This window comes from Plectropomus leopardus, chromosome 13, assembly GCF_008729295.1.
Source record: "Plectropomus leopardus isolate mb chromosome 13, YSFRI_Pleo_2.0, whole genome shotgun sequence".
In the NCBI taxonomy this organism is placed as follows: domain Eukaryota; kingdom Metazoa; phylum Chordata; class Actinopteri; order Perciformes; family Serranidae; genus Plectropomus; species Plectropomus leopardus.
In genome coordinates, this window is record NC_056475.1 from 14704065 (window position 1) to 14848243 (window position 144179).

General features: G+C 38.8%; 1 protein-coding gene across 3 annotated transcripts; it reads left to right on the forward strand.

The window, feature by feature from the left end:
• Positions 1-21210: 21210 nt before the first annotated feature.
• gabrg2 (gamma-aminobutyric acid type A receptor subunit gamma2) lies at positions 21211-78854 on the forward strand. Of its 3 annotated transcripts, none has more exons than XM_042499309.1 (10): positions 21211-21761; positions 32223-32362; positions 39224-39291; positions 42349-42569; positions 44899-44981; positions 46788-46925; positions 68699-68851; positions 71427-71632; positions 74028-74051; positions 76646-78854. In XM_042499309.1, exons 1-10 carry the CDS (start codon positions 21646-21648, stop codon positions 76925-76927), a joined length of 1431 nt encoding a protein of 476 aa, XP_042355243.1. In that variant the 5' UTR covers positions 21211-21645; the 3' UTR covers positions 76928-78854. The 3 variants fall into 3 exon arrangements, with proteins under 3 accessions (XP_042355243.1, XP_042355244.1, XP_042355245.1); XM_042499310.1 differs by having other exon boundaries at positions 76649-78854; XM_042499311.1 differs by lacking the exon at positions 74028-74051.
• Positions 78855-144179: the final 65325 nt, after the last annotated feature.

Consider the following 144179-nt stretch of genomic DNA (forward strand, 5'->3'; position numbering starts at 1 on the left):
ATGTGTGGAGCAGGGTGGTGAAAGAGCTGTTCAAAACCATGAAATGTCTCCCCTCACTTGGGAGGTTCTGACATTTTGTCTGTCTTGAAGACGGGGAAAGTGGAGCAGAGAGAAAGGAAGAGAGAGAGAGAGAGGGAGGGAGAGAGAGGGAGAGAGAGGGAGAGAGCAGGCTATTTGGATGAATCCAGACGCAAAGATAGAGTTGTATCTCTCTGTCACACACAATGTGATTGCTGCATTCAGTAGGTGGTCGTTATCATAGAACAAAAGAATAATAAAAGCTTTGGGATTATGGTTTTCTGTCACACTGAATCCGCTCATTCGATTTCATGGGCCTCCAAACAATGTGTGTGTCTACAAAGAGTTTCTATATGGTAGTGCTATAAAGTTTTTCTATATTTTTGGTTTTCAGCTCCACACCCTATAGTCTACTACTTTATGTAGCCCTCAGCCAGTTTTAGGTGTTTTAAATGGACTTTTGGTTTGGCAGACAAACACATCACAACAACGGTTGTTATACAACTGTCTTGCCAAGCTAATGAGACCCTCATATTTTTCTCTAGAGCTGTCAGACCACACTGGGCCAGTGAATAATGGACTTATATTTGATAGGATGGAAGAGGAGGACTCTAATGGGATCAGGGCTGGATTAACCCATTAGGGGGCCCTTGGGCAAAATTGAGTTTTAGGCCCCTATTGAGCAATATATTAAGGACTATGCATCACGTAAGCACAACCAAAACTGAAATGAGCAAGTCTTTAAAACTAAAGTTCAGGGACTCTTAATTATACAAGGAGGGTCACCCCAATTATGCGTGGCCCAGTTTACAGCTGGTATTAATATGAGTCTTAGGTTATCATATCACAAGTGGACACCTCTAAGTGCAAGTGCGATTGCACCCAATGCTCACTCAATGTGTTGAGATACTCAATAGTTCAGACCACATTTGGAGGTTGCCCCGGCTGCATATGGGCACATTCTTTCAACAGCATTTGCACTAATATGCATGGGCCACAATGATGGACCACCTACTAATCTGACATCATTGCTTATATTACTCTCCGCCAGATGAGCAAACTTTTCTGTTGCTGCTGTTACAAAAGCTAGATGTAGTTAATTTACATATAGAGAGGAGAAGTTAGCTAGCTAGCTAATAACAAGCATCACTCAAGACGCATGTGGAGACATATTCTAATGCCATGTGTGAAAAGACAGACTTAAAGCTCTCCACTTGTGAATGGATCACTGAAGAGGAATTTCAATACTAGGTCTAAGTAGGTTCTAATAGTGCATGTACTTGTATCATATTTAGATTTATTATTTTGGTTGATGCTTCTTAAATTGTGCATACAGTTTCACAAAACAAACTTAGTTTGTCAAAATTCCACCAACGAATTGCCACAGAGTAACCATCAAGTTTTCGGCCCCTTTGGGTTCAAAGGTAGAGATAGTTGCCGGCTTTTTGTCTGATTGGTAATCCAGTAATGTATAGGATGTGCAATCCAGTTACCTCAATTCAACCATGTTGTTTCCTATTGTATATGCAATGTTAAGCTACCTTAGCAATTCCACTAAGAGGACAATTGTCCATGTCAGAGTAATCAGTATAACTGGTTGTTATTTAGAAGTCAGACAAACCTATTGTGCTGCCAAGAAATCATTTTAGCCTTGTTTTGCAAGGTACCAGTAGCATTTAAAATGAACATTCATTCATTTGGCAGACGCCCTTGTCCAAAGTGATGTGCAAATAAGGTAATTTAAGCCACGGCAGATAAATGAGACGCATCTGTCTTATTGTTACTTGAGATGTTAACTAGCTTGAATGATGATGTCAACCTGCAGCAATGACACCATGTTCTGTCTGAGCAAGAATTTAAATGTCTTCAGATCTTCATCATTTGAGATAGATATGTTGTACAGCTACATAACATCAGCTTCAAAACAAGTGATGTTTGACACTTCTTGGCCTAGGTGTCTCCTGTCTGTTTTAGAGCGTCTTTTTGTGACTTTAGGATGTGAATTTGATAAATAACCACATTCACAAAAACATAGTCTCCGGAAATGCACGCTCCATCAGCACTAGGTAATTATTTAATGAATAACAGATGTCAGTCTGGCTGTTTTTTCTGCGTCATGAAGTCAAAATCACAACAAACAAGCAGCAGATTATCTCTTATGGGTGGCAATTTTCAGATGATGTGAAGTCTCATTTTGTGCTACGTTATTAACACATTGCCAAGGCACATGCACAGCCAGGTCGTGACGTGCCTTGGGTGACAGCCATTATTCATTCTGAGACTGGCCGTGTGTATGATCGTGATTTCTTAGCACTAAATGAATCATTGTTATGTTTCAAACCTGACCACTGACAAATCTCTCTCTCCCCTTATTTACGATTCTGCTCCAAATTATGTCTCTGAGCCAAACTCATTGCATTTGATTTTTGTCCGAAGTATGTGTTTTGTTTCTGCTCTGAAAGAAAATGTTCCCTCTGACTGAAATTCAATTAGGTAAACGGAGCAAATTGTGTTTCATAAACATGCTGGGCAACCAAATGTCTAAACAGATGGGTGTGTGTCAACATAATTTGATTTTTATTAATTCAAAGTGCCAATTAACTGATACTGAAGGTGGCAGATTCAGTTTAAGGCCAATGAACCATCTTTGTTCTGTTTTGCTTTCATACTTTTTTTCCTTAGTTAATTTCATCACGCAAGTCAGTTAAGACTTTGCTGCAAATCTGTGGCAAGATAAAAAAAGATGGGAAACTATAAGAACAACTGAAGAAGCAACTGAAACAAATTTTCTTCACTTTTTTCCCCAGCTGTGAAAAATAAAAGGCCAGTTTGTAGTCCAGTTTGCAAAACAGAAAATGCTCCAAAAGATGTTGTGTATGCAACATAATTGGGTACTGTAGTGCCTGTAATTTACATAAGCTAACAGATTTTCATACAGATACTTCTGTTATATGTTCCCTGGTTAGACACCTTAAATCCTGTAAAATTGTTTGCATGGCAGTGTTAGACAGGGTTTCTAATACTTAAGGCAAGCTATATTTGAAACTTTTTAATGCTATTTGGAATGCAATTTTAGACCAATTTTACAATGACCATGATTGAAGGGAGAAAAGAAAAACAGAAATCAACATCAGTTACTTAGTGTTAGGGACAAGTTTTGCCCCAGTGTTTATTGAACATAAAACATGACTTGTTTTTTTTGTGTTTCTGATTCTTCGTGTGGGATTCCACTGCCTTGATTCACTTCGTGCCAAGTTAGACCTTTTGTTTTTTTTGCATAAAATTTCTGTTGCACTTCCCCCCTGTTGTCCACAGTGCAGTGACAGCTAACAGTGCATCCTCTGGTCTGAGCATCGTGGAAACAAAATGTGAGTGTTGGTGTTGTCATCTTGATCTGCATGATGTTAATTTGTGAGGCATTTGGTTATTGTTTTTAAATTGATGTTTACAATTATTTTGAGATTTTGCAATTTAACATCAGAAAAAAATATTAACAAAATCCTACCACATCTTACCATATTTTTAGCTTGAAAATTTGATTTAAGACATTTTAATACTAATTAAGGACTGATATTTCTATCAATCAATTCACTGACTTTAAATACTTTTTAAGGCGCTGTAGAAACCCTACTTAGAGCTGAAGCCCATATATGATATTTGTGATATGATATTTGTATCAGTAAAAACGTTTTTTAAAAGCCTCAATTAAATTGAGAAAGAGATACAGTTTACATTGTCAGATGGGTTTGTAAACTCTCTTCAAACGCAGCTCTACTGTCAGATTTAACCTTTTTGTTCATTTCCCCAGCATGGCTGCTCTCTGATTCCAAGTTGGTGACTTCACACCTTTACAGTTTATGTCGTTTCACTCTTTGAGCCTTGGCATATTTTCTCACAGTTAATTAGGTAAAGCTACTAAAGCATTTTTATCTTCATTGGGAATAAGAATGACAATATTGTGAACAGAGCACTCTGAACTCCTTGCCTGCACTTGTGTGATTGCTCTGCAAACCCTTCTATGGGATCGTAAACAGAAATATGTGGAGGGCATTAGAAATCACTAAAACCTTACTGAATCCATTTAAAGTTATGATCACTGCATTTTCAGTCTTGGCAGCAGTGTATCAAATCAATGGAGAAAAAGTGTAATATATCCTTAACCCAGGCCTTGAGGCATGATTCTTTGGCAAAATCTCTGTTGCAGCATCCTAGCTAGTAATCCAGCCTTTCTGCCATCCTTTGGACATGGTTGCCTGGTGCAACTGCATGCCTTTTTCTGCACCAAAGGCATTTGAGGTCTGCAGCTGTTTTGCAGAGCTGTTCTACGTTAAAAATGATTGTCTCATAGATAAAAGATACCATAAAAAGCAAACTCAAAGCTGAAATTGATCTATTGTGTTGTACTGTGAAGGAACAGTACTTTATGCACTGAATCTCAAGTGAGGTCCACGGTAGGTTAGCATGTGAGTGACAGAACATCAGATATACGACTGGCAGGGCATAGCGAGACCACCGTTATCTCCCATACGCTCTCTCTGCAATCTCTAGTGACACTTCCACGCTGTCTTGCAGCCGTCCAAGTGAGTTTCATATTGAACCCAAGTGGCACCATGAGACCAGGGGAAGCAGGGCAAAGGAGCAAAGGAACAGAGAGACCGAGGAAGAGATACAGGGTGAGGAATGTAAAAAGGGATGTGAGAGACGAAGGGAGGATGAAAAAATCCAATAGAGGTTTTGAATGCTCTCCAGAAAGGGCATTAAGAAGTTACTTAGCTTAAATCCATTATGCTGCGCAGGATGTGGCTGCCTCTCTGCTCTAAATCAAATCATGCATCCAGGTAATTGTTCTCACATTAGAAAAACTGCATCCTACTCCCATCCTCTGAATGCTCATTCACGCCGCACCATCCATCTGGGGGATGGATGAAGTGTGAATCAGATGATGATGGTTATAATGCTAATCATGCAATAAACACAATGAAGGTGGTGTCACCAAGATATAATGCAGTATAAAGAGGAAGAAACATCAATGACAAGGATGACCACAATGATGGTGATGATGATGATGATGTGATTATCTCTCTTTATAAAGGTAGGATTTATTGATTGAGCTTGTGATTTTTCAGCAGTTTCTCTGTTACACGCTGTTATACATGGAGGATCCCCAACACAATGCCATCCTTCTGCTGAGCAGCACCACTAGCGACCGTGAAAGATAAGTACCTTTCTCAAAGTCAGCATGATATTCGCCTTTGGGGGACCAGTGAAAATGAAACCTGAGACAGGTTTAGAAATCCCGTATGATTTAAAATGTCAACAACTCACAGGATATACCTTTTAGGTCAAGTTCACTGAACAACTATAGAAAACATTTTCAGTGACCTTCTTTGTTGGCAGCTAAAGAAATAAAGTGAGCTAAACTCCTTGAGTCAGAAACGGCTCAGGAAAAACTGCCATAGAGTAACCAGATGCTACAAATATCTAAAAGAGCAGTACACTACTCTTCATAAAGTTGTGAAGATTAAATTCCTTTGCATACTGTGCAGGCACTTCCTTAAGTGTTATGTGGTGAACACAAATGCTGAATCTTAACAACAAAAAACGGTGCAAAAGAGAGGACTCAGGATAAATCAGTTCAACTATAGTGCACATATCTTTTTTTTTTTAAAAAGGAGTATCTTTTGTTGCTTTGCTTTATTTTTATTGTTTGAAAGTCCACTAACTAGCTTTTTCTGGAACTTTTAATTGACCAATCCAAAGTCCTGGCCCCATTGGTTACTTTAGCTATGTCGGACAAGCTTGACAAAAAGAAATATGGCAGTGGTGGTTTAACTTTAAGAGACAGCAAGGACCATAATGGAATTATATATTCACAATGTTAACTTTTATAAACAAGGCAAAGCAAGGTATATTGAGACTTCCGGACTCTACAAAAAGGGGAGAAGTACAGTCTGAAGATCACAATACTGATTGCTGCCAAGATCAGTGAACACTGGTCCTGCTCTGCCTCGCATGTGTAACACAAAATTGTTTTTTTTTTAATACATTACCAAATAATACAGAGCTATAATTGCCAATATCAATACCAATACAGATACTTTTCATTATTAAAAGTGGCTTATGTACTTTTATATTGGGGAGAGCAGTGAGTCATGATTTATGAGGTTAATAAAGTAACAGTTAATGATCACGTATTGCAGTTTTAAAATGTAACATTAAACAATGCAGATCTGATTGACTAAAGTATTAATTTAACTAGGCAATACCTGGACATATATCTTGCCTGAGTCTCTCTACCATGGTGTGTTGCGTGTATGCAACCGTACTTTGTTCAGGTGCACACAGCAGTGGAGAAACAAAGAGTACATGCACCAGATGTGTTCAGGACAATAGAACATTATTTGCACATACAGTTTTTCTCATGAAATGCAAATAATGTGGACGAGAATAAGTTATTTCTTTTTTTGGGATCTATCCTGCTGACGCTAGAATTGATCTTCAAATTGAAAATGTAGTATCTGTAATATTCATTTTTTGGTAATGATCTGCCTACCCCTAGTATTTATTACTATTACTACAGACCATGGTACTGACATAAGGTTTGTCTGTATTTACTGTAGAAATTTACATTAGTTAGGCTTATATCAGGGCGGCAAACAGCCTTACAGAGATATAACAAACGAAGGAATGTTAGCCTTGATTTGCTAACAATAATCCATGTTATTACAAAAATATGGTACCAACCAACCTTTCTGTCCTTTTCTAAATTTCATAAATTTCATCACAAAAAAAGAACGAAGTAAACTTGGCTGATCGTGATCTGACATTAGCCTAACTCCTCTTGATGTGGGTATTAGCTAGTGTTTTACTAACTTAAGTTAACTTAAGATGTGATTGTATACAGAGTAATGTGTCCATGAATATTGTGACAGTCCCCCAGTCATATCTTTTTAACAGTCTTTGAAATTTGGTTCTTTCAACACAGACCAGCCTAGCACATAGCATAGCTATTATAACAGTGAAGAGGAAATTTGGCCAAGTTTCTGCCATGTTCCAACGTTGTCAACCGATATTGGAGTACAGAACGAAAGGTGTGAGACTTAGAAAGGATTAATTGTTAGCAGATGTCATTTGCACACCATATGACTTAAGAATGAGACTTTGGTCACATGATAACAGTTAGTGTGAAAGTGTATCCTCTATTGGACAGGCAGACCGCATTAGTCCTCATTCGTTCTGCTGCAAGTAAGAAAAATGACTGTGCCACGGCAAATGAATTACTCAAACCTTCAATGTGTGAAGCCCAAATTGACCTTTACATGGCGCCTATCAAAGGGGAGCATTGCATAATTGAAAATCTTTGAAATATAAATGGACACTGAATCTCATCAACTTTCAATGTAGAACATCAACAAGAGTGGTCTACTGTACAGACTTCTGTGCTTTGAGTTCAGTCCAGTTCTTTAAGGCTTGATAGGTTTTTGTAATTCACCCAGAAATTATGACTTGAATATCTTTTACTCCCCCACCAAAAACATACTTCGCCCACTCAGTCCTTTTTTTGACAGAGAGATTGTTCCTTTTTTTGGCTGAAATATGCCTTAAGTATTCTTCATACAAAACATTGTTTACATCTGTGACATAATTTAAAGGGATCTCTGTGTCCTCTTACACAATATCTTGCCCATTCATTATCTTCTGCTACTAATCACTTGCAGGATTTCCACTAGAATTTTTTTTCTATCTTTAGAAGAGTTTTTTAAGTCACACAGCTTTACAGAACTAACCTGCTACAGTCACTTAAATTATAAGGTAATGTACTCTGCAGCCTTCGAAAACATTATGGGATGGAATTAAATGTTTAAGTCAAACAGTACACTATGTATGTCTCTATGACCTTGGCTCATTAAGTCTACCAATGCAAAACTCTCTCGAAGTCACACACAAGAGACCAATCTTTGATGTCATCAAGTGACACCTCCTGGAGCTGTTCGTGGATGGGCCAACTTTGTGAATAGTGTGACAGCGCCCGGAGCTATTTTCTGGAGATATAGGCACATGTTTTGGTTCAGAGCTCTGAGCACTTTTATGAAATGAAACCCATTTGGGTGTAAAAGACCTAACAGTTATTCTACAGAGTCAGACTGCAGAGTCGGTCCCCCGTTCTTTGGCAGGAGAGCAGTAAAGAAAATGATGCAGATCACAAAGTCGTGGTTGCCTGGATTTTAGCTTTGGGGTTCACTTGTTCATGTTCATAAATATTAATTGAACTGTCTGAGATGATTAGAGTGTTGGAATATATTTCACAGTAAAGTAGTATGCTTGGTCTCACTTAAGATTAACATATGATTTGAAAGTGTAATTAATATGAGTTGCACATAGCAAGAGTATGAACTGGGACTGTTGTACATCTGCAGCTCTATATAATCCAATTTTGTGCATGTTCTTTTCATAATATTTTAAATTACTGAAAACATAAATAGATTTTATTTATAAAGTCTAAGAATAATTGATATTACATAGGAGATTCTTTTAGCGGAGTTTAAATAAGAATGTTATAGTTTGTTGTCTGTCATAGTATATAGATATATGCTACTGACCAATATGTAATACACAGGCTACAGCTTACTGCTGTTCATAGTCGTACGCATTTCGAAACTGCTAAATTAATTTGCTTATTCCCAAAAAAATTAAAAGCTAGCACATCTCAAGCCCTCATGTCAAGGAGGACAAAATACTCACATTTCACTTATTTATTTGACTTACATTTAACACTTCACTAAGAATCCCTTTGTTGGAGCACAACCTCTTTTTCCAAATGGCTGAAGTGGCAAAACCGAGGAGTTCCCACGGTAATTACAGAATCACGCACATTATAACGGTACAGAAGAAGAAGTAATAACTCCATTCACTCCATGGATTAATTATAGTAATGTCGATTCACTCCCATAACTCCCAATAAGTTGTTCCGCGCCACTTCCATTCTATGGTTGTCCTTATAAAAGGATGTGTGGTGTCATAAATAATTTTGTGGTTTTCCACCTCCCAAATTAGCTTCTCCTCTTCCGTATTGCCGGTAGTGACCTCCAACAACCTCTGACCTGTTGAATCTAGGCCTGGATCCGCTCATATTGACGTTTTTTTATGTAGTTGAGTGAAATACTATCATGCATAAACACAGAGTGTTTTATTCTGAAAATTAACCGGATGTTTTAGTGTTGTATCGCTGTCTGATTTCCTGTCTGCTCTGTGTTAAATTTGGCTGAATTTATGCGGAGTGCTCCAGCGTCCAGCAAAAAATAGGAGCCTTGCGTATCTGATCCGCAAGCCTCCAGACTGCCATAGCTGAGATGGAGTCGATCTGCAACGCAGTGGAGCCAGTTGAAATTAACACCTAGACTAGAGTCTGTTTGCTCCATCTGCTGTGATGGAGCGGAGCCGGACCGCACACTGATCTGGTGGAACTTCGGGGTAAGGTTGATTTCAGCAGAGTACCATGAGTGCTGACCGTCCGCTGGTGAGGCAGCCTTGCTGATCCAGTATAAGGACCTCAAATCTCCAGAAAAAGTCAGAGCAAATTTTTTAAGCAGGCTCTATCTTTATAAAGAGACCACTCATTTCAAGTTTACAAGTATATTATCACCCAAAAAACACTATATTCAATGACATAATAAGAGAAGTATTTTGAAAATTATAGCCTACAGTGCTGAGCTTTCGCCTCCACTATTGATGCTGGTCCGACGCATACTTGAGATTTTTCCTGAATCAGCACAGCATCCAGGTATTTCTGGCGTACTGCAGATTTTGCTATTGTTTGCATTCTGCATACCACATTTTGGCCAAATCAGTATGTACTTCATGTACTGCAGGCAGTTTCAAATCCAACCTTAGTTTCAAACAAACTTTGCAATTATGAGTGTGAGTCACTGAAATAATGACAAATTAACTTCAACAGTATGAACGCTTTATGAATACAACAGTTCATCACCTGAAGCCTGTAAAATTAAAACAGAAGCAGGGGTATTACTGTGAACTCAAGCACACTCCCAAAGCAGAGTCCTATACACTTCATTTTTACCAAATGCGTCGCTTTCAGCCCATGGCACTTCATTTTCTCCCTAAATTAAACACAAAGCATGTTTCAGCTCCCCAGGTAAGAGCGAATGGCCTTGGGTTAGGCAACAGGCATAAAGACACTCCCAGTGATCCAGAATAAATTTGGCTGCTTTATAAACAAAGCACTCTTTGTAAACTCTGTGATGTATCAGAGGATCAGCGACTGATGTGATCTCTCATTGTCAGAAGGGATTTACCAACAAGGGCTGTCTCTTGTTTATTTGCACTTCCTTCATTTACCTGTTAGATTCTCTCTACAGTAATTGTGTATCTCTTTGAATCGCTCCCCCTTTTATTTTTCCAGTGTGACTGTGGCTGCTGGCAGATTTCCTGTTCTTCATATCTCAAAAACTACAGTCTCGCCCTTGGTGTGTCTCCAGACATCACCCCAGCGGTGCACTTCACCTCTGTTAACTCTACTGGTGGTATTTATGCGTGTGAAGCCCGAGGATCTGAACTCGTAGAGACATACAACACACGGTTACAGCTTTGCTGTCCAACTACATACGGCAAGCCTGGCCGACACTGGGGGCTCCCGCCAGGGCCTTTACAGCCTGCTGATCAGAGGAGCAGAAAGGAATAAGTTTCCTCAGACTCCCCACTGCTCAGTGGAGAGGGATATAAGACATAGATGTAGGCAGAAGACCTACACTTACCAGGTTTACAGACAAATCTAAGGATACACAAATACAGATGTGTACAGCTTGTATAAACACTGGAGCTGATTCTGCAAGTAGCGTGAAAGCAATAGAAGCTTGGATGAACCCATTGAACCTACCTACCTGCCCGTTATTATTATTTTGTGACATAATGGAGAATTTAGCAGCTGAAAAGCCAGACATTTCCCTTGAGAGTTGGTGAAGACCAAAACAGAGCTAAAAGGAGTGACTGTAGGATTCCTGTGTGTCCAGAAGCATGACTCCAAACAAAAGTTTCAATATGACTGCAGGGTGAGTAAAAAGGCAACTGTAAAATGTTAAATTCAACCATTTTCAGGTTAAGGTACAACAGTGAAAGTTGTTTATTTATGCTTAATACTTTTTGTAGTTTGCTATGGCAATCAAATTTTACTAATTTTGGCAATATAAAGATGACTAATTTTAGCAGTATAAGGATAGAATGCAAGCTAATATGCTGTCAATTAGGAGGTCCTAATTTGAGGACATTGGGATGTTATTATCTCCTTTGAGGACATTTGGACTACATTATTGCATTATTGCCGCACTTCATACAGACTTATCAGGTGTGAAAGACTGTTTCTACAGACAAAAATGACATTTCTGAATTGGAGTATGGAGTAACGAAAAATTATAAAAATGTTACAAAATGAACAAATCATAAGGCTTTTACAAATGATTCCTTATTTGCAATGTCCAAAATGTATTCATAGACTTGTCCAGGTTTTGAAATGAAGTTTTAAAAAACTGAGCCCTCCTGCATAGTTTAAAAAAGGATGGGACAAATGCTGCATTGTTTGTAGTTTTGGTTTTGGACAACAATGTTCAGACATTAAAATAAACAACTTAATACCTTATTACACAATTGTCACTCATATGAGGATATCTTTAAAAAAACAAACAAACAAAAAACCACTTACTGTACAAACAAAACGATTAGTTTTTTAAACTTATCAGACCCTACTTATCTCAAACAGCTAGGAGGAATTAAAAATACATATGCAACAAAAGCTTGGCTTTCAGGAGGTGTTTTGGCTTTATTGCAAATTGAAAGTAGCAATTATTTTGAAACACACTGGACATAAGGATGGGCAGTGCATTGTGTTACAGGAGTAGTTTGAGAAGTTTGTGTTGGTTACTGTATTTTTCTTTTCCTCTTTTTGCCATGAACCTGAGTCACAATTGAATTCCATTTCAACTGTTGTGAATCCAAGCAGACTATAGATGCCATCCTTTTTGAAGTAACGAGCAACAGATTTTTCATAACCAACTGTCAAGCCTACAGGGGAAGAAAGCTTCAGAGAGTCCATACAGATTGTGGACCATATTGTTGTGTAAAGTTTTAATACAGAACTTGTTTAAACAATACCCCTCTTTTGTTATTTGTCATGGAAACTAAAAGTAAAAAGCCCTAAACTCTATAAATATGTCAACACTTGCTGTTGTGCAACCTCTTAGAGACAAAGCCCCCTCCACAATGAGGACAACAAGGCCTAGCAAATTAACAACTGTTGCTGTGAGTAACCAATATGCCTGCCTCACAATGGGACAGAGTGCTATGGCCTTGGGTTGAACAAGATGTTACGTAAGCATCCTGATGGAGACGCAGAAAAAGAGTGATGAGCTCTGGATAAAGCCTTGTCCTACGCAATGAATTTAAATCAAAGGCATTAAAAACCACTGAGGTGTGTGAAGATGTACTGCACTGATTAAGTGAGGTAGGCCCCATATTCATAAAAATAAAACTGTCATGCTGAATGAAAGTAATTTATTTCTCCCCTCGTCCTTTTGAATGTCATCCTAAAATGAAAGGGATGCGTTGCTCTACCCAGTAAAAATGATGCTTCCAGTGAAGCCAGTTACACTTCCATCTTTATTCCTTACAACTTATACTGGGTGATGAATAGTATTCCACGCACACACACACACACACACAGACACACACACACACACACACACACACACCCACACATATATATATATATATATATATATCCCTGTGAATTTACACATGTACAATTACACATCAAACGTTTTTCTAACCAGTAATTCAAGTTATATGTACAACATAGGTGTCATACTGTATCAATAGACAAAGACTTGACTGCAGTCGCAGTCTTTCCTTGTTCTTATGCCTCTTTAAAAATTATGTTTTCGCCCATTGTCTTAAATTGAGTGATGTTTGTGCTATGCTTTAGTTCCTCATCCAACTCATTCCACAATTTTACTCCACAGATTGAAATACACATACTCTTCATAGCCCAAAGAACATGACATCATAATGCTACTAAAGACTAACTAAAGATACAGTTGTGCTTTTCTCTTCCATCTGCAATGTTGTGAGTCACAGCCTTTGGCCACAATTAGGAAACCCTATTATTATTATTATTATTATCAAAATGAGACATAAAAAAATACTGCTTTCAGAATCAACCCTCCTGCTGTTTTCTTAATGACTTAGGTGACATGCTTTCCATCTGAAGGGAATGTATAGTGATTTGCTGGACTAAATTGACTAAATGGCTCCTTTTCAAGCTTTGTGCTTTGGATGCCATTAAAACGCACAGACAAGAGAGTATAGCTGATGGCTGAGGTGATGCTGAAGTGTTCCCTAGGGACTGTCCATTTAGTGGTATCGGGTATCATCTCTACTGCACGAATCAGGCTACATTAAAGTTTTTTTTTATTAGCTGTGAACAAAACAAATATGCATCTTTGTAGCTATTTCAATCTCCTGACATGATAATGGGGATTCTCAAACAAGTTTTGAAGTTTTTTTGGAAACTCCAGCCTATGATGAATGGGGGTGATGGCAGAGCATTAGTGTTCTTCCGATGACAAAGTGAGGCTCTGGCAGATTTTCAACAACAACAAAAAGGTAAATGGAAACAGAGAGGCCACCTTGGAAGTGAAAATACCACCAACACTTGCAGTGCTGTGGAGAACAACTTTATTTTGGAAACATCAGGGTGCAACGAAGGCCACGGGCAGAAATGCATTCGTAAGGTTGTTCTGAACAGCACTAAAAGCATTGCTTGAATTTTCAGGGCATTAGCATCCTGCCAGGGGAACAGCTAATCTTGATGGCGACTGTTGTGTAATGATAGAGAGATTTACTTTACTTTGATAGAAATATGCATCATACTGTAAGTACATCCAAAAGCAGATACATATTTTGGCATTCTGGTGTATGTGTGGAAGCCTTTCTGTGTTGCAGCTTTCTCACACTTCAGATTTTTTTCCATCAGAAAGAGGCTTTAGAAAAAAACTCGACAAATTCCCAAGGGTTCAACGTAGAAATATTCTAAAAAACACAACACACGTATTTCAGTATCCCTACGCTTTAACTTACTTGGCAGTGCACAGCCTGCAACTTCCAGCACTCTTCCATTTTGGCATTTTCTCCTCCATATGTAATCTGTAGTATCTGCATCAGTGACTTTGGGCTCAGTTGTGGTTTGTGTTTGATAAAGCCGTGACCCTGAAGAGAACATAAAAGCCTCAGAAATAATACCAGAGCTGAAAGCAGAAACTCCCTGTGATCTACCTTTGGGAGTGGAGATTATACCTGCTTAACGTCAAGCACACCAAATACCATATAAAGAGGCTATGAAATCAGCCAGCTAAATTTCCCCCCTAATCACAGTGGAGAGGTTAGATGCTGGCAGGCGCCTCGCAAGCCACACAGTTCAGGAGTGTGCGAGCCTCATGGAAAGCAGATGACTGAGCTTCACTGTTACCGGCTTAGAGCAAACTGAATGTCTAAATAATCCTTATGGTTTGTTCAATCCATATACAATAGATGGTTTAGTGGATCAGAGCAATTTAGATAGAGCCAGATGCATTGTCTTTTTGAACTTTGTTTCAACTCAGTGAAACAAGCCTGTAAACCTCAATGGGACCACAGATATTATTTATATTTCTCCACTTGGTTGATGAACGCTGCCTTTGATTTTTATACTCCCACCGTAATTTGAAGGCCATTTGTCAAATTCAGATGGAGTAGCCTGCATTGGAAGAGAGCACTGTGCTATGTCTATTTATTCATGTTCACTGTATTGAAATAATTGCTTAGCTGTAAATAATTTGAATTATCAGATTAAATCATCTATATTGCATGAACAATAATTTTATGTTACCCAAGACAGAATTTTAGTAGCCATGGTTTTAGACCAAGAGATGTCAAATGTGGCCCTCTGGATCATTTTGCAAAGTATGAAATTTCAAAGAAGTCATTAATACTAGAACCCAACCAATTTTATGTCTTGTGAGGAAATTGTCTTTATTCTTTAAATTTTTGGAGCTGCTGGAAATAACAATCAAACAGATAATAGGTATTGTGTGGTGCATTTCAGTTTAGGGCACCTCTGACTATATGCGCACAAAAAAAATCAAGCTTTTTAATTGTATACATTTTGAGATATTTTAAAGTCAAAGTCCCACATAACTGTCTTGAAAAGATTTTCTGTCAGCAAATAGAGGCATAAAAAACCCCCAAAAAAAACCCCAAAAAAACCCAGTGCTCATCAATTCCACAAAAAAACTTAAACATTTAGAGTTCAGGACATCTCAAAAAACACCAATACCATAAATCGAGCATTTTTACTGTATCAAAGTTTGTCAAACGGTAACGGTTTTCATGGTCTGGCCCACTTGATATCAAAGTGGGCTATATGCGGTCCACAAACTAAAATGAGTTTGACAACCCTATTTTAGACTAATATATTATTTTTGTACTCTGTCAAAGCAGCTTCTAGACCCTCAAAATACAGATCGCTCTACAGTATTTTTACTGTTGATTAGGTTACACTTTATTGCCAGATTTCCATGGAAAGTGTCTTGTCTACAAGCTGCTACAATGTCTATATCCCTGCTTCACAGTACAGCATCCTGCCTAACTGCACATTACTCTTGGCCTAATATGTCAATCATTCATCACATTTGCTTACTCGCAGACTCTTCTTCCTCAAAGATCAGTATTTTAAGTGAGATCCACCCACGATCCAAACACACTCCATGCAGTCTGCTGGGTTAAATGCATACAGTGTGAGGGTAAAAGCCTGTTTAGACATGCCACTCTGCCTGAGAGGTGATTGATTTGGTGGTTTGTGCCCCCCTTCGGGTTGACAGATCTGAGTAGCCACAAGTCTGAAACAGTTCACTGCCAGCTGCCTGTACACAGTCAGGGGGTTGTTGGCGTCTTATAGCGAGCCTATAGTGGTATTATTCTTCATGATCATAACATGGTTCTTATTCAGCTGCAAACCTGCAGGCTCTCGAACTGTAACACGAAACAGTGAAAACAAATTCCATTAAAAATAAAAATATTAAAAATGAACAATATGGTGTTACTTTCGGTATCTTTAATACTTCGGTTAACAGCAGCAAATCAAGAGATGCAGTGATGCTACTCTTAATGGGGGCCCTCATTAAATCAGCAGAGAGCACCAAATGACTCAGCATGACACGTTAGATAAACGAACAATTTCAAAATGGGGTCTAATAAAGACAGATTGTAAAGAAAGTTGCACGATATAACGAGGAACAAGGAACAAAGAGACAGTTGGACTGTGGACAATTGGAGAAGAGGTGAAATTCAGTCTGGTGGCATTTCAGACATGGTTTAAAGATTTTAGCAATGCCAGACCACAGAGAGTGCTTTCTCATGTTCATGTCTGAAAGCTTTCAGTAAGGAGGGATGTGTTTCTGTTTTTGCTATGTTTAATAAACAGACCACCTGGCCTCACACTGTATCTCTCCCGTCCGGTGTCAGGGCTCTTTATTTTTATCTTTTTATTTCTTGTTATTTCTGTGGCAGAATTGCACACTGTAAAATCTGACAGGTTGATTTTACGAAAAAAAACGTAATGTTAATTGTTACATTTACTTAAGATGTGGCTATATTTACTTAATTTTGTGAAGTTGTAGCAGCTCAAAGGTGACAAGTGGAATTACGAAAATATAAATATGATTGACTTGTTTTTAACCAGCAGGATACAGATACATAGCACAGTATAAAGCCTACTGAAATTACTACAACTTTGAAAGAATTATTTATTACATTTGTAATTTTTAAGTTGCAACAACTTTACAAAATTAAGTACATATTGCTAAATCTGAAGTAAACTTAACAATTAAATATAAAGTAAACATAAATTAAGACTAACAGTTATATTTGCTTACATTTTCAATTTTTAAATTAAAGTCAACTTGTCAGATGTTACAGAAGTGAAATCCTTTTATGAAGTCTCAAATTTGTTGTATGTGTTTTTTTTTTGGGGGGGGGGGGGGGTCTGACTGCCACACTGTCTCATATCCAGTAGTGCTTACAGTAGATCATTCTGCTCCCACAGCTTGATGCTAACTGAGTGGGGCTGTGACAGCATATGTGTGGGTTGTAAAACTGGAATGATAGTGGAACTGGGCATCTGTGTGTTCAGTGATGCCATTATAGAGGACTATACCTCCTCCAGCTCTTATCTAAAGATGACACAACATATCACCACAGCCAGACTCACACATGCCACCCTGTCTGCAGAGAGAATGGGTGCCATGAGAGATGAAGTCATTATTAAAATGTTTTTAAGCAGACATGTCACTAAACTAAGCCTTCACATGCCAGTACTGTCACTGCCCACAATGCACCCAATGTGTTTGGTTATAGAAATGAAAACCTGAGATGCTTTGTTACAGACTGCTGTTAATTATATTATGCTGTATTGTAATGTACTCAATATTTCTCATGCACCTCACCATGACAAAGCAGCCAAATGCTCAGTTTAGCTTACCGCAGATATTTGGATCAGGTTTTTGTAATATGTCTGTCTAACACTAATCCCATATGTAAGCCAGGGGCCCTACTAAATAATTGATGTCAGTAAAGGTAACTACCGACTTGTATTTTCTCAATGTCATAAACACACACAAGTGAATAGGCTGCTGGAGGTAGGTCAATGCATGAGAGCCCAGGTGCTTCCATGATATGAGGATGCGCCAATTTGGCTCAAATTTCTGCTGTGACTATCGAACCAAGTGTATCTAACCTGACATCTCTCTTTCTATCTCAGTCTCTCTCTGTTAATTTGAGGGTGTGTGTGTGTGTGTGTGTATGTGTGTGTGTGTGTGTGTGAAAGACAGAGTGTGAAAGAGAGAGAATATGAAAAAAGAGAAACAAAGGCAGATTCTGCCAGGGATATAAGCTGGTTGCCTTGTATCGTTAGAATAAATGTTTAGTATAAACAATATAGATAAAAAGTAAACATCTTGTCGCATGCTGTAATAGCAAACAAGTAAACAAAAGCTGTTATCCTGTTTACAAAATACATCCACGTGTTAATTAAGTTTAACAGTTTAGTGGCCAGTGGCATTTATCTAAATTACCTCTTCCATCTTAGTTAGATCGATACCTTTTACTGTTAACCAGTATGTCTTACGCTGGTGTTTGGGTCATGACCTGCATGACTGGAGTCTCTGACAGCTGTGAAGACATGGCTGCAGGGCAGAAAGAGATATCTGGCCCTGGGGACTGAATGATATGCGCCATATAGTGTGTGTGTGTGTGTGTGTGTGTGCCTGTTTAGACCAGGAACATATAAGTCAGGACTAAATTTGCATTTTTATTTCCAAAGCTGTAGCTACGTTGAATATCTATACAGTGATATGAAATTGAAAACTGCATGTACGGGGGATTGGAGATTACTTTCTCTGCCATTAACTGGCAGTAAAAATCATAAAATTGCTAAAAGAAATGCAGTTAAATACAATTCCTTTTTGCAAGTATCATAGCCGTATTTTGAAAGTTCTAGTGTGTAGGATTTAGTGGAATCTAATGGTAAAGTTGCAAAACTAAAAATTCTCCCGTGTTAAAAGTATGGACAGAATACAATGGCCAAAGCAAAAATGCGAGAAGCCTTATAGCCAATGTTTGGTATGTCCATTTGGGGCTACTGTAGAACAAAATGGCAGACTCCATGGGAGAGGACCAGCTCTGCATGTAAATAAATGGGTCATAAGGTAATGAAAACTTCTTATTTTCAGGTGATTATAAACTAATAACATAGTTATGAATATTTATAGATGCCCCTAAATCCTACACACCGGACATTTTAAACATAAAAAAAAAAAAAAAAAAAAAAAAAACACAACCAAAAAACATAACCTTTATTGCTGCAATGTGTTTCTAGTTGGCTTGACTACGTTCACTGTCAAAGATGTTTTGAGGTACAGCATAGCCAGGAAATGTGCATTACAAACTGGTTACAAGAATTAAACATTACAAGACCTCCTGTCTTTATTTATACTATATTCAGGAACTGGTTTACTTTGCTATGAGGAATGCTGAATGCCTGATGAAGCATCTGTCAATTTTCTTAAGATGATTAACCTACGCTGAGCCTCACTTGCCACAAATAAACACATGATGGTGTTTTCAAATCAGACACAGCTCATCTTCCATGCATGTCACACTTAGGAGGCAACAGCTGCAATCAACTTTGATTGCCAAAGTCGCATTTTAATAACTAATGTTTAGAAAACAGGAACCAGACAATGGCTGGTCGTCGTTCTGAGTGAATGACTTCATATGATACAGGCAAAAAGAAGAGTGCAACAGTTTACCATGGCTGTCGCCTCATGGGACCGTAAAAGTGATAATGCAGCATGTTCACTGCCTGTATGCCCATGGAATAAATGTTCAGAGGGGAATTTGGACTAATGCACCATGACAAGATGACGACTCTGCAGGCACCTGCTTGTTTCCACTGCACCTGTCACTCTCCTGGGTGCTCATTTTTACCCCTTCAGCTATCACGCTGGTCGCTTTTCATTTTAAATTAGTTCAATTAACTGTATTTGTCTTTGCTTGTTTGACAACAACATTTCTACTGGATAGGGACACTATATATATATATATATATATATATATATATATATATATATATATATATATATATATATATTTATATCTATATGTCCACTGGGGAAGAAACAGCTGCATCCAGCTGCTGAGGACAAGGGACCTATTTTTCTCTTGTCATTCGTATCATGCACAAAGTCCTAACAAGCACCGATTTAAATTTATGCATTTTTTGTGTTATTTATCTTGATTTTCCTGCCTGCTCTCTTTTAAACAAGCATTTAAAGAGTTTTGAAAACTTGCCATTATAGACTGAAGGGGAGGGAGAGAGAGGGAGGGGGGGGGGGAGAGAGCGAGAGAGAGAGAGAGAGAGAGAGAGAGAGAGAGAGATTGCAAAGAGTAACAGCAGTATCAAAGTAATTTATGAGACAATGTGGGACAGGCGACCATTTTGTATTTTATATTATGAACACATATTTTCCTCAAACATCCCCTCAAGGAGCCCTTGGAAAAAAGTTACACCCCACCAAAGCAGCAGCATTAGCATACTTATATAAGGATATTGAAATGGGTACCAGAGCACCTTACAAAGGACAGTGCAAACCTCAGGATACTCTTTCTGGATTGGTTTCAAAATATGTCAAAAGACTTTGGAAAAGCACATATATCACAGAAGAATTTTGTATGCTGCCAAAATATTAATATGTCATTTGGCACGGGCTACTTAACCTCATTCAGTCACACAATCAATTAAAATACAAAACAAGCTGCAAAGTAAACTAATCGGCTCCATTTTTGGGCAGTGACACTATTTATTGTTTGTTTGTTTATTTATTTACTGTCAAATCAACTTGGTTGTGAGAGCCCGTGTTCCTCTGATTCAAGCAGCAACACACTGACAGGAGCTGTCCTTGGTGCTGATTGGTGGTTTGTTATGTAGATGAAACTAATAGAGCTGTCCAAGGTGCTGAAAGCGTGACTGGACTTGACTTGGGCCTGCGGCTCATTTAGGACTTTAAATGGATCTGCGTGGCAGCGAGAGAAACAGAAACACACACACACACACACACACACACACACACACACACACACACACACAGAGAGAGAGAGAGAGTGACACAGTTTCACACAGTATATTTGTGTGCACTGTAGGTAGAAAAAGTGCCAGTGAAACATGATTAAAACTTTCAGTCTGCTACAGACCCTTATTGTGGTCACTGAGACTGAATAAAATGGCGTACATTCTCCTCATTAATTTTTTAGGGACTCCAGGATGTCACCTTAGATCTTACTTTGTGAGATCCCACATTAAATTGTGTTTACTGCATTATATTATTTGGCAGCGTTTGCCAAATGAGGCAAGTTTTCACCGCCTTAAATAGCATTATTTTGTTAAACAGAAAAAAATATATATATTAATACACATCACGTGGTATACACCAATAGTGCGCTGGCAGTAGAAAAAAATAAAACCACCATTTTTGTTGTAGCACCCAGCTAAGGCTTTTCCCCCTATTCGTTGCAGCCCTGCTTCCGCTTGGTGAAACCACGCATGTGTTGATCCGTGCTGCAGCAACGTGCATCAGTTCCTCTCTGACCCCAGTGTTAATCTGCATTCAGACTGAGGCTCCACTGTTTTTTTCTTTTTTTTCAGCGGCTCGATATTAGTGTAGCATATTACGGGGAGCTTCGCCGTCTGTGGCAGTTTTTTAGGGCCCTGCTAGACTGACGATTCGGCAACAGACACGTAAAAAAAAGAAAGAAAGATAGAAAGAGAAAAAAAAAAAAAAAAAAAAAACAAGCGACGCGAAATCAAGCTTTCGACTCGCATCGATTCTGTTTTGGCTGATTTCACTCCACCGCACGTCCGCCTGGGGTCTAGATTTGCAGACCCGCTACTGCTAACGTGCGTAATGTATCGTAGAGAGGAAACACAGTAAATAGACGGACACGTCCATCTGCAATAAAGAGGAAACGAAGATGGTGATGATGGCTCCACCAAATTTAGCCTCCAAATGCTCGACAGCAATGGCGAAGCCTTCCCTCCCCCTGAAGCTGTTTCTCTGGGTGTTTATTGTCGTCAATCTCCCTTCAAGGTAAGAAATGAACGCGTGATATTTCCTCTCTAAGCCATTATTCGGTGTCGGCTTTGTTGGGTAGCGGGTTTCTTATTTTAACATCATATAATTTTGCGGTGCCTCCCATCAAATGCCAGCACAAGCCTGCTTTCAGTGGAATCCTGAGCGATGAGGTAGCTGAGGGAAATCTAGCTTTAGTACAAAACCGAGTCATGTAGCATATAAATCACACGTTTAATTGTGGCTCGACATAGGGGTGTGATATTAATGTTTCAGATGGCCACAGCGACACATGTATCGCATTGCTGTGAGCTGTCGGGTGTATTTTTTTCCTACAGAAAACAAAAGCGACAAACAGCTATACACTCTTTTTAATATTCGGCTGTGGAAATTTAATAGCGGGCATATCTATAGAGACCAGTATCTCACACAGTCCGTACAGCGGTAGAAATAGCATAGTGGCAGGCTAATTTGCTTGAAGCTAAAGCTACATATAGTCTGTGCTAAAGCTGTCTTTAAGGATCAAGTCTATTCTAAGAGCCAAAGGCTCATTATTGAAAGGCAGGTGGCGGATGTGGCCGAACTCTAATAGCTTTATGCAAACAGTCGTTTGTTATAAAGACAAAGTGTATGCGAATGAGGGTACATTTCACCCCACGTATTTGAAATAATTTAAAAAAAAACATTTCAAAATGGCAGACAATCACACAGAGAATACAAGTGTAAAGGCACAATAAGGACAAAGATAACACATATGGGCTCATCCTTGTGTTGCACGCACGCACAGGCAAAGAGCTGCCATTTCAGCTTTAACTGAGGTGCAGATTTGAGTTTGTTGAGAGAAGCTGCTTGGTTGTCCCTGTCAAGACTTTATGCTCGTGCACTAAGATGAGAGAAGTCAAGAGGAAGGATGGTTAGGCTCCTCGCATTGCTTTCGTCTTGTGCTGCCAGAGGGTGAAAAATGGAGGCAGATAAATCAGACGACGTTCAATCAGCATCATGCTGATCGCAACCTCAGGGCTCCCTGCCCAGCCTTCATTGTCAGTGCCTGTGTATTTCTAATTGTATGCATAAGTAGTCTTCACAATATGCTTGAGTAAACACTGCACCTTGTCCCACTGAATTAAATCCAGAATTGAGATGTATGGGCAGGTTGTGCATGAGTGACTGAAATATAATGATCTGAGATGTGACATTTGGATGCCTCTTAGATAATCATAACAAGGCCAAAATGTGAGCTCTTTGTGTAAACACCTGTACAAAAGTGATATCTGTGGCTCAAACCTAGTTAATTACCAACAACAGCTAAATATGTTTTCCTTTCTAAGTCTTGCGCACTGAATAATAATTTAAAGACAGCTTTTGCTCTGTAAGTTGCATTGGAAGTCATTTGTGATTCATGTATGAGACTTCTTACATAAGACATCTCTCAAGGCCTCTAGCATGCTTTCAGTAATCTATGCTACTTTGTGACTCATTGACAGTTACTATGCGTAGTGATGTGTAATTGCATCACCATACATTAACCCCCAGTGCACAGTCAATTAGTGGTACAAAGGTAACACAGCATCCACCCTCGAGTAGAAGTAGAAGTCGTGTTTTTACAGATATCTTGACATATTGTTCCACCAGTCAATAATTAGGCTTCAGATAAAGGCCTTGGATTGTTGATTCATGGTCATGACAGGAGGAAGTGATGTCAGAGTGAAAAGGTGCACTGCTCAGGTTTTTTTTTTTTAATTTTGTCAAGTGGTGTTTACTGTTATGCAAATTCACCAAATGTCTCTTTGGTGGCAGTTGAAATACATATTAATATCACAATTCAGGATGCACTATTAATCATCTTTTTAACATTCTGTTTTTACTTCTATAACCATAACATTACCAGAATATATTTAAATCTAATCTGTATTTGTTGTTGATCAACAAAAGCCTATATTAGTTTGATGGACATCGTAGGGCTGGGACGATATATAATGAGTCATATTTCCCACAACAATTTACATTATGTCAGTCAGTGTTTCTAGCTTTTATTTCAGCAGCATCATACAGCATAGAAAATTGGTGAATAAACTAATCTGTTATTATGGTCTTTTTTTTAAACAATTGTATTCTTGTGAACCACTCTGAGCTCTAAGAAAGGTGCATACTCAATAAACATTACTTACATACTAAAATTAATGCATGTATAATAACATTTTTATTTAAAAAAAATATTTAAAAGTAATCTTCTACACTTAGCTGTCGATGCTCATAAAGCTAGTACAGTGTTTCCATTACAATGATTCATTTGTGGTGGCCGCCACAATATCAACATTGACCGCCACATATTGATTTTCAATTTTCTATACTATTTAAAAAGGGTAAAATCGTATTTAATTATTGAGCAGCATATTGATTCTCCCATTCCCTCCTTGCCCCTTTCTCCTTCTCTGTATTTATCACACCATAAATGAGAAAATAATTATCAAGTTGGTGTGGTCCCTCTAGCTCACTGCCTCTGACTAGAAGACCATTAAATAGAACAGGCGGAAGCTCCGGAGACGGACTTTCAGTAGCAGCTGCAGCAGCACCCCAGCGGTGTGGCTCTAACCTGTGCAGCGGCAGCAACAGAAAGTTTACTGATCCAGTGGGAAGTTTTCTGTGGCTAAATTAGAGTTGCTACAGCCCCTACTGAAGGTCTGTGTCCTCAGACTGTCTTCAAATTTCTGCTTTTTAGCTTTGGTTTTGTTTTTTGTTTGTTTTGTTTTTTTAAACACATCTGATTTCATGTTACAAATATATTATATATTACCACTATAAAAAGTAACAACTTTCCTTTTTACTCACCTTGAATGAAATTAATTCAGGCATTTAAAAAAAAAAGTGATACTTAAGTGAATCAGGTTTTTTCCCCCACCCCTAGTAATTGTCATTGTTGTTAAGTTTTAGTTTCTATTACTGACAATAATCATGTTAGATTATATTTAATGATAAATACATTTTCCTCTCAGCCTGCCAAATATTAATGCTTTTCTTTTCATCTTATATAATCATATGAAAAATTAAAACTGCAAAGCTTTTAGTAGGTCCAGCTGGGTAATATTGGCTGTTAACAACACATACTCTCCATAGAAATTAGTGAAGAATTCTTGGCATTGCATATTTTATCTACATCTTCTGATGATTACCAACATAACACCTTAATAATTCTCTGATGTGAAAATTATGTACTGTGAATTTAACTCTGTCCCTCATCAACAACAACAAAAAAGAATGCTAATGCTCATGCCAAGTATCAATGTATCAATGTATCAATGCACAGTTCCAATAAGTTAACAAAAGCAATACAGTGCTACATGTACGAATTTGTGACTTAAGGGGAACATCCCACAGCAAGCTAACAAAAAGTCATCTTGCTAAACAAGTGACAAACAAGTAGCAGACACCTTGCCAACAACATGTACACCCACACAGCTATCTGCAGTTGGCATAATTGCATATAAAACAAATTATGATAAAGTCATTCAAATTAAATCTGTCATCATTTGCCCTAACACAAGACTCCTGGATCTGCAGTATTAATTTCTGGATAAAATTATCCTGCTAGCAGGATATACTATGGACATAATACAATACCATGAATATGGATTTGGAGTATTCTTTTCAAATTTTATTAATTTAATCCTGAGTCTACCACTGGTTGCATTCCAGCTATACCCAACCCTGTTATGCTTGTTTATTAGTGACTGCAGTTCCATTAAAATTACAGTCATTTATATGGGAAATCTACAGTGTATTGGCCTCAATCAAGTATTAATAGATTATGTGCCTCTTACCATCACTTTGGATGTATAACTGTGACTAACTGTCAATCCGTCATGTATCCCATAATGACTATCATATGTATTTATGTCTCAGAATTCCTAAAATGTGGTTGATAGGAGTCAGCTGCTGATGCTCCTTTTTCACATGACAGTTAAGACAGCTTGACAGGACAGTAGATGACAGTCAAAGCCCATAGCTGCCTCTTGCTAACAGTTTAGAGAGTCTTTCATAATCATCAGCCATGAGGTATTAGGGTCAGAGCGATTTAAGATTTCTGGGATAGCATTGTGTGAATTAACTACAGTTAATTTACTCAGCCCAGTAAGTATCACAATAAACCTTAAGTAGGGTCACGGCTTATTTCCAGGCTGACAGAGTGTCCTATCTATCTGTCCTAAGTATTTTCGCTCTGGCCATCCCTGCTGCCTCAGCCCTGATAGTTTTCTTATTCTAAGAGATACTGTGGATAAATATAACTCTACTACCCTTAGTCCAAAAGGGTTTGTGCAATTCTATTTTAAGGATACAGGTGCACAGCAGGTGAATGAGGATACTAGCATACAGAGAGGATACTTTAAAACTAGTCCACTAATGCTTTGTTTTCCTCTGTGCAGGGCCTGTTTTACATGCATAGCAGAGGTTATTACTAAACACCCAATGTTGCAATGGACTCACTGTTATATCCCCACTTATATGAAGCTCCGAAAAGTTAAAAGCACAGCAATTTAAATGCAAAAGGAAAAGCTCACCCCACCCAGAATTGGACCCTGCTATCACTCCCTTAATGACTGACGAACTCTTTAATCTCTCAACATTAGACAGCATTTTAATTACTTATTCATATTTTATCTTGCCACTGCTGAGGGTTTGTTTACATATTTTTTCACTCAAACCTAACTTTTACATAGTCTGAGATATTACTGACTGGCAGAGGTGTGGACTCGAGTCACATGACTTGGACTTGAGTCAGACCTGAGTCAGAAATTTGATGACATTAGATTTAACTCGAAAAACAACAACTCGACTTGGATTTAAACACCAATGACTCATGATTTTGCTTGGACCTGAGCCTTTTGACATGCGAATACCGGACACCGTCTGCCAAGGCAATTTAGGAAGAGAAAGTTATAGACATTTTTTCAAATATGAGATAAATACAACACAGGATCCAAATATACAAAATTAATTATTGGTTAAAGGTCCTATATGCTTTAAAAGTGCAACATCAGCATCACTGTTTTTATGATTAAGTTTGGCCACTTTCTTTTGTTACAAACTTATTATAACAAATACATTGCTTTAAAAAGCATACTTTTTTGGAAATTGAATGTATTCTTACTTTTTAGTTAAAATGGAATTACATTTGGTGAAGAGGGCATTATGACTTGTTTAACACTAAAAACTCACATTTAGGAAGTAGGACTTGACTTGAGACTTCGCCACCAGGTTCTTTGTGCGTTCTGGTTGGTTTTGAGATATTAGCTTCAAAGTTTTGAATTTCAAATAGCCATAAATAATATGAACATTTTTGTTTTTAAATAAAAAGTCCAAAAATGCATAACTTAGAAGACACCCCACCTTACACAATGTTAATACATTGTCACAGAATAAGAATATATAATTAACTAAATTTTTGCATAAACATCAGATAGAACTATATAATTCTAATGTGACGATTTGCCAGTCATGACATGAGACTTGACTCAGGACTTGAATTGGGACTTGAATGTAAAGATGTTGACTTTGTCTCACACTGGCACACTAGCACTGGCAACATTACAAGTTGGACCAATCTGCCTTGTCAACCTTGTATGCCAATATCATCTGATTTAGGGTTGGTTTGAGATCTGGTTTAGACTGGACCGAGTGAAGACTGTAAATACACTTGATCTCACTATCATAGGTCAGTTAAGTAGAGCAGGCAGACACAGTCCAAGTGATAGGTCGCTAACTATCCTGTATGTCAGCACTATAACTGCAGAGCTTTGCAAATCGACGCCTGATTACGCAGAAGCACAATTTCCAACAGCTTTAAATGCCTACAGTTTGTTAATTAGTGTTATTTTGTTTTATTAACAGTAGAGCTTGTGGGTGGAGGGTTGTAGCAACAACCTGATGTGCAAGAGTGGTTTGTTGTGCTGTTGCCATAGGTGCAGGGCCAATTTCGTGTTGGTTGATAATAAACACGAGGGTTCATTAAGTTTGGTTCCTTTATTAGCTACGATTTGAAACATGCAAAGATGATAGCTCGAGGGAACTTGATGTGGATAGTAATGGCATAGCTGTTTCCATAGCTGGTATCGCTATCATTACCCTACTTAGACCCTCTTATGAATAAGTAAAACTGCAGAGGATGGGGCAGCTCTCTGCTGATACATGAAACCTGAGATGAGATTTTAATTGAGATCTGTTCAATAGTAGGGACAGGTTCTGACTGCTGCATATGGAGCAGATGAGAGTGTTGCTTGATGATGGCGCTTAATGTGAATGTATAAAACTGTCAGATTGTCCTCAATGAGAGGAGCAGCAAACACAACACTTAACTCCAGTACTCTCCATCATTACATACACAGCCCTGGACATACATATGCATGAAAAACAAACTCGAAAATGCACACAAACACATAACAGCACACAGGCATTCAACACACTTACACACAGGCACACACCTCTCTGTGGATCTTCAGGTACCGAATTAGTAGGCAAAAGCTCAGATCTGCCTGCAGTGGAGAACACATGGCTCTTCCTTTGATCTGCTTGTCTTTGGAGCATTTCCATATACACAGAGATACTCTGCTAGATGAATATAGATGATGAAACTGCAGCAACCTAAAAACACCAGATTCTTGCAGCCTTCTCTGCCCTCTTTTTCTACCCATCTATCCATCTATCTAGTCTGTGCCAGAGAAAGATCCTCCCCAGCTATATTTTTAATAACATCCAGTAGGGCACATCTAAAAGGGTCCACCTGAGAAAAATGATTAAGATTTAATGTTTCAGGCATTAGTGTTGTGCTGGAGATGGATGGCACTTAATGCATTCTAAGGAAGAGTGCTGGTCAAAACAATATTCCTCGCATCCAACATGAGAAAGCCATCAGAGCTTTTTTTCTGTCTTTACCATGGAAACAGTCTTTTTTTCTCACCTTTTCTGATTCTTTATTATTTCATTCAGAAGTCTCTTTTTGTCTTTGAAGCTTTGCTGAAAGCTCCCAACTGTCTCTCTGTTGCCCTTTTGTGCCGTTGGCCGAATCTCCAAACCTCCTTTCTTGGTATCTCTCTCCCTCTATCATCTCATCTGTCACTTTTCTCTTTTGTCTTGTTTCTGATGCAGTGTGCTGCTGAACAAATCTGTGCTACTTAGAGAACATCAACAAATGCAAGTTTTCTGTCATCTGAGGCACAGCTTCCATGTAATTAGTGAAGGAGGACTCTCTTTAATGCATATGCATACAAGAAAGATCGCAAAAATAGCAGGAGATTGATTAGTTGATTGCATATTCCATCATATATTATCCAGGTCCTTGGTTTCCATGGTAAATTAGCTCCCTTCAGAGATTGAGTGCACATTTAATTTGGTGTATTAAGAGCAAGTTGTAGTGGAAAAAAGTCAGTTAATTATCATGTATACTATAGAATATTTATCTATACGTATAAAACAAGAAAGCAAAATATTTTTAAAAAATAAAGAGCAACAAATAAATGCCAATATCTATCTATTTCCTACAACTAAACACAGGATTGGGAGTTGTGGCTTTGTCGTAAACAAAAAGTTGACATGCCCAGAGCTGCTGCAGTATGGAGATACGGATTGCACCCTTGATAAGGCAAGGCAAGGCAAATTGAACTGCCTTGTTGTTGAATAGTGCTCTATAAATCAAAGTGCTTCGTGTAAAATATTTGAAAAAGTGTAAAGACAAGATATATAAAAAAAGAAACATTACTTTAAATGACATATAAAAAGAGTGTTACGGTTAGTGATACGGTTTTAAGAGCATAATAAAAGTCACATGGCGGTCACAGTGGTGAGCAAGATATGAATGAATAGTTCCAGATTTGATTTATTTAATGGAAATGGCAAACATAAAAGTTGGAAGTGTCGATTTAAAAGAGAATTAGAGCATTATAATTGTTTTTGTTTAACAAGAAGTGTTTTGTTTTGAATCATTTTTGTCTCCCGTACCTTTTTTAAATACCTTAGGTCGTAGTATGGTTCTACTGCAGTGCTTTCATAAGCTTTTTTGGGGTTAATATCAAGATTAAATTTTAACTTTAACTTTCTCAGTTTCACTTTTTCACTAATTTTGAATTTTTAACATTCTCGTGACTTGTTTTTTAAGCAATTTTTAGGGTACTAATTTAATTTAAAAAAATCCTTCACTTTTATAAACCATGGACACACAAAACACATCTGAAAGGAAACCCCAGACTGACTGTGTAATGGACTGCTGCCTCAGTAAATCACACAGTAATTACACACAGACAGTGCGAGCACAAGTTGAATGTAAAGATGTATCACAAATTCGCCCTGTGCTTTTATGCAAGTCCATAAATTTGGGCCAACATTCTCTTTCACTAACATCCACACATCACGTCCATGCATTTCTGTCTACACTTTTGTTTTTGTCACACACAGAGTTCACATCGTCCCTGCCCCCTGGCATTATACACCTTCCCTCTTACTGCAGACAGCATCAAATCCCCTGACATTTACTCGCCGTAATGCAATGTCATACCACTATCTTCTATTTGAGGTCTCAAACCTGGAAAAAAAGATCTATTGTTATAGAGAATAAACCTTTATTCCAGACATATAATTTACCAAGATCACACTTGTCTGTGGGAGAGCAGGAAAAACATTTACAGCCCCGCTGTGGTGGTACTTGTGGTCGGGGGCTCTTGGGACATTATTATCCTTTCAGTTTGAGACGTCTGTGGTGAGGAAGTAAACTCAGGAAAATTGGCTTGTCTTCTGCTGCTCTCACAGAAGCTTAGGGGGCCCTAAAAACCCTATTTACGATCCGACAAACAATTCTGCCGTCAAGTTCCTCAACTTTGCCATCTTGGAATTTATTCACTGAGTTCAAAATTGAAGGAAACCTATAGCTGTGATTGAAGGTGATTGTGGAGCTCATTCAAACGTTCAAACTCACATTACATTTTGTTTGTCATGTATATACAAAAAATGGCCATTTTGAGAAGTAGTGGGAAGACTGCAATTTTCTATTGGCTTTTTCAACTTTTTGCAGTGTTAAAACTAAGTACTTTGAGTCCGTGCCTAAGGCATCACACTAGTCTTTTGTCAAGCAGCTTTTTGTGGAGATAGCTGGCTACGCGCCAACAAAAGTCACAACATCTCACTTTGAAAGAGTGGCCATTATTGATTGTGTTTCAATCTTTACAGAAGAATAAATTCCTGATGAATCTGTCCAGCAGGGCATTTAATGTTATGTCCAATTTACTTGACATTAATGCTAACATCAGCTGTCTGAACTGCGGTGAGTTTGCAAAAAAAAAAGAAAAAAGCTGATTATCTAACCACATTACTTAATTTAACATTAATATATCTCGATGGGGAGGAAGTGTGTGCAAGAAAAGTCATCGTGGCTCTCAGCTCATGTGGTGGTGCACACTAATATGCACCGTGGGTTCCATTTAAAATAAACCAAAAAGTAAAATGCAGATAATGAGTTATCTCCTTTTTAATCATCTAACAGCACAACTCCTCACTGACAGCATAATTCCCATCAGCCATAAGCTCTCCATATATCTATTTTATATCCTCTTAGATGAGCATATATGTATGTGCCCTGTGCCATTTTCAGGCTATGATTGCTTTGCGCTTTTGTATTTTTTTTCATTTCTTCCTGTTCTATGGCACGAACAAGACTAAGAACTATAGCATTATTAAATCGAGATGACATCTACACACAGAGAATGCAAATTTCTGACGCAAATAAGTTCAGCCCTTCTCATTTGATGAGAAGATCTAAATTCATGATGTGCTGAGTTCTGAAATACTGGTCAGGTATTCACCAAAACACTATTTGGTCCTAGATGTGTGTTGAGTTTAACATATGCGATAGGAGTAATAACCTAAATCAAACTAAAGAGGCATGTTTAAAAAGATTTTTTTATGAATTACAATATACAGTATACATATGATGGCATTGCTGCAAGAATTTAGACATCTAACTGATAAAAAAAATATTTTGTAAAATGGTACATAATGGTACATGATCGAGACAACATGCCCTCAACAGGCGGTAGACCACAACAATATGAATATTTGATTAATGACAACCGTATGGTGTGAAAAAATGAGAAAATACATGTTCTTCATCACAAGTGTTGCACTGAATATGTACCATAGTTTATTCAAATCCTACACAACCACTTTGATTCGGAAAGGAAAGATTCATCAAATATATTTTAGTGTGTCCCTAGTAGCACTGATGTAGTGATGAAAAGCCCTGAAACTGTTGCCAAGTTCATCTCCTGACCTTGGATCGAGATCTTCAAAAGCCTTTTCTCTCTCGCTGTGTCTCTTGTCTCCTAACATTTCTTTATAAAGAAAGCAGAGCACACTAGGAAAAACACTGCTTGCACTACCTTTTAAAAAGAAAAAGAAATTATTGATTGCATGCATTTATTTTTTCTCTCCTCCCTGCAGCTCCTTCCAGACTGATGACGATGATGAGGTGTCTAACAAGACGTGGGTGCTGACTCCCAAAGTGTATGAGAGTGACGTCACACACATCCTAAACAGCCTACTAGACGGATATGACAACAAACTCAGACCTGACATCGGAGGTGGGTGCCGATTTTTCACACATGATCCGTTTAGTCGCAGAATCACAAAGAAAAACACCCACATTAGTGGCCAAATTTGCAATCAAACGCATATATGCACTCATTGACTGACATGCATGCTTATGCTCAAGCATTTTATGCTTTAACAGTCAAAAATAGGGACGTACCATGCGTGATGTCACCCACTGATATCTAGAAGGAGCCTGGAGCCTGCCATATTCTCACTTGTTGAAGACAGATAATTTATGCTTGTGCAGTGGTGTGAAGCCTAGAACACGTGTTAATGAGAGCAAATCAACCTTAAAATACACCCCTCTTTAATATGATTCTCAAAATTGTCATTAAGAAATACATTAAAGGGAGCACTTCTCTGAGACTATTTCATTTTTTGAAAAGTTAAGCAGCAATTAGAGGAACTGCATCTTAAGGCACTTACGCAAACTGGGAGTAGACACTACATACTATAAAAACACATCTGGTACACTTCAGTGCACATATTTACCACTTTTTTATGTTTGATATTTCGAATAAAAAAACGTCAGTTTTAAAGGAGCTAAGAAAACCACTTTGTGGTCAGACGTCCCTAAACAAGTAAAAGACAAAGTGAGAATGAACGGAAATCACCATTACTGGTGTAACTGGCTTCTCATAAAACAACAGTGTCTGGGTCATGAATCTGTTGACTTTAAACTTGTCTTCACAAAAACAAAAGGACTTGCAATTTGACTTTCACACCAGTGACTCATTACTTCACTTGGACTCTAGCCTGATGACTTTGAATCAATTGATATCCTCCCAAAGCCCAAAGATAAATCATACAAGGTATTTTTTCTCCTGACTTTTTATTCAATCTTGCAACAGCCAGTCCAAACTGCACACGCATGATGGAAAGGTGCATTTTTCAAGCTTCTCATATTAAGACTGCCAATTCTGAATTATCACCAGTGATGGATCATATCACCTGAAGCTAATTAGTTAAGATATTGCTCTAAATTACTAATTGAAATGTCAAAAAACATGGCTGTTGTCGGTTAAAACTGGATTCAGATATGATATAATGCTAACAACGACCCAATAGCCAAAGGAATAACATGCCTGATGAGGCATACCTGATCAATTTGCTCTTAAAGGAGTTCTTTGCGAGATTCAGATCATATCAATGATTCAGAGTCTGCAGTCTGCAGTGTTAACGTCTGTGTGTCATATAAAGCCTTTAAATGTTAAAGTTTTTTTGGAAGTGGTAGATATGCATTTTTAAGTGCAATCAATGTGTCTGTACAACTACCCTGCTATTATTCCGTTTCAATTCTGAAAAAAAGCACTGAATTTAAAGGACTAGTGATATGTTTAAGACTCTAAACACAAAGTTAAGGACTTGTATCGGACTTTGAGTTCATAGCTTAGACTTGTGACCTACTTTGGACTAACCTCACCTCTGGTCGTAGCTCATAACAATATTAGTCTTGCCACCTGATACATATTTGAATGTCTCTGCTGCAAATTGTCAAATGATAAGAAATAATGGCTTTTTAATGGCACAAAATGAAAATGGTAGGCCAGCTGCAGCTGGGTGGCCTGTGTATATGCAGTGGCTGTAGAAATTGAACAGAGGGTATAATATGCACAGCATACAGTTCATTATGAAGCCATGCTGGGTACAAGGTGTCCTTGTGTGTTTGCCTGTGTCCAGTCTATGTGTGCTGACAGGCAGCCAGGCTGACTATAAAGTATGTTTGCCTGTGTTTATGTACATGCGTGTGTTATGGTCGGGAAAGCAGTCCGTCATGGTTCTGCTAGCCCTGTCTTGTCGATGTGAGAAGTAGACAAGTAGCTTACACCCTTCACACTGACAGACAGCTGGGCAGGGCTCCCTTGTCTGCACAAGTGCACATATATCCTAAAGCCTGTCACGTCCATCTGCAAGAGCAGAATAGGGAGATATTCAGTACCCTTGAACACTTGATTCATGGGTCAGTATTCCTGGGAAAACCGGTTTAAGTCAGAATCTGTCACATACTCTTACAGAATAATAAAGATATACCACTCTATATGCTAGCAGTGAATTGCTTCTCCGCCCACTGTAAGGGCTCAGGGTAGTGCTTAAAGCTACAAATAGCATGAATAGTTGCCGGGGGAAAAATGCCCCAGTCTTATCAGTCTGTGTCACAGAGTTACAATTCAGACACTTTATTTGTCTTTCATTTGTCTTGTTGTCCAAATTGAAGTGTTGTGTCTTGTAGTGGTGTCAAATCACAGGGAGAAGGAAACAGCAATAAAAATATAAAACCTGCACCGCAAACAGCAGCAACAAAGTGCTCTTTCCAAAGAAGAAAACACATTGACCTCTATTTTTGTATCTCTGCCAAAGCAAGTGATCACAAACTGATGAGCCAGCTTTCAATTGATATATTTATTCAGTTCGGAAAATGGTTTGCTGTGCAGGTAACTGGCTATCTTTTCTGACTTTACATGATTTCTGGGGATTAAATACGTTTAATCATTAAGTGTCTGTGCTACTTGAAGGCACCAACATTTAAACATGCCTATTTTATCTTATATTTTCAGGATTTTGGGATGGAATATTGCCTTTATTGGACAGATCACTTAGAGGCAGACTGGAAATGGAGAGCGGGGAGAGAGGGGTATGATATACGACAACGGTGGTTGGAATTGAACCAGTGGCGTTGTGGTTATATGGCATGCTTCAGCTACCAAGATACTACGAGGCATTTTGTGAAATTTGCCTGTATTCTCTGGAATTGAAATGTGCTGCGGTCTTTGACACTGCTCCCTCTACTTTTGCCATAACGATGGAGTATATGTGTTACCTAATCAGCTGCTTCTTAATAACTGCCACTAAGAGGTTTATGCTGTCCCCACTGATTTATGAAGAGAACTGGATACAGCGTTGTAAGCGGGGCTCTGTTCATTCCTATGAAAGTTGCTCAGTGGCACATGCAGCCTAAAATAGTTTTAATTCGCGGTATAAAGCTATTTGGATCTATGGGCCCCTCGATTTGCATCGTGGGGCCCATAGAGCAAGCGCACTTGAGACTTTTGCCAACTGAGCAGCTAGGCATGGGCGGGATCACAGTATGACAGTATACCAGGTTATTTGGAAATCCTGACAGTGCAACTTTAAATACTATGAAAAATACAGACCCTCATCTTTACATTAACTTCATATGTTTTGCATGCAGTGTGCATCACGTATCCTGGAAGTTATGCCTTGGTCACACTGCATGTGAGAACAGTGTGTGTTCAGCATTTGTTATTGCAACGTCGCTGCAGAGCTGCATACTATTATAACTACTATATTTCCACAATAAAAAGCACATGCTCCTCTCATTTATGGAGCCGTGCAAGCTATTGCATCATCAGCAACATGGTCCTGTAAATGTTTCACAATAAAATGCCGTCTTCTGAGTCTGTTGACGGAAACGTTGTCAGAGAGTTTTTATTTTGTAACTGAAACAGGGAAGGCTGAGTTAAACATATATTTGTGTCTCCTCATATCTGTGATGGATAAATAGGTGAAAGAATATTATCTTTTGTTGACATCTTGTGGGTGTATTGTGTATTGAGTAGGCTGAAAATGAAATGAAATGCAGTGAACTCGCTGGTCGGTGGTGCAAAGGGGGATAGTGCCGCACAGTGATACCATCATATACTGTATACCGTGGTGAAATTAAAAAAAAAAAAAAAAAAAAAAAAAGATACCGCCCAAGCCTTGCAGCTAGCTTCCATTTTGCATCACTGGTGCAACAAAAAAGAAACAATCCTCCACTGGCTTAAATCCCCGACTAATAAATTGGCTGAAATGATGGCACAAGATGAAAGCAACTGAGTAGGATGTATATGATAAATCTGTTACACTGCTTTCAAGTTTTTTTTTTTTTAATGTATATATACAATCCTGCATATAATGTGACACATTTCATGAAGGGCAGCATCTTTATTCTTAAGACTCTAGAAGTGGGCTCATGCTATAAATTGAAGAGCAGCTCAGATCTGCTTTGAGGTGCAGCTTCAGCCCGGAGAGCTGCTGCATAGCTGGGCGGCTGGCTGCCACCGTCTTCACCATCATCTTCAAACACGCTATGATCTCGCTCACTCAGCGGTGGTATTCCAGCTGCTGCCAAGTTACACAGCTACAGAGGGGTTATAATTAGCTGGCTATACTGTCATCTGATCCACCAACCAATCAACCAACCAACCCTACCAAGAGGAGGCAAAGATTCCCCTCCACTCCTCAGAGCAGTGAAATGCTGTGGATTTAGATTCAGTGCTGATTGTGCCACAGCCTCCCTTTGAAGTCCATTGTGATGCTCATTTAATTTTAATGCCCCTGGAGTCTACTGTACGTATGAAAACCGAAGCAAATAGGACAGAGACACTAAGAGAGAGAGAGAGAGAGAAAGATCCCTAATTCTTAAATAATAATACATCCATGGCTTTGATCAAGGTCATTGCCTTCTAGAAAATAGACTGTTTCAGTGAATTCACAAATATTGAGAGCAACAGAAAGGAGTTATTTTACAGTGAGTTTAACTAACAGGTCTAAACTATGGTTAATGCACAATACTGCATTTGGTCAGAGTCTATGAGCTAATAGGCCTTTTACCAGGATGCCTGTGGTGGGTGTGTTGGCATGTATTGTGTCGTCTCAGACAGCGAGTTAGAAATCTAAGCACAGCCACTTCATGTTCACTGGCATCTCGGAATAATAAGTCCTTGGCATTTGTTTTCCGTATTTCTGAAAGACATGTACTTTCCAGCTGGCTGTATGAAATAAGACACATTTGTTTTAAGTTATTACTATTCTATTCATGGCTTGTAACATTACATGTGCTGCACACATTTTCAGTGACATAAATGTTAGTTATGTCAATGCAATAATATACACTGGCATTCATTACTCACTCATACCTATTTGGCCAGAAGCAATGCTTTAACTGTTGATAAAAACTATGCAAGATTCGGTATTAACCATTTAGAGCATTGTGTATGTGTGTATAAGCATGTGTGATTTTATGTAAGCAGGCTTATGTATGTTAAAGTGTGTATGTGGGGATGGGGGTGCATTGCACATTCATGTATGCCTGTGAGTAACATGAAAAATGGATGCAAACCTGCGCTCACTCCCTCGTATCTCTCATACTCACTGTAGCTCCCGCATTGAGTCCTAACCTGACTCCTCTCTGACACAACGTCCAGTCATCCATAAACATACGCATTACATAGCAAAGTGTACAGTGGTGATCCAGGCTGACACAGAGGATCTGACGGAGCATGGGCGGCCATTTGTCACCAAGCCTCCTCAGTCATACTTTGTTTGACACATGTCTGTCCATCTCACTAAGTGTTGGCAGTAGACACCAAGATGTGGAACACATGGTGCTAGACAGATGCACACATGCAGATGCACACGCAGAGATAATTTATTTACATAAAAAAAGCATGCATCATTTAATAGTTTCCAATGTGCCGATCTATTATTTGTTTGAGGGTAAGAATTGTAATCCTGTCAAGTCAAAATATTTACAATGCACTTCTACCCTAAAAGTGTGTCTCTGTAGGAGCACTGTGCATCAGCAGGTCTCTGCGAAAAGACAGTGACTGATTGGTTATCAAGAGGAGCTCACAGGCCTGAAGCATAGAAGGGTAGAAAAGGAAGGATGGGATGTTGCAGAGGGCACAAAGGTATTGTGTTAAATGGGTTGCGAATTTGGCCGTAAATACAGGCAAAGCATGTGGTTCTCCGACATTGGCAGAAAGCCTGTTTGAAAATGAAGTTGGCTGTGTATGTTCTGATGTCGTCTCATTGCAGACAAAGGAACAGGGGTTGAAAAATGAAGCCAATGCAGAAGTGCCAAAAACTGCAAGTCCTCAAATGACCACTTAAGGCTGGTTAGAAAAGCAGTCAATCATCATAGACCCCCCCACTTTACAGCAAAAATAAACATGTTTACAGCCTGGTTAAAAAACTGTTTTGGTCTCTGTAGCCAATTTCCCCATCCATGACAACTGTGCATTTAATTTTATTGAGGCTTTAAGTTGTGTGTAATTAATAGCTTGGGAGCTTTGAGTGACAGGCTGTCTGCTAGGCCTCAGGCTCTGAATACAGATTCACCCCTTGGTCCTCCACAGCTCCACCCTCTCTATCCAAATTTGGTCACTTCCATCTCCAAAAATCTAAGACTGCAGGGGAAAAAAGCCAAACTCAAAGATTAAAAATGGGAGATCATAAACCAATGGCTGATAACACTGAGGCATATCTAATATTTTTTATACAGGCTGTCAGAAATTCATATTAATAAATCTCAAACAACCTATTGAACAATTCTGTGCCAAACTGCAAGCACTTGAGACGGTAACATCAATAATTGAGTAAAAAACATCATTGAAGTGAGACAAATAATACATCTCAAAATCCTAAGATTTCTTCATACATTAAAATATTTGCCCAATATATTATAAACATTAGATTAGTTGTTTCATATTTTGAGTTTGATGCCTGATAAAGGTTGGTGATGAAATGTTGCATTTCCACTGAACTTGGTGCACTAGTGTGCAAGAATCCAAAACTTTCTTGTGGATGATTTCATCATACACACCTGTCTATCAGGTGTGTATTAGATAAAACTTGACATAACACTGAAAGCTAGCTGAGCAGTAAGCAGCAGCTTTATATTCACACTTTCGCAACAGGAAGACTATTTCCTCCTTTTTCTTCACTGATGATGACGGTGATGATAATATAGACAAAACTGCTAAACAGCTCTCTGAAACTTGTTGTGTAAGTGTATGACGAATCATTGCTCGCCTCTAAAATGGATTTTTTCTTGTGCTTCTTTGCAGTCAAACCAACAGTGATCCACACAGACATGTTTGTCAACAGCATCGGTCCAGTAAATGCCATCAATATGGTGAGTAATACCAGACTATGGTGTTCATGTGTCATCACTGTTATCAATAATCAGCTAGAAACTGCATGCATAACTGAAGAAGAATACTTATTTCAACAATTTGTGTTCAGCCTGCCTCCGTGATTGTCAGAGTGCTGAGGGTATAATGATTCAGATAGTATAGCACTCTGCTCTGGAGCTGGCAGGGTTTCAGTGTCTTGCTCAAGCACACTTCAGCAGGGCAGATGCTCGCTGTCACAGTGGATTGGTTGGTCCATCTAATCACTATGCTGCCCCACTGCCCTTGTAGTGCAGCAACACAATGCAGGTGTCAATCAGCAACTAAACTACTGCACCAGCCTCTGCACCACAGGGGATGAATGTGGCCCATTTAATGCATCTGAGCTGCATTAAAATCCTCTTATTTTGAGTTAGAAATACTGATTAACAGTTGGCCAATTGTGTTGCTCAACACACAGGCCAGATCTCAAAGCAGCATATTTGCAAATGGCTGCGTGAGTTGGCAAATCCTAAGATATTCGCACTTTGTAGTTGCCAGGAATTGCATCAGCGACAATCTGAGGTGTCACCTGTTTGAGCTCTTTGTGGTTTGTTCAAATAAATACACCAGTTTGTGATTTTTCTTGAATCTGGTTTGAAGACAAGGCTGTTTTTTTTGTTTGTTTAAGCTTTTGATCACAGCTGTTTGTTGTGGCGGTTAGAGTGACTCATTTAACTTGTATACTGGTTGCACTAAATTTCTTTGTGTTCAACAGCTGCAATGTTGTTTGTTTTCCATTAACATTTCTCTAATAAAAATGTGCAAATAAAACCTTTTTACTTTAATAACTATTCGAATGATCCATACAAGAGCCATGAAATACAATTGCAGCCATGTGATAAACAGTATATATACAGAACATGCACTGATATAATACTCTCATTTTTAGATGTTTGTTTTGGTTAAATGATAATTTCTTTCAGTTTTCTGATGAATGTATTTGCTAGGTTTTGTTAGAATTTCTTCTAGTGTATGCATGCAGTTTCCTCTAGTGTTATTTATTTAACATTGTTATCCCTTTAAGAAGTAAGACGCTTGCTATGTCTGTAAAGCCAAGTCTGTGTAGCATTTGGTATATTATTCTTATAATGATGCACATCAGTTTCTGCCAATATGAGTGGGAGGACTGCCTCAGCGTCCAAAAATGACATCAGTGTACTCCTATTAATAAAAATAACCAAACTGTAGAGTTGAAAGTCACATTCAGATCAGAAGACCCTTCTCTATGTTGTTTTTGGTAATGCTGTTTGCAATAACACAAGAATCTACTGTATGTGTATATTTATTTGAAAACTGAAGAATAGTAATAGGATATATCCAGTAGCTGTCATGCTTCAGTGACGACCAAAATAGGGCAGAACAGTTCATCTGATAGCGGAGAGGCAAAATGTTTGTCGGAGAGAAAGGAGGATTAGAAAATGAGAGTCTCTTGCAAATCTCAAATCAGCCTTGTTTTATGTGTCATTGTTTTCTGTGGCAGGTTCCCGCTGAGAACCCACTTCTATTGTAATTCTGCGGAGCAGTCTGCTCTACATGGTGGTGGCGTTCCGTTTCACTTAGTCTTAGCTACAACACCCACTCTCAATAATGGCAGTCGCAGTGAAGTTGGAGGAGAGGCATTGATGAGATCAGTTAGAAAATGTGACTTGGCGCTCACATTAGGGAGTCTGCGTGCATGCGTGTGTGTGATGAGGGCGTCACGCTGACATGAAACGATGACTGATTGCTTCACATTCATATGTAATCAGCGTGGTTCGGCCAGTGTGTTCGCATTATGATATGACAAATGTGGTGCGGTAGGTAGATTTTTAAATTTTTAATTGTGCAGGAATCTTTCAAATGTGGCAAAACTGAAACTCATCTTAGACATAGGGAAGGGAGGAAAAGAGGAAGAGATTTAAGGAAGAAAAAGTAGAATGATTTATTGATGCTCTGTAGCCACTAGAGCTAAGCAGTACTTGGCTGTACTTGGATGTGTGCAGCTGTTTGAATTGAAAGTGAGATTCTGTAAAATATCCCACTGTATGTATACGTTAAAAAATGTTCATCCTACTCAGCAGGGCCCAGATGAAGTTCCTAAGGCATTTGGTCTTTCTCTCATCACTGTATTTGAACTGTCTGCCCGTCCTTTGTGGGAAAAAAAGGGATGTTAAAACAATGGGAATGTTGCCTGGTGAAAATGTTTTTCAAATCTTGTTTAGGACTCTTTGGCATGGATTTAGGCTTTATTGTTGGGCTAAGCTTTGTCAGGAAGCTAATGCCTCTATGCCCTCCTGCACACAAATCCCCAGATTTTTTTTCTCTCTCTCCTGCTGTACTTCACTTTGGACCTCAGGGCTCAACCATTCCAAATAACAAAATAAATAAGAAAGACTGATAGCTCCCTCTCACTCACTGACTCTCCTTTCCCCCCTCACATTAGACCACATCACACCTTTGCTCTCAGCTCTTCAACTCTGCCTGTGCCAATTTTCATCCCCAATATGTATGCTCTAACACAGCTCTCACAGGGGCTGAATAGGAGACAGGAGGTTTTGTCAAGCTCAGGACAAAGTGCCGGCAAGGCAGCAGGTTATGAGGTTAGATAATACTCGAGCCAAACAAGGGGAATTATTAATTGCCCCGTTGAACATTTAATTTTCAGGTTGAGGGCCTCAAGATGGTCTTTTTCAGCAGAAATCTTTAGTAGGGACAAAGGGACATCTTGGCCTGAATAGAAACCATCTTGTCTGGGGGAAAAAAGTGCCTTCAAATGTGTTCCAGCATTAAGTTTCCACTGACATAGAAAAGTTCCCTTCGCAGAGAAACAGAGGAGTGCTTTTGCAGCGCCATATTTGATCTCATTGCATCGCAGAGTTAAAAGCCACACATTGGTGACAGGCACCGGTTGCACGCAATACTGTTTGCAAGGTTTCCCTGACAAACAGAGACTTTTATCTAGAGTGTTACATAAAGCATGTGCAGCTTTTAAACCGAAGTGCAACTTAACAATATGGGTGTGTTTTCTCTGTTGTCAGGAATACACCATCGACATCTTTTTCGCTCAGACTTGGTACGACAGGAGGTTAAAATTCAACAGCACAATGAAGGTCCTGCGTCTTAACAGCAACATGGTTGGAAAGATCTGGATTCCCGACACTTTTTTCCGCAATTCCAAGAAGGCCGACGCCCACTGGATCACCACGCCCAATCGCATGCTTCGAATCTGGAATGATGGCCGGATACTCTACACCCTCAGGTAAAATGTCAGGCAAGCCCAAGATAAGATATAAGATTGGATTTGGGTATTTCTCATTCATCTGAGACCCCCACTTTGATTGACTGAGTGACTGGGTGGTAGAATTATTGACCTTTATCACATTGAAAACTTAAATTGTCAGCTATCATTATCTCTCCCACACTGTATCCTGTTTAAATGCTTGTGATTCTAAAGCAAAAGATTTAAAAAAGTGCTTCCAATTTCAGATTAACTGGAAAAAGAGATTTTTTTTTCTGTATTGGAATGAAAGCTAAGATAATGAGGAGTTCAAAATCTATTTACAGTAACATGTAATTCTAGTGATCTCAGCTGAATACATCCGAAAACACTATATAACAGTGAAAATACATGGTAACTTAACTCTTAACTAAACAATCTGAGCGTTGAAGCTGGATTAATAATTACTCTGCAGTATTAAGGGTTCTTTTTTTGTTTCTAATTGGGATGCTTATCAATTTGTTGCCACTAAGGTGCTTCCTCCTCCACCTCGAGCAATGCGTCTACTTTACTAAAGGATTTTGAAGCACCCAACAATTTACGGCTTCTCTACATAAATGTTTCATGGTACTGATTATTCTGAACAGACCTGGGGCAATTTTAAATTCCGCATTTTAAATTTGACATTAATTAGCATGCAGGAAATCTGTCCTACTGAGTGAGGCAGGAAGTTGTTTATGACAAGGGAACAGTGGAACTGCATTGCCTTAAAATGATGTTTTTAGGCACTATGCATTCACTCTTTGGGTTAAAAGAGAACATTTTCAATTCTCCTATTGTATTTTTTAAGTAGGTTAAAATATATGGGAAAATTTCTAAATAAACTAAAAGTTGTAACAATTATAGATATTGCTATAATGTCCAAGATGAAGAGTGATTGGATAAATATGTTAGATATAAGGCTGGGCAATGACATGACATCAATATCATGATATGAAATTAAATATTTACTCAGATTATGGATAGAAGTGATAGAAGTGTTGTCTTTTTCTGGTTTTAAAGTCTAAATTACAGTAAAGTCATGTCATTTTCTGAATCTACCAGACTGTTCTTACTGTTAGGTTATTTTTCTTTATCCACAGAGACACTATATCCACAAGGGTTGGGCCCTAAAAAAATCACAATACTTAAGTCACGATACAATATTATTATGATATGAATGTTTTGCAATATGCTGCTTATTGTGAGAAAATATATTGCAATTTATTACCTCTTTTTATCTGCAAATTTTGTGCCAAAAAGAAAATTTTGTCAAAAACGTTTTATCCAATAAGAAAAAGTTTTCAGTCTGTTAATCTCACTTTAATCAGTTTTATTGCAGTAAAATGTATCCAGTGGACTGAAAAAGCAATTGATTGTATTACTCTAATGGGCCACCAAACATTTAATTTATATTTGCAATATCTGATAATTTGTGTGTTTAAAAAAATATACATGGCGTCCGTAAATCAATTAAAATACTTCCATGCAAATTATCACAATATACTACTATACCGCACCCCTATAATACATAATACAGATGATTTTAAATAAAAAATCTCCTAGCATGAATATTTTTTGAAAGCACCAATAGTCAACCCTACAATATTGTTGTAATGGATGAAATATTAGATGTTTGTCTTTAAACACTCTAAATGTAAAATTATTGAATTCCTCTATGGCTTCAAAACCAGTGTAACTAACAAGAAACGTGAAAGATGTAAAACAGGAGGATAGATTGAAGGGGATTATTAATTGTGCTTATTATCATGTTTTGCATGCCATCATAAATACAGCGGGCATTAATACTGACACATTAATATATCATCAGTGATAATAAGAGAGAAAGTGAACTATTCTGGACTCAATCAAGCCATGATGGATGTTCTGCTATGCAGAACACTACCCCTCCACTTCATTAATTTGTTAAGGAACTCAGAATTTAACCAGTGGTTAATTAGGATGACCGCTATGATTGGGAGGACAATGATACATGACAATAGCGAGTGCATGGATGGGCAAAGTCATTTAAGGTCATTCTCTCATTAAGGGGAAGTTTAATGACTTTGCCTTCAAACTCCCTCAAGTGTGAAAAGGAAGAAACGGGTGTGTTGCTGTGAAAAACATCAATTTAGTTTAGTGGAATTCTAATTAATAATTCCTTGTGTTAATGCTGATAAGGTTAGGGGTTTAATTTAGACTTTTACAACACTTCTCTTAATGTAAACTATTGTTTTTTGATAGACTGGTTTTTCATTTAAAATCTTTATTTACACATATACACTTTTCCATAGTAACTGAGAGAGCGCATCCAAATACTGTGTCTCTGCAGGCTGACCATCGATGCCGAGTGCCAGCTTAAACTGAACAACTTCCCAATGGATGAGCACTCATGTCCCCTGGAGTTTTCAAGCTGTAAGTTTGGCCATATGCTGATCACCCACTGTTTTACCTCTCCCTCCGTTTCAACTCAAACACACACACGCTGTGGCCATGAACAAGCAATATGAGCCTAACAAAGACATAATTTTTAGGAACAATAATGCAACAGGCCAAATCAAAGAAAATGCTATCACAGTCATCAAAGAGCTCTATAAAAGATGAAGAAAAATACAACAACATGTATTTATGTGTTGCGATCTGACAGTTGTGAACAAAAACGTGTTAAACACGTCATTCATTCATGGTACGCACTAGCATTTAATAATAGATGTCTTTCTGCCTACTCGACCAGAGGCAAAGCACTGATTGATTTTTCTGCACTTTGTCAATACCGCTCTAAAAGACATTTCAAAAAGTGACACGAGTCCAAATGAGTCAGTCCCTCCGTGTGAGGAGCGGATGGGGGGTAAGTTATGCTAATGAGGCCGCTATGGATCTACAGAGAGATGCACCATGGGATATTCTCCAGAGAGAATGCTTCCCAAATAGCTCCAGAGTAACAAGAAAGAGGAAGTGGGGGGGGGGGGGGCAGCAGGCCTAAAAATGGAACAGAGGCGTTCATTTAAATTTGATGAAAGCCATGGATGTTTTCAGAACTTTTGAGAACCGCTTGATGTACAGTACATGAGCTCAATCTCAGAGGCAGCAGGCGGAGCACTGCGCAGCATTTATCACGCGGCATATTTTTTTTCTAACACGTGCCACAAAGCAACAAAGCATTGTAGATTTTCCTCTGCAACCTCTTCTGCTGTGGTTCTGGAGAAAGCTTTAGAAACACACCTGATGAAGTATATTATTTCAGTTTTCTCAGAACTGCATGTTCACTTTAATATGTTAATTGCAGCAACTATTTCAGCGACATCACAACTTGTTTCAAAGTGAATATACGACATCAGGACCATTGTTATTCTAGCTTCACAGAGAGGCGACTGAATCTATAATTTGTCCTGGATGCACTGCCAGCGAAGGAGCAGACTGCTTGCCTGGCTGTAATGTGGCAAATGGACAGATCCTTCCATCCCCTGCTCCTCTGAGGTCCAGAATTACTGGATGTCTGAGAGCACTTTAGTAATAAAGCCATATAACGTTCATACGGAGGAAGTTTAATGTGCATTACTCAAGCCACTGGCCTGCACAGCTCATCACTAGACGACACACTAAACCTTTCACCGGATGAGGAGCCCAATTCCAAATCCAACTTACTATGGGTTTAACTGAAGCTTAACTGTGTCTTTTTATTCCAAATTTGGAGACCAGACAAATTCAATGCTAACAAATATAATTTGATTATGATAATGCATTTGCATCGTCTAAGTGAACCAGCATCAGACAAGATTGTTATTGTGGTTCTCACAAGCGGAGAACATCCTCATGAGGAATAAAATTACTGGAAACCAACAGACGTGGATCAATTTTGTAATTCTTGCCTTTAAGTCAGCTGAGTTTTTCCGAAAAAGTTTTCACTCCACAAATGGACTGCATATTATGTCAGGAGTCTGTTATATAATGGTTCTTTCATGAAACGGTTTATTTGCAAGCTAGCTGACTCTGTATGGATTACTGTGAAATAAAACAGACTGTGCTCAATGCTTTTGTTTCATATTGAACAGTGTTCCAACATGTTGTTTTAAATAGCAGAATGCTTATCTGAGGAGGCAAGTCTTAAGATATCTCCTAAAAAGGGATGAACGCTAGTCTTTGGAAAACATTTTCATTTTTGCACCAAACTTATTTCATGTTTTAACTGAGCTCTATGTGACTCTGCTCCATCCTGTTCAGATGGCTACCCCAGGGAGGAGATTGTGTACAAGTGGAAGAGGAGCTCAGTGGAGGTTGGGGACATTCGCTCCTGGAGGCTCTACCAGTTCTCCTTTGTGGGGCTGAGGAACACCTCTGAGATTGTCAGGACTGTCTCAGGTAAGACAGTCTCACTTTTTTTCCTTTACAACGCTTACTCATTCATAAAAGGCTGACTGTATGTTCTTTGCCATTGACACCCTGTTTGTGCCACTGAACAGCCGTTAGAGTGACAGAAGTGATTTCTTGAACATGTAGCAACAGAATAGGTGATTCCACGGGTGCTGCACGACACAACATTCATGTTGAGCGTGATATATTTAATCTGATGGAGGCAGGAGCATGCAGGCAGCTTCATCTTAATGATGTGATATGGTGGAATGAGAGGCGTTATTATTATCAAGCTTAACTGTCCATGCCAGTGACTAAACACGTTATAAAATACATTTCTCTCCCTGACTCTCTCAAAATTGCCATTCGCCTTTCAAGTCTGACCTGTCAGCAATCACGGCTGATCTGTAGACCTGTCTGGCTCGTGTCTGTTGCTAGGGGTTACAACAAGAGGTTGACTTGGGACAAGGACATGACCTGTCATGTTTTTTATCCACTTTCAGTTTTCACTGCCTCGAGTAAAATCCATAAGGGCTATGGTCCGCATATATATGACTTCCCCTGTGGGATGGCCATGCTGCTGGCAGAGTGGGATGCACTGTAAGAACAATATATCCAAGATGCTGCACCATTCATCCACTCAGTGCATGCACTTAAAGCTTTTCAGCATTTTTGATATTTTTGGCCCTTACAATATGCACATAGAAGTGTTTATAGGGCATCTTCTGAAAGACTTTTGGTGGCTTTTAGTGATATACTGGACCCTATAGCTCAAACTGTTATACTTTCGAAGGCAGGTCTGAATGTTTGTGACAACTGAGAAATCAAATGTGTATTTAATGTTTTTTTTAAGGTAGAGGTCAACATGACCTACAGTTTGTGGCTGCAGCTCCAAAATTATCCTGTGTAGATGCTTGTTGAAATATTAAGAAGTCACAGCACAGTGACTTTAAAATATACTAGAAAAAAATTATTAGATAAAATCAAATTAATTGAAAATATACATTTGAGTGAAAGACAAGTCTGATTTTAAATCACACTTGAAACAATGAACAAAATGAAATGAAATTAACTCAGAATCCACACTTGAAAAAAAAAGAAAATCTGTTGAGTTTATATTTCTGTATCAACATTTATTGTATCTGCATAACAAAGACTAAGAAGAAGATATTCACTCATGATTTTTGTCAGGTTATGTTCATCCACTATTTTGCTCCATATTTTGCTCTATTCTCTGGACAAAATAAGCTGCTAAAAATCACTGTAAAGACAGCCATGAACAATACGGAATAGTTCTAAATGCTATACACCCACATGCAGTACATTTTAAAAGCTATTATTTGCTAAATAGAAATAGTATTTGTAAGTAAAACTTTGAAATATAATTTTTTTTTAAAACCTACATTTCGCCCCCATTTATCTGTTATCACACTTGCGTCAACTGTCCACCATGGCATGCTCTAACAAGGGTGGATGAATGTAAATAATGTGGTGCCTACTCATTAACACACAGGGGACAATGTGCATCATTCATGCAGTATATTTATGGTGTACTGGATGAATTCCATTCAAGAAGATGCAGGAATATTTGCTTGAGGAAAAACAGGAGGTTCCACTGTGTCTCCATGCATATGTTTGTTTGTTTATGTTTATATTCATGAGATGTCTGTAAGTAATGTATGTAACGCTCTGCTGAGGAATTATATGTATCCTCTACGCTGTCTGTGGTGTGAATCAAAGAAAGCCTTCCCGCAGAGATTAGCTTTGGCCAGAAGAGAGTTCATTCTCATGAGATCAGCTGCATTATACAGAGGAACTGATGAAGAAAATTTTAAATAAGGGTCTAATATATATGTTCAAGTAAAATATCCCCCTTAATGAATCCTATTGTTAAATTGCTTGGAAAGAAATACAGCCATTTCAGCAATTATTCGCTTAACTTGCATCTTTAGGGGTGATTAAAAAAGAAAAGCTGCCATATGTTTCCTTATTAACACCAGCATACAAGGGTTTTTTAAACTTCAGCTCAATCTCTTTTTTATGAGATACTCAATTCATCCTAAGATATCTGTTACGTGGATATTGATCAGGGGGAAATGGATGTTTTTTGGCTGCACTCCATCCGTTTAGAATATAGGCTGAAAGGCTATAAGAGGTAAAGTCACACATGTATCAGTATAGGGTCATTGTGCTGGCTCTCATTTGCAGATCAGTATAGTCAATTCGTATACTGCATCCTTTCATAATAAAAGTCAAGGCTGTCTTGTGAGAAGCACGTACTGTACTGCAGCAAAACACAAAAAATAGTGAAAGAATTACTGCATACAGTTTTGATTGCTTTGTTGTGTATGAGTTCTTTGGTGATGCAGGTGTACTTTATAGTGACTATTTCAGTGGCTGTACTGTGTGTATACATTGAAAGTGCTGTATATGACATTCAGAAACCATCTTTGCACTGTGCTCATATGACTGCTAACACTAATTTACACATTCTAATCCCAGCTCATCAAACATCAGTGCTGCTCACATCTTCATGATACGATAGGTGTTCACCTGCGTCTGCTGTTGATGTTCTGGGACGGTGTGTTAATTTATTCCTGTTAAATGCACTATGTCTTTTGAAAATACACTTGTACATATGTACAGTTTCTGCTTGTTAGATGCATACAGTCTTTTTCAAAAATGACTTTATGTTGGTAAAATACCTTGTATATATGTTTATTTCCTTGTGCAACAAAAGCACACAGTTAGGTTAAAAAAAAACACAACCATTATGACTTGGCTCAACAATCAAACAGGAAGCAAACAGATGGCTCCTGGGTTTAAGTCACTGTTTAAGTGGTTGTATTCGACAACTTGAGAATTAGAACAGGCTGCACTGATAATGGCGTAGTCGCGAAAGGTAGCACCCACCCTCCACTTTCCCCCAGGTGAACACCTTTACCTCTGTCAGCGCTGTTGCTGTTTCTGATTTTCTAGCTGTTAACACTGTTAGCTGCTAGCCGCCAATTCAGCCACTTCTATACTGAGAGCCATGTGCAGCAACCTGAATCAGACTCTGCATCACAGACATGCTCTAAATGTTGTGCATAGCTCCTTTCATGTTCATTAATTTATATGCGGTAGCTCTAGGAGCTTATGAACAATGCTCTCCTGTGATGAATAGTTAAATTTGAGGTAATATTGTGTTTGGAGTGTTGGGTGCTGAGGGTGTAATAGCTGCTAACCCTGTTAGGTAACCCAGTGCTCTGTAATGGTGACAAACAAAGCTGTGACAAAATACCAGGAATCATCAGCTTTTACAGAAAACACATTTTAGAAATGTTTGAGCACTAAAGATATGTAAAGGTAATGCATTGACCTCTGCAATGCAGTTTATTATTCTAAATATTCCAATATAAATCAGTCATCAGATGCACAGAATCAGATTTTTCTCAGAGTTGAAATGCTCACCTTTCAGTGGTGGCCGACAAACTGAGCTCTATGGGACAAACACAGAGGTATGCTTGTATGCAAACATACCCATGGGAATAGCAAAATTCACCCAGTCGTTCAGTAATTTGCTACAGTTCAACAGAGTGCCACTGCAACGTTATGCTCACACACACACACACACACACACACACACACACACACACAGGGAGGGATGTGGTGTGCACAGCACATGTGCATTGCGAGACCAAATGCTTGAACAGCAGTGGTGCAAGGTGATTAAAAAATAAATAAATATTAAAACCGTGCTTGTAAATTTTCTCTCTGTTTAAATCAAAACAGTTTTCAAGTGACAACATGAAAAGGCGATCTGTGTAGGAGGGTGAGCTGTAGTGGAGAATTTGCAGCGTCCTCTGACTCTCTCTCTCTCTGATCTGGTTTGTTATTTCCACAAACAGCCATCTGCTCTCTTGTCAGAGCAGAGAACCTTGACTGTGGCTGAGAGACCTCTTGTCTCATTTTGCAGTCAGTTTGGGTATCTGACCTGCTTCAAGATTCATGAACACAACATCTGTCTCGAAAAGCACTCAGTTAGGGACTTATAATTACCCAGTCATCTCAAGCACTTGCAATTTAGTGGGTAGCGCTCCTGAAAGGTGTGCTGGAAATGTCAAAAATATTCCTTAATATGCTGCATTATTATCAGCTCTTTCCGTGCATTTTAAGTGTAGACAAACATTACAATAATAAGCCATTGTACTGATAATTTATATTTTTCTGCTTTACTTCTCTGAACACTGAAAGTATCCTTATCTTAATTCTATACTGTGAAATAGGTGGATTTATTATCACAAACAGCAGTAAATTCAATAAAAATCGTGTTTGACCTTTTTAATTTGGCTTAATTCGTGATTTGATTGTATTGGATGCAGCACAAGAGTAAAGCTTGAACACTGCCACTGTGTTGACTACAGAGCAGTGAGTTGGGAAACCAGATAAACAGAAGCTCAAGCTCTTGTCCCAGCATCTGCGTATGTGTACCCTGTGTGTCCATGAGCAAAACACTGAATCCCTGCCAGCTAAACGCTTCGTTTTCTTTGTTAAAGTTTGTCAGAGTTATTCTTTCAACACAAACCTTTGCACAGTATTCAGTTTTGCACTAAATGCTGAATCGATTACAGTTTAACTGAGTTGAAATGGGTCAGATGAGGCCACAGAGGGACACATAATGGTAAGCCAAGCAGGCATGCAGGCAGGTGAATTGGCCGGATCCAGACAATGAAGACTATAGCAAATAGGCAGAGGAAGAGATTCCTTCTCATTCTTTGAGACAAGCCAGTCTCTCCCAGGCTCAACTTGTCACAGCACTACTCTCACGAATTAATGTATCCGTGCTTGTAGTCTCTGACTATCTTTTTTTAATAAAAAGTGATGCATGATTAAAGAACGATTGAGTGATATTGTAATAGAAGGGGGGCCGGGGCAGTGACATGCCATCTGCTGCTCTCATCCAGTTGTGCTGTAGCTTTTTATAAAGGCTATGTCTGTTTGTATTTTGTTCCTTTTTCCTCCCTCAGCCAGTGTCCAAAGGCTTGGTCTCTCAACATGTCACTTCACATCAGAGATGCCTGTATTGCCTGGAAGGCCATACCTGCATTTACTAAAACAGACACACACACACATTTGCATGCACACATGCCATCTCAGGCCAGTAAAAAAACACATTCACTGCTGCTTATGACAAGCAAGGACCCTTGAAAGGACGCCAGTGGACAGAATAGAGAGAAGCTGAAAAGAGATGCAGAGGAGTTTGAAGGCAGGACAGCCAAGGTACACAGCTAATGATGCTGTTAAGTTAACCTCAAAGTTAACCTCTCAGTGACTGGGTTAGGTTTGATGCTGGGAGCTGTGTTCTCACCCATCTGCCAGGCTGGAGTTCAGGGAAGAGCATCATAGTGCAGACAAGAACAGAGAAAAAAAAGAGAAACCAGAGGAGGAGGAGTGGACAAATTATAGAGAGGGGGGGTGGGAATAAAATGAAAAAGATAGTTGTGGCTTTTTACTAGTCCTGCGAAGGAAAATTACAGATCAGAATCCATGTTGCCAGTTTACGGAGGTCAAGTGTGTCAGGTTGGGAGCAAAATGTGTGGATTTATTACATCTAGGGTTATAGTTTGGGAACTTATGTCTCAGAAAATATAAAAACAACATTTTAAAAACTTGTACTCCCAGTGGATTACTGGTAGTTTTTGCAAGTAAATGGTCATATAGTTATAAACAGGTTTGCTTTCCAAGCTTTGACTCGGCATTTAACTGTGACTGGGAAAGTAATATATGCACTGTGTGATAAATGTAGTGACCTGAAGATGAAATACACTCTCATAGCTTGACAAATACAATTCTGTTATTTTTTTAAAGCACCTAAAACATCAATGGCCCCCAATTTGCATCCAACAACAGCAGTGTGGTTGCACTAATAGATTATGGATGCATGTGTTTGATAAAAGAAGATGTATTGTGAGGGGGGGGGGGGGGATGAATGACTGATTTGTTTTATCAAGAAATGGGCGATTAGTCATTTTGTCGAAAGCCGTTGATTAATGTAGCCGGTGTGGTGCATTTACATTAACTATCAAATGCTATCACAGGGATCTCTCTGAGATCTTCCCAGCACATTAGTGGAACAAATGAGCTCAGAAAAGCATTGCTTGGATTGCCAAGGAGCTTTTCCTCTCGAGCATAAAGGGAATCAATGCCATGTGCTGTCTTTCTTTCTTGTTTTGCTGTTCACTTTTGTCAGAATCTTTGGGTGGTTTAAGCAGGACATGAAGTGCTTAATTCTCCATCCTTTTAGCCAAGTGCAAACGTACGCGACTTGCATCAGCCAGTGGTATATATTAGTATGTGGTTGACAGTACTCAGAGTGCTTTGGTCCACGCTTGTGTCCAGGATGAATTAATGCATGTTCCTATGTGTCCATTTGCTTGCATGCACATTTCAGTGTGCGCTCTCCACTGAATACGAGTCTCTTTTTTTACATATTGAAAGCTATTCTTAGAGTGACCTTCCAAAAGCCATGCCGTGCAGCCCTGTTGTCTGTGTGCGCCCGCCTGTGTGATTCAGTTAGAGTGGAGAAAGCCCAGGGACACATCAGTGGCCCTCTCCCGATTACGGAGCGCCACAGTTTGCAGATGATTCTTTGATGGGCGACTCTGGAGGCATTATGGTTGAGGGGAAGTGGCTTGGCAAGAGGGAAACAGTCAGCCAAAACAAATACATGAACGCCCATGCACATGGTATATATAAACACAATCATGTAAGCACAGTGACTCTGACATACCAAAGGATTCCCCTTATAGCTTGGCAGAGTGCATCACTGTCCTATCTTTAGGCCCTCAGTGCTGTGAATGGGGACCTAGACCATAATTGAATCCTCTGATACACAAACACACTCTCGTACACAACTGGAAAAGATACAGCTCTGCTGCATCCTCCTTTATGATTCGAGCCCCTTTATCTTGTTGAGAGGTATTAAGATACAATTTTAGTTTGTATCAGTTGTATCCAGAGGTGTGGACTCTATCACATGACCTGGACTGGAGTTAGACTTGGCTCAAAAATTTGATGATTCGATAAAATAAAAAAAATATTTGCAACTTGACTTGGACTTAAACACCAATGACTTGTGACTTCGCTTGGACTTGAGTCTTTTGACTTGAAATAACTTGATACCTTCCCCTGAGCCCAAAGATTAAAAAGTATGTTATGTGCCAGGATTTTTTTTCTAAATCAACTAACATGAATGCTTTGCAAGTTAACAGTTAATAATTCTCCAGTTCCTCTTTGTTTTAGCTGATTGGAAAGCATCCAATCAGGTTGCAGGAGAGAACAATAAAAAGCTAATATTATGCTACTGTGCGCTAGCTGAAAAACAAATTGCAGTATGCAAAACAAGCAGGTTGAAAATAAAGATAAAGACACATCAACTTCCAACTTTGTTAAAAATTTGAAGTTGCACAAATTACAGTAAATCAAGGCAAATATTAACATAGCTATTGAGCTAATGTTAGCTAAACAGCTAAGGATTTTTTTTAACTAACTTGTTTTGACCAAAGACTTTCACCCATTTGTTTGGTGACTAAAGTTTTGAATCCTTAAGTTTGGCATTTCAGCCACTGTGCTTAAAAATGCATAACTTTTGGTCTTCATAAAATGTAAACAGGTGAGTTATAAAAAATATATATGTTTGTTTTTTTTTTTACCAGACTATAAGCATGTTTATTTCTGCTGTAAAGTTGGGCATTTTAACATAGGGAGTCTGGGGGATTTACTCTTGTTTTGAAATCAGCCAAGACTACAGTTGATGAACTACAGTTTTTCGCACTTCCACATTGGCTTCATTTTTCAGCCTCGCCGATAGCTGCTGGGTTTTACGAATAAGTGCAGACTTTAAAAAGCATTCATGATATTTCTAAATTTAATAATTGGCATCACATTTGTTGAAGAGGCTATTATGACTTGGTTGGGACTTTAAACTCAGAGTTTAGAACTTGGGATTTATCAGTCTTGACTTGGGACTAATGCGTAAAGACTCCAGACTTACTTGTGATTTTCAAAACAATGACTATGGCTCACCTCTGGGTGTATCTAATGACTTATGAGTTTCATCACAGCTGTGTAGTGTGATTATTGCATTGCAAAACAGGAAAGCTGTTCTGTAAAGAAAATCTACTTAAAAGAGAGATGCACAGACATGTGGCAATATTGTCTTGTTGAGGTTTGTGAAATCCCCAAGTGGTAACATGCATGCCACATACGAGTTCCATAGCAGAAAACCAAAGCAAATTAAAGGGAAAATGTTATCAAATTCCTCAAAACAAAATCATGCCAGCAAGGCATGGATGCTTGTCACCACCTGCCTGGTTTAATCAAGAAAATATGAAGGGGAGACAAAAAGCAATAAAACCAAAATGCCAATACTTTTTTTTATTGTTATGGAGACAGCATCCCTGATGAAATAAAGCACCTGTGAAAGCCCAGGCATATTGTGCAAGATTATTCAAGTTTCCAATGCATAAATTGTCCCGACGAGTAACACTTCATTTTAAGAACAACTCACAATAAATGTTTAAAAAGGAGATGCAATATGAGATTGAGGAATATGCAGATGCATCATTCAAATATTACTTTTTGGTTGTATCATGGGTTCTCAGTCATGTTTATGTCAAGTAATTCAGTGGTGCTCTGATGCGAATTCACAATACATTAAAATGAGTATTAGGGTGTGAAATTTTTAAAACTGGTTTGATAATAAGCCAAAAACTGGACTGGACCGGTTTACCAAATTTAATGATTCAGCAGTCAGTCCTGAGAGGAATATAATGACATCGTGTCCCAAGAGAAAACTAGTACCAAACTATCACGCAGCATAGAATAACACTGGAGCCCTCTGTCCAAACTGATTCCATTAAATATGCACTTCTGTTACTTCATGTAAACAAACCACATAATGTTAGCTATCAGCTGTGCACTGGAGATCAGACCGAAGAAGTAGCCCACTTGCTATCTTCATACTTTCGGAATGTTACTTTTTAAATCAGAGATCAAGTTTTATGTTGTGATATTTAGTGGAAATTACTTGGCACTATACTATTTACATTAGCAGAAACTTTCAGATTCCAGGTGCTATCCGTCCAGCCAGCTGACACTGCGCTTAGTTTTTTTTAGTGAAAAAAGTAGGTTTTGTGTAAATAATTCCTTATTTCATCCTCTTGAATCAGCTGTTCCTCATCCACTGCTGCACTTTCAAAGCAAGCAACAGATATAAGTAGTAACACAGCATCCAACAAAAGTTTAGCTCACAACAGCACCTGCAGCCAATAAAGGACAGCTCTGTCAGCTTTAAAATCAAAGTCGCCATACTGGCACAGTTTTAGCCTTTTTAAGAGAATAACTATATGTTGACATTTCTCCTCTCATCATCAAAAGGTAAACAAACAGTTTGCGCTGCTCTCCCTTCCTCCCCCTCGCCTCTGCTGAAATTTGATCTCTATCTTGTTGCAGACACCGGCCGCTCCCTCTCTGCAGTAAATGAAAACATGACCTGTATGACACTAGTTGCTCAATTAATAAGTTTACAAACATGATAGGTTATTGTATTAATCACACTGTCATGTTGCTTATTACTTATGCAGTTTGACTTGGATTCAGTGCTGTGGTAGGCAACTTTTGAAACTGCCAGAAAGTGACATAATGACACATATGCCGGTTCAGCCAGTTTGCATGAAACAAACCGATTGAAGCTTTTACAGCGGACTGGACCGGCAAAACTGCCAATCGACCCAAATTTAATGAGCATAGAGGTGAAACTGCAAGTCTTAATCTTTCTTAACAATTCCTTTATCCTCATATAGTACGAAATCAGACATATAATAAAAAAGAAAACGTCAAAATAGACACAGAGCAGGCTACCCTTGACTTCATGCTGTATATGAAAACAGTAATTTAATCACAGTAATGATACGTTGCACTTTTTTTTATCAGATGATGATCACTCCATCTTCGCTGAAGGAAAAAGGTTAAGAAGCGCTGAAACAATCCATTAGCCACGGTGCGACTCTGTTGCTATAATAGCTGCTCTCTCTAATCTCTCCCTCCCCTCACCCCCCTCCCCCCACTCTTTCTCTCTCTGTGCGTGTATGTTCTCCCTCTTGCTTCTGGGTGATAGTTGTGATGGGCAGGAGTGGGAGGAAAAATGCTCTGACTCAGCCAGAATCCTCCTTTTGTGAAGTTAAATACCAATTTACACTCCTCCCCATCCCCCCTCCCGTCCTCCACACACACACACACACACATCCTAACCCACCCCATACACTGAGCAGTATTCACATTTACAAGTGTCTGTGCTATATACCCCCCCACCCTTCACCCCTTCTCCCTTCTTCCCTGCTCACTCTCGCAAAAGAGATGATTTTTATTTTGCGCCCTGTGTATTCCTGTGTCCTACTTTTCACAACCCCTCCCTTCCCCCCTCACTTTCTCTCTCTGCCTTTCACACTTGACAGTCTAATAAGCTAGTAATTAAAACCTGAAAACAGAGAATGGTGATAGGCCATAGGAGAAGAGATTGCTTTGGGAAAATAAGGCTCTTGTTTTCTTCCCCATCGACCACCACCTGCATATAAAAGAGCGCCTGTAGTGCACAGCAGAGCAGCACCGATTTAGAGAAACAGATTTTATTTTTGTCTTTGTTAGATTGTCAGTGCTATGTGCTCAGTATAGATGTTTGTTCTTTTTTGGACAACCGGCCATGAAGCATACAGGGATATGGATTGAAGACGGGGAGTGAAGGTCAGAAAATAGAATAATATTCGGTGTCAGAGGCAGCCCACTGCTCCACTCCTGCAGCTTCCTTCACCTTGTTATGCCATGTTACTGTCCTCATGATGTATATTTTTTTGTTCACTTCAATGACAAATCTTTCCTCAGCATAACTGTAGCTGCGACTTGAGTTTCAGAATGATAAACTAGGGCGCTAGAATTCATTGACTACAATATTAATGTCATCTAATATGCAAGAGAGAGGAGGAGGGGGAGCAAGTGGACGTAAATAAATGAGGTTGTTGTTGGTTCCTGTTTTTCGGTTGAAATGCCAGCAGGCAAAGATGGAGATCATGGGGTGGAGAGATGCAAGTATTAAAAAAAAAAGGAGAGGGAGAAAAAAAGAGAAGGATGTTACTAAATACCAAACCGGGTCAAAGCTTTTAGAGATGCAGTTTTTGGAGGTTGGTGGTCTTCTTGACTTCTGCTGGTGCAGCTGTCATTCTGAAACACTCACTTTAAGAGTGTGAGACCACTGGAAGGGGTCGATGGAGTTTGTTTTTGCTTTTGACAAGGGAAAAGGAAGAGACTTTTAGCTTGAAGGTGCAAAAAAGTGGAGATAGTCACACGTATACCGTCATTTCTGATGAAATGTATTGGATGCTTGGGCAAATTTTACTGCTCCTGCTGGTACTGCAAATACAACTTTAGTTCTCCTGCTAATACTATCTGCTTTTATGGCTTTTACTAATACTACATCTATTTATGACTATAATGTTTCCACTACTTCTGCTTTCAGTATTACTGCATGTGTGGTGCAGCATTGGTATGTTGATTCAACAGCTTTGTTTCTCCTCATGTACCTAATTTTATCTGGATGTGTCACTTTAAACCAGTAAAATAAATGGTGATATTTTAAAATAGATCCATGAGTAGATTGTTTTTGTGTTTGGTCAGACAGGACAACCAATGTGAATTTGTCAAACTGGACTCTGGGATATTGTGATCTGTCAGTTTTTGCTATTTTCTATTTTCTTTACAGATGAAAAACCCCATAGCTCCTATAACGTTAGATGTAGAGGTTTGAAATTGGATTGTGTGACTGACAAGATGTAGAGAGTTAAGAATGTCGTGGAACAAAATGAGGAACAAAAAAGCTCTTTGAACAAATTTAGTTTAGGGTATATTTCAGCAAATTACTAAAAATCATCAGAAACTAGAAGATCTTACCTTTAAAATCAAGCCTTATATTTTTGGCTGCACAGTTCTTCTATCATAAGCTTTTCCATTTGGGTATGCCAAATAAATAAAAATTCTGAAAAAGGGTAGATGTTAAGAGGTTAACTGAGAAAAATAATGGACATATTAATTGATTATTGTGAGTTGCTCCTACTGCGTACTGAAAACAGATCGGTGGTTGGAGAAGTTAAAGTACAGTAAAGTATATTCCATTGTAAGTCCTGCATTAAACATTTTATTTAAGTGCTATGAGTAAAAGTATGGCAGCATCATCAGACAACTGTATTTTGGGTGAAGCTGGACCTGATTAAGCTTCTTTATATACTATTGGAAATTTGTATGTATAATAGCTGCAAAAAAGGTAACTATAGCTTTAAACAATAAAATATACAAATAAAATGTACAGTATCTTCTTGCAAAATGTGGTGGAGCATAAAGTAGCGTAACAGTGCCTTAAAATTGTATTTCAGTATGTATATTCCACCAATGAAACAGACACAGTACAAGCTAGAAGCATTACTCAATACACTAGTAGCTGACTACTCTTCGAAAAGTGCACAGTATTTCTGTTGAAAGTGTTATTGTAGAGTAAAACAAGAGGGCTTCTTTTTTCAAAAAGTGCAGAATGAGCAATAACAACAGTTATATTACAGCCTGAATCCAGTTGTACAGTGCATGTGGGCATCTGCATACACACACACACACACACACACACACACACACACGCAGTCTCTTCTCAGTACCCTGTTGAGACGGATGAAGCTGGTTTGGAGGCTAAAAGCGTTCAAAGTTGATGGCACTCTGTGGAGAAATTGTTCCAAGGCCAAGCCCTCATTGCTCAATAAATTGTTAAAAAGTTTGGTCCTAGATTCTCTTCCCACTCAGCTTATTGGCCTTGTGTAATACTCTGCAGCCCAAGGTTTTAAAGTAATTAGCCAGAAGAAATGAGGAGAGAGTTGTGAAACGTCTTGTGTCTGATAGGATAAATCTCAGAATCGCAATAAAAAAAAAAAAAACAATCAGTTTCCCATGAATCAGAATGACACTGTGAAGCACATAACCTAAATTCTAGGCTTTTCTTTTCCTGTTATTGTGGTATTAGAACTCTGCAGATTTAATGTTTAATGTCATATATGGCATATGATATTACCTCGCTAAGCCTTAAAAGAACATGTATCTGTGCATATTATGCTAATGCATGTCACATATACTATGATGTACCAGAGGCCTTTTCCCAGTAAGTCGGGCAAAGGCTACAGTGAAATTAATTTTTAAGTCAAGTAAGCTTGGACTTAGAATTGTGTTACCTTCAGTGAAACTGTCCATGAATCTGTATGAGGGGATGCATTGTTAGTATTCATGCTGGATAGCTGGGATCATGTATGGCGTTAAGCCCAAGGAGCACATTTGTATGTAAGGCTCTCTGCTCGTGTGTTTTTCTGGGAGTGCTGTTTTGACAAAGCTTTGTGATTATTGAGGTACTTAGAAGAAAATGCTACTTAGTGTGAGTATGCACAGGCATAAATCAGCGCTGTAGTTTTGGGCGATTCATTTCACTGCGTTGAATATGATTAATTAGATTTCAAAGCTTAAAACCAGGGATCCAAAACTCTAATCTGTAATAGCACTAAGCCATTGGCAATGAAGAGGGGGACTGATTGTCTTGGCTTCTACAGTGTTTGTCTGAGCTCATCCATCGAATTTAGATTCAAATTACATTGTTGCTATTGTAAAGAACAGTACATTGTGCCATTAGGAATGAAACATCGTCCTGAAGATATATTAGAATAATCTTCCATTTACTTTATGATTAATTAAAGCAGACACTGCAATCAGATTAAATGTAGCAACTGTTAACTAATTCCTCTGAGTATATGATGGGTAAAACTTGTATTTTCCAACTTGGTCTACAGGGTTTCCCACACATTTATGCATTTGTGGCAGCCTGCCCCCATTAAAAGATCTGCCATCACGTATTGATTCTATATTTCTGGAGCCGGACTGTATATTATGGTATATATATATATATATATGAGCAAAGTTATGAAGTTGTTACAACTTGAATATGACAACTGAAATCCCCTTGTTCTTTGTTAGCAACTTCAGGTTAACCTGACTTAACTTGATAATGACAAAGAGGATTTTGCCAATGACAAATTTAGGAGAAAATGTTTAAGAAAATACAAAGATATATAAGAACACAGATATATAACCCTGTAAACTTGGTTTAAGACAAAGCAAGGCAGCTTTATTTGCACAGTACATTCGTACATTTAAGTTTCAACAACTTAAAAAATTAATTACATGTAATATGTAACTCTACTATAAAGTTAACTATAAACTAAAGTAAACTTACCGATTAGATATAGTTTCTTAGATTAAAAAAAAAAAAAATTAAATCAACTTGTCAGATTGCACAGTGTGGGAGGTACTTGTAGATTTTTCTAAAGCATCCTTGATGATAAATTGCTTCTGCGGGGGTCCTTTCCCAAAAACCTTACCCCAGGTGTAAAAAAAAAAAAAAAAAAAAAGAAGGAAAAATATGGCCAGTGCTGTGACATCTTCGCCCTTTGATTTTCTGTTTAAGGCTCTGTGGGCTTTTCAGCCACAGTGGTTATTACAACTGAAGCTAACTTCTTGCTGCTTATTCTATTTATTGCAAATAAATGACTGTTCCTGTTATAACACTCCTTTTTTGCTGAGGGCTTCTTTTTTTCTGGAGAGACACACTCCTGCACCAGGTGTGTGGAGCCGAACAATGAAAGCCGAACTGTAAAATGGTGTAGTAGAATCACTCTTGTGTTGTATCACTAAAAAAGATATCCATATGGTGCGAGACATCACTGAGAAAAATAGCAAATATTGTCTATCTATCTCCTTCTGATTGCTTGTCTTCACATATCAAGTCACTTGTCCATCCATCTGTGTTTTTAGGTTTTCCAATTTATTTTCTTTTTGAGGCATACGCACACAAATCAAAGCTGAACAGATCCCCTACACAGAGGCATCTAGAAAGCTTTTTGTGTTGTGTGCTTGCTTATCTGTATTTTTCTGTAGTTGCATCCCTCATGGCGTCACAGTCTCCTCGCCTTGATTTTATTTTTTTTTTACAAAATTAGCTGTATTTATTTTGAATTCCAAATGAGACAAACATGTCTAGCATCAGTGTTGTGACTGTTCAGGGAGGATAAGTCCCGTCAACCGGCCAAAATGGTTACAACAGAAAATAAGAACCCAAAAAAGAGGTGATATATTAAACATGGAGAGAAAGAAGAGTGAAAACTGAATTTTAGAACATAGAGCTTATGTAATGAGTGTGAATCGCATCTCTCCTCAGTGTGTGAATAAGAAATAATGAAGCCATTTTTAGACGAGGTAAGCTGGAACACAGATAAAGCGAAGACAGACTGTGAGAGAAGTGAGAGAAGCTGCATGTGAATGTGTCGGCCTTGTTTTTTAAATATATGATGTGATGGAAATGACTCACTAATGCTTTCTTAAAACCATTAAAATTTTCTTTAAATTGATGTGGAGAAGTAAAATGCTTAAAAGTTAGTATGAAAAATAAATAAACAAGATGCCTTTTTTTGACAGAGACAAGATGGACATAAGAAAACTTGATTTTTTGTTTTAGATGGAAGCCTAGGCTTATGCGTGTGCAATGGTGTTACATCCAGCTGCAATCTACTTAAAACAGTATACAGTCAAACATGACAGTACAGTATGAAATATCCAGAAAAAAGCACAAATGTGCCTATTTGCAACCCTCAAGTGGCGGTATGAAATGCTCCAGACAACTACCAAAATATAAAGAGCAAGAAAGTGTGAGTGGAGGTGGACTGTCACCTGTGAGCCCGCAGTTCATGTCCCATATGAAAACAAAAGTCTAGCGAGTTATTTTAATGTGTAAGTTTGTGAAGCATACTATGCCAGCGACGTATATCATGTTTCTTTATATTGTGTTAGTAACAAACATTCTTATTCATTCTAACCATGTCTTTTTGTTGCCTAAACCTTAGATATAAACCTTAAAACATTTTTTACCCATGTTCCCAGTTTAGTTCGAAAAACGCTGCTTTTAATGAGCAGAAACTGTACACTTCCTGTAAAAAAGGAACTATATTTTGAAAAGAGTTTGCTTGTAATGAGCATGAATTTGCACACTGTCCCTGACTGTTCAAAACTGATGCCGAAATTGTACCTAGAACGTCACATTTTGATGTGTAGGGCCACTCACTGAATGGTATTATATGACGAGTTAAGAGTGAGAATGTGTTAGCGTTGAAATTTGGCTTCTGTGAGTCTGTGTGAGTGTGTGTGTGTCTGTATGAGAAAGAGAGCGAAAGAGGAGGGGCTCAAAAGTGGCTATAGTGTACTTCGTCTGAGGACCCCTCATGATACCATGTGTCATCATCATCTAAAAAACATAAAGTACTTATGGATATACTCGATTTTAAACTTGGTTCTCTAACTTTTCCACTCTCTGCGAAACTCTTCAAATAATGGTAAGGTAAACAGTTGTGACAGCTTCTTACCACCTGTCATAAATCCCATAAACAGCCTTGCTCTCTATTAGTATGTCTAAGAGAGATAATCATCTGTCTCTGTCAAATTCAACACAATGTTAACAAGAAGGCAATCAAACTCTGCAGACTCCTGTCTGCTGTTTAATCATGCCGCCGTGTTCCCACATTCACTCACTATGACAATGCTGTGCCTTCTTTTTTTTTTTTTTTGCCGTGACATCATCTTGCCGTCCGCTGTCGGGCAAAAATAACTGCAGTCGCCTGTGGAGGCAAAATGCAAAGCCATAGTAACTGGTTAATCACTGGCATATAGCCCTGAGTCATGTCACAGAAAGTGATGAGTTAACATTCTCTGTAAGTATTGTTGACCCTGGCAACCAGCCGTGGCATAACCCTGGTCATTAGCAAAGCTCCTGTCTTCTCACCAACACACATACACACATAAAGACATGCTGCACGATAGCATCCGCTGTCACCTCTGATATAGATGACCCCTGACAGCAGAGGAGCTCAGTAAGACGGCCTGTCAGCGGCTCTGCAATGTGTCTGGCTCGTCTCCCTTCATTGGATGGCCAGCATGTGCCTCAGGTCTCTCCTGCCCATCCATATCCACACCAATTTACAGCCTTGCTGCCAGCAGAACGATATTCTCATGTGACAGCTTTTTTTTTTTTTTTGTTGCCGTGTTTCATTCCCATGGACCCCCCCTGTGGCTATTCTGCAATAATGCACAGCCACAATAGGACCAACATTTGCAGAGAATACAGAATGTTGTAACAATTTCTGTATAATAATAATAATAAGAAGAAGAATAATAATAAATCATCCGATCTTTGTGGATACTTCTACACTTCATACGAGAAGAATGATCTGAATTTCCTCCCCTCTGCTGTGTGTGTCTGATGTGTGTTGTCTCTGCAGCTTTTAACAACAAAGCAACACTGTGTTCTGATGAATGATCATCCCCGCCAAGTTTTTATTGCTTTTTGTAGATTACATCAGCTTGTAGTAAATCGCTTTTGCCAAGGAAATGTGTGATCCTAATAAAAATACTTCAAACCATATCTTAATGCAAACAATAGTTTGAAGCTGTTGTCTGCATAGTTGATTTTTCACACAGCTGTCATCAGCATCCTTCATACAGGGATTATAAACAGAGAGGAGTGGATTGACTTGATAGCCATGTAATAATAGCGATAAGATGGAGAAATTTGAACTTTTAGGAATTATGAGAAGCAAAGGAAAGAGGCCTCAACGGGGATATGAACTCTGTGTTCTCGTTACCAAGCACAAGAAGTTAAGTTTATGATCAATAAAAGAGTCAGGGCTGTAGCTGCAAGATCACAGGAGATGTGGTTGGATGCATGCAAGAGGCTGTGAGATCATACCAACTCTCGTAAAGCAGCCTCTTTATATTCATTGTCGATCCACAGAAGGTAAATTTAACCTTAGTGGTAACAGCCTTAAAAAAGATAGCTTCCTATAGACCCTGTGAAGATAGAGTGTGAACAGTCTTGTGAACACGCCCTCCTCTCCTGGCGTTGACAGATGGGGAGTGCTAGCTAAGGTTAGTTTGAGGGCTCCCATTAGGAGGAACACAGGCACGAAGGCTTGAATGCTTTGATATCCCAGCTGCAGTCTTGTGCTGAGAAATAAACAGGGACCTTTCATCCCGCACACTTACAGTCATGCGTGCATACACATGTGAACTACCATCTACCTAGCCTATACAGCAGATTTCTTCCTGACTCGAACAAAATGTGCAAATGGAAACCAAAAAAAAAAAAAAACCAAGGGGAAAATTGTACGTTAAATTTTAATCAATAACAATCAGGCTCACCTTTTTATAGTTTTGTTCTCTAATTAAACATCAATAGCAAGTAAACACAATTAATTCTATTTTTTAAGGATTTAAGTTTGCTGCATGGATGTGGGGTGAAAGGAAAGGCTACGGCAATAATTTTGGATAAAGTCGATGTGGTCTATGTCTATAGTGGAGACACAGAGGGACAGCTCCATAAATTGCTTTTAATGGGGTAATATTAATTTTTAAAGCCCCTGGGTATAGGTTATTAAAATATATGGCATTGGTGGCTCTTTGTGATGGTAAATAAAACATACCACTACACCCCCAACCACCCCACACATAGTGTACCACTTTTTAATAAGATAGAATTTTTTTTACAAACAAAGACCTTAAAAAAAAAGAAGATAATAATAATAATAATGATCATTTTTATTATTATTATTATTATCTTCTTTTTTTTTAAGGTCTTTGTTTGTAAAAAAAATTCTATCTTATTAAAAAGTGGTACACTATGTGTGGGGTGGTTGGGGGATTATATTATTGTTGTTGTTGTTGTTGTTGTTGTTATAAACTTTAAAATATATTGATGAGTTTAAGGGTATCTTACAGAATGAGATGATTGGGCTGGTGGTTGTTTTTCTCTTGAAAGGCCACTGTGTTAAACAGCTGTTCTTCCATTTTATTGTGAATTTTTGTATACCATGTTAATTATATGTTGTGATTTTGCATGGCTGGTACCTCAGCCAGGTTTCTATAGTAAAAGATGATCTCAAGGGGACCTCCTGGTAAAATAAAGGTCAAACATAATAATAAATAAATAAAACATATGCCATCAGAATAATTAAAAAGATGGAACTCACATAACAATTTGACATTTTAAAATCGTTTGCCTCACTAAAGCAGGCAAATGATTATAAACTATAAGAGCACTTGGACATTGCAGACCTGATATATATCCGCCCTGTGACTCAGGTCTATTCCAAAATTTAATGCTTTCTAGTTTGGCCTGCGCTACATCCTTCCAAGTATTTTATCTGGAAGCCAACTGACAAACCAGCCAACAAACAAAACCAAACGGAAAATAAAAACCTGCTTTCCGGAGATAATAACCAACATGCAAAGCATGGAACGTGTTCACACAGTCCACTTATTGTGTTGGGACTGTTTGTCTGGAGCGCTAAACTATTTGCTCCCCCTACGGTAATGTTGTGAAATCCCGGCCAGACACTTAAACCAGTGAGGGAACTGGAAACCATTTTGTTTTGAGTGGAATCAGGAAGTCATTAACAAACCGATGCATTACTACAGCGCCATAATGGCAGGCAGGCTGATACAGATACATCAGCCTGCCAGACTGGAGGGCATCGGTCGATAACACCTCCTCAAAGTGTCTTCCTGGCAAGTGCTGTGGCCTTTAATGAAACTGGTGAACAGACGGAGAGAGGCGTACGGCAGGAGGGTCTTACACCAGCCGACCTCACCCCTGTGGTGGAAATCCCATTATCATTAAGAGTCCGAGGAAATGTGAAGGAGGCTTTGTGCTGCTGACCAAGCCAGAATAAGTGTATTAACCGGCAGTTTCTCAGCTGTCAGGGGTCTCGGTTTTGGGCCCCTGTTAATGTAATGTTAATAAAAACAAAATAGTGGGCTGCGGGACCCCTGAGAGCAGCCTTCATGCGTCTTCCGTACTCCTACAAACTGAGGTGGCTTGTGTAATATGCCATGCACCTGCCTGCATCAGCAGAAAGCGAACGTGGTGATATGAACAGTTATGGTTGTGCTGCTGGGGTTATTGCACTTGGTTTATTTAATGATGCTATCAATGGCGGGGTGAACAGAGGTGCATGGTGGGATGAATCACAAAGACTTGGTCCCTGTCCAGACACTACGAGGACGCACTCGCACACAGAGTGCACATGTTTGCCGGCATAATAAACACTGACGGTCTCATCTCTTTCTCGCTCTGTCTCTCATTAACACACAAAGACACAGATGTTGGCTGTTTTTCAATAAGCCACAGTATGTTGTTGTTCACCCTTTCTCATGAGGAAAATTATTAGCCAGCTGTTCAATCCCCAGCTGCAGCGACTACTCCATGTGCTGTGGGTGCTTAAACACACACACAAACAGAAACACAGTGTGGATACATGGCAGAGAGAATGGGTTTGTGCCCTGCAGGTTACAAGCCACAGAGAGAGGCCAGGGGAGGTTTCCGACACCGTTAACAGCCTGATGTTAATCAATTAGCAGACAACCGACTGAGCTGAAGGCCAGCAGTGAACTGCCATTAAACCCAGGAAGCAGACAGACAGGTACACGGGTAGACAGTTAAAGAGAAAAGTAACTATTGGAAAGCTGGCAGGAACACTACTGAAATGTGTGTGATGAGTTAGTTCTTGTACATGCCTGTGTTTCTGTTTAGTCCTGGTTTACCCTCCTTGCAAAAAGAGTATGTGTGCAGTCCAAGAGGGTGCACGCGCCTGTGCATCCATGTGCATGCTTCATATGTATTTTAAACAGGCAGGCTAGATGATCCATATTGTCGGGGTGAGGGCTACCTGGGCTCAGCTAACCTCACCCTTTTAACACCTAACATCTGCTGGGGTCAGACAGCCAGCCCAGGGATGGCTCATCATCGGCTGGATGCAAGTGTTCATGGTCCAGCTAACTACTGGCAGGAGACGAGGCTTTGTGTATCCAAGCAAGTCCGGCTCGAGCTCTGTGAAACACTCCGTTTCATTTTGGATCTCGAGTTGCCTTGGGGCAAACACGCTGTGGAGATTTTGGTTACACAACATTACGTATTGATCAGTCCGTGACTTAATGGTTTGTTTAATCCGCACTTGGTGTTTCTGTGTTTGAGCATGGTGAGATAATGTGCAAACTGATTTTTTTCAACTGTCTCAGTCCACTACATGTTCGATTATCTTGTCCTTGGATGCTCAGATTGACAGTGAACATCAAAACTTGTCATTTGTTTGACAATTTTTACACTTGTAATAAAGTGAATTCTATTTAAGGTTGGGCAGTATAGAAATATTATACCAATAATTTGATATGAGACTATGTTTTGTCTGAGATTTTTGATACTGTAATAGCACAAGTGTTGTCTTTTCTTGGTTATAAATGCTAAATTACAGTTAAGTGATATAATTTTCCAAATTAAACAAACTGGTATAGCTGTTTTATTGTTTGCATTTTACTCATTTAGTAATTATATTCGAATTACTGATGATCGTTTCTCAAAAATCTATCCATCTGTCTGAATAATTTTTGAAAAGACCCATAATCAACCCTTTAATGTCACTGCAATATCTATATTAAAGTATTTGGTCAAATCTATTGTTACATTTGATTTTTGTCCTATCCTATCAACCAACCCAAATCTTATCCCACATATACAATTATATAATGCTCTCACTCTTTCTGTCTTTTCTCCTGTTATTTTTATCTTTCAGGAGACTATGTGGTGCTGACCGTCTTCTTTGACCTGAGCAGGAGAATGGGCTACTTCACCATTCAGACCTACATCCCCTGCACCCTGATTGTTGTCCTCTCCTGGGTTTCATTCTGGATCAACAAGGATGCAGTACCTGCTAGGACATCATTAGGTAACAATAAAAGTTAAAGTTATTACTGATGCAAGATTTTCACAATTTCTAGTACATGCAGGGGGAAAAAAACTGTTTTTCTTAAATTGTTTTTGCTTTTTTTTCTCGTAGTCGCCAAATCCCACTCTTTTGTAACTGCTCATCAAGTCCTGACAAAGCCTTTGCTCTAGTTCATTCAGTCCACCCAGCCCAAACACACATATGCTGCAGTTACGCCATTGAGATTCATTAGCCATCCTGGCCTTAATTACTCTCTGCTGTGAAACACATCAAGAACCCAGTGGTGGTCACACACCTCCTCAAACTGAAGAGCAGTCGACTCAAACCTTCTCCTCCCTGCTGTTCTCTCCTTTCCTTTTGTCTTCTCATTCACCATCCCTCCTCCTCCTCTTTTCCCCTCTGAGACCAGGCAGCTGCTTAGGAATCTAGTCCATCTTGATTAGGAGAGCCTCTCCTGCCACATATGTTTCCATGCATGCCTTAATGAGGCATTAATTATGCAATACAGCGGGGAAGATGCAGAGATGCAGCCTCAGCACAATAATAATGCAGGTGGCCTCTTCGCTGAATGCAATAAGAGGACACGCAATGGAAAAAGAGGGCAAGTGTGAGGATTTCAAGGAAATTTGTCAGCTTTTGAACTTGCCCTTGGCGTCCAGTGGACATCCTCAGAAGTTCACTCGTGATGCAGTTACGTGCATATTCCTTAGTCAGCTTTCCTTTTTGGCCCCTTAAGGCACCAAAGCCTGACCTCAGGTCCATGTGATGTGATCATTAGCGAGCATAACTGAATGTAAAGCAATCCCTGCAGGCACAAACCCTCATTCCACCTCACTATCATCGTTACTTTGTCCATCATTAATCTCTCTAAAAATAGGTTGTTTTTTCCCCCCCTTTATGCTTATGCAGCTCCAGACATGATTTGCAGTCGAAATAATAACACTATTAATTCTCTGCTAAAAATTGCACTAAGAGTCAAATATCTTAATTTCCTTTGAAAGATGATGCGGGGGGTACAGGAAGCCAGGTGGTTAGGAAGCGGATTAATGCAGATGACATAATTCTTAATCCTTCAATGTCGTCCAGAAATATATCTATTCACTCACAATACTGCAGTGTAAAGCTTGATGCAGACTGAGGTCTTACATTCCACGTTAAATTTAGACATAAATCATCTTCTATATACTAGGAGAGTCCCCTTATAAGCGTGATCTATTAAAAGAAAGGAGGCGCTCTTGTTAGTTGCTTGTTTGTTGGTGTTTGGGGGATTGTGCTGCTGCTGTTAGTAATCTGTTGTATCAGTGCACTACTTATAAACCCATTTCCTTGTCCTGTGCCTTCAGCCCGCCTCCAACTACATCATCATTAGAGACAAACAGAGCAGGGTAAAAGGGGAAGGATTACCAGATGGTGGATAAAGGAGTGTTGTATGCCAGTGTGGTGGTGGTGGTCATTGGCAGCTAAACCGTTAACCAGTAAAGTATGTGGATCAATGCGACAATAAAACAGCTGCTCACTCTGTCCTCATGACCGCAAGAGCTTGCAACTCAACAGCCAACATTAATCCTCCTTCACTTATATATATATATATACATATATGCTTATATATCAGTTGTACAACTTATTTTTTGTAAATTACATTTTTAGTTACAAAACCAGATGATTTATAACCATCAGCATAAGGTAATAAAATAAACTGCAATTCTCCACTGACTTTTTTCCAGTACCATATGTGTTTCTAAAATGAAAATTTACATCCTACGCTGTAGCATTTAGGAGCACATGTGTTTTTAGGTTGAAAAATGTACGAGGACATGGCTATGTGAATTGAAATATGTATTAACAAACTAGTGCACAATCTGTGAAAATTATTAAAAACATCCGAGCCAAGTTTCAGTCTCCGAGTTCAGCTGGTTTCAGCTTCACTCCAACTGTGAAACTATTATGGGGAGAATATCCTGATGAGTAACACGTGCAGTCATTTCTTTTGTATTATTATTTTCTCTTCAAGAACTCAAAGTAATGTCTAAATAAAGCTGTCAGCATTATGCACATCATGTTTAACATCATGGCAGATTTAGGAATACATTGTTGCGAAATGCTTGTATTAATAACCATCATTGTGTTGCCATTTTTTATTCTTTGATGCACAATTTAAGACAAGTAGCATAACATTTCATTCTAGGTTTATGATGTTTTTGATCTAGGTAATTTTTAAAAGAAATACTATTACTACTACTTGTACTAGTACTACCACTACTACTACTACTACTACTACTATTACTACTACTACTAATAATAATCATTATTTATTGATAAAGCACTTTTTGAAACAAAGTTACACGGTGCTTTACAAGGTCGATCCTAAAATTAAGACAATGCCAGATTTAAGCAAAATAAATCTTGCAATTTTTACTGATATAATAATAATAGTAATAGGAATGCACAATAAGAAAATAGCCTCCAGCTCTATGTGGCAGTAAAAAAAAAAAAGTAGAGTATACTTAACCCACTTCTATTTTACCTTGTTTTTGCACAGATCTCATTTTCTCTTTTCCCTCAAATCTCACACCAGGCATCACCACTGTGCTGACCATGACTACGCTGAGTACTATTGCCAGGAAATCCCTTCCAAAAGTTTCCTATGTGACTGCGATGGACCTTTTTGTCTCTGTCTGCTTCATCTTTGTCTTCGCCGCACTTATAGAGTATGGCACTCTGCACTACTTTGTCAGCAACAGGAAGCCGAGTGCCAAAAAGGACAAGAAGAAGAAAAACCCGGTGAGTGCCTTTCTAAAACTCACTGAAGTGATATAATTTTTTAAACATATTTTTTGGATAAAGATTTCTTGAAGTCTCAGTAATACTGCTTAATTTCAAAGTGTACGGAATTATTTTTATTCACATATTATATCTTTGTGTAATATCTTTACAGTGTTTACAGTATCCTTTATTTAGGTGAGAGTTCAAGTTCTCTACGTGCTCCCTGGCCCTCCCCCGCTGCATTACAGTACAGGGATTAAGCCTTAGAAAAAAAGCTGCTTCCTGAAGGGAGCATCTTCCCAGGGACCCACCACACAAATTACTCAATGAGCGAGGCGTGCAGCTTGAACCTTTCCTTAATCCGCCACATATCTGTTACAGTTGTAATTTAAACCCATGTCACATGACAGGAGAGTTGGAGTCATGTGAGCTTTAAATCCCTCAAGAGGTCATGGTAGCTCAATTCAAGGGCCATGATCTCTCAACATACATATGAGCACTTATGGAGACTGTTTGCCCTCGACAGCATATCCGCTGGAGTAAGCATATGGTTCTTGAAAGGAAGATTTTGCACTGAAATACGTTCAAATCCACTTTTTGAAGTCTGTTTAGTGGAAAAGTTTGTTTTTATGCTTTTGTACAATAACTAAATCAGGCTGCAATCGAATGATGTTCGATCTTAACCCTCTAAGTATGCTGTGCTTGGCTGACCATGGGTATTGAACTGGAACTTGGGGGAAAGTGGGGCGCTCTAGTTTAGCCTCTGTAACTAAGGTTCTGCACATGGTCTCTAACTGTCTCGTGGACACGAGTGACTAATGAAGCGGAAGGTGTGATGCCAGTTTGCCATCTCAGAGGGGCTTTTCTAGGTTCTCTGCATGATTTGCCAAGATGTGGGAGGAGGGAGGTATGCAAGAAAATGAAGTGTGTAAATGAAATAATGTTAATGTTTATGAACTGTTATTAGCATTGAAAAAAAAGGAAATCGAGCAAATACAAATAAAGAATTTTATAATTTTTTTTTTACTACTTACTAGTGCAAAGGAATTTCCCATTATCAGGTGTCCTGGTTTATTTTGTTTCTTTTAGATTAGCGACATATTATCAAACTGTTTGTTAAATGTCAAATAGTGAAACTGAAAAAGACACTTGATAAAGGGCTGTGTAAGACAAATGTCTCCAACTTTAAGTGTTACCTAACTATTTTTCAACCTTTTCCTATATTTTGTGTATCGGTGACTAAGGGAATTTTTTGGCATTTGTTCAGTATTGAGCATGAGGGCTGCAGCTGGCAGCAGTGAAACAGGGTGCAATGTAACATTAATGGGCAATTGTGCACCTCAATATACAACACTCAAAAGTACTTGTGTTGGCCAATGACAGACTCAGATTGTTATAATAAGTGTCTGGAAAAGAACCTAACGGGATAGATCTTTTTGCGTAGTTTTTGTTTAACCAGAAACAGACCCAAAATTGCTATTGCCAAACTCAACAGATTCCATTTGATTTTATTAGCGTAAAACATGCTTCATTCAAAGTCGACAAAAACAAAATCAAACTCACAAAAGCCATCTTGGTTCACTTCTTTTATTAATCCAACAGTCACCAACTTTGCTTTGGTTAAAACGAACCCTTAATTCACCTTGTTAGATGTGAAATTATGCTGGCTAAAATTTCTGTTTATTTAAATGGAGTCTGGCGGGTTTGGCGATTGAAATTTCACAGCTGTTCTGGTTAAACAAAAAAGAAAATGGTCTGTTGCAGTAGAAATCCTTTGCCTAATGTTTTCAGACACTTGTAATAACAATAACAATATCTGGGCCCGTCAGTAGCAAAAGGAAGCACTTTTATTGGAGGTACAGTGATGGTGCGCAAATGCCCCTTGTGGTTATATCGTAGCCTGTTTCATGGCTGCCAGCTGCAGCACTCTCGCTCGGTACTGGACCAATTTCAAAAACTGTTGTTCCCATTAGTCAATTAAACACAAAAACCTGGCAAAATGGGGTCTAGGTTGAAAGATATTGAAGTTACCCTTGAGGGTGAAAACATAATGATGTTGCACTCACAGGGAGTATTTGAAGTCTGTATTATGGATAGTGTTTATCTCTCCAGTTTTGCATCTGTAATATTTTTCCTAAGGTGATGCTGGCGTGAGAAGCATGTGAGATACATATATATCCCGCCATTCCCCCTGTGTCTGTTCGTAACATGTATGTCTCTCTACAGTATATTTCTTCTCTTTCCATTTTGAGTTAGACAATACAGTGATTGTAAATTTCACACATTATCCTGTGTTTGTTTTTCGTTTTATTGATGTTTTTTCATTCTCTGTTTACATGTATTCTTTGTTTTGTTTTTTTTTTGTTACTCTCTTTCAATTCCACATATTCTTTGTTTCCTGTCTGGACAAAAGCTCCTCCGGCTCTTTTCCTCAAAGGTATATTGCCTGTGTCTGACTGCATGTGTCTGCTGCATTTTGGCTCTTTGAGCCCCCAGCACCTCACTGCTTTTCTGTCTGTTCTACAGCAGATATGCCTCTCTCTAGTCCCTCTTTATCTACCTGCATTCTTACCGTACTCCTCATCAGTCGCTAAATAGGTATCAGAGATAACATAAAAAAGGGGCGCTCTGCAGTGCACAGTGCGGAGGCAGCCAGCCAGACGTACTTATGCAGTTTTTAAAATTCAAATAAGCATCCCACACATCCTGTGTCCAGAGGAATGTAATAGTCCAGGCCCAGCGTGGACTCATTCTGGCTCCCTCTGTCCTGTTTCACTCTTTGTTGTTGTTGTAACCACAGTGAACTAGCAGCCGCTGCAATAGCTTCCTCTTCTTTCCCTTCTCCTGCCAGTAAATCTATACCTGTGTGTTTGTTGGGCTTCTCAACCTGACGCTTCCTACAGAGTCAGCAGAGCCTTAACAGACTGAAACAGACAACCCCTGCACTGTCTTAAGGCTAATTAGAGTTGGAGGTCCATTCAGAAGATTAAAACATGCTAATCTGTAAACACCCAAAAAACATCCAGGGTGGGCGGTAGCTAGCAAAGATCTCTAAATTGAACCTAACACAAAATAATCTGCTTTTCTACATAATGGTCCATATCAATATTTTACCGGGAGGAATATTTTTAAGGTCGAATTAGTTAGATTTTCAGTCTAGACACTACCATCAAACATTCAGCCAGAAAACCAAGGGATCCTCCAGCAATGGTCCCAAATGTTTCCGCCCTTTGTCTTCCCTGAGAGGTTGTCTACTTTCAGCCAGTTAAAGTTGCCGATGCCACTGTGTTGTTTCTTTGTTTTTTTTTTTCTTTATTTTTTGCTAACACCGACACACAGCACAGCCCAGCTTGACCAGGCCATGCGGCAGGATGCTGTTAATGCTCCTTCTGCTTGAGCTTCCACTGCGCTTCCTCCAGTGCAACCAATCCCCTTTGAGAACTGAGTCATAACCTGTTCTGCTAATACCCCCCCCATTTACCTCAACATACTGTCCGTTAATAAGGACAACAATGCTGAAACTAACCCGTATGTTGTTTTGTTTGTGGTTATGTATCGTTTTCAAAGGGACCGCAGGTTTGTGCACTAGTGCTGGGCAAGATTACAAGTTGTAGGGAATGAACAGTTCAATCAAGTTTAAGTATTTTAAGCTTGTTTGAGGATGCATGCTTACAGCAGATAATGTTATGTTCAAACTAAAGCTGCAATGATCTGTTTATTTTTCTTTTTCTTTTTCTTTTTTTTTAGCAGCAAGCATGCGTACTGTAGATACATAAAAATGGGGCAAAAACATCCATGACAAAAAGTATTTACTGTTTTGTGATGCTGCAATTTTAAAAAGAACTGATTAACGCAAGGCATAAAAATGCTGTAAAACACATTTAGAGTGTGTATACAGTAATTTACAGATTCCTATGTCATGAGGACAAAAAATAGAGAACAACATAAACTACAGCTACTAACGCTTTTCCGAGGGAAAGTGGTGATGTGAAATTCTTAGAAGTTGAACTTTGGAGGATGCTCGATTCACTGTGTCTTTTTTAAACGATGAGCTTGACACCCTAGTTTATCAGCAAGGTCAAGGAACCTCTGCCAAAGGGGGGGAAAGCATTTAATCTGCCAAACAGCCCAAATTCCAATTTGTACAAAGGTGGCATGGTGTTTCAAGATAAAAGCTGATGAAAACAGTCTGTTTGAATACTAATTGTCTCCCTTCAGAATGACAGGGCCACAGACTCACTGATGTCACTGTCCTATTTTAGGATTCTTCACAAATAAAAGCCATGTGCCCTCCAGTGGCGAGCACAGTTTGAAAAGGAGGTTTATTTTAACCCATTTAGTGACAGAAAGAGTGGGCTGGAGCAATATTGAGCTGTGTACTGCACATCTGCCAACACATGCTCCTCCCTAAGCTTAGCTTTATGATGCATCATAAGCCAGTTACAACATGTCGTATAAATGTATTTCAGAGAAATTGCTTACAATATCCATACAGGTCCAAATTTGTACATTTTGTTGAGTCACTGGGCATTAAAAACATTTTTAAATACTGCTCAGAACAAATGATCACAGTCATGTGTGTGATACAGTGTTTTGACCGCAGCAGGAAAAGTATAATCAGGAAAAAAAATAAGCAGGGGCTTTGCCCAGCACTAGCTCGATATAGCTGCTAAATAAAGCAATATAGACTACTGTAATAAAAATATTATGACTGCCTCAGCCACCAGCTATTCTCCAACCCAAAGGTGTAATTTGCATCCTGGGTTCCACTGGGACTGACCCTTTGTCACTATAAGCCTCACTAATTACAACCACAGGTGGTAGTTATGGGTCAATTAGAATTTTCTTGACATTGAAAGGGTCCATTGGCAAGTTGAAGGTGCAAATTACATTTTGCTGACTAATGATAGAGATTGAGGCGTGAGGCAGAAAATGGCAGCTCCAATTAGGTCCCCTGTTATGTCAGTGAGGTCTTGATTACAGCACTCTTGGGCTGTGACAGCTAACTGTGTCATTTTGTCCTGTTAAAAGCAGACACCCACGGTAGACATCCGTCCACGCTCGGCAACGGCCATTCAGATGAACAACGCCACGCACATGCAGGAGCGAGACGAAGAGTACGGTTACGAGTGTCTGGACGGGAAGGACTGCACCAGCTTCTTCTGCTGTTTCGAAGACTGCCGCTCCGGAGCCTGGCGGCACGGCAGGTTGCACATCCGCATCGCCAAGATAGACTCGTATGCACGCATCTTCTTCCCCACTGCATTTGGTCTCTTCAACCTGGTCTACTGGGTCTCCTATCTCTATCTCTAGGCCTGGGTGTGTATCCAGCCTTATCATACAGCTCGTTACATTCTGCATATGCTCTGTGCCAGCAAGGGACATTTTGAAGGCGGGGACCCACTGAAATACCCACTGATCTGATTCTAAGCATTTCCTTGAATTCCTTAGTTTCAATCTCTTTTAGTCATTTTATTTGATAACTTTGACAGACACTGCAAATGTTGTAGCACTACATTTAACTGGTATGAGGAGGTTTGTAGATGTGTTGTGAAAACATTGATTGTGTGAGCAATTTATAAGTTTTGTTGTTGTTCTCATGATAATTATGGACTTTTTATTTGGAACATCCTCTTCATTTCCTCAAGTGGATTTTTAAAATTTGCTTTATTTTTTAGACAAATGCATTCCTTCCGTAGAAAGCAATTTAAATAAACAGCAATTCAGATAGCAGCAAACAGTGATCAGAAAAGACTAAAATGACATTAATTACATCTTATCATTTTTATCTCTTGTATTTTTCACTCTACACACTAAAACACAAAATCTGAAGCACTTTAATAGAGCTATGTTAGACAGTGACGCTAATTTATTTTTAATTTATTTTGCTTAAGAGTTGGCACAATTTAACATTTTTCATGTGTGGTCAGAGAGAGATGATGCTGTTTATGGACAATGCTCAACTGTACAGACACTGTATATATTTTACTATTACATAGTGGTTTACATTTATTGCATGCACCTTTCAGGCCAAAAATCAACATCTTTTATGGTCTTCTATTGTTGGCTATGGAAAAAATGAGCACTGTTGATTATCATTGAAGATTTAATTATACTATTTTCTAGAAAAAATGGAAAATGAAATGATAAAAAAATGTGCCCAATTTATCCTTTTTAGTTGAGGAATCATCTTTGCATACAGGTGGGAGGATCAGCCCAGAATTCCAGGCCAGATAACTGGTTTAATCGTTTTCCTCACAGCTATTAGCTTACAGTATAGACAACTCTGACCTCTCATCCTCTCCTCCATTTGCTGTTAAAAGCGTGCATTTACATAATGACACTCTGCTGTTGTATTTTAGTTATGCAAGCTTTCACAAGAGAAACTGTACCGAAACAAGTTAGGCTTTCTTTTGAAAACAAATCATTTTTGCCCTTAACATTAGCAGAGTGCTAACTGCAACTGTGTAACCAGCGAGTGAGTTTCAAATAGAGGAGTACAAACTAATCTACACTTTAATGTGAATATCAATACAGACAGCTGTTGGGTTTTTTAAAATTCCTGCAGTGGGACGGGGTTAATTCTATGTGTCATTCTTCTAAGATGAGCAAACAAACAAAAAAAGCCTGAAAAAAATATGAATTGATATCAAATGAACTTAAGAGCTTCATTCAAGTAAAAAAAAACATCTGCTTGTGTCAAGAAAAGCTGTGTAAGCCTTATTATCAAGCATCTCACTTCCCGTCTCTTTGAGAGAAAACGCATTAAGAATGTAAATTATTACATAGTGAGGAAATTGATTCACTGGCTGGGCAGAATTTCATTATTCTTATTTTTTTTTTTACTTTTGTTGCATTAAAATTAGCTTTGAATGCCGTATGTTGAGTGACAAGAGCGGAAAACACAGAAAACACAGTATCTGAATTGTAAATGTTGTGTATGATAATATGTTAACGCACACGAATTACAACCCCTTACAGATCACAATTTTGATAGACACCAGTATGCAACAAATGGAGAAAGTGCTTCAGTATGATTTGTAAACTCACAAGAAATATGGGTGTAAATCACATTGTTTATGTACATAAATTATGAACGGAGTAAAACACTCGTCAAGCCCTTGGGATTTTGTAAAAGGGTATATATTTTGTAATTTCAGCATTGTTACAGTATATCATCATACAGTATATTAGACTTATTGTATTATGCTGGACTGACCATGTAGAATACTTTGGGGTAATGGGGTATTTATTTATTTATTCATTGATGGTATTTATTTATTCATTTTATTGAAGAAAAAAGTATTTTATGTTCATATAGCCCCTAAAAAGAAACACAGAATGCTGTCATTTATATCAAAGATACATTTTTGTTTGATGTGTCAATGGAGCTTGAGCTTATTTATCTTGTGTTTTCTATGTTGTGATCGATGTACACTACTCTCACAAAGGCCTGTCAAACTGTTATATCTGTTGAATTAGTGAGTTGCAACATTACTTGTTGTGCAGCTTCTGAGTAGTAGACTTGAACATTTTCAGGGAAAAAAAACACAAAAAAAAAAACAGTTCCCGAGCCACCAGAAGAAGAACATTTGCTCGTCTAAGTGACTATTGATTATTTCCACTTTTTCCACCTACACAAGGGTTTTCAACGGTCTTGATATTTGCCATCTTCAATAAAACATCAGTGACGACACGGACATATGCATTTACCAGGTTATCTCATATTTCCTGAAGTTCTTTCCCTTTTGTATTCAATGGTGGTCCTGTTGCTGTCCTAAAGCTGCCACTTACAGTAGTGGTCAAACCTGTCTTCAGTGTGCGCATACTCTATCTCTCACATCTTTAGGGACGTAAGTGTGTCAATAGCAAAGTAGACTGGTCATCATCAGTGTTCTGTAGTTTAAAGAAGTGTAAAAAGAGTGATTACATCCTATAAAGTGCCAAACTGACACACATGCAATAGAGAATATCAAACTATTATATCATTTGTGAATCCACATTTACTGCCTTGATGAAAGAAATATATGCTAAACGTAAGGGTTTTCATGAAGGAAATGCAACACTAAAGAAGTCGGACACATTGTTGTCCCCTCAGATATTGTTTATATATATGCTTATGTGTGTGTTTTATTTTGTTTTTTTCATATGTTGCGAAATCAACAAGGACAATTGTCCGATAAAAATTGTTGTGTCTGGGTGAACAGGAAGACACTTCTGATTCATTTCTGACTTCAGTACACTGGGTTTGTAGATGACCAAGCATGTTTTGTGTTTTAACAGTGGTGCAGAAAACAGACATACTTTATGGGGTTTTACTTTTTCCATCATAATTAAAGCTTGTTTATTTTTTTGTTTATTATATTTATTTTTATGCACTCTACTGTAAAAGGTGTGTAGGAGGTACAGTTAATATTCAATAGTGTGCATGTTGGATATATTTTCAGAATTGGAACTAATTCAAGCACTGTTTAATCCGGTCTCAGTCCTTTTGCCTGCATTGAAATGGACTTTTACGACGCTGTTTATTTTTGACAAAATCTTTGTTTTTTTTGGGACCCACAAATGACACATATATATGTGAACAGCACATGTAGATATTTTCTATTGTTATGTATTTTGTCAAACTGCAGAAAACAAAATATTGCGCACTGGAATTACAGGGCTCAGTTTAAAGGTATCCAAGAACAAAATGAATTTCATATGATCCCCATACATACATTATGTCAGTTGTTTGCCATCTATGTATATTTGAGTATTGTATAATAGGGGCACTGATCAATTCTGTTAGGGTCTGCTTAATATATTATACATGTACTGGAAAAAATCCTTTTCATAAGGGAATTGCACATAGCTGTGGAATTTTACAATAAAATGGTTGCATTTATCGATGTGCATAGGTTCATCATTATTTGTACTGGTGCTGGTAGTTCTTGTGGCCAAAAGTACCAGAAAAATCTTCCTAGAGTATCAATGATACAATATCATATTTTTGTGAAACTGCTACTGATGAATCAGTGTATCAGAAGAATTTTACCTATATAGCGGTTTAACTTTTCTTTTCTTTTCTCTTCTTGGGTGAATATTGCATAATTCTACCTCTTTGTGCCTAAACACTTATTTCAGTGAAATCTGTGACATGCTCAGAGGGTATATGTCCCTGGTGGAGCTTCTAACAACTCATTGGCACCAAAATGTGACAAGATACCCTAAGATACTGTTTCTTTTGAAACAAGTCACAAGCCAAGACGGCAAGATACCACTGGTTTATTCTTTAACAATGCAATGCACTTTATAAGCTTATCTATGTTTAATTATACATAATCTGATTCCACACAGAAAGTAGGAACAGTAGCTGTCAAATAATGCATTGGTGTAATAAGTGCAATAGCGTGGAATGGGATCACTCAAGTAAAGTATGAATGCTTAAAATCTGTATTTAAGTACAGTGCTAAAAGTAAATGTTCCTATCGACCAATTTTTGACAACTTGTCAGGAGCTCACATAACTAAGCTGCAGATATCTCCTGCACATCGACTAAAAAAGAAAAAAATAGAGATAGAAATAGAAATAGAGTTTGTGGGGAAAACTGACTGGTTGTGAAGCAAGAGGACTATCTTTCTACTATTCCAGCTAATGGGAGAAATATGGTACTTAGCAAAGTACCAGTATGGCACCTGCGTATGCTCCATAGTCCCCGCACCAGGCTTTGACCCGGAAGTCGAACAGGATAAATTTGTAGAAGAAAGCCAGGAAAACAAAAGACGACGAAAGGAAGAAACAAAACATGATGACAGTAAAACATAAACATAATAAACAGAGTACGTAAAAAATGTACAGCAATGACAAATAATCCATGTTGTCACCATTTGGCATGCAACCCGTTTGCCCCTAGCTAACTTGTTTGGTATGTGACGTAATAGGTCAACCAGAAGAAGGTCCAATAGCAACTAGGTGAGAGGGAGCATGTCCTCGTCTTTCATCAATAAACTGATTCTCCCCCCTGTGCTTGTATACTGTAACAACGACAGTAGTCCAATTAGATGGCTTAATTGAGCGATAATCGTAGCTCGACTTAACCGCGCATGTAAATGTACTGACTGTAGTAATAAAATCACCTGACTCTGATTTTATCATACTTTATTTGGCCATTATCTGTGGTTTTAATCCTCATAGATACGGTGGGAAGGGGCCTGCCACACCTACTCCTAGGTTCAAAAGTCGTTATCAGACCGTTTAATGGCCATTTGCATATGTTATATCATAAGACGTTGACATTATCAGGCCATTAAATGGCTGTTTGCAAATCTATTTTTGTGAAACGGTTGCAGGTTTAAACACAAAAACTACATGGTTAGACTACATTTATAAAAGACATCATGATACATCAGTTAAAGTATTCATCTGTACCACCCAACATGGACTTTGTTGCTCTTTGTACAATGTCACTGGAGTCCCTCCCCTGCTCCCGTCATATTGTGCTGAGAATAGAAAAGTGGTAAACACTATAGGTTGTTTTTTTTTTGTTTTGTTAAAATTACAGCCAGAAAGGAATGTAAAACAAATGATAAATAGGTTAGTTTGATCCAGTCAGGTAAAACACAAAATATAAACCAGGCAGAAATCTTGGCATGGATAACTAAGATTTGTTAAAAAAAAGTAAGGAACTTACACAAAAATAAACTACATGGCCAAACTGTTGGTTAAACAAGCCGTATTCAGAGGTGGCTACACCATCAACACATTTATCCTGTTTTACTGTCATCTGATAAACTGTCAAGAGGTCAGGTTACTTACATGTTACAAAGTACAACTGACATGTTGAGATTTTTAATAGTCTGCAAATTGCCCAGAAAGTACTGATGGAAATCATTCTGATCTCCCCCTTGTGGAAGCAAAACACATTCAATAGTCCCATCTTCCTTTGCATCACTTGGCTAAAAATTTACACTTCAGCACCTGTCACTCATTTTGATGTGCCGTCAACTGTGAAACTACTTCTTTTCCGAGGTAACCAGCATCCATACAGCCACAGCAGGTTTTGAAAAAGCAGATGGTATATGTGTCAGAAAGGCATTCATTTCAACCACAGTGTAATAATGTGACTCTTCTGTGTAGACCTCTGAAGCATAATTGGAACTCGTGTCACTGAGTTATCCGATATGGAACTAAATAAAAGTCATTTTAGTACTAACCTGATTTCAGGGTTACAGCTCAGGACATTAGTTTAGCCCTAACTTAACTCTATCAGGAGCATGTTTTCATATAAAAAGGACAGTTTTTACGTAGGGGATGGCACAGCCTGTTCTCGTCTCGTTCAGTGATTCTCTTCCTTCCAGGAAAGTGCACTTGAAACAGAGCAGCAGTTGGCTGATGGACCCCTGTGCTGGCACCTCTCCCTCCACTGGGCAGTGTGGCAGCTGCAGAGGACAGCCATGTGAATCGCTCTGATTATTACACAACCGTCTGCAGTGTACCACAGCACCCTGCCGTCACAGCCAGCCCTTTCATCAGCTGAGGTACAGGCTCTTCAGCGAGTACCGAGCTGGGAGTGCAGGGAGCCCTGCATGAATAATGCAGTCTGCACATGGCTAACTTTTAAGGACTTCACCCTCATGCTTTCATCACTGTGTGCGCGATGAGATATCCGGAATATGAATATACGACTACCTTACAAAAATAAAACAGTCAGAAGAAGTGTTTTGTATAGATTCTTGATAATTATGGGTCAAAATAGTAATCTACAGGAAAACCAAGTGTTTTCCCAAAAATTTAACAGTACAGAAGTATAATTCATTTACTTGAGAAAAAAATCTGTAAATCTGTATTTCCTGAATTAACAAGAAAAGGAAAAATATTTTTTTCATGAAAAACAAGAGCAGAATTTTTTTCTCTACACAGAGAATAAACTGCTCTTGTTTTTCTAAATTAATAGGATAATCAAAATAAAGGGGCAGAATTTACCACCTTTCTCAGACTTCTAAGACGATAATGTAATTAATTTAGAAAATCAAGGCAAATATTTTTAAGTGAATGCACCACATGTTCATAAAACAATGAGCATGGCAACTTTAAAATGACAATGTAATGAATTTCTGTTATTGTCTTCAAAGTCCATGAAAAGACCAAAACCAACAATGAACTTTAAACAAGGAGTGTCTATGTATCAAAAGCCTAATTTACAGTAGCTTGTTCTTCTGTGATATAATCATAGACTGTATACAACAACAGCTACTATGACATTACCAACTTTGCCTTGAGTTTAGCATTTTGGCTGTTGCCATGTTGTTGTTTTTTGGAGCCAGAAGTGACCATATTTGGATAAAAGGGTAGACCTGACTCATAGACTGTAGCGACGCCTCACAGACTGCCTGTCACTCAAGCAGCGCACCCTTAAATATGTATAACTTTAAGCCTTAATAAAATGAAAATAGATGACCTATATAGTCATTCTGCCCCTGTATAGTTGTCAGTTGGATATTGAAATTAGCTTTAGAGACCAAAAACATTTGTTTTTGTACTCGGCTGTAAACGTATTTATTTCTGCTATAAAGTTAGAAAATTTTAACACATGGGGATTGGCTGGTTGCTGGAGCCAGCCTCAAGTGGCCGTTAAAGGAGCTGCATTTTTTGGCACCTCTGCACCTTGAAAGTTGCTGCTTAGATATAATGTAGATCTCCACTGACCAAAACCTTTTGAAACTACATCAATTTTTCAGATATTTTAACTGGGTAACATGTTCTTTCATCACCATAAACATGATCGCTGCAGTGTATTTTGAGTCAATCCCACCATCCTGCTGCCACAAATCCACTGTTCCACACAAAATGTGTATAAATTTAATTCCCCTTTAAAGTTTAATAGGGCACAGTAAATGATAACCAACACCCTAAAGTTGTCACACAGATTAATAATAACTTGCGAAGAAAATTTACAGCTTGACTTTCCAACTCGCAAAGGCACACAGCTTGAACCCGACAACGCTGTGATCTGGTTAATTACTGTAGCCACTTAATTGCTGTTTCTGACAGTATGTATTTAAAGCATCACTTTCTCACACAGCATTTCAAACTGATTATAGCAAAGCAAGTAAAATATATGAACACATATGTGACAAGTACAGATGACATGTTATTAACCTGCAGCAGATATGCGAAAGGCTCTGTAAGGAGATCATAGAGACATTTCAGCCACATGATAAACATGGATGAAAGGAACACTGACTGGGAAATTAAAAGAGGAGCTCATGTGAATATAGCTCAGCTGACCAACTGTCAGTTAACATGATATAATCTAGCTTAATGTTTTTGCATTTCAAAATGCTCTGGAGAGCAAACCTTTAACAAACCTACTTTAATTTACATTTGAGAAAATCCTGTTTGCATCCATTTCTTCACACCTACGAAATAAACAGTAAACACTTAGACATTTAAATGTCTGTAATTCCTGTGACAGTGACCTCTTTTAAGAGTGTCTGAAAAGTCATCATACTGAAGGTATCACCGTTGCATCAATATACCACAGACTTCATTAGAGATGGCATTTAGTGACTTTTGATCTGTTCAATCAATGATGAACGTTGTAAAATGTCAGCCATAAAATAATTTGACCTTTCATATTAATTTAGATGATGCCCCCCATGTAAGCACTGAGGGCTGATGAGAGTGACCACCAATGTCCGCATATGTAATTCCAGGTTTTCTGATGTGTTTTTGACATGTATTTAACGGTGCGTGCGTGTTTTCGCCTGGTTTTCTGAACCCCTCATTAACAGCTCAAATGTAATCTGCTTGGGCTCAGTAACACTGAAAGCAGAGTAACAGAGGGATGGTTGCATAACTTCTTCCTTTAGCCAAGACATTGTATAAACAGGGATTAATTACCAGGGTTTACTGTCAAGATACTCAAATCCACAATCATCAAAACATGAGTGTGAATGAACAGTTTCTTATATGTACTACTCAGGCACATGCCCACAGAAACACACACATACACAAACTCGTATTTTTTTTGTAATTTCTGATGCTAGTGAATTAAACGAAAGGATTCATTTTATTCATGTACTTCTGAATTTTTGTAAAAGTTTCTTATTGAATAAATGGAATTTAACCAATCACTGTAAAATCACGGGCCCACTGTTAAGTCCCAGGTCTCACAGTGGTGTTTAATCTTTAGGCCAACGAGGACAAACTGGTAGATTGAAGGTAAGACAAATGAGAAAAGATTGGATTTTTTTCATTTCAGTAATTAAAAGACACTTTAATGCCTGTAGAGACCTCTGACATTCTTCTTTCCAAATTCACACCCAGCTTCACTCCTTACATCTGCAGCTGCCTGCACGCTCAAATATAACAGCACTTTCTGTATTCCGTTGAGATTTCTTACAGTGATTACAGATCCAAAGATGTATCTGTTTATTATATGATTCTGCAGTATTGAGAAAGAAATGTATCATTGTTCACATGCTGTAATCAGAACCATATCTCCTATAAATTAGATTGCATTAAGTTAGGTGGATCTCATAATCTGTTTGACATTTTCCTATTAAAAGCAATGCACCCAAATTCATACATATTCCACATATTTTAAAAGGCATCAATTACGTGATCAATGTGTTTACGGGAGTAAAAAAAGGAAGCAGTCCTGAGCAGTCACGTAAGGAGGCATGTTGGGGTAGTGGATAGGTCACAAAAATGTGGACTTTCCTCAGGACTTTCCCCTGGAGTCACGGGTTCAAAACCATCTGGACTTAGAGTAATTTTAAGGTATATCCCCACAATATTTCTTTTCCTATACATAACTATAATAACCTTACTTGCCTAAACATAACCTCCATAACTTGACATTGATCACCTTACTGCACATTAAGGAAGTGCGGTAATTTGTAGGGTATCATGCATACCGTTCCATGAGAATACATTAAATAAACGCAATTATTTTGGTTTATAAATGTATGGTTCAAGTAAAGTCAAAACCTCATCCATAACTCTCCCCATATGAACGATAGCAAGGATGACAAAGCATCTTATGTGTAAAAAGTTCTCCTTGTTGTTGGTAATATGTGGAGATCAAATCGAGCAACCAGGTCAACCAGACAAATTGTATTGATATAACTGATAAATATAATATCTACAGTTACAAAACTTCTTGGTTAAGGTCACAGAAAAACTGAAGTTATGGTTTATTTCTTAAAAAATGATGATGTTGCAAACCTGTGAAGCTCATGTCTAATGACCTTACACCAATTCAAAGTATAGTGTTGTACTGTAACAGTGATGCATCTTTCTGAAGATTTATCTAGAACATGGTAACCGGTATCCTGCACTGTCGTTTACCGAATTTGCACCTCCCTTTCTTCTACATGTAGCCTACCTTTTTTCAAGCTTTTTTGTTTTCTTCAAGATAAAGAGAGGTCTGTCCTGCCCTACAACTCTAACCTCAATTTTTGCTGGACCACATGCAGTGAATATAAATCACTAACGCAGAATCGTTCCATATGTGCATACAGTAATTGATGGAGGGTTACAGCTGAAGCTTTGATTTATTTACTTTACTCACAGTGATCTTTCAAGTTACTGAACCACTGAAATCCAAATTTAGTAAAGTGGGTGCAGAGAGAAGCTTGTGTGGAGCTGTGAGCAAACGGCAAGCAATGCCGCCAATTGTGATAGGCCGAGAAAGCTGTCAGGCAAGCAATAATGTATAGTCATGGTCTTAAATGGCATCTAAGCGTTTTAAGTTCAAAGAGAATCCCTGTTGTTTTAAGGTTTGAAAGGCAGTTTATTCTTAGCTGTTGCTGAGCCTCTGGTGACATAGAGAAAAGAAAAAACAAGCCACATTGGATGCACTTGTAACTTTAAAATGCCCATGAAATTATCTAAAGTGTACAGCAGCTGCTGTTTTGTCACAAGTGCATTACAGATGTAATGTGTTAGAGCGTAAGAATCACCATAGGTACTTGACTTTCTTTTTTTCACCACTTGCTGAACACAAATCTGAACAACATAAAAAGTCTTATATGCTCTTCTTTTCAATATAAGAGCTAAGATTGACCACAGTGTGATCTCTTGAACAATGTCTTTTTGTGGATAAGCTACATTTAACATGAAGTGAAAGCACTATTAAGCACAGGCTTTACCGACAACTTAAGTTCAATGACCCTTGATGCTTGGAGCTGCACACTCTAGGCCTCCTGTAGTCCTTCAGTAAAGTTCCTCCTTCATTTGAATTTGACCTTTCTGAAGCTTTGTGAATGTGCTAAAAGTCTGGGTTTGATTTACAGATGATTTAGATAAGAGAAAAAAAAAACTATATAAGGTACCAAACTGGATACTGAGAAGTTAAAGATCTTTTTACACTGATGTTGGTGGATAAAATACATTTTACTAAAGTGAACACCATATATTTTTGTATTAAACTAGAATTACTGCCTGAAAGTTGTATGACTCCACACATCAGTCAACTTGCACAGTTGACATCAGTGTCTGTAAAAATGTGGATGCTTCACATACATCTCACCCCAGGCAGCACAGAGGAGTTATCCTGTCATGGCCAGAAAAGTGTCTTTGCAAAATATTATGATATCACAATGAAGTTGATCTTTGACCTTTTGGATACAAAATATCATCACTTAATCATTTTATCTCATTAGACTGCGTGAAATTATGCCATAATTAGTGTATGAATTATTGATTTATGGCCAAAAACAGGTTTTGTGAAGTCACAGTGACCTTGACTGCCAAATTATAATCAAACATTCTTCAGTTCAAGTTGACCTTTGTGCTATATTTGAAGGCCTTCTTGAGATATTTTGTTTAAGAGGATGAGACTAAGTCAAGGTCACAGTGACCTTGACCTTTGACCGATAGTCCAAGTGGATATTTGTGCAAAATTTGAAGAAATTCACTCAAGGTGTCATGGAGATATCACGGTTACAAGATTAGACAGATGCATAATAAAAATGGTATAAATATTAAATATTACTGCTGTGTCTTTTCCTATCAAAATAATATATACTATACAGTATGTAGTCACTATCATATGAAATATTATTGAATAAAAAAACTTAATGTCACATGTTCTCTAAGGCCAAGAATTGGAATCAGCAAGTGTAATTTCACAGCAGAGCATTGACACTTAAGGCGCTAGTGAAAAACACCCAACAGCTGAAAAACAAGGTCATGTACAGCTGGTCACCCACAGCCAAGGGGGTAAATCTCAGCTGATACACCACTACTACTGAGCCAAATGCAGACAGTACTCTCTTTGCAAATTTGACATTCTCAGCAGGATTCAAGCCTACATCTGCTTACAACAAATATTTTGAAACGTCTTAAATAGATGCACAGAGAGATGCTGGGATCAATCACTTTTTTAAGTAATTAATAATGTTATGTTGTGCTGAATTTTAATTCAGTCTCCGCCACCTACAGGAGTCAGGAGGGCATGTGCTCCTCCAATCTGTAATGGCTCGTCTTATTTTTTGTTGGTATACTGAGGAGCAGAGTGGTGGAAAACTCTGGATCTGTTGTTGGGCTGAGCTTGGCACCCTGCAGGCAGCAACAGAGGTGAGAACAAGGACTGTACTGCTTCCTGAGCAAAAATCTACCCAACTCCCACACCCTCTAAAGTTATCACCTTCATCACTCTTCTCATCCCTCCAAGGCGCAACTTTCAGCATCACACTTTCGCCAGCAGTCATAAGACTATATACACCACCTCCCAAACAACAAGTTAGAATGTGAGCAATGTACAGTGCGTAGAAACCGTGGCACATTTTTTCTATAGACACTACTGGTGCTGCTCTCCGAAATGTAAACTTTTCAGGAAGTGACATCTAAAGGTCTTCCCTACAGCAGGCATCTATCATTCTCTGTATCATCACTCTGCCCATTTCTACTCTACTCATCTTTGCTGTACTCTGTTGCTATTTGCTGATGCAGTTAAGCTGGTTTCCCCTACGGGGTCATTAATCATTCATCATATCTGAAGGATGAGGTGGAGGTGAAGTTGTTGAGTTGTTACTTTGGCTGAAGTCTTTGCTGTCTCACATATAGTATGAAATAAAGTCATTTAGGGTCTCAGCTCTGTCAAGGAAGCCTCAGGTGTTGCTCTTGACACAGGAAAACACTGGGGAGCGAGAGGCAGGGAAACATGCACATTTATTTCAGATAATACCATATAGATGAATGGTTGACTGGCCTTGACCACCTTTGAATAGGATTTCAAGGTATTTGTACATGTTTATTTATATCGTAGCGACAGCTGCAAGTCAGTGGCAGGTGCAGGTTGGTTTGGATTTCTTCCAGTCATTTCATGTTGTCCTGACAAAATCAAAGGCAGATTTAATTTCGATATCAAGTCACTACAAAGGCTGCACAATTTTAGGAACATTGAGGATTGCAATTTTTTTTCTAACCAATTTCATAATACCTGTAATAGGTCAAGCATTGATCTTAAATGAAAACAAGTATCTGATAAAATTATGCATCAGCTTGTTTGCTTTTTTAAGCAATGTCTTAATAAACTGAACTTATTTTCTACAGATAAAATTACTATATCATACAATGTAGCCTACCTATGATATTTAACAGTGGTGTTTTGGTTATTGTTAGCAGCATATGTATGTTGGTGTTGCTATGTTAGCAGACAGACAGGATAAGTGACTTCAAAATTCAGAGCTTTTCAGGTGTAAACTTTAAAAGAATAAGATGTGCATAACCTTTTGAAACGGGGATCAACATCAGTTTTCTTGTGCTGTGTTCAGATGTCACTCATAAGCTATTTGACCCTCTGAAACCAGAGCAAATTTGTTGTTTATTTTTAGGTAATTTTCTTGAAACTTTTTACTAATTTCTTGCTAACTTTTGGGCCATTTCGTGTTAAACTGCACATTGCCTTCTTCTCATGTATTTGAAAAAAAAAAAAAAATCAAACCATATTGTTAAGGTTTCAAAGGGTCAAAAGTTCAACAGCTGAAGAATCAGAATCTAAGCCTGAACTGTTGAGTTCATGGACAACACACAACTTTGTGAGATACCAATTTTCAGCCAGGTCCCTGTCATTGTGGTGCGGGCAGTGCATGCAAATAAACAGTGTTTGGCTTCAAGTCGGTCAGCCAAAATCTGCCAGACTTATGCAGAAGGTGGAGGGTTTTTGTGTATGGCACAGATGGAACATTTCTGAACTGCTGGCACTAGATGAAGCCAAACACCATTCATCTGCACACACTGCCCACATCGCAGGGACATAGACCTGGTATAAAAGAGAATAAGTGTATATAAGTGTCCGTCAAACGAAGATAATACAATTATAGCAAGCTGAAATGGATTTCATATCAATAAAATCAAAATTTTGGCAAATCTGAACTAATCCAAACTGGCAAGAACCATTAGAAAAGACATTAATTAAATAAATAAATAAAAATACAAAAGGCATTAAAGAAGTTTTAAAGTAGCATTATGACCTCCAACAGTCCTGCCAGGAGTCATTAATGCCTTTCCTCACTTTCAAAAGATTAGCAGCCATGTAGTGGGAAACTAAAATTCATTCAACTTCTTTTGTAGTGAATAATCCCACTTTCCTGCTACCCCTCACAGCCACATGGACCCAGCATATCTATTCAGTTCCTTTTTAGCATGCTGGCCCAGCAGGGAGAGAAAGCTGCAGGTGTAGAGATGTTTAAATCTCTAATCTCTCACAGTGACTGACTTCTTCAGTGTGACTAAATCTGTGAAATTAGAACACTCTGTTGCTTTGGGTTACTCTGCAGATAAGAGTACAGTCTGGCTTATGTTGATTAAAACAGCCTAAAAAAGTTTAGTGGCATTCCTTATTTAGAAACTACTTTGCATCCCCCTTTAAAAAAAATGTTTTATAGCTATAATAAAAGATTTAAGAGTTTTCGCTGTGATTTCAAATTATCCACACTTTACTTGCAGCGCGGACACATTAGCTCCCAGTCTCCCTGTGGGGCAGCCACCTGCTCTGATGTTTCATCTCACATACTGTAGACTCTCTGGTCTTGCAGGTATCCTACCATTTTATTTTCCTATGCCACAGCACTATGTTTTTGTCTCTTTATTATTTATGTCTCATTAATATTTATGAGTGATAAAATGAGACTGAGTGAAACATGGGGTCCAGGTCTCTTGTATCATTGTCTGCTCACATCGAGCAACTACCTGACATAATCAAAGCCTGATAAGTCAAAGGCAATACCATTACCAGGCCTGTTTCACAGTTTGGTTTCCAGATGAACTGTGGCAATGAGCTTTGCCAGAATAGATGGAGTGTGCAGACAGGAGCAACATTATGTCACCCCACACCCTACTGGGATATATAGTTTTGGAGGGTTAAATGTGTAACAGTGTGACATTTTAAACACACACACACACACACACACACACACACACTGCAAATATAAAAGAATTATAAGTGTTGCTCACAGATACAATAAGAGCATGGTTCAGTGACCTTATCCATTTTTGTCCTGAAGGTGTAGCTACAGAAAATGTGATGCTTGAACAGCTTGGCCATGAAGGTTGCAGTTTCTTAAAATCATCTAAACTTGCATCCAATTTTACCAATCTGCATCACAAAACAAGGTTGAAAAAGATAACTGTAGACAAATGTATGGCAAGCAAACATGGGTTGATAATGAGACAATGGGCCTCTGGGTCCAGCCATGCAAAAAGGCTCCTCCACAGGAGTAAGAAACAAAGATTTTGCAGTTGTTTAGCCTCTGGGTTTTTGTGTGTCGCAGATTTTGTGTCTGTTTCTGGTAGTTTTGCCCATTTTTGAAGTCGTGTCTTTGCCTTACATCCCTTCTTTATAGTCATTTCGAGTCTTTTTGTAGTTGCTTTCTTTCTCTGAAGTGTCATTTTGTGACCCATGTAAGTAATTTTCTGTCTCTTTGTCGTCATTTTGAGTCTCTTTGTAGTTGCTTTCTTTCTCTTTGGTGTTATTCTATGACCCATTTAAGTCATTTTATGTCTCTTTGTGGTTTCTTTCTGTCTCTTCCAAGTCATTTGTGTGTCTTCAAGTTCATTTTGAGAGTCTTTGTAGTTTTTTCCATCTCTTAGAAGTAATTTTGTGTGTCTCTGTGGTCATTTTGAGTCTCTGCAATTGCTTTCTGTTTATTTGTAGTTATTTTGAACCTGTTTGTAGTTGCTTTTCATCTCTTTGTAGTTGCTTTGTGTCTCTTTGTGGTCATTTTGTGTCTCGTTGAAATGTTTTTGCCCTTTTTACCATTGTCTAGAGTCCCTTGGTTTCTCTTTGTAGCTGTTTTGCATCTATCTGTAGTCATTTTGTGTCTCTTTGTGATCTTTTTATGTGTCTTTGTAGTCATTTTGAAGGTGAAGGTTAGAAGGGCCGCTGACACTTTGAGGCACTGGGCTTGTGCCCGCTAAATCCGTTCAGTGATCCATCCATGCAAGCAATGGTTCTGTACAGAGAGCGGGGCTGACTGATGCAAAACGTTTCTCATGCTTTCCATTTTCGCCCACTATCCCTTGAAATTGTGTCCATATTGGACAATTCTGTACCTCATACTCTGCATTCAATGCCAACGATGAAACCTTGATGAAGTGTTTCAGTTGCCTGACCCGACTAAAGACTTAATTAGCCCTCCAAAGCTTTGCCGGAGCGGGGGAGTATTAGAGCAGTGGATACATGTATTGACACGACACACAATCTAGCCCTTCAGGTTCAAATTTCATCAGATGAGTTTTCTGCCATCTTGATTATTCGTTCATTTTTCTTTTTTTTCTTTTCCAGTCGATGCCTTTCTGTAGCAAACTTATGGCCCCTCATTCACTGAGTCAGATTAATACTCATACCATCTGCAAATGTAGTGACAAAATCATATGGAGACCTTCAAATACGCACAAATGCAAAATAAGCCTCTGAGCGTATGCGAATATAAACACTGGCATGTTGTGAGAATGAAACATGATGTGACAGGAGGGGCATGAAAGATATGTTTATACCCCGCCACATACACATACACATACACATAAACTAAACACACACACACACACACACAGTCTACTGCTTGTTTTGCAGTACCTTCGGCAGCTGTCTTTCCTTGTTTATCAACTGAGTAGAAAAGCTGATCTGTCAGGTCTACACTTGGCTCAGGCGATGGCCACACAAAGGACTGTCAGGTTTTTTGGAAGATAATCACAATGTTCGAAGTTTTGTGTGAGTTTACAGTTTCACTTCACGAGGCATTTGTCAAATGGTGGGGAAAAACTAGATTTTGGTGCTAAAGTTATTTTAGAAACAGCTTGTTAACATTGTTTAAGATCCCAAAATATGAACCAATGAGCACTGCCTTAGCTGTAGGGTAGTCACAGCTCCGACTAATAGGAAATCAGTTCAGTTAGACTTCATAAAGGAGCAACAGATAAATTAGTTGCCTTCACAGGGAGCCTTCTGGTATGACATGGAGGTCGATTAAAATGTTGTGCTTTTTCCTTTTTATGATACAGAAATATACAGTACACTGTATATTTGTATGTTAATGTTTTTCAGATACAATGGGTTATGTCCTGACACATACAAATTTCTAAAACAAAAAAAAATCTTAAAACAAGCTAACCCCTCAGTAATTCAAGATTAAAGATTCAAGAAATGTATTATTGTTATGCAAGCATAACAAAATTGCATTTGTGCTAACCCTATTGGTGCACACTAGGTAGAGGAAAAAAAACATCACAAATTTAAATTAGGACATGAAAGTGAGTAATGAAAAGAACAATAAAACCTAAAATCCTTGGTAGAGAAATACTAGCAATATTATACGAAATATTTACTGTACTAAATATAACGATATTACATTTTAAAAAGTACAATGACTTTGAGACAAATGATGTTGTTGATGTGCAGTGTGTGTATCTGAATATTTCGACCTGAGTGTTATTGGTGTTTGCACACCCATGTCTATACTTAAATGTATGTGTCTGCATTTGACGGCTGGTGGAGCACACTTCTTGGCCACACTGTCCTTGACACTACCTCTCTCCACGTGACCGCCCCTGCCCGGGCTCCCTGAGGCAATGTCGCTTTAGCGTCAGACCTGTCTAGTCGAGAAAAACTGGCTCTTTCTTGCCCCGCAGGGCTGAAGGCCCATGGTTGCGTGCCTTAGACATCTCCTCTACTGGCTGTCCACTCCCCCCAGGTCGCAGTGACTCACCCAAGCACACAGCTGAGTCACTCCCATAGGGGGAACACAGACATGACACAGGCGCAAACATACCTCAAAACTACATTACATGTATATATTGAAATATTTTTAGAAATATGTTTGAATATATTGTTTGGATAGAATTATATAGATCAACGTTACATTCCCTTTGCCTGGGAACCAGACAAATTTGTGAGCTCATGTTTTATATGCTCTGATAGATATAAGTGGTTCCCTTCCCGTTCAGAACCAGATTTTCAGCCAACCTGGATTGGACCAATCACAACCGTTTATCTAATATTGGCCATTTTTGAGACAATGACTGCCAACTTATGTCACTGCAGAGCCCTCACGCTTACATAAATACGTGTTGAGATCATTTTTGTATGACGCACCCTTACAACAGTGGGAGAAAACCAACTTAGTAAAGATGACACAATGGCTGCAGCTGATATGGATTTTTTTGTTGGAGTGCTATTGTCAAAGTCTAATAGCAAATAAGCAAATAATAGCTAAATGGACCTGCACTTTTATTATACTTTCTTTGTCCTTTGACCACTCAAGGAGCTTTAACACCATGAGTCATATTCACCAATTCACACAGACATTCATACACTGGTGGCTGAGGCTACCATACAAGGTGTCAGCTGCTACACAGTTGTTTTTTTAAAAGACATGCAATAATGGAGGAACTACACAGTACCTGATCCCCCCCCGGTCTGTTCAATGGCCGCGGCTGGCCCATGTACTTGAAACACATTAACATTGCAGCCATCAGGAGAAATTTGGGGTCTCATTTGCCTAAGAATATTTGTACATGTTGTCAGGGAGCCCGGAGTCAAACTGTCAACCTTCCCATTAGTGGACAACCTGCTCTACCTCCTGAGCCACAGCTGCCCCGAAGAGGCAACACTGGTTTGTAGACATACTGATTCAACACTATCACATCTCATCTCTGCAAGCTAGTCTGTCTACATTATATGTGGTGTCATCAGGACATTGGGAGAATGTATCACCAACGGCAAAAACTGCTTGTCTGGGTACAATTCGGTGGGTTAGCCAAGATGCTTTCCCACCATCTGGTAACCACTGAAGTGGGTAAGCCAAAATGTCCTCCCCAGACACTTACTCTAGGGTCTCCATAAAACTCTTGAGGAATTCCCAGGTGAGATAAATAATCCCTGCAGTATGTCGTGGGTCTGCACTTAAGGTTTAGTCCCAGGTGTTTGATTCAAACTACCTCTACAAGGATGCATCTTGAGGGCATCCTGATCAGATGCCTAAACTTTATCAGCTGTCTTCTTTCGATTCCAAAGGAGCAACGTTCTCCAACTTCCTCACAGACTGTCAAAACCTCTCACCATATAAAGAAAACCAATATTAACTCCTTGTATCAACAATCTCAGTCTATTCCTGGCGCAAGGATACTCTGATTTTCTTGCATGAATAAGGACCTGTTCTCCTGTACCCTCTACCAGCTAAGGGCCTAACCAACACAAGAAAAGGAGAGACAGCAGCCCCTATCCCTTTCCAGAGGGAAAACGATTGAGCAACTACACACACTGCTGGCAATCCTGCACACATGGATATATTGTCAATTCATCCAGTACATTAGCTTAGGCAAACATGTACACACTAACAAATGGCAATTTGTGGACTTCCTAATGAGCATCACATAGTGAATGATCACCCTTTCAGCTTTTCTATTCCATTAGGGACATCATCTATGCCTGCACACTACACACACACCCCCCCACACACACACACACACACACAGACACAAAAAATACTGTGCATTGACACACACACACACACACACACACACACACACACATACACAAACTGTAGACAAAGCACTGATGCATGCCTAGAAGTATCATCCATGTGATGTTTAAATGCAGACTGGCATCTTCCAGGAATTTCCTGTCCTGCAATTTGGCCTGGCAGGGAGGGAGATGAGGGGGAAGGCATCTGGAACACTGGCTGCTTATATAACAGCTGGATAGTCTATTCCCTACCAAGCCTGCTTTGTTGTATAAGTGTGAGAACTTGTTATATGTGAATGTGCTAGTGTTTAATTCTGAGCCATGCCACATGTGGGGACAAATTTTTGGATTCAAGCCAGTTGATTATAACTTGCATGTGGATCCTCGGGTGTGATTTTATTCCAAATTAAAGGCTTTCTGTCCTCTTTAGGGGTGAAACAGTGGTGGTCTTGTTGCCTAACAGCAAGTAAGGTTTGCATCTTTTCCTTGTGTAAGCTTTGGCTTTCTGTGGATGCTTGAGAATCTTCCCCCAGTACTAAGACATACGTGTGAGGTGAAAAACTTGCAACTGAAATTAGGTGTAAATATTTTGTGAATATGTCCTCCTATAGCTTTCAGTCTTGTGATAGACTGGAAGCATGTCGAAGATGTGACACACATATTGCTGAGTGCAAGCATCCAGCAACCCTCAACAGGATAAGCAGTTCACAAAATGGCATTAGGTTAAGGTATGTGTCAGCTATGAGTAACATTAGCATGAGCCTCAAGGGAATAAATAGAAATCAATGTCCCTTTCAGAGACCTCCAGCTTAATATGCGTATGCGAATGCCTCTTTTTGTCTTCCAAATCCGTTTTGTTGTGTCTTCGCTACATATTTCTCAAACAGTAAAATCTGAAAGATGAGACAACAACAACATCACCAAGGTCAACCAGTCACTTGCGATGTCCCCCTCATTCAAATAGCATTATCTTGACGCCACTGTCACAGTCATGAGTGAAAAATGTTGTCAGCTGTCTGATATAATCATTTATAAATATAAATGTCACAGCGGATGTTGGGATGAGCACAGTCATTGCATTCAAATGACGCTCTGTGTCAAGTCAGTGGATAAATCTTAGGCATTGACAAAAGGTCAGGGGTTTAAGGAGCTTTTTATTTAATTATTTACCCTCAACCTAAAAATAAATCCGCAGTCCTTGGGTGTTGGATGGCCTTAAGAGTATGCTCAGCAGGGCGGCATTGATTGATGAGATTCCTCTAGATGCAAATGTGAGCTTAATCAGATTTGCTGATTCGTTTGTTGTTTCTTTCCCTCTCTCGTTATACTTTATGTTGGCACGTAAAGTCTCAAAGAGCATGACCTTCTCTTGAATGTTTATAAGTGGAAAAAATATAGCAATGAACAGAAGTGACTGATTAAAATGAATTTATGGTGCAAGACCTGAGCTGCTTGGCACCTGCTGAACCTTTTAAAATAAGTCTGTAGAGTGCCCGACAGATGGAAATGCCAACTGTTATACTGAGGCTATTCAGACAATGTAACACAATGAGCATTACACAACTCTAAAAGCAATCAGCTATGACTCAAGCATGACTTGGTTTAATTGAATAACATCAGTGCTCTACAGTGTGCCCATATGCTATTTGTTTCTGATGTGAAATAGAGTGCAGACGGAAAAACCCATCGGAGCGTGCAGAAAAGGGGTTGAGTTTTGAACTTTGAACTTTTTCAAACAGCTGTTCCCGCTCACCCTGGACTATTATTATCTTTGCGCAAGTTTATTAAACAACACAAAAGTAAACAACAAATTTAAATCATCTCTATTAAGCATTTTCTCCTCCAGCAATCAGCCAAGATAACAACAGAAAGAATTTGAGTGATGACAAAACATAGTTTAAAAAGCAAGCATGCAAATGAAAGCGGAAAGGAGAAGACAACTAAACCAAAAAAACGTTTGATGAAAATTGAATGAGCCAGCTGTTAAAGCCTGTTTTGTCATGCACAACCAACAAGCATTAAACTTCAGCTCATATTTGCATTGCTTGAAACAACTGAAATGAATATAACAGCCAACATTATATAAGAGTGGATAACATAATGCTGCTCAAAGTCATAAAAAGTTGACTGAGTGCGTTTGCTCTTCTGCCAACTCTTGTTTGCATTCATCTAAGTCCACATCCACACCTGGAAGCTGCCAGTACAGCCAGTTTTCGACTGTTGATGAACAGCTCAGCTGGAGAAGTTAGAGGGTTCTGTGCCTGACTCAAGGGCAAACACTAAAGGTGAGAGTGTTTCATTTTAGCTACTCATATTTTTCTGGGCAATCCATAATTTTGCGATGGCAAATTTAACATTCACAAGTAAAATTGTCTGACTTCACAAAAAACAGTGATGTAAAGGTCCAATGTTTAGAATTTAGAGGGATATTTTAGAAAATATGTGATGTAATGTGATAAGAAGGCTATATTTTCATCATTCAATTGTTGTGTTTTCGTTACCTTAAAATGAGGCATTCAGTGTATATCTTTCTTGGGAACAGGCCCTTGTTGTTGAGTTCAACATTTTGCAAAGCCATGTTTCTTCAATAGCCCAGAGTAGACAAATAAAAGCCTAGCTCTACACAGAGATGCTCAACTTTTCATGTAGGCCCCTGTAATTAACAGCCTTTTCGTGATGAGGAGCATCATAAAATACATTGCTTTTTTTTTTTTTTTTTTTTTTTTTTTTATAAAACAACTTTATTTAGTGTTTCCAGCAATTTTGAATTATCTGTTCCATTTATTTTGGAGAGGAAGAGACGAATAATTTGGCTTGAGGTAACCACTGAAGGAAATCTAACTGGGAGAAGTTTTAGCTGGTTGCAATCTGCAATCCTCACCACTCGATGCCACAAAGTCTCCCTAAACCTTGCACACTGTTCATTTAACGAAACAACTTTTTATCATTTAGAGAGGTCGAGCTAATAACAAAACCAAATGCTTAAGGGTACAGCACGAGCAAAAATTTAAGAGTGGTTAAAAAAGAAAGTAACTTCCGAGCCTATTTATTTTTCTTTCCACATAAGATAAATCTTATGACTGTATGTTTGCTTAGTTTTTACAGCAGTAAAGACTCGTACTTTTACACTGTTATTTCTCATTGCCTCCTGGCAGATGCAAAGTACAACCACCAAGTGTTTATGGTTACATTTCTACAGTTATCCCTTGCTCGAAGGCACAACCATTCAAAGACAAAATTCATGTACATAAATTCTTGCTCGACACTGAAGGTGGTGCTGCGTCAGAGTAAATGTCCCCCTGTGTTTGCCAACACACCAACTGTATCACTAGATTTTCTGCAAAAGTAACCACTTTAACAACTAATTAAAGATAAAAAAGCAAGGAAAAAATTAAACCTGCAGTAGCTACAAATCAAGACACTTTTTGGCTGCACATTAGCCCCCAATTAAACTCAGTGAATCTGCAGTCCAGTTCTCACTGTGGCTCGGGTTCAACTGCATTCAGTGAGATGGAGAGAGTGGGCACATTAAATTGACTGCACAGCAGCCAGACTGAACCAAGGAAGCTTACACAGATTATTCAGTGCATGTGAAAACACCACACACGGCTACGCTAAGTAATGATTGTTTGGATGCAAGCTGCAACAAGTGAACCTCACTGTTACATTGTACAATATATACCTTCCACCTGATGTCAAACAACACCGTTTCAGACTCAAGTTAGGCATCACTGTGGAATCAAGAACTTGTGTTGTTACGTTGTTTCTTTATCAAAACTACTGCAAGCTTTCTGCCCTCCCCAGAGAAAAGGGAATTATGCAAGACTTATTGAAATGTTACACTATTCTCCCTTTTATCTCTTCGCCTTCCCTTTTCCCCTCATATGACTTTGTGGTAATGGTGGGCGCTGGCCCCTCAGGTGCAGGCTGACAGACACCACATTTTAATCTACCTTACATTGTACTTTGCTTTTGTCATATCCACTTAACCTCCCTTAGGCAGGCCTAAGAAACAAAGATTTTCCTTTTGATTCTTTTTTTTTTTTTTTTTTGAACATGTTACACTCAAGTTGGCATGATCCCTGTTGCAAAGCGACCCTCTGGCCTACTGCCAAAACAGCTTCTGTCCAGAAAATACGGCAAACTGCCTCTGTTTACCTACAACTTTTGGGACGTTTTTACGATTTAAATCATTTTGCGCTTAATAGATTTCATGTACACACTGAATTAAACTACACTGTCAAATGTTTCTTAACACCATACTTTGACAGTTGAAATTGTGAAATGTACCATATTGTGTTACTAAGTTACATCACTAGATGTTGTTTATCCTTGAAGTTAGTTGAGCAGAGCTCTGGCCATGGACGGATACCTGTAACTGAGCTACTGGCTTCCTTTAGCTTCTCAACTCAACGCTAATGTTAGGGTACCGTGTGTGGTTACTATTTGCTTATGTATGATGAAATAGTAGCCGTGCAATTGGGCTTTAATTGCACGAGCATCGTGGAAACCCCAGACACGTGGAAACCCCAGACATCGTGGAAACCCCAGACACATGTGGCTGTACGCTTTTGAATAACTTAACTGCCTCCAACACTCTAAAAACCTTCATTATATAAGAAGCACAGACCCAAACCGATACAACATCGGGATGGGAAAAGCAGCTGTTTTGATCCCCTATTTGGAGACCTTTATGACCTTTACCCTACTTTAAATGAAAAGGCTCTTTCAATGGTAAATTTACGGATGGAAAACTGTACTTAATTAATGGTAATAGAATTAACTAGAATTACCACCCCATGGTTGTTTGCTTTCACAAACCAGTGAAGTTGCAGTTAAAGTTTGCATCCATGACCAGACACAATGTAGCTGTGACAGTATTTAATGCTTGAAATATGAATGTTGCTGTAAAAAAGCTACAAATTATAAAATGTGGCTGCTTCACACATCAGTCTATTGTTGAGTGAACATTCATGCCATATTTGAGGAAATTCCCTCAAGGCCTTCTCCAGATATCGTATTTATGAGAATGAGTCGTAAACAAGGTCACAGTGGCCTTGGCCTTTAACCACCAAAATCTAATCAAGCTATCCTTTAATCCAAGTGGACGTTTGTGCCAAAATAAAAGAAATTCCCTCAGTGTGTTCTTCAGATATCATGGTCATGAGAAAAAAAATGGAAACAAGGTCACTGTGACCTTGACCTTTAATCACCAAAAGAGCTCAAAGGTTGAAAAATGTTTTAGTCATTTAAAATGAACGAAAAGGTATAGGTTCTGCATCACAAGATAAATTATTTGCGCAGGTGGTGTTATAATTCCATGTACAACCACCATTAGTTAAGCGCCTGGCTCTTTACAGTAATTAAACCAACAACCTATAATGAAAAAAAGAGAAAGATTAGATACTGTGTACTTGAGTGATCACCTGTGGGAAAACCACACTAAAGAGGCAACACTGCAACTAACATGTAGCACAAAAGCAGCACCATGGATGTCGACTGCAAAGAAGAAGACCATTTGGGTTATGAGAGGCTCCCATTTAATTACCTTAAATGCCTTTCTGTCCTAGTGCGTATTACATAGCTGTTTGTTTTCCAGATGGCTGTCAAAGCTCCACTTTACTCCACTCTATTTGCCTGATTCATCTCTGATGGTGAGGAGGAGGACAGTAAAGTGGGGAGATGAAGGCGGTGGACTTTTATTTCTCACACAAAATTTCTGCTGACTCTCCCATTGGAGGCAGTGTGATTGATGCTTTTTTAAAAAGCCAGTGATTAAACACTATTGCATCCGTTTATCCTCACAGTTCTCCTCACTGTGTGTTTCTCTCTCTGTAGCCCTACAAATGCTTTCCACATATGCATTTACCAACACAGTAATTAAAAAGAAGATTGCAAAAAAAATGTTTCCTCCTCTTTAGAAAAAATAATCATTACTAGTGGCTCCATTTGTTTGTTTATACCTGGACTTTGTCTCTCCTCACACTGAATATTAATGTGGCTGGCTTTAATTGATTAGACATTGCTTTGTTGCTGCTGTGAACCCTTGAAGTATGTATTTATCCGCTTGCCAGCTACGTCTTTCAGTCTGGAATATAAACTCTCAAAATAAACAAGTGCTTTCTATCAAAAATGTTTCAAAAGAAAAATCCAGTTATACAAAGTTGTCAAACAGCACTCTCAACCTGACCAAAATGAGCATCATTAACCACAAGGTATTTTACCCAAGGTGACCTCTAGGCCAATTCTACAGAAGTTGTGAGATGCCTAAAAACCCACAGCTGAAACATGTCTTCACATGGAATCACGCATGACTGCTAACTCTAAAACCTGATTTATTTCCTTGCCATGTGATGTTTTTGTAGCTGGGTTTAATTTTATCCAACTCTATGTTAGTTCCCACAAAATGCATGTAATCATAAACAGCAATATTGTTGTCGTCATACCCCTCAATATATAGCTTTTCACTGAATCCCCTAGAAAGCCACCAACCCTATGCTGTCATGGTTACATGCATTTGCTGGGAGCTAAGGCTGGAGATATGAAGGTGCATTTGCCTCCAGCATTTACAGCCGCCCCTCTGGGAACAACATTCAGAAACATCTAGAAGGCAGGCAATGGCTCGTATCTGAATACCAATGCACCTCTTAGATCCCTGTTGCTACCCTGGCTCTGAAGCCACCTTTGCTGCTGGTAGGTAGCTGAGTAAATCATATCATTGCCTGTGTTATTGCTGGAGGCAAAGGCATTTGGAAGAGGCATGATAATTAGCCCAAGTCAACAGTCGCCTTAAAGTTGTCCTTACATTGTCCAATGACGTCTGGAAAAATGAAATAATCTACAGTGCTTTAAACCTTGTTAACCTCACCTCACCTATGCATGGGTCATCAAAAGCCCGAGCATTGTTTTGACTGACAGAAACTTATTTTATATTCCTTTTTCGCATCAAAACTACAATTCCACGCTGAATTATAGAGACTTGTATGTTTGGACATTTTACTGCTTCAGGATCCTTGGACCTAGCAGATAAGTGAGTTTACTGTATCAGAATCAGAAATACTTGTTAAAGACATATGAGAACTATTGTGGTTGACTGCTATCAATAATAGCTATTGTGCTTGTAAACATAACAAAGGAAACACACATTACTGTACTTATATAGCTCTCTCATTCACAGAAAAGCATGTGCAAGTGCAAATTTCTCTTTTTTTTCGCTTCAAGCACAAAGAAAGAACAACAAATGGTTCTTTGCTATTGTTTTGTCATGTCTAGATATTTTGTTATGGGGATGTCAACGGTTTACCATTAATTGGTTAACCAATGAGAATAGTTTTAGCCATTTACTAATGTCGGTTTATAGGTTAATTTTGTTACATTCCAGTTTACTGCACTGCGCATCATCCAGGTCTGGTTAAGACCTTACTTTAGCTAGCTAGCTATTACTCCTAAAAACACAGTCCCAACCCAAACAGCATTGCTGTGGAAACATTATGCCCACTATACAGTCTTCCCCTAGGTTGCCCTGTTGAGTAAGTGGTTTAATTTTGAGCTGGTTAAACCCCTTTAGAATTGCTGACTGTTACCACTACCACCACCTCTCTGTTAGTGCCATTAGAAGTGCCAGCATGGGTAGTGGTGCTAACATAGTCAACACTGCTAAAAAGGGTTTTGTGGCTCAAAATTAAGCCACTTACTCATCACTGCAACCTGGGGGGAGACTGGAGGGTGGGCATAATGTTTCCACAGTAACACATTCTGCCTTTAGGAGGGTGTTACCAGCTATTATCGCCAAATAAACGGCACTACTAGCTGGCTAACGTTAGCTCCTACCCAAACCAAGTGTTGTGCAGCACAGAGCAGCAGAGGAATCAGTGGAGCCTGAGGGCATCAGGCTTTGGACATAAGAGTTGGACACACAGACGGCTGACGGACCAGCCACAATCATCATCTTTAGGACTGACCAGTCAAGGGGCAAATTGACCTTTAGCCAGTAATATTCCAAGTTATAGCTGACAAATAATACAGAATGACTTAAAGGTGTGCTCAATAATTTTTGCAATAAAACGAATATTGCTTTATAGGTAATATTATCCAGAAATCATTTCCTCTTGTCAGTGATATGGCTTGCTCCATTTAGCAAGCTAAATTTTGACTGAAACTTTGAGCGTTGTGCAACAAGACCTGCGGTTATACAGAATGAGAAATATTAAAGTGGAAAGACCAGACATCAGAGAAGAGAGAGTCCCTGAACCTTGTTAACATACAGACACACACACCCATTCAAACACCACCTGTCTTGGCCTAAAGCTACAGCCAACTAGCAGAGGGATGCTGCTTGTTCAGTGAAGCTGTCAGAAGCTTTACTCCGCCCTACAGATGTGAAGGTGTGTGTGTGTTTGGGTGAGAGAGCTGCAGGGGGGCCTGCTGTGCAGGAACAGGGGTGCTGTAAGTTCAATCCTTTCACGGAGATCAAAGTCAAGCTCCTGGCGCTAACGATCTGATGTGAGCAGCTGGCTGGTTGCCATTGCTGCCACTGACCTGGCTAAAAGTTTTCACTTGGACTAAGATAGATGGCCTTATTTGGCTGTTCTCTGTTAGGAGGCAGGCATGTTAGCAAATGGGACATCAATGGAGTGGCAGTGCAATAAGCTGTAATTCCCACTGCCAGTGTAAGAAACATACGACATACAACAGACAACAACAATAGTCAATGTATATGAAAATTTTAATTCACGAAGTAATGTAGTTGCCAGTTGTGTAGCAGTAATATTAAGACCTCCTAATCATCACACGTCCCCAAATGACTTTGAATTGTCAACGTTTTAATACATGTACAAGTATCTGTAATGTCGAGAATGCAGACTTTTTTTCTTTATTAAACACGAGCGACTCTTATCATTGTCAATAAAAAGCTCATAATTAAGATCATGCAGCCTAGTCATTTATGTGGGTATATGTATATTGTATGCTAGGAGTACATCATTATGATAACATGTCTTGGTTGCACACTGTCAAAACTTAAAAGGATATCCTGATGTTTGACAGAAGTTTGGATTTGTTATGTTTGGCACATGACTTCCTCATAAGACCTTCTTATGCAGTGTTATCCGAACATTTTATCACAACAATTTCTAGACTTTCTTTTTCCCTCACAGATAACCACATAAGCCATATAAGTACAAAGTGACACGTGCAAGACAACTGGATTTCTTTCCCTTCACAATCTGTACTTAATGTTGCTGCCAGACTTCACTCAAAAGACCTGTTGTTCCCTCTGTCCTTCCCTTCCTTTGTCCTGACACACAAACACACAGAGCTATCCTGTCCAGGCCAAAAGAAAAGTGCTTGATATAACCGAATTTTGTATTTTCTGACTGTGGCAGTGGGATATCCACTGGATATCTGTTCTCTCATTGTGAGACAAGCTTTTGTGAGTATGACAAAGAGACCTGTGCTTACTGGAGAGTCTGATCTGTCCTAATGGGGCTTCTCCGGATTTACAGGGGCTTTCGATTTCTGAGTAGGAACTGCAGTCGATTTCTCAGACATACCAGCTGGCCTTGCAAAGGGACCGCCACTCCCAAAGAGGGTAACATGTAGACACAGGGTCAAATAGTAGTTGTCAATAACTCTTTGGGCTTGGTGGTATAGTCAGAAAGTTGGTAGGATGGCATTAATGTCAGGTATACATTTTAGACAGAGTCAAATATAAATGCCTCATATCTTGCATGATCATACCCACCTATAATCCCATAAATCTGAAATATATAAATACTTCTAGACATAGACTCTTATTGTAAAAAAAAAAAAAAAAGATTCAGAAATTAGTACCATGTTTGAGGTTATCTTTCTCCACGTACAGTGCAGAAAGTGTTACCTCATGTACATGTAGTTGCGATATGTTTGTGTTCTGGTCTTTTCCCCAAAGCCATGTCACTGAATGCTCTTTCATGTAACATACATGTTTATTGATTTTCTTTCTCCCCAAACCTGAACCTCGACACTGTATTATTAATAAGAAATACATGGCAACTGGTGCTGGAGCACTAAGGGAGATGGATGTGGTTGCAACAAAGGCACATATAAAAAAAATTGCATCTTCATTCTGACACATCCCTTTCAACTGTGGAAGAAATCTAATGTGTTTTTCCATAGGGGACATGCTGGCATACATGGTGTTATGGTAAATAGGCTGAGGAACTGTACAGTAATGGATTGCATTGTTTTTGAAGCACACTTATTAAGTTACAAAGGACACGGGGTGTCTTTTCAAGACATTTCAGAGGCATTAAATGACTTCTTAACTTGTCTTTTTTTTCTTTTTAAAAATGTATCCCAAATTAGTTTTATTAACATTTATTTTTTTTAGATTAATATTGTGATCTTAACAAATTATGCCAGTTTTTCCAATGACGACCATCTCAAGCTTTAAGCTTTGTGTACCAGTTACATTGTCTGAGTATGATTAGCATAAATCATTTACTGTATCGTTGATGGCTAACATTGAAGCAACAAAGGTGTTTGAGATTGCAAATATGAAATGTTAAGACTATTGGCTTTAAGTGCCATGCCATCAGACAGTTGATCAATAATTACTGAATATAACGACATATTCTTGAGCTGACATAAAAAACTCTAGTTTTGATGAATAGGTGCAAGATTGTTATTCCAACCGACATTTACATACAAAGACCTTTTCAACAGCTATTTCCTCCCTAACAATGACTCATGTTAACACTTCCGTGAGACTGTAGAGCTCATTACAAAAACTTTTTTTTCTTTTTTTTTTTTTTTTAAGTTGTAAATGTTAACTCATTAATGGATTTTGATGTTAATTCCCTGCAGCACTCTTACATGGGGAAAGTGATCAAGAGTCCATTAGAATGGACTTTCTGAATTACTACAGACAAAAATAAAGTTAAATGTTCTGGAGGAAAATATACAATGAGAACAAGAGACGTGGAGCTGTTGCTACAAATGGCTAATTATAGATCAGACAATGGTATGCCTTTATAATAACTTAAGTTAAGTAAAAAAAATACATATCACTGCACCAATACTGATCCAAGCTGACTAGACAGAAACAGATGACAGAAAGTGATGGCATGACAGCCATGATAGACAAAAAGCATGATAGAGACATAAATAGACCACATAGGTATCAATTAATACGCATGTGTTTGTGCATGCACTTTTTTAGTAAAGAGGTAAGACTGGGGAGGGGGGTTTGGAATGGGAACAGGGCCACAGGTGCTGCTATGTTATTTTATTGTGTTGTATACTTCTGTCTTTATGTGTATCACCTTATATTTACCATCCCTTCTTAAAGTATATCGTACTTGTGTCTACCTGCCACAGGGACTGCAGATGGAAATTAGCTTAAAGCTATGTCTGGCGCAATTCAACCTTTTTCAATCTGAGATTAATGTCGAGTGTACATGTTCCCTGACAAATAAAGTTATAAAACAAATAGATACAAAGATGAGGGATGATAGGGAGATAAACATGACACAGCGGCAATGATAGATAATCAAAGAGACAGGTAGGCACGGCGGCCATCAAAATCACAACAAAGATACAAAAAAATACATATAAAACGTATCTCCACACTTCACAGTTAGAGATACAGATAGAACGATGAGGGACAAAAGTAGTTAGGACAGACACGACGGCACGGCTGTCAATCAAACAACACAACCTTAAAGAAAAATAAAAAGGTCACTTACTTTTTGTGGATCTAGCTGAGGCGGCTGTATCTCAGTTTAGACTTGCTGTGGAAACCTGAGGATAGTGGTTCAAGTCCAGAAGTCCAGCACAGACCACACTGCAGAATGCAGACTGGTAGGTAGAGAGGTACCAGTTCACCTCCTCTGCCAAGTAGTCCTTGAGCAAGGCACCAAACCTCTAACTGCTTAGAGCACTGACATATGGCAGTCCAATCACTCTAACATCCCTCTACAACCAATGAATGTCTATAGGTTCTGTGTGTGCATGTTTATGTCAGGTCTGTGTGCGTGTGTGTGCGTGTGTGTGTGTGTGTGTGTGTGTGTGTGTGTGTGTGTGTGTGTTGAATAACAACAAGAGTATAAAAAAATGAATTTCCACAATTAACAACCAAATCAATATATAATGTTGCACCAATCAACCCCAAGCTGATTGAAAAGAAGCAGAAAGACAAAAGACAGTCACAGAGTGGCAGCTATAAAAGATAACAAGAGTGAAAGAGGGATGAGGTATATATAGATAGGTAGATAGAGGAATAAATAGAAATATAGAAAGAGACATAGCAATGGCATGGCGGCCATGATAGAGAGAAAGAGTGATAGAGAGCCGAGGGATAGAGAGAGAGATAGTCATGGCACGGCGGCCACAGTAGATCCTCGAAGAGAGGCACAGTGGCTAGTAGCTGGAGAGGTGCTACTACAGTCTGACATCTCTCTATAACTAATGCATAATGTCAATGGATTCTGTGTGTACATGTGTGCAATTTGAGTCTATGTGTGTGTATAATGGATAATAAAAAACAAGTGTAAAACCAGAATATTCACAATGAGTCATAGTTATGGCATGGCATGACAGATGATCAAACAGAAAGGTAGGCACGGCGGCCAACCCAAAAACACAAGACAGACTTTAAGAAAATAAAAATGGGACCTACTCTTAGTTGGCCGTTGCTCAGTCTGTAGGGGCATCTGTACGGTGTGGGGTGTTAGGTTCAAGTCCAGGAGCCCAGCAGAGACTCATCACAAAATCTGGACCACAGACTGTATAAACATAATGGACAGAGCCACTGTGTCATCACCCATTGGTTTGTGACATTGTTAAGTCTTCAGTTTGATGGTTTACACAGCCATCTTGTTTTGTTTTGAGCCAGAGAACTCAATATTTGAGACAGGGACACCCCTCTACAACTTATGCATAGTTCCTGTGTGTGCATGCCTTTATTTTGAACCCATTATTTGTGTGTAAGGAATATTAACAACAGAGTGTAAAATGTGAATACTCCCTATTACGGATGGGAGATAGAGTTAGAGAGAGAGAGAGAGAGAGAGAGAGAGAGAAAGAGAGAGAGATAGACAGAGACAGACAGACAGTTAGATAGATGTTGCATGGCAGCCATGATAGATGGTTGAACAGACAGGTATGCAAGGCAGCCAACCAAAGACACAAGATAGATTTAAAGAAAATTAGAATGGAACCTACTCTTTGTAGCTGTAGTTGTGGCGGCTAGGAATGTATGCAGGGTGGTGGAACCAGAGGGTGGTGGGTTCATGTCCAGAAGTCCAGCACGGACCCATCACGTAGTCTGGACCGCAGACTGTATAAACAAATGGACATAGCCACCGTGTCATCACCCAGTAGTTTGTGACATTGTGAAGTCTTGAGTTTGGTATTTTACATAGCTATGATGTTTCTTTTGAGCCAGAAAATACCATACATGAGTGAGTGGACATCCCTCTAAAACTAATGCATGTCTACAGTCCTGTGTGTGCATGTATTCATTTCAAGCCTGCATGTTTGTGTGTAAGGAATAATATTACCGGAGTGTAAAAATGTAATTTCCCCAATGAGGGATTAATAAAGCAATTACCTGCAACTCCCAAATGGCATATGCTATTATAAGTAAGTGGTATCACTACAAGAATCCTATTTCTCCACTGGTCTGTCAAGGTTGGTAAACATCAAGTGGTAGTTGATAAGTTTACAGAAATACCATACTTGCAAATGCATAAACCTCCATAAAGACAAATGCAAAAGAGCACCTACACATTTTAACATATGGCCACATGACAATTAATGTGAAGGTGAAGCTGAACATATAACTGTGTGTTTTTACGCTCAATTTGATGTAAACTGACAGTCACATTATGACATTTAAATAAGTATTTCACCAATATAAAGACAGTCCTCACATAAAAGTAAGCCATCTCTGCAATGCAAAGATGCATTTTTAAAAGAATTAGTGCTACATGACCAGAGAAAACAAAGAAAAAGCGCTTATGGTATTGTCTTTTGATCAAATGGTAGAAAACCTACAATTACCAGGATGCACCTGTTGGGTCACCTAATGCAACCTAATTAATGACGTTAATTGTGTCATTTGGCAGTCTTTTGCCAGGAAGGAGAGATATTCAGGCACTGGTTAGATGGAGGAAAGTCTACCACTGTTCATGAAACATACTACCCATATTGTTTTGGTACAAAGCTGGTTGAAAATCAGCGAAGTGTCCCTATAAGAGGGACTAACTGGGATTACTGATTCTAATCTTTGATCCTCAGCTGCAGTATAAGTCAGTAGTTGATTTAAGGAGAACTGATGAGGCTCAAAAGGGACAGCAGCTATTCTTTGGGAAAACATGACTAAAAATGTCGGGCTCTTTAACTTTTTACTTTTAAAAGGCTGCAGTGTTCATGTCATAGGCTCCATGATGGTGCACTTTCATTGTCGGCTGTTTTTCTCTGTTCTTCCACCACCCACTCCTTCATTTCTAATGAATGATAGGCGTTTGATCAGTGGTCTGGGCTTATTTGAATTCAGAAACCCACTGTGAAAATGCTCTCAGTTTAAAAGCTGCTCTTAATGTGATTTCATTTGTTATACATGCTTCTACTTTTCACTGTTTAACAACACTAAGTTGTGTTTTTTTATGCTGTATCACATTCTGTTGTGTTTCAGTGAGAAATACAAATTAAATTTGTTGGACTGAATTCAGATGTGACATGGACTCTGATTGATTCCATGGAAAACCTTTTGCGGAAATTGACTGATGGTTAGCAAGGAACCAGCAACCTCTTGCAGCTATGAATTCAATTAACCTATTGATGACAGATGGATTTGTGTTTTTGGTGACATGAGTTTATTTATTTCATTTGATATACTGAACTTGGGGCTAGTGTTAGTGTGGAGGAACACAGGGCTGGGAAGGGAACAGATAAAATAGAAATACTGAGCAGCAGACATTGAGTGTGAGCTCAGGAGCCACAGTGACAACAAAAAAAACCATAGCAAGACCAACCAACAGTGTGAGGGACACAAGGTTAAAGTGCATAACAATGTGTAAACCCAGCATCTTTCAGGATTCCAGCTGCATTATAGAGTGGAAACCAGGAGCACCTCTGTTCACACCAGGAAAAATTATAACATATTTTCATTGTCTTGAATAAGGATTATTGAGTTTGAGAAAAAAAACACACAAAAAAACAAGCAGAGGCTCTACATCACATTGTCTAGTACTAAATATGGCGATTCATAGTTACTACACTAAAAACAGAATAAATGCATTGAGATCTGCCAGACTCAGCCCATCTGATTCACTGACTTATCACATTGGACCAAGCACTTACCAGCACTTAAATAATTCTCAACAGAAGATACAAACAATTTATTATATTTTTCATTACTAATATTTAAATAGATCTTGTTTTTCACAGTACATTGATAATTTCAGTTGTTTTAATAGGTATCTCAATATTAATTATTCATTTTAGCATCTAAATGCTTCCTACAAAAACCAAAATGCAGCCCACGGTTTCTCAAGCCAAAATGACGACCAATTTTGAGTGTGTATTGTTTAGCAGTGACCTCTAGTGGCCATAGTAAAGCAAAGAAGTTTAAAAAGCGAGAAAGTCTGCTCATTTTGGACACTGGTGTTCCCACATCGCAGTAAAAAAAAGTCAATGCTGAGTTTTTTTAAATAGCAAGTATGTTGACTGCCTTATATTATAACTGTTCTTATTTTTTTATAATATTTGTTTATTAATTTATTATTGTTTTCTTACACTGTAAGCCTTACTTATACTGTGCCTTGGGTACCTGAAAGGCGCCATAGAAATCCAAGTTCTTCTCCTTCTTCCTCCTCATCCTATTATTATTTAGCCATTGTCCATCAGTAGGTGTGTTCATTTAGAAAATATTACAGTGGGTTGTAGTTATTGGTATGAGCATATGATTTATGGGGTCATATAGGTTAGAGAACTTATTGAAAAATGTATGAGACATAGGGAGAGACAGGGGTATGGCATACAACAAGGCTCCACTGGCTTGAAGCTGATCCCTGGACACTGTGGTCATTTGGTCTGTGCCTAATCATTAGGTTATGAGGGCACCCGGCAAATCCAAGACTCGTGACGCCTCTTGTGTTATTACAAAGGCTTACAAGCTATTCACAACATCCTCTATTCCACTGCGGTACCAACTACCATTTTTTTTCCATAACATTCCTGCGAGTGCAACAATAATACACAAGACCTGCTGGAAACTGGGCATCAAATTTGTAGTATCTCATTTCTTAAACTGATTCTTCGATAAGGTATTTATTTTTATTTTGTGACAATATGTGATTGTATTATAATGCAAACACTATTCCCAAACCCCTGTACCAGAAACATTTTAATAAGTGAATCATCTGATCTCATTTTAGAAATCTCTCAACACCAACACGCCAAAACATCTCTATGTTCAACTAGGTGATAAAACTATTTATTAGTTTCTTCCATCAACAACCCAGCATGTAAATACATATAAGTGAGTTAGAATTTGAGTGACTGTTCCACAATATACAGGGAACAGGATGTGTGGGGAAAGGCGCCGCTGCTATTTTCAACACCTACAAAGTTTTCAAAAGTTCTTCAATGGCAGCATGTCAAAAAGAGACTTCGTGTACCTTCTTCTTTTTTTCACCTCGATGTCTGGAGAATGACAGAATGAAATACTGAGAGACAGATCAGGAGGCCTCCATTTCTGAGTGGCTGCTGGAAATGGCACTGAGAGACAGGGTGGAGGGGGGAAGAGGAGGGAGTAGTATCAAACTTTTAAATGCTAGCTGGTGAAGAGACAAGGAGAGGAAGCAGCTTTCCTGTGTAAGCTTGATAGGGCCTGGGAAAACATGGCATCGAAGACACCTAGTTTTCCGAGACTGGTGTCAGGGGAGGTGAGTCTCTCAAGCTCTTGACGCCAATTATGGGAAACCTTCCCTAAGCAAGTACCGAATGGAGCCATGCTCCCGGATGCTAATGAAAGCCCTAATTATTTCAGACAAAGCATCCGGGAGTGACACGGCAGGTTTCAGAGGGGATTGACTTCCTGTGCGTTCACGCCAAACATTGACAGTAGCTTGAGGAGAAATCTTTGGACCGACTAAGGATTGGGAGGGTATGGACAGATGGATAGATAGATGGAGAGAGAGTGAGAAAGAGAGGGAGAGAACATGGGAATGAGACAAGGTGTGGGCTTAAGGGAGGCCAGGAAGGGCCCTCTGTCACCAAAAAAGAAATGCAATAGAAGGTAATCTGTAGTCATAAAGAGCTCTCTGCTGAGTTGCACTGAGGGTCCCCAGGGAGCTGTCATGCCTTAACCGCTGCTGTTGCCTTCTAAAAGCTTAATGCTGAGGAGGAATTAAACCACTGTGTGCATGTGTGTGTGCATGTGCATGTGCATGTGTGTGTGAGAGAGAGAGAGAGAGAGAGAGAGAGAGAGAGAGAGAGAGAGAGAGAGAGTTGGGTGCTTAAGTTACTCTGTGTATGATATCTCTGTTTGAAATGCTCGAACAGGCAGAGCAAATAATCAAGCCTATTAACAATGACTTCCTAAATCACTTCCATTATTGGCTCTGTACCCAAGACCTGAGCGAGGGTCAAACGACAATCCTTGTCTCAGCCCCAGAGGAACCACCCGCACACCCACACACACATCTAATACTACATATTAGAATACTACATGAGAAAACAGTAACTGCCTCCAAATCATTAGCAACCCCATGAAAAGCTACTGAAGCTACATAAAGTGCCACAGGGACGAAGCTTCCCTCTTCCAGATACCAATAGGGTTTTTTTTCCATTGGATTTTGGATTCCGCCAGAAAATACACAAACATTTATGATTACCACAAGTTTTGTTCAGCAAGATAATGTTCAAAAATGAACACCACTTACAGGACTTTTGAAGCCTAAAAGCAGATGCTAGGAGTAATAAGCTTATGTTAGGGTATAAACAAACCAATGGCCGTAAAGCCTTGTTTGGCAGCAGTAGTGCGGCAGTTAGGACACCTAGTTAAGTATAATTGAAATTGAACATTTGAAAAAAAAACCAAAAAAAAAAAACAGTAATACTATTATAGTCTCTTCCATTACATTATATTTTTTGGCAGATGCTCATGTTCAAAGGCAGTAGCATATTTTACCCCAAATGACACACATTTCTGGGCTGTGACATATTAGCTTTGAATAGGGACTAGAGGCAGCTCATCCCCAGCAGAAGGAATTTACACTCTTCAAAACTGCCACATTTCACTTCTTCAGCTAGCTTGCCACACCCAGGTGGAACCTGAACCTGTGGGCTTCGCTGTAAGGACAATAATTGAAGGTACTCATGTGGGCACTAGAGCTAAATAAGCTGTTAATGGTTAGTGATTAGCTTAGCTTGCTTACCATTTTACCATAGAGTTTTGACTTTTGTTTCCACCAGTTAAATGGAGGGTCCAGCTTTGGGGTCTTTGGACGGCATCTTCGACAGAGCTGAATTTAGAAATGGTGAGTCATGTTTATGAAATGTCACATGTCACTAATTGGTCACATATGGAGTGAACAAATGCTGCACCTGAACGCAGATATAAACACATGTAGTGTCACTGTGAGCAGAGTGCACATCCCTGAAGCTTATTTACTGCATTAGCTATCAGTGATTGCTCACTTTCCCCCTGTGTTGAAGTCTACCTCAGTGGTTCCCAGATTTCCCCAGATATTTCCCTCTGGGGCATTTAACGGTTGACCTGGCCAGTACTTAGCACTTGTTATGTGTGCATTGAGTATGTTGGTGATTAATTAAAGCAATCTATCTGAAGCTCCAGTGGGGAATCAAGATGCTGTTGGGAAGATAAGTGGATGAAGAAGTTGTGGGAAGCCTGTAGCAGTGCAGTCCCCTCGGGGTAAACACTGTTCTGCCAAGAGAAAATACAGTGTAATATAACATGCCATTCACTAATGTGCTTTTTTTAAAATTATTTCCATCCAAAATAAGAATAAATTGCAATTTACATATATAACAACATAACACCATTAAGTCCCTAAAAGGCAGCCAAGATCTGCAAAAGTGACCACAAATGTGCCAGGTTTTAAATAAGGGCCTTCAATTTTTTAACAGCACACTCGCTGCCAGTTAGGACTAAATTGCCTGAAGCACCTTTACAGTTCCAGATAAATTTAAGTTCTCTGTGGATTATAGTTATGTGTTTATGTATTCCCAGTCAAAGTCTCTTTTTAGCACTTTAAGGAGGAGATTTCCAAGTGAGATTGCATGTATGAGAGCATCATTTGTATGTGCTGCTTCAAAATTTTCCCAATAAGGCAATCAACCTAAACAAATAAGGCCATGAAGGTCATGAAAAATAGAGAGAGTTGTTGAGGTTATAAAAGATATATCCTTGTTTTTCTGTGCTTACCTGCTTCCCTCGCCTGTCAATTGCTGGGTATTTATAGAAAAGGTTGGCGTGATTGAGAAATGTCTTACTTGAGCCCATCCATAATAGATTTTAACAAAATAGCACAGGACAAGACTTTCATATCATAGAAATTTTGTTCCGTGCAGGTTGCGACCAAAATATGAAAATTCTTTAGTGTGTACTAAAACCCCCTCCCATCTCCCTTCTCTCTCTCTGGCAATGCAGCAATTCCATTTCAGAGTTAATTCTGTTCTTGTGTCCTTTCATCCATAATTAAAATAACAAGCAACTAATTACTTTTGAATAATGTCAAGCCAGTCAGGCGGGTTGCACAATCCCTCTCCATAATTAAAGTGCACCCAACAGTTTTGGCAGACATTCCCCTCATAGCCACATCACTTTGCATTGTTTCAGTGAACCAGTGTAGAGGCCAACCCTTTGGAAAACCTTCGAGATACTCCAGGGTCTGTATGTCAGCTGGATCTCACACGCTCCAGGCTTGAGTTATTTGAGGTTTGGAAATACAACACGGCCCAATCTGAAGCACCCTGAGGGCGAAAAAACATTGTAGCAGGAAGTTGGGGATTAAACAATCTGGGTATTCTCTGTTTCTGTATGCCAGCCAAAGAAACAGTGCAACAGTGACTGTGTGGAAGTCATGAAAGAATGAATGATAGTTGCCCACTATGTCCAATGTTTTAAAGCAATGCTATGGGTGCTGGGTGGCCACATGAAAATGTGCCTTATAAGAGATATCATAAATAACAAAAAAAAATCAGACATTTTTCTATTTCTGTACAGGAAAAAATGGCATTTCCACCTCCACTCACTCTGTATCTACCTTCAGCTCGCTTTGCTGGCTATTCTACTCTGTCTGAGAAAATAGTGAGAACCCTCCTGGGTTTTCAACAGTCTCCATATCACAAAAGAAAAAAACAAACAAACCAGCAGCTCAATGAATATAGACATATAATGTTCAATAATAAACCACATATAGTGTGATATTTAGTTTTAAAGCCCACATTTGATTTAATGCCTGCACAGCACATGATTTAGGCCTATCATTGCTTGTCCATTCTTATAACAGATTGCCCCACTTTTACTACCTTCCCACAATGCTGAAGCTCTAAAACATTGCTCCCAAAGACCGTGGGGAACACCCCGGTGTATAATCGTGCCAGGAAAGGCAATTTATCAGACGATATTGCCTCTGTGTAGAGTGGGGGTCCCTAAGCTCCTCCCTAGCAGGACTATTGGGTTTGGACCAGCAGCAGAAAGTGGGGGAGGTCCCCTAACTGATCTGTGCTCTGCCACAATCAATCTTGGAGAGATCCCATGGCTTCAATGGACACGGCTACACAAGGCCTAATGAAGGCCTCACGCTGCGCGCTGTCTGCTGCAACAAAACATGTTTATCTCTGTCAGAGTGTGCTGGGTTAAAGATTACAGGGTGGATAGATAACTCAGCTTATGGTAGGCATCATTTCATCTGCTGGTTGTTTCACTTTTACAACCTGCGCGATACCATATATTCATTTTTTTATCTATTCTGTGGTACACGCTGTGATTTATGGTATATTAAATAGATTAGGGAATGTGTGCCGCTCCACACACAGGAAGCCATGATGTATTGTTGTTTGACTGTGAACTTTTGACATGCCCATTAATGACTAATTAAGCTCCAGCCAGCATCCTCTTGTCATTCAGTACATAATTGATGCAGCATCTGCCCAGGACGTCCTCTTCCACCATTGTATGTCTCTCCCTCCATTGTTATGTATCAGCTATATTTGGAGAATGGCTTATTATAAATGTTGCGTATGTGCATCAGCTAACAATAGATATACAATCTATACATTTAGAGGTTTTAGCATATCTGCATTTTTATTGCGTTGCCATTTATTTGCATCATGTTGTATGAGAAAATTCCTGTTTACCATGGACTTTCATTGGCCTAGGCATTGGTGCTGTTGTGGGGGTACATGTGGGACAGTTTGCTGTTTGCTATTTGTTTGTAGATTTTTATTGTTAAGTCATTACTGCCAAAATTATATTAAAACTGGCTGAATAAATCAGTACAAAGACTAAACTTTTTATTTAAAAACATATTGGAGCTGCCTTTTACCCCTTTAAAGGCTGGTTTATCTGCCCCTGCACTAGGATTCATCTCTGAACAAAGCCAATGACGAGTGAGTGACCTTATACTGCTGGAGCACCAACGTATGCCTTTTCCCAAAAAAAGGGATCAGCATTCCAAAAAAATAAAAGAACGCAAGGAAAGGGGAAAAAAGCCAACTGACTACATTAAATAATAATAATTGAAAAAAATGAAAAAGTGTGTGAAAGAGACTTGGCTCAATAGAGAAAGGCCGGGGAGCCCACATAGAATGCTTATGCTCAGGGCTCACATTTTGGTGCTACGCCCCTGTGCCCACTAAGAGTTATTACTTCACAAACTCAGTCACATGTAATTCAGTTGGATATTGTGAATCAAATGAATATATCTATATTTACTTTAATGTGAAACTGAGGAATAAAATATGGGAAGTGGTGGACAGTTATCTTTCTCAGCATTGGGAAGACAATCATCCTTATTTTGAACTACTTCATTTAAATTACGTTAAAAGGACATTTACTCAATTGTATGTCATCTTAACTCACCATTAAATCAAATGGATTAGGAAGACTGACACTATTGTATTAGTCACTAACTTACTGACTAATAAAGTGACATTTTTAATGTTTAATTATAGGTCCATTAAACTGTAGCACTCACAATGGCAGACTGCACTTTGCTCACTATTCTGATTCAACCTTTTAGTTGTGTTGCTGTCATCTCTGCTCTTAAGGACTAAACAGACATGAAAATCACATTAAATTACGTCTAACAACACAAAGCTTCTCAGACGGGGGTCACTGCTATACAATGTAATCAAAAGACAAGGGCAGAAAACTATTTGTGGGTCCTTGATGTAAAAAAAAAACAACTGCATTGTCAATTGAAAAAAAAAATCTCATGGGATCAGTGCTAACTGAAAACTTTCAACGGATGACATCCCCTCTGTGTGAGTATAAACAGCTGTGGGAGAAGTCTCTAAGTGGTTCGCTGTAAGATGTCAGCTTTGTTCAGGCAAAGTAGGTTGACTCGTGGATGGTGATGGCACTGAGATGGGCAGACAGCTGCGGAGTTTCAGGAGCAGGATTAAGACAATGTGAAAAGGGACACCAGCCTCTATTAGAAATAATGACCACAGAAACTAAAGTAAGAATTCAGCTGATTTAAACATCAGTCAAAGCACTAAGGTGATTGCTAAATATATGTCAGAAGAAGATGTGTAGGAAACCAAGCACAGGGAAATTGTTTTGTTTGCAGAACCATCGCTAAAAAGTCTGTTTATCAATACATTTATCCACGCACTTTTGAAAAGAACAATACGGCTTCAAGAACAATGCTAAAAGGTAAACATACAATAGCATAGATATGCCCTGAACTGAATTAGCTGCAGGATAAATACATCCACTTATTGGGCATGTCAAATTCACAAGCTTGCATACATTTACGGCTTAATTCACAGTAATTTATTAAATAAAATAATTCCCCCTCATCAAGGATAATTGAAAGAGTAGTAATTATAAAAAAAAAAGAGAGAAAGTGACATCTCCTTTGTGGGCTCGTGAAAGGCTGTGAAGGAGATTGCTCAATTGCTTTGTGTTAATGTCTACTTGGTTCCTGTCAACTTCTAATTGGTTTATAGTGCTGATGGTTGCTAGTTACATACAGTTCCTTGCTAATGTGCAGCTGTCAGTGGTTGTTAGAGCGGTTTCTGTACAAAATCCCACCGCTGCAGTGTCAGGATTTATTTTCTCCAATTTACTGCATAAAGCTCTCTAAGGTAAACTCTTTCTTTTCTTTTGTATTTTGTCAAATTGTTTGAATTATTTAAAGCTCTTTAGAATAATTTAATTAAACTGTGTTTTGGAATAAAGTACCCAGAAGCATTAAGTGAACTGCATAAATCATCCTTGGTGTTTTCAAGTAACCCACAACTAAGGACACATCTGCCATGATTAATTTTTCAAGTTTCTTGGCTTCACTCTGCAACTAGATCTGACCTCTTTGGTTCCAAAGTAAAAGGAGGTTTAGGTGGTTTTACTTTAAAGTGCCTCTACCCTTTCTGCAGCCAGGGCCTCATTATCCTCACCTATAACGGCCAAACAGACAGAGTGAAGTAAGAACATTTTTAAACCCTTCAGATCCTTGCTCGCAGTGTCCAAGCCTATTAGATCACTGTGACACATGGAAATGAGGTCATGTACTCTCTGTGGGGCAATCCTTATCCATATTTCTGGGATTTCTTTTCATTGGGAGTGGGAGACAGAGTGAGAGAGAGAAAGAAATGGGGAATAAGTCCCAGAGAGGATCATTAAAATGTGAAAAACCCTGACCAACTGGTCCTTTCAGCCCTTTGCGTCATGACAAATGCTCTGAGTATATAGATCTGAGAGGAGCTTCTTGTTCCCTTCAAAAAGATGATAAATCTAAAACTTTTTCCGCTGCTCACTACTTCATTGTGCTGCAAATGGCCTTTGAGCATAATATATCACATTACAGTTTGTATGAATAAAACAATAATTATCTTAAGAAAGGCCATGAAGCTGGTTGAACTGCTGTCACCTCTGACTTTGATGCCTCGAGCTATTTTTGTCAAGCCACTGCTGCTGCTGCTACTGTAGGATGACTGCACAAAGATAGAGCTCTGTGCTTTGAGAATATGGCTATACTGTACTATGACTTGTTTTGAACAGAAGAGAGCAGATATGTAATACTGTCAAACTCTCTACCCTTTGCAGCAGAACAGATTGTGCAACTGCACCTTCATATTGATACATTAAGGAGTAATTATAGTTTAAATGGTGGGATGGTGCCCAATGGAGCATTCATGATGATCATCTTTTAAAAGTGCCAACAATCTCCTCTTCACCCATTCAGTTAGATCAAATAAAACTTCGTAAAAAAAGTGACTGCAGCACGGAGACATTTTGAGTACAATGTCTCCATGTATCCCGAGAAGACAATATGGTCGAAGGGGCTCATACTTCTGTTATGCCACTGACACACCAAAATGACACCAAAGAACTACTGGTGTCAAAGGCCAACTGCTGCGTCACCTCATGTCGCTTGTGTCTCAGCCAAAAAGTTGTACGTGAACACACCACAAATACGACAGCCAACATTAAGCTAGCAAACATGTTCTGCACCTGCGTGGGAGGAAATAACTCTTCATAGCAGCAGGTGGAGGTAATCTGTATTTGTAAGTCACAAAGGAAAACCGGAAGACTGACCAGACAGATTCATGATGCTAGTTAGCCAGTTTGCACATTAATAAAACAACCGGATGTTGAAGAACAAAGGATATTTACCATGCAATAGCAAACAATTACATAAACCACAACAAGCCATTTTTGCTCGAGATGCTTAATGTCTCAAAAGTAAAGAATGTTACCTAATACAACATGTTTGTTTCAATCTCACTCCCTCTTCACTTTAGCCATTTATGTACTTTTCTCATTTCAGTTTCTTTAGTGTATATATGTATTAGTGTGTGATTTCATTCACCAATGGGCTCTGCCATCTCAGACACCTATTCAACATGCTGAATTTGAAAAAAATACTGTGTGTTAATTGTAGTTTGACTGCATGTGTGTAGCCGTGTCACCTGTAAAATGTTCAAGACAACTTTCTGCTAAGGGAAACAATAAAGGCTTATATTATCTTATCTTATCTTATACATAGTGTCCTCAGACAAACACAAAGAAAAGCACTAATTACATCTAACATTTGCATCCAGAGAGCAATGATTTAGTCAGAATTCCTGGATAAAGTTTGATCATTTTTTATCAAATCATAATAATCATAATCTCCAGACAAATGTTGGCACCTTCTAAATTGTTAGATCTAAAAATGAACATGATTTAGCATAGAATATTATGACATCTAGCCTCGTCTTAGCTGAAATGCGAGGAATGATGTGTCATCCTGTTGTGGATATGTGGCATGTTTGATCATGAAATACATTAATAATAGATCTGTGGCAAAGTCTCCCTTTCCATGACACTGTTATCCTATATGCTTTTGCTTCTTGGTGTTCTGCATATGATCATTTATTCATGACACGGAAGCACAGACGAGTTATTTTGAGATGAGTAAAAGATGAAGCCCCATATGAGGGTGGTTATTTTATAAAACAAAACTTTATAATAAAATAGCTCATTACATCACAAAGTGTGAGGAAGAAAAAGTGACTGTTACTTTATGTGGATTTTGCAGATCAACTCTGAATGTGTATTTTACCAAGAAGGTGGCATCATTTGTGGAATTCTTGATATCCTAAATAGTGTAGCATTGCAACCTCAAACAAGATAAATTTTTAACAGGCTCTTGACCAATAAAAGAATGATTACATGAGGGATTTCCACTGTAACCCTGACCACCATGACCATCTCCTTTCATGAGGAGCTTCTGTAGGAAGCTTCTGTAGGAAAATAAAAGTCTTGGGGCTGCCTGAGCATTTAATACTCTACAAACAACTATTTTATCGCTCCTTTATGCCTCCATGAGGTAGTGGACCTGCTTCACAAGTGATTGAAATGGCTTTAAATGTTAGGGGGCACCGAGAGCAGAGAGGTTTCCTTTCTAAGAAGTGCACAGGGTATTCTTGAACTATATCAAGCAAATCTATGCCTCGTTAAATTCACCAAAATCCACGGCCATTTATTCTTTAATTAAAAGGCGAACCCAGGGAGGCTTGCCCTTCTACTTGCATTAAAAGCTTTTGGTTATGCAGTCAGTCATGTTTAATTCACAGCATATTTCAGTGTAAAAAAGATACATTGCACAGTCATGAAATATTGAGGAGGCCCCTAGAGGCAAAGATCGCAAGCTTGCTCTCTAAAAAAGATCAAAAAAATGAGATAACACGCCAGCGCACATCCAGGGCAACGGTGTATCTCCTTGATCCTCTTATCTCATGCTGCAACGCAACAACACACTTCATCGACAGAGCATGACCAGCAAGGATGTGAGAGGAAGTCATGCTCAGAACATAATGGTCGTACAGACATGCACTCGCAAACACTACTGAGAGTTTTGACACTGAAAAAAAGAAACAGTGTGTCAGACTTACAAACAGCGTCGACTTCCTACTACTACAGCTGCTCCTTTGATTCAAATCAGATGCAAATTAGATGTATAAAGGTTGTATGGTTTTTGCCGGTGCTTGAAGACAATATAATCAATCATGCAACAAACTAAAAAAAAACATGAGTGTGCAGAAAGCTAAGGACAAGGGTGCAGAGTTACCAGGACAGAGACAAGATCTCATGTTGGTCAAACTTAAGCTCCAGTCAACACAATACAGATTGACTGATTTATATAATGGAAAGTCATAACTACACATCAGTTCTTAACTTCAAGTGGAGACATCATCACTGTGGAATTAACTCTCCAAGATTGTTCTGAAACTTCACTTGCTAATATGTCATTGATATGATGTCAACAAATTTGAGCTGTTCTCCCCTATTGTGCTTTGTTAAACATAGAATAAAAACAGATTTATCCATGTAATGTTTTAAAATGACCTCTTGACAAAAAATGCAGAACACGTCTAAACCTAAACAAAAAGTCATTCTCAACACATCTGGTTTCAAAGTAAAGGCCTATCACTGCCTCCAGGTTTAAATGCATTTATTGTAAAGCACATGCAGAAAGTGATGCTGTAACATGCGCATTCATGTTTGCGCACCACAGCAAACTACAGGGGTATAGCATAAAAAAGGCACCATGGTTATGTCTGGCTGATATCCAAACGACTTAATAAAGTCAGTTTCAGTGACTTGTTGGAATGAATCGGTGCTTCTTTCAGAGAAACATAAAAAATGTGTTCAACCACAAATGTGTAAAGGAGTTCTTAAGGTTAACTAATCTTACTTGAAGTCATAATCAAAGATTTTATGCTTGTTCAGTATGTGAGTTGAAGAAAAGTAACAAACACATCACGTGGGCGTAAGGTTATTAAAAAACAGCATAAATGGAGAGTTGAAAGTTTCTGTGCATAACTATTTTTATTGAATAATGGGTTTTATATTTTAAAAAAACATCCGAGAAATGCAACTCAGTGTACAAAGGCCTTAAGTGTACAGGCTTACTTTTTTCTTCCTATTGTTCTGTATGTCAACTGCGAGAATGGAGAATCGTGGGTAAAGGAAAGTACATGTTTTCATAAAGATCTTTTTTTAACTTGTTCTTACAGAGGTAAATGTGACGTTGTGTTATTGTTGCTATGGATTTCAAGCCATGTCTCCCCAGCCTACTTAGAGGTAACATACCTTTCAATATTTAATTCATTGCCGCATATTTCATTTATACATGCTTAACATAGATAATCTGATTAAACTCACCCTCTTTGAGAATCACACAATGACATGTCTGATATGCTTCAGTTGATGTCATGAAAAGATTCACTTAAACTGAGCTGTTGCATCACTCAAGTGAATCACCAACGGTTAGGGTTTAACTAATTCATGAGGTGGTCAAAGAAATGACTTTCTTGTTACAGCTAAGTAATTCCACAGCTGCCGCTTTATCCATTCTACCTCATGTAATCCCCAAGGTTGATTGTATCAACAGATAGCTCTCTGGCAAGAGCCAATCTCCACATGGTCTGCTCTTTTCACAGAAACAACCTGGTCTAAAAGCTTCCCAGAAATCTCCTCTGAAACCATGTGTGAAATTGTTTTCAATCTAGCCTGTGTAAACTGACAGGTAGTAAATCAGATTTTTGGAGGGTTTTACAGCACAGATTATACCTGTCTCAACCTCTAATATGATTGAGATGTTAATATAAGAGGAGGTGGGCAAAGTCAACTGGCCACAGAGGACATTACAACACAGTAAGTCGAAAGTGACATCCGATTAACGTTGTCATTTCTCTGGTTTAGACTGACCTTTACTCAAAAATCTGACTGCAGATTTTAGAAACAGGAATGAGTTAATCGGGGTGGAAAGCGGGCTTTTGAAAGGTCGTTAAAAAGGTCAGGGGAACTTTTCATAAGACTGCGGTTTTTCAGTCGTTCCCTCTGAGCTGAATGTTGTGGGAATATTTATCCTCTGACCATTTCTAAACATAATAGAATATTCATGAAATCTATTTCCAAATGAAAGAATAGAGAGGATTTATTGACCTCACTGTGATCTATCTATAGGGGTAGTGAGGGCCCAATGGGAGTTACCATATATGCTCTATGTGCATTCAAGTGAGAGATGGTGGAGGTGAGGATGGCCCACACACATTTCTAGGTATGCCGCTGATTTGCTGAACTGCTAAGGAAAATGAAGTATGAGAGAGTAGTGAGAGTTTGAGACCCCTTAAAAAATGGCCATGCTCTTTTTTTTCATGTGCGCTTATTGTACCAAAGTGTAACCTAACATTAAATACCACCGCATTTGTGCTAGCTTAAAAAATGAGCCTCTTCAAAACAGTGTTCGAGTTACTTTCGCCTTACCTTCCATTCATACATGTATTTAAATTAAAGTTACAGAATTAACAGCTTTTAACCTTTTACTGTTTATCACCAGGACACTATATGAAGAACTTTGATGGACTGGCTAATATTATGAAAAGTTACATGAACCAAAGCATGTAATTTTAGATGAGGATATTGTATTTTCGGTCATTGTGGTCACTTTTATATGAAGAATGCCCTAACATAAAAAGTAATCATGGTGCAGTGCATAGGCTATATAACTTAAATTATCTGTGTCTTGCTATCTTCAAAGCAGTCTGTAAGTCCATTATAACATGATAAATCTTAGAAAACCTGATGTCCAAATTTAATGTTAGGGTCCGACAATCAAAAACACAGATCACCCTCAAAATGCTCAGTGACTGTAAAAGGGCTAATATTGTTTGCTCGTATGGAGACAAGCAGTTCAAACTGTCCATCCCACTGAGAATCAACATTATAGTCTGAAGTTTCTATGACTTTCAACTCATATGGGTTTTACTGGTCTATCTGTTTAGTTCTCCACGGTCTCACAATGCCCCATATAAAACCCCACATAAACTCATGCAAATCAAACATACACCAGCTAATCAGCAGGTTAAAGTGAAGACAAATAAAACAGCTATCAAACCAAAGATGAAATCCATTTTCAGGCATTAGTATATTAAAAAGGGATTAAATATGACTGAATATTGTACTTGCTTTTGACAGGTGTCAGAGGGTGGACTCCAAAGAGATGCTGCAGATTCAAAAGGAGACTAAACTTTATCAAAATGTGCTTTAAATCCAGTTCACATTTCCAAGCTATGGTACAGCACAGGAAAAAACAGATGCACATATGTGTGATGCTAAGCTGCCTTAACCATATGCAGTGTATTTGCTTCTCTAAGAATCCAAAATCACTGAAGTTTGGACTGAAACCCAAAGCATATCCTCTCCATGTGTTGCTGTGAAATCACCAAAGATGCCAAGAGAATGGGAACAAATGGAGATGTTATAGTATGGGAAGTCAGTCTCACAAGGGCATTGCACTTAATCCACCATTTTCATCACTGAAACCCATTCAAACAATTTACATAAGCAAAGCCCAAGTCTTGGACTAGGCTCTTTCAGCTCAAGTACTACACTTATCCTCTGAAGATATCCACTTTGGGCTGAAGTCATTCAGCGTATATAGAGAGACAAAACAGCTCCTGATCCTGGACTCAAAGGGGCTGAGGCTATTCTATCTGACCCGGCCGTGTAAAGTCTGCTGATTGTTCCAGCAGCTTTAAGTCAGCATGGCATTGGCCCCTGGGATGTGACACACACAGTCTTCCTCAAAGGCCACAAACAGGTGAGGAGACTTTATTTGGCTCTGGCCAGAGGGTGTCTGTCTGCTGACGCGTAAGCAGCCACGTAAGGACCAATGCACAAATGCCGATACAAACACTCGCCGACTTCTGCATCTGCGTGCACATATACACACACTCTCTGCCTCCTGTCTCCCACGTGCATGTACACACACATGCACACCTGGAATGAACCAGGGCTGAAGAGGAGCAAGAGGTAGTTGGGGAAGGACAAACTTTCCCTCAGGTGCCTGACTGTCATGGCAGCAAATGGGCAGCTCAAAACAATAGACCTGCACCCTTCACATTAAATCTCATCAGAATGTTTCATCCTGAAGCAGAACTGCAAATACAACTCTGTTGTTTTTAATCTTTTTTTGTCTACAAGAAATGACTGCATGATGAAAAACTAAAGACTATATTCTTTGGGAAAGCACTATCCATGTAGGATTTTTTTGTGTGTGTGTGTTAATTTCAGGCACACAGACTGCTGACTGTAAGAGTAAATGGGTCCAAAAGCTTGCAGGAAAAAACTGGTGGCACACAAAGTCAGGTTTTTTTGTTGTTTTTTCTTTGTTTTGTTTTTATGTTATCCTCTCCCTCTCTTGAGATGTCCTTGAGCAAGCACTTATGCACAGCTCCAGTGAATGTAGCCACCCTCTGTGACCAGACAAGGGAGAAGCTTTCATTTGTGAATGAGTGAAACTGTGGATTTAAAAAAAAAAAAAAAAAAAAAATTAGGTCACTGCTACAAAGAGCCTGTGAATTCAGATTTTTTAGGGCGCTGAAAAATAGCTACAGCTCCTCTTGAAGAAGGAAAATGTTAACAGGAACATGTTTTATCTGCACACAATGTTGGAAAAAAAGCAGCAGCATTCATGTATCACCATTAGAAAAAAAAAAGACACCTTAACATTTCAAAGCCTGATATACAGCCGTTATATGGTGTATTATATACTTTATCAACAGGGGAACACTTCAGTATTGTGTGACAGTTGCGTCTCAGCCCCAGCTACAGCATGTCATCTGTATCTTTCCTAGGACTGCCTGTTGTCATTATTTACAGTGTTAATAAAGCTTTTCTAATGGCCTAGTTGACTGCTGCTCCTCAGCTGTGTGTAATCCATCAAAGAATGATGGATTAGAAAAACACACACACACACACACACACACGCAAACACATGGATCTACACCAAAGCACAGATGCTATTATGCAAAAAGTGTAAGAGGCAACGCTAAGATTAATAATTCAGTCTATTTAAATGACAAATGCTTCTTATTGTTATGATATATTATCACACCAACTATTACAGCGCAGAGACACAATTGAACACATGCACATGCACGTATGTTTCCAGGCATAATTTAAATTTAAAGAAAGAATGAGTAGGATTTTCCCCAAAAAAATTATGTATAGGGTAAAAATAAATCCCTCTCAGTCATCACTTATGACCCACTAAGTGTGTGGTGGTGTCTGAGATTCAGCTTTTCGCCTGTATTTTTCTTATTCTGCTGTTTTCGAGATATTTTGTGTGTCAAACTTTTGGCAGTGTGTAGCCTCCAGCCAATAACAATGTGCAGGGTGTGAGGACCGGACTCTAAAAACATAGCAACCATGGTGCTAGATCAAAAGCACGCATCCAAGAGAACTGTCACCATTGTTTAACATAGCAGGGGGAGATGTGCCATAGTATTTTACCCATCTGAACACTTTTGTTGAGCATGTTCTCTTCATCCATCTCATACTACATCATACCCTCACTTGTGAATAAGACACTTAAACTACCCACTTGGGAAAGCCATTTGCCCTGCACAGAGTGGGCACCCCACCCTTTGAATGTGTACAATGGCTTCATTAGCGGAAAGCATTTGGTTCCCTGAGCTTTTGATGTGTATAGCGTAAAGCCCGCCAATATTTAGAGAATTTGGTATTTGGTAACTAGCTCCTACTGCTTCCCAAATGGAATAAAGATGTTCCAATGAGACAGGTTTTTAATGATGTAACACATAGAGCTCTTTTCTAAAGTTGCAGGTGGTAAGCCCACATGGCAGCAGCCAAATATAGATTTATGGCTGAACCTGACTGGGCCTCAGGTTATTAGACATTTGCCTCCCAGGCCTGACTTGAAGATTCCCCCAAGTCTTGCTCTTTCCTATTGTGATTGTGAACATTTTCTTTTCATGTCTCTATTTTTTAAGCCATGATGCTGTGATGTTTTGGTATTTGCTATATTTATAAGGTGACTCTGCTGTTGGTGTTGGGGATGCCAAAAAAGGCAATGCTGATCACCAGCCTCCACCCATCCAGCAACTGGATGTCGAACTGCTTTGAAGTTGGTATGGCCCCTGAGGAAGCATTTCTAATTATTTTTGCAACCTCCCGAGCTTCCGTCTAGTGCCACTGTCAGGTCATTTTTTTTCCTTTTGATAACACTTCTCAAGATATCAATCTGAACAACTGATAAGATTTCAAAATCTAAAAGGCGCTTTGCCATGTCTGAGCACCGTCATGCTCTCTACCTTTCAATTTCGAACACCTCATGAGTTTTCTCCTCGCACAACCTTAGCTTACCCTGGCAACTTTGTTCACAAAATTGATTAGTCTTGTTTGTGTTTGGAAAGTCTTTGGAATATTGAACATGAAGCAGTGTTCAAAATATGACAGAAAATAACTTAAAATTAAAAGAAGACAAGATGAATACATTACTAAACATTTTTCTCAAAATATATGAATTAAACTCTTCAGGCCTCAGAGAGTATGTCTATGACAGCCACAGCATATTTTAAGGTGGGTGGTTAAAGTTAACATAAGTATGTGATTACTAAACATTTAATTACCCGGAAGTGTTATTCTCAGCTTTAGCGGCCTAAAAAAAGACCCACAGCCCTACACAATTTCCATGACACACACACACACACGCACGCACAAAATCCTAGCTGACTCAGTGGAAATGCTGATTTGACACACTTGCCAGAATCTGATCAATGCACCCCATAAGTAATGGAAACAGGCTCTTGATAGAAATCTAATGGAGACTCACTTAAGCAATTTATACTTAAACATGCTATTACATGCTGTTCCTGTAAAAGCGGCACTTTACCAGGAGACAGCACTTACTGTGGATTCCTGTATGCATTCCTCCACAGCTCGCCAGACCTCTCCTTAAGTCGGTCAAAGTTGAGGTGGAATATATGATCTTTCTATGGGCAAATCAAAACCTGCCGCCATCCATTACATCTTTAAAATGTGTATCAGGTATACAATGTTTGATTAATTTTATTTACACTAAACAAATATCTTATTATTTTCACTTAAATGTGACCAACTCACCTTTGATTGGACCAGATATCCAACAAAGCCAAACAGAAAATGTCAACATCCAACTATTAAAGTTCCGCTTGACTCAAAAATGTGTTGTTGTTGTTGTTTTTTTCAGTTTATGTCCCCTAAAATGTCTGACTTTGACAACTTAGACTACTCAAACTTTGTCAATGGAGATGTGTTTTCACATTTCTCTACTGAATACTGGGGATGGCTATACATTTCCCAAAAGTCTAAGATTCAAAATCAAAAATCAAAATATCAAAAACCACATTACAGCTGATCTTATTGTATATTTTTCAGCCACTAACAGATAAAATATATTAACGTCCCTTACCATTCTGATACGTCTGCTAGTAGACAATTTTGGTGCTCAACCGAGTCCTTGTTTGATTCTCAGTCTGACTGAGATTCAAAAATGTATGTACGTAATACTAGCCATCTTGATATGCAGTGCTACGGAAAGGGAAAGCAAAACCTATCGCAAGCAGCCATGGTGGGCGGAGGCCAGATCTAGAATTTCTTAGCAAGGTAAAAAGAATCTGCTCCCAGACCCTTCTCAGAGTTTATTTCTTTAACTATTGTGTGGGAAAACCATGTTCAACACAATATTAATATGTTAACCTTAAAATGTGTCTGGAGGGGGATTTTAACCATGTTACATCCAAGGTTCCCACACATTTTTCTGGACAAAATTTCAAAACTGTTTCATGACTTTTCAAGGAACCTTTTTTTTTTCCTTGCACCACATGCTCGACATTACTCAAACATGAATTTCAGCAAGCTGGCACACAAGATGAGAGAGAAGGAATTCAGGGAAAAATATGAAGAGATGTATGTGATGGTAAACAAAATGTCACACATTGACGCATATTAGAGCTACAGCACATCAAAAGTTAAAGAAAAAATAAATAAATTTGCTGTTGTTGAGGTTATCCGTGAAAAATTACTACAACAATTTCATAACATACAACCAAATTCCACATATTTTTGAAAATGTTTTACTTATTCCATGACTTTTCCAGGCCTGGAAAATGTAATTTGGAAATTCTATGACTTTTCCCAGCTTAGCATGACAGTGATGACCCTGTACATCACATAACTGGATACTAGTTGTGTTTTACTAAGGCCTAAATAAGAATAACTGATGAACAATGATGTGTCTCTTTTGGAAAAAATGAGGCTTCTTCAGTGACAAACAAGCTAAGGGGATTTAAGTCTGTAAAACAACTGCTGAATCAATTGAACTTGGCGGTAGAACTCAACAAATCAGTGAATTATTGAGAGCGAGTTGCATGATGACGTGTTTCGCAAAACCCACGAACAACTTTTTAATCTAGGCATTTTAGATTGAAGCATTCAAGTCTAAATGAAGCATGACTGTGTAACTGCATGGCCTATTTCTCAACTTTAAATTTATTCAGAAATACTCCACTGACTCAGGAATAAAGCACACAGCCTCTAAAGTTAAGAAGCACTCAATTTCCTGAAATTATTGCAGCATGGAGGCTTATAATATATGAGGTAATAGAGATATTTATACATTACTTCACTATGAAATTGTATGATCTGTAATACCAACACTACAAACAAGAATATATACATATCTCCTCTCTCCACAAACTGTGTCTTGTTATCCACAAAGTCTTGGGGAGGATGAAACCTCATTAAAGGGACCAAGAGTTGCATGAGACAGCACAGAGAAGCTTTCTTAAAGCCTGCCTTTGAAGTTGAAGTTGAAGTGTAGAGTAACACACACACACACACACACACTCACAGCCTTTAAAACCGTTTGCATACGGGAAAAGCATACACTCAAACACACACAATACATGCCACAAAAGAATACACGACAGAGCAGACTGCCACACAACAACAGCTAAACAAGAGCTAAATAAATGCTGCTGCCCGAGTGCCTTGGGAGCAGAGCTGAGAATAAATGACTCAACTTCAAAACCCCTCACATCTTCCATATCCCTGCTGACTCTTCACCAACCCACCCACCCAACCATACAACCAACCAATGGAACAAAAGCATTGTGCTTCTCACAGAGGCTGTTCATTAACAGTGCGGTTGTGTGTTTGTGGCGCCCTCCACTTCAAAGCCTCATCTGATTCCTCCCACCATCGTTGAGAGAGAAAATAAGCCTTTTTTTTTCGTCAAAGGAGAAGGACAGCCAAGCATCATCTATAAGTTACAATTTGGGGTAACAAGCCTACTGGCCTTGCAGATTCTCAAACCCAGACAGACTTCATAATGAAGCCAGATTTCTCTGTGGTCCAAAAGATAATGCAGAAAAAGCTACAGTGAAATGCATGCAAAAAGACTACAAGATTGAGGAGTATTTCAAACTGAGTGAATATTTTTGTAAGTCAGTCAAAACTAAACCACTCCAAGTATCGTCCTGCACCCTGTACATCAGACACATGATGGGATGAAAGAGAAGAAGAAAGTAAAGAGTTGTAAGACTGATAAAACACATTAGACAGACAGATTGATAGATATTGCAGGCAGACAGACAGACAGAGGATTAATCAAAGACCACACTTCCCTCATCTGCCCGTCTTGACTTACCAGATTGTCTCGCTTGACATTATGAGGATGAACACCACCCCCTGCTGGTGGCTCTTCTGGCCAGGTGTTGAGGGAGCTATTACAGTCCGTTGGAGACAGCTTGGAGCACAGGTGGCAAAACAAATATGAATGCCGTGCAGCCTGAGATGGCGAGTCACACTTGAGGAGAGTGACAACTTCATTTGTCACCCAGAAAGGAAGAGTAACGGCCGTCTCCTCTCACCTTTGATTCTGTCTTCATTTGCCGGACATGACCTGCATATGGGGAAAAGAAGTGAAAAAGTTAGATAATGTCTTCAAAGTGATGCACCCAACAAGTAAATACACTTTAAAGTCAAGGCTTCATCGCAGCTGCTTGAGAAAGCAGAGTTCTGTGGGAACTACAGAGGCTCATAAAACCCGATCAAAGACAACCAGCAAACAGGGATTTGGTGGTTCAAGGTTACACCAATGTCAAAAAGTAGCAAGCCAAATTATACACATTTACAAAGACACACAAGAGCAGTTCTGTGTTGTCATGCCAAACTATTTTGCTGGCGTGTACTAGTTTTTGGTGAAAATGAAATCTTTTGTGTTTCAAATAAACACTGGTGGAAGATTAGTTACACAGAGGTAGACATACCCAAATCAATGTGCATTAAAGTCATTAAAGAGCTAAATTTAACAGAAAGTATCTGTTTTTATTAGGTCACCGCATTTCTGTCTCCAAACTCATTCTTTCCCTCATAATGCTGATATCTGCATGGGTCACAAAGTGTTTCCAGATGATAATCTGCTTAAAAACATCCATTTATACAAGCATATCTGGAGCACAAGATATAATCTAATTTTGTAACATTTTTGTTTTGTAAATAATTACAACCACTCATCTTCATCAAGGCAATCAGATTCATGCAAATCGTCAAGACAGAAGGGGAGACATTTCATGTGTCTGTGCCTGTGTTTTTGTGTTAACCATCCCGGAATTTAAATCTGTAAGGTCTGTGTACTTATTTATTTATTTTTACTGACTTAGAGCATATTTTCTATATCAATGACAGACAAGCATTGGGAATATGATTTTAGCTAATTGGGTGTTTTGAAAAGATGAAGATGAAAAGGGAAAGGAAGGGATTTCTGATGACAAGGGGATTCACTAAAGAGAGAGGGGATGTGTATTGTCTCAAAAATAGAGCCTTAAGCTGTGTGCTCGCTTGCTGCGTAGACAAAATAGATTTCCTGTCAGGAATCATTCTTTTCCAGATCTATACTGCTTACCGCCATTAGTGTTTACTTATACAATAAATATGGAAGGGATTACATTCTCCACCGTTTGCAGTTCTCAAAGTTGCAAAAAGACATGTGTCGGTCTGAATTGGGAGCTTTGCCTATATGGACAAGGTAGCACCTTTATAATTTGAAATAATTTATGATTGCATGATGACAAAATGTGCACTGTTTGCTGGAAAAATAAATGGACGAAAAGCTTTGGCTCATATAAGTAAAAGGTTGAATTTCAATGCATCTATCAAAGCTGTTAATGTGTTAGAAAGATTTTAGATGACATTGTTAACCCCATTCATATTTGAAATTCAACCATTTATCTTCAGAGAGAAACATGCAAAAATACAATGAACATTAATGCCTTACAGGGACCATATTCCTGTTAAAAAAATGTTCTCAGTCACTGTTCCTCACTAAAACTCATGTATGTATCCTTGAGGCCTAAAAATGCATTGTGTGTATTTAAGGACCAGTGTGTAGGAAACGGGGGGTGTATCGACAGAAATGACATATAATATAAAAACTAAGTTGTATTCATTGTATAATCACCTGGGAAATAAATTTGTTGTATTTTTGTTTCGTTAGAATGAACCGTTTATATCTACCCCAGATTGCCATGTTGCAGCGCCATGTTTATCCAAGAACAGACAAACCGAACACTGGTTCTAGAAAGGGCCATTTGCCTTGCATTTCTGCATGACACTGCGGTTAGCAGCCCCTCTGCAACAAGAGTGTCAGAAATATTTTTATTCCGTTTTTTGGTGTGTCTTTTTTTAAGTGAAACTGATTTAATCAGCATTTTTACCAGTTTAAATCATCAGATCCATTTGTTTTGGAGAGGAGGAGACCTCTGTAGTCAATTCAGCCTCCGTTAAACACCTCCTGAACAATAAACACTGAAGAAAATCTAAGACAGGAGGGGTTTCAGCTGGTTGCAATCTGCTGCTAGATGCCACTAAATCCTCTTATGTCTTACACACTGTTGCTTTAAGTTCCTCATAAAACATTTGCAAAGATTTTTTTGAAATAAGTCTTCAAAACCATGTTTGGTAGCTTGCAGTCTCCTTCCTCAGTGTCTTTGCCGGCACATTGCATTTTGTGCCTTGTAGTCTGCCTTTTCTGCACGAATATCGCCATCATCAGCTTTTTGATGAGTGCAATAACACCAAACGGGTAGAGGGAATATGTATTTTGGATTGCCTTCTTGATAGCAAATGGGCATGAGTGTGCAAGTGCATGATACAAAAACAAAAAAGTGAGGTTGAGAAATACAACAGGGTAATTTTAGATAACTTGATTGAGTGTGCACAGTGTGTAAGCAATTATATGTAGATGAGAGACACATGTAGTCAAGAATTCTTTGGTCAAAATTTCTATTTTGTGACCACAACGAAGTGTAGCGTTGGCTATTGATGCCGCTGACTGTTTGGGCCTCGCCAGCTGTTCAGATGCACAGCTTCCACAACAACAGCTACACTTCACCCAGTATTGTTACTAAAATGAATTTGAGTCTTGAGGCTTTCTGAATGGATTCATGCCTTTAGAGGACCATGAAAGCAAAGACTACAAAGAGTCTCTTCTACTATCTCATAGGTAACCCCACATTTTTCAAGCACCCTCTCTGGTGTGGAGTCTCCTTGAGTCTCACAGACCTCAAAGTCATCAACATAATGCATAATTCCAGTCATGTGTTTGATGGTAAATTTCACAATAGCTGTTTAACTTCTCCCAGCTGTATGGCCGGTGAAGATATGCAGCTCCATATTTTGTCTTTAACTTTCCAGACATCAAAGTGCTTAAAGAAAAGAGAAGGCAGTTACCTTTTTCCACTTACATGTTTTCTGCCTTTGTAAGAAAGTGCCCTGTCCTTCTGAGAAGCTGTATGGATAAGATGAGAGGTATCATTTGTCTGAGAGGTTTGATACCAAGACACTTATCTTCTCAAGGATTTTCCTGTCAACTCAGCATAATCCAGCACTGGACTTTTAGATGCTCATGAAACTCATAAGCCTACTGAATGATAATCTGTCAGGTTGTCAAGTAAATGCAAAATGAAAATGGTGATGAAAGGTGTGATGATGATTCTGCACATTATTGAATAAATCAGGAAGTATATTTACATCGGCAAGTGTTTTCTTTAGGGACAAACAACTAGACACCTCTGGCCATATTTTATTTGCTCAACACCTGGAACACTTAGTTGCTCTTGTGATGGCAATGTCAGTGTTGGCTCACCGCTTTGAGTCAGACTAAAATATTTCACAACCACTGGATGGATTTCCATGAAATTTTGTGCAGACACTCATGGTCTCCAGAGAATGAATATTAATGATTCTGGCAATTCTCCTGACCTTTCCTGCAATGTCACCAGCCGGTCAATGCTTTCACTTATGCTGTGAGATATCTCAACATCTATTGGATGGTTTGGCAATACAATAAACATCTATGACTCCCTGAGGATGAAACCTAATAACTTTGGTGAGCGCTTGACTTTTCCAACATGATATACTGGGAATAATATTATTTCCCATGTGGCAACAATGTTACTTATACAAAAAAAAAATAAAAAATACTACCCTGACCATTTACAAATGTCAATAATCCCAAGTAAACACATGGCTGGTGAATAGCACTGCATATTCAGTGAATCCAAGTGACTCAGATGTTTTTTTAAAGATGTGGGTCTACTAAAAAAAAAAGAGGGGTAAGCACAGATTGAAATTCAACTTGAATTCAACAACTGTCAAGAGAGCTGGCTGAGAGTAAGACACTCAACAACCAAACTGCTCCAGATGGGCAGGCCACCACCTTGCATGACAGCTTCCTGCCATCGGTGTATCAATATTTACGTGAGCAGAGAGTACAAAAGAACGAACATCAGAGTAAAAGAGAGAAAGAAAGACACAAACATGGTCATGTCAGGAAGCTTTCGACATGCCAAACCTCTGACAAGATTTCTCTCGCATATCTTTAGATGGCTTCACCACCTTGTTTTGAGATGATGTAAATCAGTCATCTGCACATGCACTGACGAATTCAGAGGTGTTTGTTATTCTATTGTGGGTTTCCAAAGTTAATTCTGCAATGAAGTATAACAGAGCCAACTAAGAAAAAATAAGGAGGAGCTCTTTTTCCCCCCTCTGAGTGTTAAGAATTGCTCTGGGGAAAGAGTTTGCTTATAGCTGAGAAATGACTGAGAATGCACGTACTTAATGAGCAAGAAAATAGATGCTTCTCGGGGAGGAATGTCAAGTTAAGGGATGTGTGTTTGTGTGCTGTGGATGCTGCTGTGCTAATATACAGTAAATGTAAGGAAATAAGATTACATACTGTTTAATGTCAATGTAAAATTCCCATGTATGTTTGTGTATATATATAAAAAAGACAGAGCTTTATGAAATGTTTTCCATCAGTAAATGCTGCTGACTTGTTATGAATTCCATTAAATTATTAGTTTTGTTTCGATCTCTAATTAACTAGATGCAATTCTAACCAGAGGAGCACAGGCAGTTACAATCACTGTTTAGCCTTTTTCATGCTAAGGGCCAAACACAGACAAACCTTAATATTAAACAGCAGGAAGTAAATGTGCTGCCCTACTGTAAACCCTATCTATGCATAATGCTCTAAATTTCTGACCTCCTCTGCAAGTTGTAAGTACACCAAAAAAGGTAGAGTGGATGAATTATGAATGTTGTGAAGACTTGTGCTTATCATTAAATTGAGCTCATACAGTTAGTTTATTTTTATCCTATTATTCTCTTGCAGAGTAATTTTGACTGGAATGTTTGATAATTGATTTTCGCTATGAAAACTTTTTAAAGTGAACATCTCTTATCTCAACCGCATGTGATGAAGCCAGTAAAAAATATATTGGACAGCAGTTTTCCTATTTTCTTCTAATTCTAAAATGTCTAGCAAGCAACACTAAATGCTACCAGCCTGCTCTCACTCCCAGGGCATCAAATACAAATGATTTGTCATGTCCGTTGGTGTGATATCGACCCCGGGCACCCTTTGGTATCTTTATGAGATGCACCAGGTTTTCAACTAACTCTAATGGAAACCCATATATGGGAAAGGTTTTGGCTTAGAGCAACGGATGTGGTTTAACCCTGAGAAAGCACACAAAGGGTGGCAGTGAGGGGAGGTGGATGAGTCAAAAAATGAACTTTCAAGGAGACCACAGTTCATGTCCTGAGTGAAACCAGCAGTCTGTTGTTTAAGCCTAACATTATGTAACTTAAATACGGCCATCGCCCACTCACATCACTCTTGATATATACTTACTTTAACACAAAAACTACCTATTTAAGCTGTGTGTCACATAGATATGGTAAGTTTTGGCCTGTGCTTTGCTATGAGACGCCGAAGGGTCTGGGAAAACGGGTTGATATTACAGTGTCAGTATTAATAGAGAAATGAGATGCAAAATGACCAGTGCATAGACTGCTTTGCATTATGATACAGTGGCTGAATGTTCAGTTTGCAGATAGATTGATAGAGTAAATACAGACACAATGCAGACATTTTCCCTATGGAAAATTATTACTGGTAAAGACTTTTTCATACACCCAAGAAAAATTACATCATTCCCTTTGAGAAAATTATGTTGCATTTGCTACACCTTTAAGTAACAGTTCTGCTTGCCACATCTTTCTTTGTGTAATCTATTCACAGCACAGTTTGCCATTCGCACCAATAAAAGACAATTATACTCTATAAACTGCAGTGCAGTGCCACTTGACACTGATTTTCTTTCCTCTTAATAATCATTCTACGTTAGGACCCCTAATTCTCTTTCTGAAATTGCAAAAGCCACTTTATTACCTTTATTTAATTATATTATTTAAATTATTAAATAATATAATTTTATTTTATTTATTTATTTTTTTACATATTTTTGGGTCACAAGTTGGCCAATGTTACTGAAAGATCTTTGTTAGTCCTTTGCACCGTTAATATCAAGCCGACAATCATAAAAATGATGATTCATTTACCTTATAATGACTTTTTTTGATACTGTATTTTAATTGAAGGGATTTTAAACATACACAAAGTGGCTGACAGCTTTGCTCCTTTGACAGCTCACGAAGAAATAAACCAAAAGATAGAAAAGGGGAGGAAGACTGGCTTCAGACATTGAATGTAAGATGTTTTTTAGATCAAGGACTTGCATATGCATTGGGTTTATTCTATTGATGAACACCCTACAAACTGACACCAGTGATCTAAAATTCATCATATTCTTTCAATCTTTCCATGGCATCTGTCTTTTAAACAAGTATGGGGTCGCAAGTCGCTTCCAGCTTTTCTTTTAAAGCTTTGTAGCCCGCTCATCATGGCTAGGTATATTCATGAAAAATGCTGTTTGGTGACGGCCTCTGTCTACAGCGCCTTGCAATTATTACATCATTATTAGCACACTAATAATCAGTGACCCAAGCATGATACCTGTATTCCTTTTGACCAAAAAGTTTGTGAACTGTTTTCTTATCTTCCTTGTACATTCTTCATATTGTTATGCAGAAAAAGTCTCTGCAGAAGTACAGTGACACTGATCTGGCTCATGTGACGCCATTCACCATCGCTCCCATGTAGCAAAGACCCTTATGAAGCACCCCAATCAGACGATAATGAATGGAGCAATTAGCAGTGATTATTAAGTGCTTTGTGAGGCTTCTCTTTGCCAATTTATCATGCGAGCATGTTCGATTTATCAGACCCCCTCGAGACATATGATGATGATGGGCAGCTACATGCAGCACATACACTCGATGTCTGTGTGCTCCCGCTGCACTTGCACCGAGCGAAGGATGATTGCAAGGGTGTTAAGTCCTTGTCAGTTCATAACGTGGCCATGGATCGAGGACATCATGCTTCCTTCCCAACACAATAAAATAAGGCTACAGAAATCGCAGCACAGGTAAACAGCAAACATGGCAAAAATACAATCCTGTGGCCTATTTGGTCTGCCAAATGAGGCTTGATGATGAGGAAGTATTCTGTCTCACCATCCAATGAGAGATACTATTGATTCAGTCATACCTTTCTTGTCCACTGCATGCACGCTCCATTACACTACTCAAACACTCTATGAAGGCTTCATTAGGCCCCTCTAGCCCTTGTATAATTCATGTTGAGTGTTTGCTTCTGTAGACCCACTGAGTGTCAAGGTCGTTTTCATCCCAGCCACGACCCAGAAGGGCTGGCTGTCCCACAGGACAGACTGCTATTTGTTTTGGAGTGTGTGCTGTGTTTGATCGGGATGAGAGGTGGAGAATGGATAACAGGTCGACTGGATGCACAAGCAGAATAACTGATTGATGTCCCTCTTATGCTGCCCTCTTAGAACCACATTTTCTCTTCCAAAATCTGCTTGTTGTGTCATAATCTTTTTTGATATCGGTCATGGTGACCAGAGGAAACGTGAACTGGTCATGGGAGAGTTTAATGTAAGCCCCCCGAATCCAGATTAAAGGCGAGCGGAGGTGGTAATGATACAGACTTGGCGATGCATCAAGCCTTGTTGTCTGGCAGAGGCACATCAAACTAATCACTCTTGCATCTGTCCCTCATCGTAGCATTGGCAATATCCTGCACGACACATCGATCGCATTTACTGCCTCTCCAAGAACTTTTTAACTGACACTTTCTTATTTAAAATGTCAAAGCATCTCCTGCATTAGCAGAAGACTGATCATAAAGGAAATCGATTCAGAGTGTCACAAAGTTTTGATCTCTTCCGTTTGACACTGAGTTTGGCGCCGCGCCAAGCTGCAGAGGAGCACATGCTCAGATTTGAAGATTTTTTGACACTTTTTCGGGTGAAGTGGGAGATAAAACATGAGAGTATAAGCAATTCAGCAAATACCTGTTAACAAGGGCATGGAATGCTTTTCTATATTAGCTCAGTAGTTTTCTGTTTTCCCGAGCAAAGAGTCTATATGGGTGTGAATTTGACGTGACCAAATTTGATCTTTTAGCCACTATACACAGAGATCGCGCTATTGGGCTGCTAGGGAGTCCCTTCTTTTTGCTACCTTTGCATTTGGACACAGAATGCAAACAACAACAGCATGCAGCCCCAGTGTGTGGTTTTAGATAGCATGCTGGCACTGCAGAAGCAAAAGAGATGTGACAAGCATGACATCTGACAGAACAGCATTATCCTTTAGTTCGATATATAACACATGTGGCAGCATTTACTAAACAATAGTTTATTGTACCTGTTATATGGAGGCTGATCTTGTCCATCCCTGCCGTTCTGCCAGCTGTCCCTTTTTCACAGACACCATTCTGGCGCTGTAACTACCTTCGCTACTGGCTTAAAGGCCCTATCCTGCCATCATACCTTTATACAGAACAGCAAGGTAGCATAACTGCAATATTCCTGTCTTGAATAGGCAGTTTAAAAGAGGCTTCTGTCCAGCAACTTGAAGCGATTGAAAAACCACTAAACAAAGCTTGTACTTGCATGTCAAGCAAACACATCCTCATTAGCCAAAGCTGAATGTTGGCCAAACAGAAAAAATATGGAGTTGAGAGCCAACTAATCCTAGTGGACCAGACCAAATCCTTAAATTCAATCCTTGGATATGCAAGCGATCCTTGGAATTTTCATACCTCACGTACAAGTTTGGCACCGCATAAAAAAGGTCAAGAACCACCGTGTTAGTATCCGTCATGCAGGAGGAGCTTACATCATTCAAACAAGTCCATAATTCTCACTGGCTTCAGCATAATGTCCATCCAGTCTTAATGTCCATTTCCCCTATGACTCCTCATTATCACCATGCTGCCCTAATGACTGATGGCATGCTTGGTTAATAAAATTAACTAGCCAGGGCACACAAATTACCATCCTGAACTGAAATATTGAATCATGTAACTACACCATGCCTTCTTAATTGCTACTTTACATATTAAATGTATAAGTGGTATCATGTTTGAATTATGTGATTTAAGATAGACCTGATATACTATATCTTTAGGAAAAGTTTTTTTATAACTGTATAGAGAGCTTGTATGTGTTTGGTGATGAATAAAACATTGGCAGCACTTAGAAAACAACACAGAGGGAGAAAAGTGTAATATAAGCAACATGACAGAAGCAGTGAGAATAGGAGAGCCATACGGCTAGAAGGTTAGTGTGCCAGTAGAGGAAATCAATTTTTTATAATATCAAAGCCTGAGACAGGCATGAAACACATATCAAACTATTTCAAAATGTCTAGCGTGAGGGGAGCAAAAGGATAGAAGTGTAAAAAAAAAAAAAAAAAAGAAATCACTCTCAGCTTGCACCACAAGGCATACTGGTGCAGCCCATACTAAACATGCTTGACCTCGATCATTTTCCTTGACTTCCTCTAACACCCAGTGGTGCAAAGTTGAAGTGAAGTTTAGAGAAGGCGCTCCCCCGCTTCATTTTTCTTCTTTTCAAAACTGCAGCAATGCTTGGTCAAATCTCTCTGCAATGAATATTTGATTGTAACAGTGCAGAGTCCATTTACATATGTTTCAATCACTAAGTCTTCTTAAGAAGTGGCAAAAAGCAGTTAACATTGGTGCATATGTCGTTTCAATGTCTGTTTATGCAAATGTACATGTGAGTGTACCTAAACCGATTGTTTCACAGCCTTAAAATTAGTTTTTAATGAGTTTCAAAAGTTCTACACTTTCAATTAAAGACTGCGGCAATGGAGTGTCTGACATGATTAAACTTTTTATGAAGGTGTGTGAACTTTTCTTTGTACTTGATATGAGTCCAAATCTCATCTACATTTTCCTTGATCCACTTCAAAGGAGGCTTTTACTTTGATGAGTCTTAAGGAGTTATAGTTCTTAAAGTTTACAGTGATCATTTGAATCCGACTTTTGCTTTGGTGGGTATGGAAACGTATTAATAATGCATCGTGAAGCATCATCTTTATGCTGTGAGGAATTTGCATATATATTGGGTATCATTAGATTATTATCCCAGCAGCTATCACAGCATTCATAATCAATGAGTAAAAAGATACAAAGTTAAGAGATATTATCTAACATAAGAGGATATTGAATGCAAATTCTCTATGTCTATTTTGTTCACATCCATATTAGGTGTCAACGCATTATGTTGCAGTTTAAAGGTTCAGTGTGTAAGGTTTAGGGGGATATATTGGCAGAAATGTATGTATGTTTTTCTTTAGTGTATAATCACCTGAAAATGAGAAAAGTTTCGGTTTCTTTACCTTAGAATGATTCCTTTAAATCTATTTAGGGAGCAAGTCATCGTTGGCTGGCCACCAGATTTAAAAGTCCATCCCCAATAAACAAAACTGCGTTGGAAAAACCCTGATTTGTACTGCGAAACTGCTTTATTCAGTGTTTTTACCACTTTAAATCACCAGGTCCATTTGTTTTAGGGAGGAAGTGGATAATTCTTCTCCTGATAAAACCTCCTGATTAATGATCATTGAAGGCATCCTAGCCAGGAGTTCATACACCCGTGAGAAGTTGCACTTGGTTGCAATATGAAATCCTTACGGCTAGATACAATTAAAGCCTATACACTGCTCCTTAAAAATGTAATATGGGTGCTATAGCCTTATTAACTTTAAAATAAGAATCATTTAAAGCATTTTAAATAAGAATTATTCAGGTCTATGAAAATGGTGTTAACAGTTAATGGTCTCTGTAATTATTCCTCCAGTTGTGAAGAAGTGATCCCTTTCTAGTGTGACCACACTTAACAAGTTAAGGGGTAAAATCCACATTCATCACTGCAGGCTAAAATGAGCAGTCTGTTTTTGCTAAACTAAGCGGGTATTTCAAAGTTACAGTCTCCTTTGAGAATGTTCTGAAAAAAGCACACATGCAAACCATATCTTTATGCATGGAGACTGAATCTCAACGGAGACGGTCTAAAGGTGAAAAGGAGAACCAGTCTTGTTATTTACTTGAATTTGAGGTATAAAACACACCCATAGTCTGAATATGTTAGCTGCATTAGCCATCTGTGTCAAATAAACACAGATTACAAAAACACTCCAATTGGCAAATTAATGCAACTAAAGCAGGGCAAAAGGTCACTTTTAGTTTGAGCATCAGAATGTGTGATTGCCTACAAACCTACAAACAA

Excerpts from the sequence above, each read along its gene's own strand:
- gabrg2 (XM_042499309.1), top strand. The coding sequence starts at position 21,646 with ATGGTGATGATGGCTCCACCAAATTTAGCCTCCAAATGCTCGACAGCA. Across the intron at positions 46,926-68,698 it reads GATTGTCAGGACTGTCTCAG|GAGACTATGTGGTGCTGACC; the intron begins GTAAGACAGTCT and ends TTTATCTTTCAG. Across the intron at positions 71,633-74,027 it reads ACAAGAAGAAGAAAAACCCG|CTCCTCCGGCTCTTTTCCTC; the intron begins GTGAGTGCCTTT and ends TCTGGACAAAAG.